The sequence below is a fragment of the Tachyglossus aculeatus genome, chromosome 21 (genome assembly GCF_015852505.1).
Source record: "Tachyglossus aculeatus isolate mTacAcu1 chromosome 21, mTacAcu1.pri, whole genome shotgun sequence".
NCBI classification, from domain to species: Eukaryota; Metazoa; Chordata; class Mammalia; order Monotremata; family Tachyglossidae; genus Tachyglossus; species Tachyglossus aculeatus.
Window position 1 is genome coordinate 66,492,144 of NC_052086.1, and position 144,179 is coordinate 66,636,322.

General features: G+C 43.3%; 4 protein-coding genes across 7 annotated transcripts in view; 1 reads left to right on the forward strand and 3 right to left on the reverse strand.

Annotated features, from left to right (window-relative positions):
• LOC119942357 (small integral membrane protein 10-like protein 2A) overlaps positions 1–107 on the reverse strand; it is a 13,057-nt gene extending 12,950 nt beyond the window's left edge. The window contains exon 1 of one of the 2 annotated variants that reach the window (XM_038763108.1): positions 1–54. This exon is cut by the window's left edge and continues 139 nt beyond it. Coding sequence is in view for 1 of the 2 variants with exons in the window: in XM_038763110.1 (XP_038619038.1) it covers positions 1–47 (47 nt within the window). In the remaining variant the exon portion in view is untranslated. The other variant, XM_038763110.1, reaches the window with a different exon arrangement.
• Positions 108–29,625: 29,518 nt separating this feature from the next.
• On the forward strand, positions 29,626–62,424 carry RAC1 (Rac family small GTPase 1). The gene is made up of 6 exons (XM_038762495.1): positions 29,626–29,808; positions 47,259–47,330; positions 48,708–48,825; positions 59,305–59,367; positions 60,337–60,496; positions 60,737–62,424. The coding sequence occupies exons 1-6, from the start codon at positions 29,774–29,776 to the stop codon at positions 60,865–60,867; spliced, it is 579 nt and encodes a 192-aa protein (XP_038618423.1). The 5' UTR covers positions 29,626–29,773; the 3' UTR covers positions 60,868–62,424.
• A 677-nt stretch (positions 62,425–63,101) lies between these two features.
• Positions 63,102–112,336, reverse strand: DAGLB (diacylglycerol lipase beta). Of its 2 annotated transcripts, XM_038763651.1 has the most exons (15): positions 112,146–112,335; positions 93,739–93,890; positions 91,518–91,692; positions 89,903–90,161; positions 86,125–86,247; positions 79,657–79,784; positions 78,983–79,109; positions 76,093–76,176; positions 75,404–75,481; positions 68,730–68,810; positions 68,467–68,594; positions 66,609–66,677; positions 66,445–66,517; positions 64,911–65,161; positions 63,102–64,735 (listed from the first exon to the last, which is right to left on the reverse strand). In XM_038763651.1, exons 1-15 carry the CDS (start codon positions 112,238–112,240, stop codon positions 64,537–64,539), a joined length of 2,022 nt encoding a protein of 673 aa, XP_038619579.1. In that variant the 5' UTR covers positions 112,241–112,335; the 3' UTR covers positions 63,102–64,536. The 2 variants fall into 2 exon arrangements, with proteins under 2 accessions (XP_038619579.1, XP_038619580.1); XM_038763652.1 differs by lacking the exon at positions 76,093–76,176 and having other exon boundaries at positions 112,146–112,336.
• Positions 112,337–121,886: 9,550 nt separating this feature from the next.
• Positions 121,887–141,192, reverse strand: KDELR2 (KDEL endoplasmic reticulum protein retention receptor 2). 2 transcript variants are annotated; one of them, XM_038763163.1, is made up of 5 exons: positions 140,992–141,192; positions 128,592–128,692; positions 125,694–125,852; positions 123,746–123,998; positions 121,887–123,154 (listed from the first exon to the last, which is right to left on the reverse strand). In XM_038763163.1, the coding sequence occupies exons 1-5, from the start codon at positions 141,080–141,082 to the stop codon at positions 123,120–123,122; spliced, it is 639 nt and encodes a 212-aa protein (XP_038619091.1). In that variant the 5' UTR covers positions 141,083–141,192; the 3' UTR covers positions 121,887–123,119. The 2 variants fall into 2 exon arrangements, with proteins under 2 accessions (XP_038619091.1, XP_038619092.1); XM_038763164.1 differs by lacking the exon at positions 140,992–141,192 and adding an exon at positions 132,841–132,897.
• Positions 141,193–144,179: the final 2,987 nt, after the last annotated feature.

Genomic DNA, 144,179 nt, shown 5'->3' on the forward strand with positions numbered 1-144,179 from the left:
GCCGAGCGGGACAGCCGAACAGCCAGGGCGGAGAGGGCCGCCGCCATATACGCCGCCCCCCGGGGACTCGGCCGGAGGATGGGGGACGGGGACGATGGCAACGCCGCCGCCGCCGCCTCCCCCCGGCCGCGTTGCCCCTGGCAACAAGCGGGGGATGGAGGAGGGATGGGGACCACTCCCCCCCCCCCTGCGTCGGGCCGCCCGCAACGTCCAACGCCCGCCGCGTACCGGCACTGGGTGACGTCATAGCGGCCCCGCGCGCCTGCGCACCCCCCTCGCTCCGCCCCGCGACCTTTCCCTTCCATTGGGGGGGGCGCGGGAGGCGCATGCGCGCTCAGACTCCCCCCCCCCCCCCCCCTTTAAAACTAGCGCTCCTTGCGCCCCCTGAAGGCGGCCTGGAAAATATCAATCAGTCCATCGTGCTTATAATAATAATAATAATAATAATTGGCATTTGTTAAGCGCTTACTATGCGCAAAGCACTGTTCTAAGCGCTGGGGAGGATACGGGGTGATCAGGCTGCCCCATGGGGGGCTCACAGTCTTAATCCCCATTTTACAGATGAGGTCACTGAGGCCCAGAGAAGTGAAGTGACTAGCCCAAGGTCACACAGCAGACGTGGTGGAGTCGGGATTCGAACCCATAATAATAATAATAATAATAATAATCATTGGCATTTGTTAAGCGCTTACTATGTGCAAATCAGTGTTCTAAGCGCTGGGGAGGATACGGGGTGATCAGGCTGTCCCATGGGGGGCTCACAGTCTTTATCCCCATTTTACAGATGAGGGAACTGAGGCCCAGAGAAGTTAAGTGACGTGCCCAAGATCTCACGGCGGACAGGTGGTGGAGTCGGGATTCGAACCCATAATGATAATAATAATTGGCATTTGTTCAGCGCTTACTAGGTGCAAAGCAGTGTTCTAAGCGCTGGGGAGGATACGGGGTGATCAGGCTGCCCCATGGGGGGCTCACAGTCTTAATCCCCATTTTACAGATGAGGTCACTGAGGCCCAGAGAAGTGACTCGCCCAAGATCACACGGCAGACAGGTGGTGGAGTCGGGATTCGAACCCATAATAATAATTGGCACTTGTTAAGCGCTTACTATGTGCAAAGCACTGTTCTAAGCGCTGGGGAGGATACGGGGTGATCAGGCTGTCCCATGCGGGGCTCACAGTCTTAATCCCCATTTTACAGATGAGGTCACTGAGGCCCAGAGAAGTGACTTGCCCAAGATCACACGGCAGACAGGTGGTGGAGTCGGCATTCGAACCCATAATAATAATAATAATTGGCATTTGTTAAGCGCTTACTATGGGCAAAGCACTGTTCTAAGCGCTGGGGAGGATACGGGGTGATCAGGCTGTCCCATGCGGGGCTCACAGTCTTAATCCCCATTTTACAGATGAGGTCACTGAGGCCCAGAGAAGTGACTTGCCCAAGATCACACGGCAGACAGGTGGTGGAGTCGGCATTCGAACCCATAATAATAATAATAATTGGCATTTGTTAAGCGCTTACTATGGGCAAAGCACTGTTCTAAGCGCTGGGGAGGATACGGGGTGATCAGGCTGTCCCATGCGGGGCTCACAGTCTTAATCCCCATTTTACAGATGAGGTCACTGAGGCCCAGAGAAGTGACTTGCCCAAGATCACACGGCAGACAGGTGGTGGAGTCGGCATTCGAACCCATAATAATAATAATAATTGGCATTTGTTAAGCGCTTACTATGGGCAAAGCACTGTTCTAAGCGCTGGGGAGGATACGGGGTGATCAGGCTGCCCCATGGGGGGCTCACAGTCTTAATCCCCATTTTACAGATGAGGTCACTGAGGCCCAGAGAAGTGAATTGCCCAAGATCACACGGCAGACAGGTGGTGGAGTCGGCATTCGAACACATAATAATAATAATAATTGGCATTTGTTAAGTGCTTACTAGGTGCAAAGCACTGTTCTAAGCACTGGGGAGGATACGGGGTGATCAGGCTGCCCCATGGGGGGCTCACAGTCTTAATCCCCATTTTACAGATGAGGTAACTGAGGCCCAGGGAAGTTACGTGACTTGCCCAAGATCACACGGCAGACATGTGGTGGAGTCGGCATTCGAACCCATAATAATAATAATAATAATAATAATAATTGGCATTTGTTAAGCGCTTACTATGTGCAAAGCACTGTTCTAAGCGCTGGGGAGGATACGGGGTGATCAGGCTGTCCCATGTGAGGCTCACAGTCTTAATCCCCATTTTACAGATGAGGTAACTGAGGCCCAGAGAAGTTAAGTGACTTGCCCAAGATCACACAGCAGACATGTGGTGGAGTCGGGATTCAAACCCATGACCTCTGACTCCAAAGCCCGTGCTCTGTCCACTGAGCCACGCTTCCACTGTTCATTCATTCATTCAATCGTATTTATTGAGTGCTTACTGTGTGCAGAGCCCTGTACTAAATGCTTGGGAAGTACTGGTTGGCAACACAGAGAGACGACCCCTACCCAACAGTGGGCTCACAGTCTAGAAGGGGGAGACAGAGAACAAAATCAATCAATCAATCGTATTTATTGAGCGCTTACTGTGTGCAGAGCCCTGTACTAAGCGCTTGGGAAGTACAAGTTGGCAACACAGAGAGACGGCCCCTACCCAACAGTGGGCTCACAGTCTAGAAGGGGGAGACAGACAACAAAACAAAACATATTAACAAAATACAATAAATAGAATAGATATGGACAAGTAAAATAAACAATCAATCAATCAATCAATCGTATTTACTGAGCGCTTACTGTGTGCAGAGCACTGTACTAAGCGCTTGGGAAGTACAAGTTGGCAACATATAGAGACAGTCCCTACCCAACAGTGGGTATCAATCATTCAATCAATCAATTGTATTTATTGAGCACTTACTGTGTGCAGAGCACTGCACTAAGCACTTGGGAAGTCCAAGTTGGCAACATATAGAGACAGTCCCTACCCAACAGTGGGCTCACAGTCTAAAAGGGGGAGACAGAGAACAAAACCAAACATACTAACAAAATAAAATAAATAGAATAGATATGTACAAGTAAAATAAATAAATAAATGAATGAATGAATGAATAAATAAATAAATAGAGTAATAAACATGTACAAACATATATACATATATACAGGTGCTGTGAGGAAGGGAAGGAGGTAAGATGGGGGGATGGAGAGGGGGCCGAGGGGGAGAGGAAGGAAGGGGCTCAGTCTGGGAAGACCTCCTGGAGGAGGTGAGCTCTCAGTAGGGCCTTGAAGGTACAAACATATATACAGGTGCTGTGGGGAAGGGAAGGAGGTAAGGCGGGGCGGTGGGGAGGGGGAGAGGGACCAAGAAAATAGGTGGAAGGCGGGTCTTAAAAACGCACTAAATTGTCCGTTTTTAAGAATACGTCGCCCCTTTTTGAGATCTCGTTGCTCCGCTACACTGAAGGATATAGAGTGCTATGCCTTTTCTTCCTTTGACGGCCAGTCCCTAAAGGGTCAGGTAATAATAATATAATAAGCGCTTACTTTGCACATAGTTGGCGCTTAATAAATGCCACTGTTCATTCATTCATTCAATCGTATTTATTGAGCGCTTACTGTGTGCAGAGCACTGGACTAAGCGGTTGGGAAGTCCAAGTTGGCAACATATAGAGACGGTCCCTACCCAACAGCGAGCTCACAGTCGTCTAGAAGGGGGAGACAGAGAACAAAACAAAACGTATTCACAAAATAAAATAAATAGAATAAATATGTACAAATAAAATAGAAGAATAAATATGTACAAACATATATACATATATACAGGTGCTGTGGGGAGGGGAGGGAGGTAAGGCAGGGGGGAGGGGGAGGGGGAGGAGGGGGAGAGGAAGGAGGGGGCTCAGTCTGGGAAGGCCTCCTGGAGGAGGTGAGCTCTCAGCAGGGCTTTGAAGGGAGGAAGAGAGCTAGCTTGGAGAAACCCGTTATTATTATTATTATTAGTGGTATTTGTTAAGCGATTACTAGGTGCCAAGCACTGTTCTAAGCACTGGGGTAGATACGAGGTAATCAGGGTGTCCCACGTGGGGCTCACAGTCTTAATCCCCATTTTACAGAGGAAGTAACTGAGGCACAGGGAAGTTAAGTGGCTTGTCCAAGGTCACACAGCAGACAAGAGGTGGAGTTGAGATTAGAACCCAGGTCCTCTGACTCCCAAGCCCGTGCTCTTTCCACTGAGCCATGCTTCTTCTCTGTGTCCCTCTAGACCGTGAGCTCCTTGCATCATCATCAATCGTATTTATTGAGCGCTTACTATGTGCAGAGCGCTGTACTAAGCGCTTGGGAAGTACAAATTGGCAACGTATAGAGACAGTCCCTACCCAACAGTGGGCTCACAGTCTAAAAGTGTGCAGGCTTGCAGGCTGAGATTGTCACGGTTTATTGTTGGATTATACTTTCCCAAGCGCTTAGTACCGTGCTCCGCACACATGAAGCCCTTAATAAATACGGTTGAGTGAATGATCTGATTAACTTGTATCTACCCCAGCACTCGGAAAAGGGTTTGTCATATGGTAAGTGTGTAATAGATACCACCATTATTATTACTGCTTTAAAACTAAAATATACACATCACTTTATAATGCGATTATGGCACTTATTTAGCACTTACAGGCAGAACCCACTGTTGGGCAGGGACCGTCTCTATATGTTGCTGACTTGTACTTCCCAAGCGCTTAGTACAGTGCTGTGCACACAGTAAGCGCTCAATAAATATGATTGAATGACTGAATAAATGAACAATAAATAGCAGTAGATACGTGGTTATGAGATGGGACACTGTTCTCTCCTATGGGGCTCACAATCTATCTCATCCCCATTTTACAGATGAGAAAACTAAGGCCCAGGGAGGTTTACCGTAATGATCACATGATAGGCCAGCGGCAGAGAAGGGACTCAAACCTAGGCCTCCTGACTTATTGTCCCATGCTTCCCTAGACAATATAATAATACTAATAATAATGGTATTTGTTAAGCGCTTATTATGTGGCAGGCACTGTACTACGCGCTGAGGTGGATACAAAGCAGCGTGGCTCAGTGGAAAGAGCACGGGCTTTGGAGTCAGAAGTCATGGGTTCAAATCCTGGCTCCGCCACTTGGCAGCTCTGTGACTTTGGGCAAGTCACTTAACTTCTCTGGGCCTCGGTTCCCTCATCCGTAAAATGGGGATTAAGACTGTGAGCCCCCCGCGGGACAAGCTCACCACCTTGTAACCTCCCCAGCGCTTAGAACAGTGCCTTGCACATAGTAAGCGCTTAATAAATGCTATCATTGTTATTGTTATTATTATTATTATTACAAGCAAATCGGGTTGGACAGGGCTCAGTCTTAATCCCCATTTTACAGATGAGGTAACTGAGGCATAGAGAAACCAAGTGACTTGCCCAAGGCCACACAGCAGACAAGTGGCAGAGCTGGTATCAGAACCCAAGACCTTCTGGCTCCCAAGCCCGTGCTCTGTCATTCCTTCAATCGTATTTCATTCAATCGTATTGAATTCAATCAATCGCAGTGTCCACTGCCATACTGCTTCCCTATGCCATGCTGCTTCCCTGTAGTCTGAGGTTTATAAAAATGTCTTTAAAAGCAAAACCCTTGCTTTTCATGCACCTGGAATGGTTTTTTTATATGCAGATGAGCTATGTATTTTGTAGTCGTTATGTGTTGTAGCTGCAAGTGTTGAACACACCAGGTTTTTAACTGGGACAAATAATTATACAGTTTTACAACAGAAAGTCTGGTTTTCATCTGGTCTGTCCCCTTCCCAGTACCAGATGTCTGTGAGCCCACTGTTGGGTAGGGACTGTCTCTATATGTTGCCAATTTGTACTTCCCAAGCGCTTAGTGCAGTGCTCTGCACATAGTAAGCGCTCAATAAATACGATTGATGATGATGATGATGATGTCTGTTTTCACCAACCCTCCCTTCATCCCTGCTCCTGTCCCTGAGTCCTGTTGCTCAGACATGGCAACAGAGTTCATATGAACTTGGGAAGGAAAAACAAAAAAATCTAGAGCAAGTGGGCATTCAGAGGTCCCCTGGAGAAATGTTTTGGGATCCTGTGAAATCGCTATACCTCCGCTAAACAGCATGTATAATATATTCATATTACATTGCATGTCCAGCATTAGACGTGTGATGTCTTTGTCAACATTTCAAGGGCTGACGAAAATGCGGTGGCCACTGTTCCCTTAACTGCTTGAGAAGCAGCGTGGCTCAGTGGAAAGAGCCCGGGCTTTGGAGTCGGAGGTCATGGGTTCAAATCCCGGCTCCGCCAACTGTCAGCTGTGTGACTTTGGGCAAGTCACTTCACTTCTCTGTGCCTCGGTTACCTCATCTGTAAAATGAGGATTAAGACTGTGAGTCCCCCATGGGACGACCTGATCACCTCGTAACCTCCCCAGCGCTCAGAACAGTGCTTTGTACATAGTAAGCGCTTAACAAATGCCATCATCATTATTACTATTAACTGGGGAACAAAACATTATGGTGCTAAAGCCTTTCATTTGACCAAGTTGCTGGCCTGGAACACAAGACAGTGGGGGTGAAAGAGAGAAGCCAATGTGCTATTTTGGGCAAGACTGTCCTGAAATTTCAACAACTGTCCCTCCCAATTTAGATTCTTTTGGGCCACATTTTTGTACTAAAATACCTAAAGCGGATAAAAAAAAATCAGATGAGATGAGTGCAAATCCCAGACAATTCATTCATTCATTCAATCATATTTATTGAGCGCTTAATGTGTGCAGAGCACTGTACGAAGCGCTTGGGAAGTACAAATCGGCAACGTATAGAGACGGTCCCTACCCAACAATGGGCTTACAATCTAGAAAGTGTGGACAATTGGACAATTGGAAGTCTTCCTAAGGAGGGAGGACTGAAGCCAGGCATTCCCTTCCCTTTACACTGTAACCTCATCTTTAGACTGTAAGCTTGTTGTGGGCAGGGAATGTGTCTGTTATATTGTACTCTCCCAAGTGCGTATTGCAGTGCCCTGCACACACTAAGTGCTCAATAAATACAACTGACTGACTGACTGTAGGAGAAAGGAGAAATTGGTGAAGGTAGAAACCCGCTGGGATAGATGCAAGGTAATCAGGTTGGACACATTCCATGTCCCACATGGGGCTCCAAGTCTTCATCCCCGTTTTACAGATGAGGTAACCGAAGCACAGAGATGTTAATTGAGTTGCCCAAGGTCACACGGCAAACAAGTGGAAAAGCCAGGATTAGAACCTAGGTCCTTCTCACTCCCAGGCCTGTACTCTATCCACTAGGCCATACTGCTTCTTTTTGGCCCTAACCCCATACCATCTGATCACCTTGGAATTGTATAACCTAAATCCTTCAGGGACCTCGAAACCTGAGCGTTTGAGCATGTTCAAATTTGAGGATGCTGAGAAGTGGTGGAAAGGAATCGATTCCCTGTCATTACTTTCCCTGCCCCCTTTCCACTGGTTCTGGTTGTGCTCACGGAGCCTGGGTGGGATTGTCATGGGATTGCTGCCTTAAACATGAGTCCTGATTGAGTCATTGTCTTGCATAACTGAGAACGGCTGCCTGAGGATGGGGCAGTCCTGTGCTCCGACTTCCCTTGACCAACAACCTGTCTGGACTCTGGGAATTGCCCAGCTGTCACATTCCAGCGTAAGGCCAAAGTGGTACTAATGACTTCAAAAGTATTCATTTTGTTCTGGGTATTTAATCTCTGCTAATGATAAATGCCTGGCATGACATTTGCGCCGAACAGATTTGAGGCATAAACCAAATTTTCTTCTGATAAAATTATCTCCAAGAAACACTTGCCCTCGAAACCAGGTCCCAAGTTTTAACTAATTCCATGAACAAATGAGGAATTAGAATCCTCTAGGCTGTTAAGGTCATTTTGGGTAGGGAGTGTGCCTACCCACTATGTCCTAGTCTCCCCTCTGCTTAGTACAGTGCTTTGCACACAGTAAGTGCTCAATAAATGTCATTTATTGATCGACTGACTGATGAGGTCGTTGCACACTACTGATAAGAATATATGATGCCAAGGTGTTCGAATCCAACATTTTGAACTTTGGACCCTATAGTCTCTGTCTGATCTCTGTTCGATCAATCAATCGATTAAATGGGTTGTTCTAAGTGCTTAGGAGAGTACAACATAACAATATAACAGAGTTGGTAGACACATTCCCAGAACAACGAACTTACCACTTCAGAACCCCATCCTTTCCCCCTGAGCAACAGAGAGCCAACTTGTACTTCCCAAGTGCTTAGTACAGTGCTCTGCACACAGTAAGCGCTCAATAAATACGATTGATGATGATGATGATGATGAGGGGATCTTTCTCTCTGCCTCTCTCCCCTCTTTTTCACTCGGGCAGGCATGCGGACATCAGAATTCCTACAGTGGCTGCTAGGACTCTATAACTGGCTAAGTTTCCAAAGAAGAAACAGAAAAAGGAAATATTCAATACCATTGCATGATAAATGAAATTTAGTGCAGGTCAATAATGCTAGATATAATGAACTCCAAGTAATGCAAAGAGTAATGTAAAGAAAAATCTGCCAAGTGCCTTTTAGCAGCATCTACCAAATGAAGAAATAGCAGTGCAGAGTTTAAAAAAACATGGTATTTGTTAAGCACTGTTCTAAGCACTGGGGTAGATACAAGTTAATCAGTTCAGACAGAAACATTCCCTGCCCCATATTGGGCTCACAGTCTAAGTTGGAGCGAGAGCAGGTACTGACTCCCCATTTTACAGCTGAAGAAACTGAGGCACAGAGAAGTGAAGTGACTTCCCCAAAGTCACACAGCGAGAAAGTGATGGAGCTGGGACTGGAACCCCAGTTCTCTGACTCCCAAGCCCAGGCTCAAGCTCTTTTCCACTAGACCATGCTGGCATCCCAGTAATAACAAACGTATAATTGGACAAATTACAATGCTAACTGAAGATAAACTGGGCTTTGGAGCTCAAAGTCAGCCACAACAGTTAAGACACCTTATCTTGAAGATTGAATCCTGCAGATCATAAGGGCTCACTTAGAACAGCAAAGACAGATTGGGTTGATGTGTCAAAACTCTTTAGTCAGAAGTGGAAAAAAATGAGCATGGAAGAGTTCCAGATGATGAAATAGTGATTTATATTCATGGAAAAATGGTGGGGCAAACCAGATAGAGAAATAAAGAAAAGGTTTCGGTGGAAGGACAAATATTCATGATGCCTGCAGCAGTGATTTTGCTGCATGATGTGAGGATTGTCCCCTTTAGATTCAGGTACAGAATGTATTCTACCAAAATATTATTTTCTAAAAACCCACTTGCCTCATGCAAGCCCACTGTTTAACAGTAAAATATCTTGCTATTCAAATAAAATTAGCTCAGGATAGCAGTGCAAAAATAGATTCCTGTCATGTTGCAAATCTTTATTCTTCCCAAATTGAATCTACAATTTCAGACCTTTATTCTGTGGACCATAAATTCCTCACCTGTCAACTCTCCCACATACTTCTTACAAAACTACCCTATCCCCACACAGAGACCTTCAGTCTCTTAACCTCTTCCACTAATCCCTGGCCATCATATTACATTTGGACTACCTCCCCAACCTCCCCCTTCTTGACAACACAACTCCACACCCTCAAATCTACCCTCTCCACTGAACTAAATTCCTTTGCAGCCCTGCCCCACGGTGGATCTTGCACCACCAACTCCCCAGCTCTGGATCACCTCCACAGTATGCTTTCCCTACTCTTGTGCTTGTGCCATAAAGTGCTTTCAGTGGAAATCCAAACATCTAGCCGACCTCATCCAGCTCAAACATCCTCAACCTGCTATAATTCTGCCCTCTCCTTTGCCCTGCAACACTACTTCTCCCTTATTGACTCCCATTCCTATTGCCCACACCAATTATTCTTGAGTTTTAACTCTCTTAAACCCTCAGGGCCCCCAGCTCCCCCATCCCTAATGTCTTTGCAGTCTATTTGGTTGACAAAGTTGAACCCTCCAAAATACCCTCCTCATGTTCCCAGCACAGGTCCCCTTTACCCCCATCCACTGTCCACTCCCTCACCCGTTCCCAGCTAACTCTCAAGGGAGCTTCCACCTCCTTTAGAAATCTACCCACTTCACCCGTGCCTCTGACCGCATCCCTTCACACATTATTAAAGCACTTACATCCACCCTTCTTCCATCACTAAACACCATCTTCAACTGCTCACTGTCCAATGGTTGGTTTCTCCCCCTCCTCTCAAAAATGCCTACTAACTCCTATCCTAAAAAAAATAGTGTTTAGACCTCAGTGCACCATCCAGTTATCACCTTATCTTCCTTCTACCATTCCTCTCCAAACTCCTTAAATGAGTTGTATACTCCCACTGCCTCTATTTCCTCTAACTCCCACCTCAACCTCTGCAATCCAGCTTTCATCCCCTCCCTCCAATGAAACTGCTCTCTCCAAAGTCACCAATGACCTCCTCCTTGACAAATCTAAGAAATACTACCCCGTTTGAATCCTGCTTGACCTCTCAGCAACCTTAAGGCACTTCTACAGGAAACATTATCTAACCTTAGTTTTTCTGACACTGCCCTTTGACATGGTTCTCTGTCCACTCCTCTGTAGTCTCTTTCACCCACTTTTCCTTCTGCTTCTCACTCCATAACTGGGGGGGTCCCTCAAGGCTCAGTGCTGAGTCCCATTTTATCCTTAACATACACCAACTGGAGAGCTCATCCACTCCTACATCCCTATGGGGGTGTTTCCCAAATCTGCCTCACTAGTCCTGACCTCTTTTCTTCTTTGCAATCTCTCATCTCCTCCTGCCTCGGGACATCTCTACCTGGCTGTCCCAGCTGGCATCTCAAGCACATGTCAAAAACTGAACTCATCTGCCCTCCCAAATTCTTTCCTCCCTGCAACTTTCTCATCACCGTTGTTTTGTTTTGTTGTCTGTCTCCCCCTTCTAGACTGTGAGCCCATTGTTTGGTAGGGATTGACTCTATCTGTTGAATTAGATTGAATGAATGAATCTGTTGCTGAATTGTACTTTCCAAGTGCTTAGTACAGTGCTCTGCACACAGTAAGCACTCAATAAATATGACTGACTGAATGAATGAACAACACTACTATCCTCCCTGTTTCACAAGGCCACAATTTTGGCATTATCCTTGACTCATGTCTCTCTCCTTTAACCCATATATTCAGTCATCAAGTCCTTTATCTTCTATTTTCACAACATCTCCAGAATCCACCCCTTCCTTTCCATTCAAACTGCTACCATATACTAGTTCAAGTACTTAGCGTATCTCAGCTTGACCATGACATTAGCCTCCTCATTGACCTCCCTGCCACCAGATTCTCCCCAGTCTTTACTTCCCTCTGCTACCCATATAATTCTTCTAAAATAGCATTCTGTGCACAACTCCCCACTCCTCAGGTGCCTCTAATGGTCACCCATCTATCTCCAAAATAAAGCAGAAACTTCTGACCATTGGCTTTAAGGCAATCAGCTCTTTCTCTACTACCTATTCTCCCTTCTCTCCCACTACAACCCAGTCTTCAATCAGTCAGTGGTATTTATTGAGTGCTTACTGTATGCAGAGCATTGTATTAAGCATTTAGGGGAGTACAACACAACACAGTTGGTAGACAAGTTCCCAGCCGAAGCTATGTCTGGGTGTAGGGTGAGTAACCACAGTGCTGAAAAGTATGGACCTCCAGTGCATAGATGATTCAGAGGGGAAGGAAAACAGGGTGGGGAGATGAAATATTAAGTCAGGATAGGATTCGTCAAGGAGATATGACTTTAATAAGGCTTTGAAGGTAGAGAGAGTGGAGTAAGATACGAAGGGGGAGGGAGGGTTGACGATGAGAAAGACAAGAGTGAGGCACAGTATGTTGGATTTAGAAGAGCAAAGTGTGCAGGCTGGGTTGTAGTGGGAGAAGAGCAAGAATAGGCAGGAGAGAGCTAACTGAATGCCTCAAAGCCGACGATGAGGAGTTTCTGCTTGATGCAGAGGTGGATGGATAACCACTGGAGATTTTTCAGGAGTAGGGAGGGCTGTGCAGAGCAGTTTTTTAGAAAAATGATACAGGCAGCAGACTACAGTAGGCACTGGAAATTGGAGGTAGGGAGGTCATCAAGCAGGAAGATGCAGTAGTTCAGATTGGATATGACAAGAGCTTGAACCAGCAGTATTTAGCACTTCTTTTCTTTTTCAAAATTTCCCCTACTCTATTAACTCATTTTTCTTTAGCAATGTTACTATTAAGTGTCATTCTTTCCTATTACCAGGCACATAAACAACTTAAGGCTTGCTACAATTGTTTTTTTATTATTATTCTTTTAGAAAACATTTCTCTGGAATTTTTCAGATCTCTCTCCTTTCTTCTTTTATTTTTCAATATACTCCACCACATTTAGCTTTGACATTTAAAAAGCTTGATTTCACATTGTGTAAGCTATTTTTTTTCTTAAAGCAGATTGGGTGCTATATTTGATCAATATGTACATCATCTGCTACAGCATTTTTCCTGTTTATCAAGCTACAAAAAAGTTGAGCATGATTAAAATTTTTACCTGCAAAATTAAAATCCATGGTCTGATGGCAAAATGTAAATCTAGCAGCAAACAATTCATAGCGTGGCTCAGTGGAAAGAGCCCAGGCTTTGGAGTCAGAGGTCAGGGGTTCGAATCCCACCTCCGCCACATGTCTGCTGTGTGACCTTGGGCAAGTCACTTAACTTCTCTGAGCCTCAGTTACCTCATCTGTAAAATGGGGATTGACTGTGAGCCCCATGGGGGACAACTTAATCACCTTGTATCCTCCCCAGCGCTTAGAACAGTGCTTTGCACATAGTAAGCACTTAACAAATGCCATCATTATTATTAAATGGGGAGCTCAATGGTTCCTGACAACAGCAGCAATAGAGGAATAATAATAATAATAGTTAATTGCTTCCTGTGTGCCAGCACTGAGGATAGTTACAAGACAATCATGTCGGAGAAAGTCTCTTCCCCACTTGGGGCTCAGAGTCTACATGTGGGGGAGAACAGATAGACAAACCCCATTTTACAGGCGAGAAAACTGAGGCACTGAGAAGTCAAGTGACTTACCCAAGGTACCCAATTTGCAAGTGGAAGAGCCGGAATTATCATCATCATCATCAATCGTATTTATTGAGCGCTTACTATGTGCAGAGCACTGTACTAAGCGCTTGGGAAGTACAAATTGGCAACATGTAGAGACAGTCCCTACCCAACAGTGGGCTCACAGTCTAAAAGGGGGGAGACGGAGAACAAGTGACTTACCCAAGGTACCCAATTTGCAAGTGGAAGAGCCGGAATTAGAACCCAGGTCCCCCATTCTCTTTCCACCAGGTCACGCTGCCAGAAATGGTTCCTAGGTGTCAGTCCTGGATCAAATTCACTCGACGCCTCTTTCACATGCCCAGAGTTGCCATGGAGGCAGAAAAGATGGGTTCAGGAGGCGTTCAGTCCAGCTTATTCCCCAGATTAAGTGAAAGTCTTCAGAGGAGGCCACTGGACTAGCCGCTGTTCAGAGGCACTATACTTTGCGCTACCTGGCTCACACTCCATTTTGGGCTTTCTAACTACGGTGGCCATAATCACTATCACTTCACAGCAGCCAGAGGCTCTGAATGGGCAGAGGCTGACTTTGCTCTGCTTTTCTTCGGCTGTAACCAACCTGGGAACTATTCCCCAGTGCTCTCCTTGAAACCAGAGGTGGCCCATGGACCCAGATATCGTCCCTTCCATGGTTTTCCTCTGCCTCTTTGGTAGCAGCAGGAGTCAAGAGCAGGATTGAGGCTACTCCAGGGCGAGCCCCAGCTTCCGTCTCCACCCCTTCCTGCACCAGTGGAGGTCTTTATAGGCGCAGAGCAGTCCATGTGTTTCTCAAGTGCTGAGCCTGTAAAGACTTGAGGAGGGGGTACTGAATTAAATGCAGAAATTAGTTATGGTATTTAGTCAGTAGCCATCATTATATGCCAAAGCCATCACTGTTCCTGTGAGTGCTGTATCTGATGAATGTATATGTGTGTGTGTGTGTGTGTATGCTTGCGTGTTTGTTTTTTTTTAATGGCATTTATTAAGCGCTATGTGCAAAGCACTGTTCTAAGCGCTGGGGAGGTTACAAGGTGATCAGGTTGTCACCATCCTCATCAATCGTATTTATTGAGCGCTTACTATGTGCAGAGCACTGGATTAAGCGCTTGGGAAGTACAAATTGGCAACATATAGAGACAGTCCCTACCCAACAGTGGGCTCGCAGTCTAAAAGGGGAAGACAGAGAACAAAACCAAACATACTAACAAAATAAAATAGAATAGATATGTACAAGTAAAATAAATAGAGTAATAAATATGTACAAACATGTCCCACAGGGGGCTCACAGTCAATCCCCATTTTACAGATGGGGGAACTGAGGCACAGAGAAGTGAAGTGACTTGCCCAAAGTCACACAGCTGACAATTGGCAGAGCCGGGATTTGAACCCATGATCTCTGACTCCAAAGCCCGAGCTCTTTCCACTGAGCCATGCTGCTTCCCTGTTTGTGTTTGTGAGGTTGTGCATGTCTATGTATCTCTGGTTGAATAGGAGTACTTGTCTCTCCCCATCCCCTTCTACGGTGACCAGACATTCCAGTTCTGATGAGTTTCAAGACTCAGATCTGTCCCACTAATAGAAATAGACATAGGTGAATGTATAAAGAGACAGGCAGACAGATAAACCAAGAAACTGTAGAAATACCTGATGGGACAGGAGAAGAGTAGCAGAGGCGGAAAGTGACAGGAGCAAAATATGGAAAGAAGGGAAGGAAAGACAGATATGGAAAGAAAAGGTTATCTACCTAACCCGGGGGAGTCCTAGTATTTTTGTTAATCTAAGGTAAACAGCTCTTTATACAAAGTAAAATAATGCAAAGTTTAACATGGCTATACAAATACTTCATTTCTTAATCAAATCCATGTAGTTACACAAAAGCAGGCTTAAGCCTTCTGGAAATAATAATAAAATAAACCTATGAAAAACAGTTTTCTACTGGTTATAAGTAAAAAGAGAAACTATTTTAAAGGTCTTCAGGTGGTATCTGTATAAAGTGAGTGTGCTTTCGGGGATCATTTTTCAACAGAAAATATTATAGCTGTGCTGGAATCTGCCTAGGGAAGGTGTAGTCTCACACCTACTAATAACTATGTTTGAATCATACACACAAAACCAAAGGTAAAGAATGTATCTTTAATGTGGTTGTACTTTTGGGTGTGACAGGCCTCAAAAATTCAGGAGTTAATAGGTGCAGCAGTCACTATTTTGGCAACCTTAGTGGCTTACTGGATAGAGCAAGGGTTTGGGAGTCAGAAAGCCATGGGTTTGAATCCCGTCTCAGCCACTTGTCTGCTGTGTGACCTTGGGCAAGTCATTTCACTTCTTTGTGCCTCAGTTCCTTCATCTGTACAATGGGGATTGAGTCTGTGAGCTCCATGTGGGACAGGGACTGTGTCCAACCCGATTTGCTTGTATCCTCCCCCATGCTTAGTACACTGCCTGGTACACAGAGAATGCTTAATACAATTATTATTATTATTATTATTATTATTATTATTTTATTATTATTATTATTATAAGCTATACTGCATGTTGTATTGTTCTCCCCCAAGCTCTTAATACAGTGCTTTGCATAGAGTAACCACTCAAAAATACCACTAATTGATTGATAAGAGCAATTGATAAGAATTTCTTAGTAATATAAAGATACCCCAAAGAGTATAGTGATACAAAAGAATTTGGATAATATAAGGGAAAAATCTCCCAGGTGAAGACAAAGCAATAGAATTGCAGAAGCTTTGTATCTACAATTCCACAAATATTTTATGGGAGAAGCATAAAATATGGCTAAAAATGTGGCCTAAAGGAAAGAGCATGGGCCTACAAATCAGAAGACCTGGGTTCTAGACCTGCCATTTGCCTACTATATGATTTTTGCACAAGCTGCTTCTTTGTGTCTGTTTTTTCACCTGTCAAAATGGGGACATGATTCCCTTTCAAGACTGTGAGCCAATGAGGGACATGGACTGTGTTCAATATGTTTACATTTTATCTACCTCAGCACTGAGCACAATGCTCAGCACAGAGAAAATGCTTAACAAATACCACATTCACAGTAACTATCATTATTACTAAAAACAACAGTAAAATCAATCATCCAATTGTATTTATTAAGCACTTACTGTGTTCAGAGCATAGTATTAAGCACTTTCATTCATTCATTCAATCAATCGTATTTATTGAGCGCTTACTGTGTGCAGAGCACTGTACTAAGCACTTGGGAAGTACAAGTTGGCAACATATAGAGACGGTCCCTACCCAACAGCGGGTTCACAGTCGAGAAGCACTTGGTAGAATACAATATAATAGAGATGGCAGACATGTTCCTTGCCCAAGAGGAACTTTCAGTCTAGAGGGGCAGGCATTAAATAAATTACAGATATATACATCAGTGCTGTGGAGCTAGGGGTGGAGTGAATAAAACATATAATAAAACAATAAATCACCTAGACTCTACAGAAAAATTTAATCACAGTAGGAACACAACAGAAGCTAGATCTGGCTAGATCTCACAGCTCTGACTCAAACCTTACCTTTCCCACCAAGGGAAATATAACTGGTATTTTACTCCACAGAAAGGCAAGCAATGGGCCTATTCTTATAATTAACTGCTTTTATGGTTTTATGTTTGATAACAATGGGTATTCCTGGAAAGGATGGCACTGCCAGAAAGTTAACAGATTCTTCCGGTTTCTTTATATGAAGGGACATGCTTTAGTTACATAGAGCCGTTATTATTTTATTATTAATTATATGAATAGTATTAATGTTATTGACCCCATACAGTTGACCATGTTCTTCCATATCATAAGAGTGTAATAAAGAATGGAAAGACAAAAGAAAAGTTACAAAACGAGAACATGGGCATGCTTTGGTAAGGAAGGAAAAAATAGAAAGTTTCTGGAACAAAATAAATAATAAAATAATAATGGCTCTATACAACTAAAGCATGTGCCTTCATATATTATTATATTTTGCCAATATATTACATTTGACCTACTGTCAATATTATCATTGCAGACTATAAGCTCACTGTGGGCAGGGAACATACCTACCAACTCTGTTGTGTTGTACTCTCCCATGTAATTAGTATAGTGCTCTGCATGTAGTGAATACTTCAATAAGCAACTGTATATATGTATATATGTATATATATGTATTACTCTATTCATTTATTTATTTTACTTGTACATATCTATTCTATTTATTTTATTTTGTTAGTATGTTTGGTTTTGTTCTCTGTCTCCCCCTTTTAGACTGTGAGCCCACTGTTGGGTAGGGACTGTCTCTATATGTTGCCAACTTGTACTTCCCAAGCGCTTAGTACAGTGCTCTGCACACAGTAAGCGCTCAATAAATACGATTGATGATGATGATGATCACCAGCCTGGAAGTCAGAAGGACCTGGGTTCTAATTCTGGTGCTGCCACTTGTCTGCTGTGTGACCTTGGCTTAACTTCTTTGTGCCTCAGTTACCTCATCTGTCAAATGGGGATGAAGACTGTGAGCCCCATGTGGAACATGGACTGTTTCTGATCTGATTATTTTGTATCTATGCCAGCATCAGCACACAGCACATGCTTAATAAATACCATTATTATTAGTTGAAGATGAAATTGGAAACACTAATGCTGTAAAGAAACCGGAAGAATCTATTAACTTTCTGGAAAGAAATTTGTCAGTACAGACTAAGGCACAGCAAGTTAATATTTGTGCCAGATTTGTTAATTGTCTTACAAAAGCAAATATAAGCAGACCCACCTATAATCATTGGTATTTATTGAGTGTTTACTGTGTGCAGAGCAGCGTACTAAGCACTTGGGAGAGTATGATACATCAGAGTTGGTAGACATGTTCCCGACCCACAGTGAACTTACTCTCTAGAGGGTAAATTAAAAATTTATAATATATAATTTTTAAATATGTACATAAGTGCTGCGGAGCTGAGGGCAGGGTGAATATCGAATGTCCAAAGGTCACAGATCCAAGTGGACAGATGATAATGCAGTAGGGAGCAGGAGCCGGGGAAAAGAGGGCTTAATATGGGGAAGGCCCCTTGGAGGAGAGGTGACCTTAATAAAGCTTTGAAAGTGGAGAGAGTGGTGGTCCTGGTGGAGGGGGAGGGATTTCAAGGCCAGAGGGAGGACATGAGAAAGAGGTTGCTGAAGAGATGGACAGGATCGGAGCAGTGAGCGAGCAAGCTGACACGAGAGGAGGGAAGCGGCGGACTGGGTTGTAGTAGGAGATCAGTGAAGTAAGGTAGGAGGGGGCAAGCTGATTGAGTGCTTTAAAGGCAATGGTAAGGAATTTCTGTTTGATGTGGAGGTGGACGGACAACCCTTGGAGGGTCTTGAGGAGTGGGGAGACATGGACTGAACTTTTTTTTTACAGAATTGATCCAGGCAGCAGAGTGAAGTACAGGACTGGAATGGGAAGACAGGAGGCCAGAAGGTCAGCCGGGAGGCAGATGCAGCAGTCAAGGTGGGATAGGATAAGTACTAGGATCAGCATAGTAGCAGTTTGGATGGAGAGGAAAGAGTGGATTTTAGCAATGTTGTGATGGTAGAACAGACAGGGTTTGGTGACAAACTATGTTGGTTGAATGAGAGCGATGAGTTGAGGAAAATACCAAGGTTACGGACTTGTGAGACAGGAAGGTTAGTGGTATTGTCCACAATGATAGGAAAGGCAGGGGGAGGACAGGGTTTGGGTGGGAAGATAAAGAGTTCTGTTTTGGACATGTTTAGTTTGAGGGGTAGGCGGAACACCCAAATAGAGATGAACTGAAGGCAAGAGGAAATGCGAGACTGCAGAGAAGGCAAGAGGTCAGGCTGGAAATGTAGATTTGGGAATCATCCGCCTAGAGATGGTAGTTGAAGCAATGGGAGCAGATGAGATTTCCAAGGGACTGGGTGTAGATGGAGACTAGAAGAGGACCCAGAACTGAGCCTTGAGGGGCCCCCGACTGTCAGAGGGTAAGGAGCCTGCAAAAGAGGCTGAGAAGGAGCAGCCAGACAGGAGGAGATCCGAGAGAGGATAGTGTCAGTGAAGCCAAGTTTGGATAATGTTTCCAGGAGAAGTGGGTGGTCCACATTGTCGAAGGTGGCTGAGAGGTCAAGCAGGGTTAGAATGGTGTAGAGGCCAACAGATTTGATGAGAAGATCATCAGTTACCCTAGAGAGGGTTGTTTTTGGTGATTGAGGAGGCAAACGAGCAACACAAGAGAGTAGGGCCAAAGGAGAACAGTGATGGAAAGAGAACAGTAGGAGGAAAATAGAGGAAGGGAAAACAGAAGGTGGGAAAGAATTAGGAATATATTGTTTCGCCAACCTGGGCAAAGACTATTTCTGCCTCTAAATGTTGGAGTGGATTTCAAGCTGTAAACAATCCAGCCCTCTGTAACCATGCAGGAAAACTGAATTGAGGAGTTTGCTTAGTCTGTTCCTCAAGAGAAATTGTTTGGACCCTCTGCTGTCACAGGTACTGAAAAAAGGTTGCCAAAATGCTGTGATCTGAATGTGGTAGTAAATAAATGATTTGGTTCTCACAACAATGGTCATACTTAGTATTAACATGAATTGCCTACATTCTTAAAAATACTTAATGGGTGGCAAAATCCTCATTCCCCAAAGAACTGTCTTTGCCTTTTGACTCTTCAGAACTAGCTGTTTGAGAAATGTCCCTGCAGAGGTATCTTCAACTTCTCAGACTAATCTAAATCAATCACAGTCAATATAACTAGACATATAAGGCATCAGACATGATGCATAGTGTACTTTTCTTCCATGTCTTCATCTGTGCTGAATCTCCTCCCTGACTGTTCCTTTCCTGACTTTATTATCATTACCTCATTCATTTAATTTGGTGTGATGAACAGGCCAGTTTGTTGCCATACACAGTAATAAATACAGGTTATGATTTAACCATAAAGGCAAACAAAAGAGCAAGGTAAACTGCTATAATTAGTCATGATAACAGGCCAATCAGAAAACAAGGGTAGAATAGATTACTCAGGACTAGTGTTAACTAGACCTGAGCTAATCGTAGAAGAATTTAGAGCAGACATGCAGAGTAGCAGTCATATAGCCCCAAATCCTAAAAGGTATGGGCTAGTAAGAATTGTAATAGAAGCAGCTATGGCTTAGTGGAAAGAGCCCGGGAATGGGAGTCAGAGGTCATGGGTTCTAATCCCGGCTCCGCCACTTGTCAGCTGTGTGACTTTGGACAAGTCACTTATCTTCTCTGTGCCTCAGTTACCTCATCGGTAAAATGGGGATTAAGACAGTGAGCCCCACATGGGACAACCTGATTACCTTGTATCTCCCCCAGTGCTTAGAACAGTGCTTGGCATATAGTAAGCACTTAACAAATACCATTATTATTAATAATAATAATAAAATTGGATAAAATTTTGGTCTTCACACTACTGCTGCTTACTACGATCAGTTTGAGCACTACCCCGACATTGATAAATGTAGTGAAAATGGCACATTTTGTGTGTATGGGCTTGAAAACTTTTGAATACATACCTGCACTATAGGTTTAAAGATTTAGTTGAAGATACCACATTATATTTAACCCAGATCTCAAAGTGCTTTTTAAACAAGGGTACATACATGATTCAGACATATATGCATATACCTTTAGTTATGATTATATTATATCGATCACATTAAACTATACCTTATTTGTTGGCAATTATGTAGACATTTATATATGTGTGTACATGTATGCACATGTTTAAATAATACATACATAGGTCTAAAAGTTTATTTAATCCTAATATACAATATTATATTTAACCACAGATATCCAAATCCTTTTTGAACATGTATACACATTATTTTTAAGTATATACATAGTGTAAACACACACAGATACATCTATATATGGACTTCCCAAGCAGTAGTGATTTTTCCAGTACTGGAATTCAGCAGGCAGGTGTCACAGATGGGGTTCATTTTGGTTTATATGTCACTTAGCTGGGCCACATAAATTGGAGAGATGAAGCGTAACCTACAAAATAACCACTCAAAAGGACAGCAGCTTGAGAAAGAACCACAAGCACCCCATTAGGAAGCCTTTCTCCAACAAAAAGAGGGGCCGCCTTCACAGAGACTATTAACGATAAAGTGTTCCGTCACTTCCTCTCCCTTCCGTGTCGCCATGTAAAGATCTGTACTCTTTAAGGACTTAATAGTCCCCCCACCCTCAGCCCCACAGCACTTATGTACAGATCCATACTTTATTCATATAAATGTCTGCCTCCCCCTTTGAGACTGTGAGCTCCTTGTGGGCAGGGAATGTCTACCAACTCTGTGTACTGCACTTCTCCAAGCCCTTAGTACAGTGCTCTGTGCACAGTTAGTGCTCCAAAAATACCACTGATGGATTGATTATGGCTCTAGTGGTTTGTGCAGCACCACTCACTCTCTCTTCCATATCGGTCTTGTTCCCATTGAGGTAAGGAGTGCAACGAGTAATTGGGCAGAGGTGCAGTACATTGTGAAGCACATCCAGAATCCATTTATGGCCAAAGTGACCATAGCTTACAGTCAGTCAGTCAATCGTATTTATTGAGTGTTTACTGTATGCAGAGCACTATTTTGAAAGCTTGGGAGAGTACATTATAACAATAAACAGACACATTTCCTACCTACACCAGGACCCAGTAGGCCCATTAACCCCAGCAGTCTTTGCTTCCTACATTAGTCAGCTATTTTTCAGGATTCTTTATGGGCCTAGCCACCTCATCGAATGACCTGGATAAGAAATCTTCCACACTGATAGCGTTGCCCCAGTAGGCAGAACCTGTACTAGAACACAGGTCTCCTGACTCCCAAAGCAGTGTCCTTTTCCCTGGACCAAAAGCAGGGTTTGCCTCGCAGTTTTTAGCAGAAGAGCATCATTTTCTGAGGCCTTACTAAAGGTGTGGAGAGGCAGTGATGGAGGCCATCATGGAGTTGTTATCTGTGTCATGGGGCCAGCCCTGTTTCCCTTTCAGGGAGAGAATATTCTAGAAAGGTACAGGAATATTACAGCAAGGCATAAGCCACAGAACATCCCCGTTGCAAACAGGACCTTGGCGATCCCGATTTCTTTTGCAGGTCCAGCCTTGGAAAGGGTTATTTTTTAGGCTGTTTCCTGGATTAGGACTGTTGGGGAACCACGGTTCATCTTAAGGAAGACTCCAGAGAACCCCACTTCAAGTCCACCCCAAGATCAAAAATCCTTCAGCCCTGGATTTTGAAAGGGAAACACCCCTCTGCTCTACCAACATTTTCAACATCGTATGTAGAATGGGTTCTGCTCTGGGAGGAGGGCCTGATTATTATTATTATTATTATATTTATTAAGCACTTACTATGTGCCAAGCACTGTTCTGAGCACTGGGGTAGATACAAGGAAATGAGATTGGACACAGTCCCTGTCCCTCATGGGGCTCACAGTTTCGATCCCCATTTTTGAGATGAGGTAACTGAGGCACAGATAAGTGACTTGCCTAAGGTCACACAGCAGACATGCAGTGGATCAGGATTCAAACCCGTGACCTCTGACTCCCAAGCCCGTGATCTTGCCACAGGCCCTGCTGCTTCAGGCACTGGCACTTATCACTGGACAATGTCTGCATTTAGTGGGGCCAGACAGTCTGTTTTGCACCTTGTCTTTTTCCTGGCTAGTATGTCATTGATGGCCTTTATTGAGCACCTACTGGAGTAGTAGCCACTTTACAAAGTGCTTGGAAGAGTGCAACTATAGCAAAACACATAATCTTCACCTTGGCCAAACACAACAGGTAACAATTGCAGCCTCACCTCCCTGTGTGCTGTCACCCCTCTTCCCCACCACGGTCCATCAAACTCTAACTGCCTGTTCTCAGTATGTTCTCCGAGTACCAGCTTGGGCATAAAAGCCACTGCTGTGCCTTCCTGAGCTTTCTTCACCACCGTAGCGGAAAAGAGAACAGCCCCTTCAGCCGTGAGCCCTCATATAAACTTGGGTAGTGGCTACCGTAGCCACTGTTGTGGCTACAGGTATGCCGTGACCTCTGAATCACGACCTGAAATTCTGCTTCTCTAGCCACTGCTCCCTGCTGCCTTTTGTTTTTATTTTGGGTGTTGTGTGTTTGTCCTTGTCTCTTATACTGTTTTAATATTTTATTATTTCATTGCTCCCAGTGTGTCTGTCTTCAGGCCTCTTCCTCATCTACATCCATAAATGGTGAGCCCCTTGAAGAAGTGGATTTGTATCTACCTAAATTTTAGTTCCCAGAGCCAGTTCAATGCTACACATACTAAGCGCATAATCAATTCTATTACTACTACCACTAACTTGGGCACCAGATGTCTTTAAGTTTTTATTCACTTTCCAAAAAACTCTTTCCCAGTGCTTACTTAGTACAGTGTTCTGCACACAGTAAGCACTCAATAAATACTATTATTTCTAGAACCACTTGCTATGGCACCAAATGCTTTTATGTTTGACACTTTTATTTTTAAACATCCAGACTTCCTCCACCTTGGCTCCTGTCTTTGAATCACTCGGTTAGGAAATGATGTCCCCATAATAAGGAGCTGGAAGGAGTGTGCAGTGGCTCAGGATCAAACAGGTGACTAGAGTTCATTCATTCAATCATATTTATTGAATACTCACGGCATGCAGAGCACTGTACTAAGTGTTTGGGCAAGTACAGCAATAAACAGACACATTCTTCGCCCACAACGAGCTTACTTCCAGGACATACGCTCTAGATTCTTTTTCTTCTTTTAATGGTATTTGTCCAGTACTTACAATGTGCCAGGCACTGTACTTCAGTGCTTAGAACAGTGCTTTGCACATCGTAGGTGCTTAACAAATGCCATTATTATTATTACTAAGCAAGGGGCAGATACCAGTTAATCAGGTTGTACTGAGTTCATGTCCCATATGGGACTCAGTCTTAATTTCCATTTTCCAGATGAGTAACTGAGATCCAGAGAAATTATGTGACTTGCCCAAGGTTATACAACAAACATGTCACAGCACTTATATACATATCTGTAATTTATTTATTAATTTATATTAATATCTGTTTCCCCTCCTGGATTGTACGCTCACTGTGGGCACGGAATGTGTCTATTTATTGTTATATTATACCCTCTCAAGTGCTTAGTACAGTGTTTTGCACACAGTAAGCGCTTAATACAATTGGATGAATGAACTTGTGGCAGAGCAGGATTAGAACCCAGGTCTTCTGACTGCCAGGCCTGTGGCTCTTTCTGGTCGATCATACTGCTTGTCTAGGCCATGCTGCTTCTCTAGCCCATTGTTGGGTAGGGACCCGTCTCTATATGTTACCGACTTGTACTTCCCAAGCGCTTAGTACAGTGCTCTGCACACAGTAAGTGTTCAATAAATACGATTGAATGAGTGAATTATGTTCCACAACCTGGATAACACAAAAAACTTAACATACACTGTTACTTCTGGGTGGGCAAAGAAACAACTGGGATCCTTAAGTGCCATTTGTGGCCACTCATATGGTGGCGAGGGAGGGACTTTCACTCCTGGGATGTAAAATGAATTTTCACTCCTCTCAGGCCATGAAATGGATTTTCAACTTTCCCGGGAATTGACATTAGAGCTCGAGGAACCTCCCATTTCCCCAGGCAAGACTGAGCTTTTCACTCTTTTCACCCCAGGGGCAAGTTTTTTATACAAGGATTTTAAAAGTCCAATTTCAAGTACTGGCTGTGTACATCAACCCAACATAGAGAGTGACAAAAGAAACTATCCCTCAACGATGGCTTCCTGTTGTCACTCCATGATGATGATGATGATGATGGTATTTAAGCGCTTACTATGTGCCAAGCACTATCCTAAGCAGTGGGGGAGATACAAGGAAATCAGGTTGTCCCACGTGCGGCTCAGTCTTAATCCCCAGTTCCAGATGAGGTAATTGAGGCGCAGAGAAGTTAAGTGACTTGCCTAAAGTCAAACAGCTGATAAGTGGCGGAGCTGGGATTAGAACTCACAACCTGTGACTCCCAAACCCGTGCCCTTTCCACTAACCAGACATTTATCTTTAGAATGGACATTTATCTGATTTCCAGCTGACCTGTTTGTTACCGGACATTCCAATTTTGGCATACTTTGTGGGCTAGTGGAAAAAGCACAGGATTGGGAGTCAGAAGACCTCGGTTCTAATGTTGCCTCTATCACTTGCTACAGTGTAACCCTCCCTGGACTTAAACTCCCTTATCTTTTCGGCTGTTGTTTTTATAGTACTCGTTAAGTGTTTATGCCACGCACAACACTAGGCACTAGCACTAAAAACAAAACAATCTGGCAGGACATTCTCTGTCCCACATGGGTCGCAGAAGAAAGGAATTGGATTTAATTCCCATTTGAATTCCCACGGAGGTGTCTGAGGCAGAGAAGTGAAGTGACTTGCCCAAGGTCACACCACGGACAAGTGGTGGAGCCGGGATTAGAAACCAGGTCTACTGACTCCCAGGGCTGGGCTCTTTCCACTGGGCCATGCTGCTTCTCTGGACTTTTACAAAATGTCATACGATGGCATCATGTTTTATGGCATACCTGGCATAACACATGTGCCTAAATGTCCAGTATTCTTGAGTGTCATCAGTTCATCCTTGCGTGCTTTAATTCCGCCCTCTCTGCCGCCAGGCAAAATTATTTGTACTTCCCAAGCGCTTAGTACAGTGCTCTGCACACAGTAAGCGCTCAACAAATACGATCAAATGAATAAATCAGTGACCACCCTAAACAGGAGGGCCCCATCACTGCGATATGATAGGGTGCCTAGTGGTCTGGGCTTGCAAGGAATGTGCCTTCCGACTCTATTGTATTGTATCATCATCAATCATATTTATTGAGCGCTTACTGTGTGCAGAGCACTGTACTAAGCGCTTGGGAAGTACAAATTGGCAACATATAGAGACAGTCCCTACCCAACAGTGGGCTCACAGTCCGCTTAGTACACTGTTCTGCACATAGAAAGCGCTCAGTAAACACCATTGATTGATTGACTGATGGACGGCCTAGTCCTCAGCTGATCCATCCCATCCTGTACCAATACGGAACACAACATTTTTTCTCCATTTCCTATTTTCAGCAACAAGCCTCCACCCGCCATTATCTCCTGCTATTGAGCTCCATGGCTCAGGCGTGGCCAAAAAAAAAAAAAATCACACTAACCTGGGAGTATACAAGGGCTCCGGAACAATTGGAGGGTTCAGGGATCCAACTGGAGAAATGCTCCAAGATCACTCGTCCGCTTTCTTCCAGAAAATGGCACCCGTGACAGTATCGTGTTAGGCTGCACGCCCGGCCTTACATGTATGACAACACAGACATCGCCTGTCCGGAATCCACAAGGGTCATCCGTGACATCGTAAGCCAGCCATGTTCTGCGACTAAAACCGACGTCTGTGCATCCTCCTAATGGGCAGTCACTTCTCTTTGTAAGGGAACAGATGGTTTGTTTGCTTTAATAATAATAATGGCATTTGTTAAGCGCTTACTATGTGCAAAGCACTGTTCTACGCCCTGGGAAGGGGAAACAAGGTAATGAGGTTGTCCCACGTGGGGCTCACAGTCTTCACCCCCATTTTACAGATGAGGGAACTGAGGCTCAGAGAAGTTAAGTGACTTACCCAAGGTCACACAGCAGACATGTGGCAGAGCTGGGATTCGAACCTCTGATCTCTGAGTCCAAAGCCTGGGCTCTTTCCACTGAGTCACGCTGCTTTAAATCGGGTAATAACGACGGAGCCCCGCTTGCCTCGTCCTAGGTCAGTCACGAAGACCCAGTGACACGAGTTAAATAATAATAATAATAATGCTGGTATTTGTTAAGCGCTTACTATGTGCAAAGCACTGTTCTAAGCGCTGGGGGTCTTTTAGACAGTCTTTTAGACTGTGAGCCCACTGTTGGGTAGGGACTGTCTCTATACGTTGCCAACTTGTACTTCCCAAGCGCTTAGTCCAGTGCTCTGCACACAGTAAGCGCTCAATAAATACGATTGATTGATTGGGGGGAATACAAGGAGATGAGGTTGTCCCATGTGGGGCTCACAGTCTTAATCCCCATTTTCCAGATGAGGGAACTGAGGCCCAGAGAAGTGAAGTGACTTGCCCAAGGTCACACCGCAGATATGTGGGGGAGGTGGGATTCAAACCCGTGACCTCTGACTCCCAAGCCCGCGCTCTTTACACATACGTGCTACTTGTTAAAGGTTTTAAAGTTAAAGGTATGTTGCCAACTTGTACTTCCCAAGCGCTTAGTCCAGTGCTCAGCACACAGTAAGCGCTCAATAAATACGATTGATTGATTGATTGGGGGGAATACAAGGAGATGAGGTTGTCCCATGTGGGGCTCACAGTCTTAATCCCCATTTTCCAGATGAGGGAACTGAGGCCCAGAGAAGTGAAGTGACTTGCCCAAGGTCAAACAGCAGACATGTGGGGGAGGCGGGATTCCTCTGACTCCCAAGCCCGTGCTCTTTACACATACGTGCTATGTGTTAAAGGCTTTAAAGTTAAAGGCTCCTGAAAACAAGGCCTATTGTTCGGCACTTACAACAGTGCCTGGCACGTACTAAGCGCCTAACCGAGACCATTAGGGAGAAGCAGCGTGGCTCAGTGGAAAGAGCCCGGGCTTTGGAGTCAGAGGTCATGGGTTCGAATCCCGCCTCTGCCCCATGTCTGCTGTGTGACCTTGGGCAGGTCACTTAACTTCTCTGAGCCTCAGTTCCCTCATCTGTAAAATGGGGATTAAGACCGTGAGCCCCACGTGGGACAACCTGATCACTTTGTATCATCATCATCATCATCAATCGTATTTATTGAGCGCTTACTATGTGCACAGCACTGTACTAAGCGCTTGGGAAGTACAAATTGGCAACCTAGAGAGACAGTCCCTACCCAACATTGGGCTCACAGTCTAAAAGGGGGAGACAGAGAACAAAACCAAACATACTAACAAAATAAAACAGGGTAGATATGTACAAGTAAAATAAATAGAGTAATAAATACGTACATATATACATATATACAGTTGCTGTGGGGAAGGGAAGGAGGTAAGATGGGGGGATGGAGAGGGGAACAGGGTGGGGGGTGGCGGGAGGGGGTGCTATGTGTTAAAGACTTTAAAGTTAAAGGCTCCTGAAAACAAGGCCTATTGTTCGGCGCTTACAACAGTGCCTGGCACATACTAAGCGCCTAACCGAGACCATTAGGGAGAAGCAGTGTGGCTCAGTGGAAAGAGCCCGGGCTTTGGAGTCAGAGGTCATGGGTTCGAATCCCGGCTCCGCCCCATGTCTGCTGTGTGACCTTGGGCAAGTAACTTAACTTCTCTGAGCCTCAGTTCCCTCATCTGTAAAATGGGGATTAAGACCGTGAGCCCCACGGGGGACAACCTGATCACTTTGTATCATCATCATCAATCGTATTTATTGAGCGCTTACTATGTGCAGAGCACTGTACTAAGCGCTTGGGAAGTACAAATTGGCAACATAGAGAGACAGTCCCTACCCAACAGTGGGCTCACAGTCTAAAAGGGGGAGACAGAGAACAAAACCAAACATACTAACAAAATAAAATAGAGTAGATATGTACAAGTAAAATAAATAGAGTAGTAAATATGTACAAACATATATACAGTTGCTGTGGAGAAGGGAAGGAGGTAAGATGGGGGGGATGGAGAGGGGAACGAGGGGAGGGGGGGAGGGGGTGCTATCATCATCATCATCAATCGTATTTATTGAGCGCTTACTATGTGCAGAGCACTGTACTAGGCGCTTGGGAAGTACAAATTGGCAACACAGACAGTCCCTACCCAACACTGGGCTCACAGTCTAAAAGGGGGAGACAGAGAACAAAACCAAACATACTAACAAAATAAAATAAATGGAGTAGATATGTACAAGTAAAATAGAGTAATAAATACGTACAAACATATATACAGGTGCTGTGGGGAAGGGAAGGAGGTAAGATGGGGGCCACTGTTGGGTAGGGACTGTCTCTCTATGTTGCCAATTTGTACTTCCCAAGCGCTTAGTACAGTGCTCTGCACATAGCGCTCAATAAATACGATTGATGATGATGGGGGGGCTTAGAACAGTGCTTTGCACATAGTAAGCGCTTAACAAATGCCAACATCACCATTATTATTATTATTATTATGGCGATTACTTAGGGGCAAACGAGCAGGCCCGAGCCACCCCTCAGGGCCCCGAGCACGCTGAGGGCGGAGGCGCGCCAAGATGGCGGCCGCGCAGGCGCGCCTGGGCGGCCCCGTCCCCCGCTCCCTCTCGGGTCCGCCCGGCTCGGGGCGGGGCCGAGCCTATCCGGAGCGCGCCCGTCCCCGGTCCGCGCAGGCGCGCCGGCGGCCGCGTCGCCGCTCCCTCTCGGGTCCGCCCGGCTCGGGGCGGGGCCGAGCCCTTGTGAGGGGAGGCCGGATGTGAGCGGGGCGGCCATTTCCTGTTTCTCGGCAGTTTTGCCTCAGCCTCGGGTGGTGGCCGGCGAGGGGGCGAAGCGGCGCGGCCAGAAGCCCCCCGTCATCCCCCCAGCCCGTGAAGTCGTCGTCCGAATCGCCTCAGGTCCGGGCAGCAGCCGCCCCCATGCAGGCCATCAAGTGTGTGGTGGTGGGAGACGGGTGAGTGGCCGGCCGGCCGGACCCGACGGGGCCTCCCCTGACAGGGCGGGGAGACCGGGCCTAGTGAGCGACCACTAAATACGACCGAGCCCCTTCCTTCATCATCATCATCATCACCATCAATCGTATTTATTGAGCGCCCACTGTGTGCAGAGCACTGGACGAAGCGCTTGGGAAGTACAAGTTGGTAACATAGAGAGACAGTCATCATCATCAATCGTATTTATTGAGCGCTCACTAATGTGCAGAGCACTGGACTAAGCGCTTGGGAAGTCCAAATTGGCAACAGAGACAGTCATCATCATCAATCGTATTTATTGAGCGCTCACTAATGTGCAGAGCACTGGACTAAGCGCTTGGGAAGTACAAATTGGCAACGTAGAGAGACAGTCATCATCATCATCAATCGTATTTAGTGAGCGCTCACTGTGTGCAGAGCGCTGGACGAAGCGCTTGGGAAGTACAGATTGGCAACATAGACATCATCAATCGTATTTATTGAGCGCTCACTGTGTGCAGAGCGCTGGACTAAGCGCTTGGGAAGTACAAATTGGCAACATAGACAATCAATCAATCAATCAATCGTATTTATTGAGCGCTCACTGTGTGCAGAGCGCTGGACTAAGTGCTTGGGAAGTACAAATTGGCAACATAGAGAGACAGTCATCATCATCAATCGTATTTATTGAGCGCTCACTATGTGCAGAGCACTGGACTAAGCGCTTGGGAAGTACAAATTGGCAACTTAGAGAGACAGTCATCATCATCATCAATCGTATTGAGCGCTCACTGTGTGCAGAGCGCTGGACGAAGCGCTTGGGAAGTACAGATTGGCAACATAGACAGTCATCATCAATCGTATTTATTGAGCGCCCACTGTGTGCAGAGCACTGGACTAAGCGCTTGGGAAGTACAAATTGGCAACATAGAGAGACAGTCATCATCATCAATCGTATTTATTGAGCGCTCACTGCAGAGCACTGGACTAAGCGCTTGGGAAGTACAAATTGGCAACATAGAGAGACAGTCATCATCATCAATCGTATTTATTGAGAGCTCACTAATGTGCAGAGCACTGGACTAAGCGCTTGGGAAGTACAAATTGGCAACATCGAGAGACAGTCATCATCATCATCAATCGTATTTAGTGAGCGCTCACTGTGTGCAGAGCACTGGACTAAGCGCTTGGGAAGTACAAATTGGCAACATAGAGAGACAGTCATCATCATCAATCATATTTATTGAGCGCTCAGTATGTGCAGAGCACTGGACTAAGCGCTTGGGAAGTACAAATTGGCAACATGGAGAGACAATCAATCAATCGTATTTATTGAGCGCTCACTGTGTGCAGAGCACTGGACTAAGCGCTTGGGAAGTACAAATTGGCAACTTAGAGAGACAGTCATCATCATCAGTCATATTTATTGAGCGCTCAGTAATGTGCAGAGCACTGGACTAAGCGCTTGGGAAGTACAAATTGGCAACATAGAGAGACAGTCATCATCATCATCAATCGTATTTATTGAGCGCTCACTGTGTGCAGAGCACTGGACTAAGCGCTTGGGAAGTACAAGTTGGCAACCTAGAGAGACAGTCCCTACCCAACAGTGGGCTCAGAGTCTCAAAGGGGGAGACGGAGAACAAAACCAAATATACTAACAAAATAAAATAGAATAACTATGTACAAGTAAAATAGAGTAATAAATATGTAGAAACATATATACATATATACAGGTGCTGTGGGGAAGGGAAGGAGGTAAGATGGAGAGGGGGAGAGGAAGGAAGGGGCTCAGTCTGGGAAGGCCTCCTGGAGGAGGTGAGCTCTCATCAGGGCCTTGAAGGGAGGAAGAGAGCTAGCTTCCTTCCTCTCCCCCTCGTCCCCCTCTTCATCCCCCCCATTATACCTCCTTCCCTTCCCCACAGCACCTGTATATATGTTTGTACATATTTATTACTCTATTTTACTTGTACATATCTAGTCTATTTTATTTTGTTAGTATGTTTGGTTTTGTTCTCTGTCTCCCCCTTTTAGACTGTGAGTACATATCTAGTCTATTTATTTTATTTTGTTAGTATGTTTGGTTTTGTTCTCTGTCTCCCCCTTTTAGACTGTGAGCCCACTGTCGGGTAGGGACCGTCTCTCTATGTTGCCAATTTGTACTTCCCAAGCGCTTAGTCCAGTGCTCTGCACATAGTAAGCGCTCAATAAATACGATTGATGATGATGATGACTGAGGCGAGAGGGGCCGGCGGGGGTGGGGTGGGGGGCGGGACACCAACCGCTCCCAACGATTGTGTGTTTGTGTCATTCATTCAGTCGTATTTATTGAGCGCTTACTGGACTAAGCGCTTGGGAAGTCCAAGGTGGCGACATATAGAGACGGTCCCTACCCCACAGCGAGCGCACAGTATAGAAGGGGGAGATGGAGAACCAAACATATTCACAAAGTAAAATAAATAGAAGAAATATCAATCAATCAATCGTATTTATTGAGCGCTTACTGTGTGCGGAGCACTGGACTAAGCGCTTGGGAAGTCCAAGGTGGCGACATACAGAGACGGTCCCTACCCCACAGCGGGCTCACAGTCTAGAATGGGGAGGCAGAGAACCAAACATATTCACAAAGTAAAATAAATAGAATAAATATGTACAAAAGCCTCAGCTGCTTTTACCGAGGACTCAGAGAGGAATCAGCGTGGCTCAATGGAAAGAGCCCGGGCTTGGGAGTCAGAGGTGAGGGGTTCAAATCCCGGCGCCACCAGTTGTCAGCTGTGTGACTTCGGGCAGGTCACTTCACTTCTCTGGGCCTCAGTTTGGGTGTGAGGGCCCGAGGGGAGCGAGGTTGCGGCCTGCCTGTTGGGGCCAAGGGAGAGGGGCTTTCTTCCATTCCGCCTTTCGAGGCCTCCCCTCCCACCTCTGCCTTTCCCAAAGGCTGGAAGTTTGGGGGAGCCGGATTGACGGCTCCCAGGCGTCGTCCTCCCCTCCCCCCTTTTTTTCCTGGTTCCTCCTTTTCCAACGCCCGGGACTGATTAGCGCCGGCGGAAAGGCAGCTCCACCCTTCTGACTCTCCAGGAGCGGTTTAGGGGCCGTTCAAAAAGCTGGCCCTTTCGGATTTAGGTTCTCCACCCTTGTGGGCCTCCAGACCGGGTGGGAAGCTCCCCCCCCCACAAGCTTCCCTCTGAACTTGCGAACACGTCTTGGGCAGGAATTGGCACTGTTTATTGTCGTATTGTACTCTCCCCAGCGCTTACGACAGTGCTGTGCACGCAGTAAGCGCTTAATAAATACGAATGACTCGGTGTTCTGCCTTTTATAATAATAGTAGTAATAATGATGGCATTTGCTAAGCGCTTACTATGTGCAAAGCACTGTTCTAAGCGCTGGGGGGGGATACAAGGTGATCAGGTGGTCCCACGTGGGGCTCACAGCCTTAATCCCCATTTTACAGATGAGGGGACTGAGGCTCCGAGAAGTTAAGTGACTTCATCATCATCATCATCAATCGTATTTATTGAGCGCTTACTATGTGCAGAGCACTGTACTAAGCGCTTGGAAAGTACAAATTGGCAACATATAGAGACAGTCCCTACCCAACAGTGGGCTCGCAGTCTAAAAGGGGGAGACAGAGAACAAAACCAAACATACTAACAAAATAAAATAAATAGTCTGCTGTGTGACTTGCCCAAGGTCACACAGCAGACATGTGGCAGAGCTGGGATTCGAACCCATGACCTCTGGCTCCAAAGCCCATGCTCTTTTCCCCCCTTTTAGACTGTGAGCCCACTGTTGCGCTTAGTACAGTGCTTTGCACACAGTAAGCGCTCAATACAGTTGACTGATTGTTGGGTAGGGACCGTCTCTATATGTTGCCAACTTGTACTTCCCAAGCGCTTAGTACAGTACTCTGCACACAGTACGCGCTCAATAAATACGATTGATTGATTGATTTTTCCACTGAGCCACGCTGCTTCTCACCCTAACACCCTGACTTGGTCCAGCTACTCCGAGAACCGGATCGGGGTCGTTAGGGTTTATAGCTGACGTGAAAACTAATTACATTTTTCAGAATTTTTGCTTTTATGCACGGCGGCATTTAACACTTCTCGTGATTTAGTTATGAATAGTGGGAGCGATCAGTTTCTGTGACCTACCGGGCTAAATTTCGCTCACCTTCACTTGTAGTAATCCCCTGTTTTAACGTCACTGAGGTAAATATTTTCAACGCTGATAGGGCGAAAGGGGAGAATCTTTGCATTTTGATGGCACTCCATTAGTGTATTGAAAGGCTTCTTTTTGCTCTCGGGATAAAGAAAAAACTGCTCCTTGTGACTCAAAACATCGCTTTTCATTACAGTATGTAGTGGTGTGTTGCGGGCCTACTCGTGAAACAAGACTTGTTTTATGTCATTCTGTTTCTTCCAGAAAAAAAAACAAAATCCCAGTGTAATTTGAGAGATGATATATCACACCACTTCTTGTGCAGCTAGAGTTGAGAAGAAGGCTAAATTATGCTTGAAGAAGTCATATTAGTTCAGCGAAATAAGTAGTAAAACGATATTTTCATATTGGCCAGAGATCATTTTGGAGTCTTTAACTTGTGGATTTTTTTATTTTTAATTTTAATTAGGGCTTGCTCAGTAGTTTTGGGTTGTTAGCTATTTTATTCATTCCTAACCACTCTTAGTAGCTGTAATTTAGACTCTTGAAATTGTTTCCCAGGATCGTTCTGTTGAATTTATATTAGGCAGCTGATTTCTTGACACAAATCTAAGTTTAAATGTCTTAACTAGTGACTCCCACAGCACATTGAAATTATTAAATTTTAGATGTAAATCACTGAGATTCCCTCTGAGCGATTGTGGTCTCCTGTTTTTAAAGATAGAAATAAATACCAGTTGCACATTAATTGAACTGTGGGCTCATCTATGTTAAAAAGGAAGCTAAGAATTCTGGTAATGAAAATGTGTTGCTTTTAAATGAATAAATAAATAAAAATTTTGTGATAAAAGGATAGATTACCGATTAAGGAATCTGTCACTTCTCGGAGACATTCTGAAAAAAGGGACTGCCCATTATATTTCACCTTTTTTAGATGTTAGGAACTCGTTTGAGTGATTTAAAATTATTACTCTTGTTTGTGCTCCATCCATTTGTGCGATAGGCTTCTTATTTAACTGAGCTGATCAAATGCTCAAGTATTTTGACATATTTTATTTAAAAATCCTCCCGAATTTGAGGTTTGTCTAACATTAGCAAGTAATGGATGTATTGTGATATTTTTAATAGTTTCTAGCCTTATTATCATCTAAGTTTTACTCCCAAATTGCTATTTAGGTATCCAAACCAATCAGAATTAAAATGGCACTTTATAATAAAACCCAGAGTAAATTCAAAAATGTACAATCTCTGACATTCATGTAAGAAAAACTACTTGGTTTTGCATTTTTATAGAATTCTGTATGGATAGTGGTGCTCTGAAGAGGCTGCATTAAAATGAAAATAAGATTACAGAGTTTTGTAAAACTGCATGCCATTCTAAAGGTGTTTTAAAAGCCCTAATTGAATAAATATACGTCTTTGAGGCTATCTTTAAAATTTCCTAAAATACGGTTAGCTGAAAATCCTAAAATAAACCTTAAACTTTGTGGCAACAATGCTGCTTAGTATTTAAGGAGCCCAACTTTTAAAATTTAGTTTAATGGTCAGGTCTGCAAGGAATATTATTAGATTGCATGAACTGCTAGCTTTTTTTTTTTTGAATGGGTGGGTCTGCCTTTAAACATGTCAATAATTGGCCCTGTCGGAGAAACAGGGCTTCTTGTAGCGATTGAGATTGTTTTCTTTTTAACACAAAGAATCGTTTAATTTTTAGTGCACACTGACTTTATCAAGAACAATTATGAATACAAACTAAAAGACATCACACACATCAATCGATCAGTGGTATTTAATGAGCACTTAATATTTGCAGAGCACCGTTTGGAAAACTTGGGGGAGTACAACAGAATTCAGGTTCTCTGCCTGTAACAAGCTTACACGTCCTTATAACTTTGCAGTAGTATCTGTTGACAAAACAGGACACAAATGTAAAAGCAAATTCTAAGAAACTTCAGTCTTGCTTACCTTCCAGTTGCAATTTCATTAATGTAAAGTCCTTCACCTTTACAGTGGACTATCACACCAAGCTATTTCCTCATATTTACTCATCTGTAACACACCCAAAAGCTTCCCATCAAATTCTGATCTAATATTCAAGCACTGTTTTAAATAGTGGGCATGGGGTTATCACAGTAGGCACTCAGTAAATATCACTGATGGTAATGATTATGGCTGCTTTGGATTGGTGGAACAGGGATACTTAAAAATGAAGTTCTTTGATGTACAGATAACTGGCAGGGAATGGCTAGGATACCTTTAAGCCTGTGGAGTTGAGAAGTCAAGTTAATTCATTAATTATGAATTAATTCTTAGAAACCGTAACACTCTCTGTAGGTGCTTTGCCTTCTTTTAAATTGTCATCTGCTCTGTTAATATTTTGAAGTTTTCCACCTCTGCAACTGCACAGGCAACCACCATGTAATTGTATATCTTCCTGGAAGGACTATAACAACGTAGGATTTCTGTTTCTGAGGCCGTAGAGAAGTGGTGGAGAAATTAAAAATGAAGTAGAACTTGTGTAGTGTAGACAAGACATGAAATACTGTATCCATTTCTGAACCAAGAACCACGCAGACGTGTGTGAAACAGTGAACCAAGATTGCCAAATATTCAAACTTGTTGGTTCTTGTTGGTTTCTGTCTGTGATTTATTGCTTCAGTTAGTTTTTTTGTTTTTGTTTTTGATGGTACTAGGTGCCAAGGCACAGTACTGAGTGCTGGGGTAGAAACAAGATTCTTCTGCAAATAGTCTCCATTAGCTCTTCTTACCATGGTGTGAATGGAGTCTCAATCTTCACCTCCTTGAAACCAACCACAGGAAACCCAGTCCGTGTGGTGTGATCTATCAGTGATGTTGACGTAGAAAACATCTTGTCAGTAATTTAGTGTTACTAAGAGGATTTTCTTTTACCACTTAAACTGTTGCATAAAGTGCTTCCAAGGCCTGCTAGAGTAAAATATAATGTGAAGCAATCAAGATGTGGATTCAGTAAAAGCAGTGCTTTAGAATCTTAGGAACGCTGCCATCAAACTTGGGCTGCAACTGCTACAGAATTCCCAGGGCTTTGCTTTAAATGACTCACCCTTGCTAGAATTTTCGAAGGCAACCTAAAGGTCAGAAATGCCTTAATCTGAGACTAGCACATTGGGTTATTTTGATTTCTAATTATAGTAAAGACCGTGTCCTTCAGATAAGACAAAACAGGTCATTTGTAGGGAACCATTATTTCAAATCCTTGGGCCAATTTTCTTGAACATCTAATAGTTTTAAAACGATAAATCAGTCTGCCAAGAAGTGTTGCAATGCAGAATAGGAATTCGAGTTTGAGCTTCCATTTAATCATTCTTAAGTGAATTTAATGCCTTTACACCAGTATGGAATACAGCAGGTTCATGAAGGCAAAGTTTATCGTTTTAAAATTCAAGGCAGGGGTAATTAGGATCTTTATTCTGGGTGCTCAAAATATTTCGCCCAGATTCTTCTTCTCAGCATCCTCGAAATTTACGAAATGGTGGGTTGTATTATGTCAATCCATTTTAAGTCTGGGAAGACCAGAGAGATTTAAGATAGTGGCAAATCCCAACTTTTCCTGATTCTGTTTCTCTTTCTGTTAAACCACGTTATTGTGCTGCATGGAATGCAGCATGAGCAGTGCATCATGTGTAATCCCAGCATGTGTAATCTCAGCATCCTCGAAATTTACGAAATGGTGGGTTGTATTATGTCAATCCATTTTAAGTCTGGGAAGACCAGAGAGATTTAAGATAGTGGCAAATCCCAACTTTTCCTGATTCTGTTTCTCTTTCTGTTAAACCACGTTATTGTGCTGCATGGAATGCAGCATGAGCAGTGCATCATGTGTAATCCCTCTCCTAGTTCTGTTAGAACCCCCTCCTTTAAAAAAAAATCAAAGGTAAACTGATCACGTAATATTTTGGCTTAGAGCCAGGAACAGTTTGTTTTCCTTTTCCCTTTTCTCCATTTTATTCATACCAGCCAGTTTATTAAAAAAACTTTCAATTTTGAGCAAGCCTCCCTGATTCTTTTAATGTTTCTAATGTAAAAACAGTTGCCTGTTTATCACTCCCACCGTATTTGCTAGCTTTAAGGATTACCCCCCCCCCCGCCCCAACCCCAGTTTTGAATTTATGAATTTCATGAAGCAACACAGAGAGCAGATAGTGTGTGGGAGAGAAAAAAAATTCCATTTATGATGGAAAAAGGAAGCACAGCACAACTTAAAAAGGACCATATTCAGATATTCTGTTGTATAATACAATAGAGTATTTTCTTAACTTCATGTGTCGAAAGAGTTTTACACATTTTACAAGACTGTGGAAAAAGAATCACAGGTTGAAGCGTTTTTCTCAGAAAGGAGCAGAATCCAGTGTGTGCTTGAATCTTGGCTATTAAAGCATCTTTCCCAATTTACATGGGGATAAAGTAAACAGTTAAAACCATCCAAAGTAGACAGCTTCATAGCAAATATTAACTTTTCCTTTCCAAAATTTTTGCAGCCAATGTTGGTTAATATTCGAGGTTATGACCAAATTAGGCATTCAGTCCTTAGAATGGAATCATTTTATAGTGAAAAAGCAGTTACTTTTTTCAATTCCAGTGTTGACATTAGTTATAAGAATTTTCTTGTATCACAGTAGTGCATAATGTATTTGAACTTTAGTCCTTCCTTCCTTCTGAAGCATACTAGCAGTTCTTCATTTTTCATATTAATCAGTGACTATGAAATTCAGTGTATTGAAGTTTAGAGATATTCAGGTCTCAGGAGGAATTTGTGAAAGCATCATTTAAGACCAGAGTCTCCAATCTGGTGTTCTGAAGGGTGCATTTGTTTTTGTTTTTGAATTGTTTTAGAATTCCTGCTCTGCTTTCTTAAATGGAATTTTAGTGCTTTTGGAAATACAAAAGACCAATAAAACCTGAGATCCAGGTCTCTAGAAAATTTGACAAGGCACTTGGCTCCCTTAACTTTGGGCTGGTTGCTAAGTGGTAAGGGGGGAGCTTGAGAGAAGGCGGGAGGAAGGAAACATCTTGAGCCTTAGGCTTCTTGCAGAAGATGGAGAGTGCAGCCAAGCCTGGGGGCCTCATCATCATCATCAATCGTATTTGTTGAGCGCTTACTGTTTGCAAAGCACTGTACTAAGCGCTTGGGAAGTACAAGTTGGCAACATATAGAGACAGTCCCTACCCAACAGTGGGCTCACAGTCTAAACGGGGGAGACAGAGAACAAAACCAAACATACTAACAAAATAAATAGAGCCTTCTCTAAGTGGCTTAGAGAAGCAGTGTGGCTCAGTGGAAAGAGCACAGGCTTTGGAGTCAGGGGTCATGGGTTCGAATCCCAGCTCTGCCAATTGTCAGCTGGGTGACTTTGGGCAAGTCACTTCTCTGGGCCTCAGTTCCCTCATCTGGAAAATGGGGATTGAGACTGTGAGCCCCCCATGGGACAACCTGATCTCCTTTCTGTTGGCAATGCCCAAGTAGGACATGAAGTCAGGGTCTATTGCTGCCACCAGAGGATGGTGGTTCAACAAGACCCTGGTGCTCCAGAAGGAGTGTAATCCAGATTGTGGGGGACTGCAACAGAAGATAATTTGCAGGAGGAACAGATGTAGAACAAAGTGTTTGCACTCTAGAGAAAGCAAGATCTGGACAGCCCCACAGCACTAATGTGTATGTTCCCTTATTCTCTCCCGTTTCCCCTAGGACAGTGCTCTGCACCCAGTAAGCACTCACCACTGATTGATTGATTTGTGATTGATTTGTCTGCCTCCCATTCTAGATTTTAAACTTCTTGTGGGCAGAGATTGTGTCTCTCAACTCTGTCCCAAACATTTAGTACAGGACAGTGTACACAGTAAGTTTTCATATACCATTTAATTGATTGACAGCAGGGGCCAGAGCAGTTAAGGCAATACACCAGGACTCCAGTGAGCACCAAGAACAGGGGATGGGAACTGGGATCCAGATTGACAGCGGGCAGCATTTAAAGTAGAGGGAAAAATCCATGAAGTAAGGGCTGGGGTTGGAGCAAGGTTACAGTTTTGGCCATTTGGTGACTGGTTTGAAAATCGTTTTCAGTAGTCCTTCTCTAAAGCTAGTAAGTGTTCTCCTAAGAAAGCTCTGTAATAGTATAGCACAGTTTACATTTTGCTGTTTTAATTTGGACTCAAGGGGATTGTGGCCTGTCCCTCACAAAAGTGTATATTATCCCCATATCAACATATATTAATGCAGTGTCCATGAAAATTTATGTATCTCTGATGTAGGGACTGAGCTGCTGTGTTGTCTCATTATCTCTTTCCTTGGACCATAGCTCTCAGCAGTCTACTCACATAGTAGTAAGGACTTGAAATGTCCCAGCTTCACACCACCCCTGCCCTTCCCTTCTCCTTACAGCTTTGCATTCCCCTGGCCTAATCTGGCAGAAGGGGAGAGAGTAAACATTTATTAAAGCTGCAAATAGCCCAAAAAACAATGGGAAGGGAGGAAAACACAGTTTCCCCTTTAAGGCGGGGGGTGGGAGAATAAATTTTCTTTCAGGGAGCAGAAACCACTGTGCAACCAAAATAAAATGGAACCTCTTTATGCCTCTTGACTAGCTTTTGAGGAGATTTAAGGGTGAGCGGAAATCAGCTACTTAATTCTCCTTCTGCCTGGGATCTCTTCAGTGATTGCTTAACCAAAAAGAGAATTAGACTTTTGATTTATATTGTTTCCCATGGCAGTTCATTAGTGAATCTAGGTTCTTGTTTGGGACTCTTTGGCTGGAAGATCCTCGTGGGCAGGGAACATGCCTACCAACTCTGTTATACTGCTCTCTCCCAAGCGCTTAGCACACTGCTTTGAACATCGTAAACACTCAATAAATACCACTGCTTCATCGAAATGAAAGCTATTTAGGGGCAAAACTGGTAATAAGGAGCCTGGTCTTCAATTGGGGCTACCAGGCAAGGATGAAGGGTGACAGAGCAATCAATCAATCAATCAATCAATCGTATTTATTGAGCGCTTACTATGTGCAGAGCACTGTACTAAGCGCTTGGGAAGTACAAATTGGCATCACATAGAGACAGTCCCTACCCAACAGTGGGCTCACAGTCTAAAAGGGGGAGACAGAGAACAGAACCAAACATACCAACAAAATAAAATAAGTGGGATAGAAATGTACAAGTAAAATAAATAAATGAATAAATAAATACAGTAATAAATATGTACAACCATATATACAGAGCAGTCTTAGCTTTTGGTGTATTAGAGGAACAGTGCTTTGCACATAGTAAGCACTTAATAAATGCCATTATTATTATTATTATAGGAGTTAAAGTTCACCCTCTCATGAAATCTTTTCTTCAGTTTTGAATTATGGCTGTTAATTGTAGTGGGAAAGGTTTGACTGTGAGGATTTGTCCCAAGTTCAACAAGAATCAGGAACAGAAACTCTAAAGCAACTAAGATTCTGTTTGTCAAGGTTGAAATCTAGTTTTGTTCCTCATAATTGAAAAATAAATGCAGCAAAAGTCAAGGCAACAAAACTTCTCTCAATAGTTCAGTTTTCTTGGAAGTTGGTGGTTCTTTGAGGAAGCGGTACTTGGTTCTACCTTAACTGTAAAATCTTTGTAAATTATCACATTTAACTTAATAGCAAAATTCTCAAGGACTGTTATCCTATTCCCTAGAGTAGGTTTTAGAAACTTTCAAGAAAAAAAAAGAAACCTTCGAATTGTGATCTGTTGAAAATCAGATGTCAAAGTGTGGGGGTGAACATTAAGGGGGAAGAATGGAGCCCATTCCAGTTGCCCATCACTCAGGATTATGGTGGATTGTTGCAGAGCCTAAGAAATGGGAGGGGTGGAATGGATGTCTTGTAAACTGGAGGTAGGGGGGAAGAGATCAAGGACCTCCCTCATTTCTCTGCACACCATTAGGTGCTCAGTATATACTGATGATAATGAAGAGAAGTAGGCTGAATGTTGGTGTTTAGTGAGGAAGATTCATGGGAGAAGTGAGAAATGGTTAGAGAGAAGTATGATATTTGGTAAATGCTTCCTATGTGCCAAGCAATTGGGGTAGATAAAATACAATCATTTCATACACTGTACCTGTCCCACATAGGGCTCACAGTCTGGGGGTGGAGAGTGGCGGGGGGAAGGAGAGCAGATATTTAATCCTCATTTTATAGATAAGGAAATGGAGGCACAGAGATGTTGTGTTACTTGCCCAAGGTCCACAGCAGATAAGTGACAGAGCCGAGATTCAAACCGAGGTCCTCTGATTCCCGAGCTTGTATTTTTTCTACTGTCATGCTGTTTGTCAAGCTTTCAGGGTAGTAATACTCTGGCAGGGGAGCTACATCCATGATATAAGCATTGTTGTTTGTGGCAAATGTGATTTATGCTGAGCCATTCGCACTTGTATGATCTCCCTGTTAAATGGCTGGAAGGGAGAATGAGTATGAGAAATAATCAGGTTTCAAAACACAGTATCTCTGAGATTTCTGCAAAAGAGGGCACCACTGTGGCCTCACCCGTTGAGGAAATCATTGTTGAAATATTAAGAGAAGCTTAGTAAGAATTGCTGGGAGTGTGTCTTTCCCACTTTCTTATGGGGGAAAAAAAGGGAAAAGCCAAAAACATGAAATGAAAAGCAACCACCAAAAAGAATGGAGAAGCAGCATGGCTCAGTGGAAAGAACACAGGCTTGGGAGTCAGAGGTCATGGGTTCTAATTCCGTCCCCGCCACTTGTCTGCTATGTGACCTTAGTACAGTGCTCTGCACACAGTAAGCACTCAATAAATACGATTGAATGAATGACCTTGGGCAAGTGACTTCTCTGTGCCTCAGTTACCTCATCTGTAAAATGGGGATTAAGACTGTGAGCCCCATGTGGGACAACCTGATTACCTTATATTCCTCCCCCTCAGTGCTTAGAACAGTGCTTGGCACATACTAAGCGCTTAACAAGTGCCATCATTATTATTAATACCAGTTGTGCTCCACACAGCTAGATAGACCAGAGACAAAAACAGGAGGACCATCAGGCCAAGGCAATTGTGCCGATAAGTTTCCTGCCCCTAGGTAGTCAATGCTGTTTTCACACATTCTCATTTACTTGTCACCCAAATTATGTCCATTTACGGCCTTGAGTCCTATTGGACTTGTTAAATTTTTTCTTAAAAAATATTTTAAAAGGGGGCATCAACTGCCCGATTAGAGTCCTTAGAAATATTTAGAGAAGCAGAACTTGTCCACCAACAATATCAAAAATAGACAATTAGAAAGGAGCTCTTAAAAACACTCAGTTCGTTCAGTCTTCCTGCTGCACATTTTCAGTAGTGTGAGACAGTAGAATTAGGAATATTCTTCTGACAACATGCACCTGGGTACCGCATGATAAGGTGTCAGGAGAAACAGTTGTTTGTGTGCTTGCAGTATCAGTGGTGGGATGAGGACTCCAGTGCAAGTCTAACGTAATGGAGTTCTGCATGAATGCAAACCCTGTGTTATAGGAGAACAGAGTTGCACTAACAATTTCTTAACTTTGCCGCAGCATTTTAAACAAAGAGAGAAGGTTGAGTCAGTGATTCAGAACATATGCCCCTAGGCCACATGGATCCCTTAAGGTGATCCAGCTGGACCACAAACTCTTCCATCCACTTGTAGCCACAGCCAATCTTAAAATTGATGAGAGGAGGCATTCCATTCCGTGCCATTGGGAGAGGAGGAGGCCGGCATTTGCTTTTGGTGCCATTTTTTAGATTTGTCCTTGAACGTTGGTGTACACCCACTTAAATCTCATCTCTGGGCCGAGATTGCTTTACCAGATGATTTTTATTTCTAGGCCCGTATTGCTACTGGACTGTGCTGTATTTAGTCTTGGTTGTGAGCTGCATGTGTTCAAAAGGTCCTGTTGAGCCCCGGTAAGGGAATTGAAGAGAATGAAAGGAAAAACTACATTTCCCAGGAAGCAGAGGGGCTGACTCGGGACCTTTTTTGCACCTTAGTATCAGGTGGTCCTGGCAGAGTCAAGCCCCCAGTTTCTTTGGTAGCAGAGAAAATGCCCCTGGCTCGCTTTCTTCTGTTGCTGGTTGAGTGAAAGAGTGTGGGAAAACAATGGGGAGGGTTTTGAGGAGGGAGAGGTGATTGTGTTAAGGGATGCCGTAAGACGACAATCAGTGAAGCAGTGCACAATATAAATTGTAGTGAAGAGAAGTTGGAGGCAGGGACACCACTGAGGAGGTCAGTAACAACTACAACCGTTACCAAGTGCTTACTTTGTGTTAAACACTAGGATAGTTAGAGCAGTCCCTGTCCCAAATAGGGCTCACAGTCTAGTAGCAATATGCCTAAAGCTTGAAACATTATGGAAAATTGTTGAGATTAATTCGTAATTTTTTACAAAGTGTTTTTATAGTTTGGGTTTTCATATCAGTTTTAATGCTACTGCAATCCAGAGCAAGCACTGGACAGTATAACATTATACCTAGCTTCCTAGGCCCCTGACTATCTGGGGCTATCCCTGAATCAAGACCTGCAATTCAGTCGTATTTATTGAGCACTTACTGTCATCATCAATCGTATTTCATCATCATCATCAATCGTATTTATTGAGCGCTTACTGTGTGCAGAGCACTGTATGTGGTGGTGCAAGGAGCTTATTTTCTTCTGGCTTTCATTCATTCATTTATTCAATTGTATTTATTGAGCACCGGGACGGGGAAAGGGGGTATTGGAGCCAAGGCTGATAGTTGAGGTAGCGCCTGGAATTTGATGGTTGGGGGAAAGCTCCTAAGTTGGAATCCAAGATGGCATGGAGTGAGTGGAGAGGCCATGGAGCAGGGCCAAGGATCCCTAGAGGGGATAAAACCTTAGCAGTGAGGTGTGCCTCCAGGATTAGGGATGTGATGCAGAAATTCAGATAGAGCAGAGGCTGAAGTTATCCGGGGCTGCCTACGGAGGGAGGAAGATAAAGGTGTCAGGACTGTGGCAGGGTAAAGTGTGGAAGGTAGAGACTGGTACTGAGATAAAAACTATTTGACTCTCAATTGTTCCATTCATTGGGCAGCAGAATTAATAACTTTAAAGTGTTATGTAGCAGCCCTAGTTTTGAATGGGTAGTAACTCATTTTAACAAGAACTTTTAGGCTTGAGTGCATTTTTTAAAATCTCTGTGTTTATATTGCTAAAGTGAGCCATTTTAGTGTAATAGTTCTTTTAGGTTTAGCAAATCAAGGGGTTGTTAAAACAAGAGTTTGTTTTCAGTTGTCTTGAGTGGTACTTGGATCTGATGGCTTTGGAGCCAGGGGTGTCAATTTTTCATTTTGAGCACGGGGGCGGACTTGGGCAGGGTTTTGAGGGGACTGGAGATGAAGAAGTTGGGGAGGAATTGAGGGGGAAGGGAAAGGAAGAAAAAGCAGAGAAGGAAGAGGAAGCAAAAGATTTAAGAAAAGAGGAATATCTTGTCCATCGCCTCCCTCTGATCCTCAGTGGGCCTTGGGCCTGGGTGCAAGTGGCTCCCCTCACACCATCCTCAAAACCATCTATCCACTTGCCTCACCTCCCCACCCTCAATCTGCTGAAATGGCATTTACCCCAGAAGATTCCACATGTGCTGTCATTCTTGGGCCAGGTTCTGCCGGTCATGGCCATGGTTGCTGCCACCACAGGAAAAACACAGGTTATTTTGGGGTTTTTTTTATGGTATTTGTTGAGCTCCTACCATATGTCAGACACTGTACTGAACACTGAAGTAGATACAAGCTAATCAGGTTGGACACAGTCCATGCCCCACATGGGGCTCACGGTCTTAATCCCCACTTCACAGAGGAGGTAACTGAGGCATAGAGAAGTTAAGTGACTTGTCCAGGGTCACTCAGCAGACCTAAGTGCATAGTGAGTAAGAAGTAGGGAAGACAATAATGGTGGAGAGAAGAGAGAATAGTTAGAGAAGACTTCTTGGAGGAGATGTGCTATTCAGTTGTATCTGAGTGCTTACTGTGTGCAAAGCTCTGTATTAAGTGGTTGCTAGCCATGTGATAACCATGGTCATGTATCCCGGTCCTGCAGTAATAGGGGCTGACCTGCCTTGGGGTGCATGCTGCTACTGCCACTCTAGAGTGCCAGGCACTGCCTCCCCTTTCCCTGTGGATGCACGCCCAGCCCCCTCTTGTTACACTACAACAATAATAATAATAATAAGAAGAAGAAGAATTATAGTATTAAGTGCTTACCGTGTGTCAAGCACTTAATCCCCATTTTACAGATGAGGTAACTGAGGCACAGAGAAGTTAAGTGACTTGCCCAAAGTCACACAGCTGACAAGTGGCAGAGTCGGGATTAGAACCCACAACCTCCGACTTCCAAGCCTGTGCTCTTTCCGCTAAGCCACGCTGCTAGCGCTTACTATAAGCCAAGCGCCGTAGTAAGTGCTGGGGTGGATAGAAGTAAATCAGGTTGGACACAGTCCCTGTCCTACATTGGGCTCACACTCTTAATCCCCGTTTTGTTTTTGGTTTTTTTACAGCTGAGGGAACTGAGGCCCAGAGAAGTTAAGTGACTTGCCCAAGGTGACACAGCAGACAAATGGTGGAGCAGGGATTAGAACCCATGACCTTCTGACTCCCAAGCCCGGGGCTCTAGCCACTACACCAAGCATTCTCATCACCTTTTTCCCACTGCCAGCAGGAAGCATGAGGTGGAGTCACCATCCTGGCTCCACCTCCAGCCTTTTCCCAAATTCTAGGGACAGAATGGCTACTCCTGCCCCCCAAAATATAGGGTGAAATTAATGGTGGCCCTCCCGTGATACCAAGCCATTGCCCCCTGTGAAGTGGGCATCTGTGATTTCAGCTAGTGGCCCATAAGGACCCTAAATTATGCCAATGAAGGGGGCCTAAAGCTACTTAAGAATCTTAATCTTTTTTCCAAAAATTTTGAGATTAAAGTATAAAGATTATAATTTATAGCTATAAACAGACATATCCTCTGAGTTTTAAAGTTTAGTTACACTGTCTAGATAGAGACTGTTTTTCTTATTATTGTGTTAAGTAAGTGCTGCCTGTGTGCTGATCAGGATTCAAAATAATCAGATGGGACACAGTCACCGTCTCTCACGGCTCGCAACCTTAACAGTTGAAGTGAAGGATGCTCTGCAAAGCAAATTCCCATTAGTGGAAATTAATGAGAATTAAAATTTTAAATACTTCTAAAAGTTAAGTACTTTTCAGCATTTGAATATTGACTGACTTTGTCCTCTTTTTTTTCCTTCTACAGTGCTGTGGGTAAAACATGTCTATTAATCAGTTATACGACCAATGCATTTCCTGGAGAATACATCCCCACCGTGTAAGTATCAATCAGTCATTTATTGAGCGCTTACTTTATGCAGAGCACTGCACTAAGCTCTTGGGAGAGTACAACACAACAATGTAACACACATTCCCTGCCCACAGTGAGTTTACAGTCTGTCATCACCTAAACCTTGTAAATTAACTCATCTTTAATGATAAAGGAAGCTTTCAAGTCATTTAAGTTGGATCTCAGCTGATGTACTTGTCCTGTTTTGATTACTCTAACAACTCCAAAGTCCTACTTCCCCTCATTCCCCATTTCAGGCTGGGAGACAGGGAAGCATGGTGGCTTAAGTGCTGTCATCGATGTACAGACATTTTCTAGGTTGCTGAACTGCGCTGAGAGCAACCAAGCACATCCTGTGAGCCGGGGCCAATGTCTGATTTGTCCTGGTGTCATTTCTGGGGTGATTTACTGCTTGCTTACCTGTGTGCTGGTCTCTAAACACACAGTGCCACTGGGGCCCCAGGGGCCCCCTGCCATTCCACCCTGCCATCTCTGGGGAGGAATACTGGGAAAAGTGGCAGAGGTCCACAGAGCTTGCGTGGCTCTGTTGCTGGACTCGAGTGAACTAGAAACTTGGAAGTCGCAAGCACAGGTAATACTGTTGCTTATAGATTGTAGGGAAGAGGGCTGGGATGGGGGGGACAGTGAGGGTCCCTTGGTACCACAGACCTGGAAATAAATTGGCAACAGCACTATGGAGACTTGGAAGGATTGCACCCCTCTTCTCTCCCCCCCAACACACACACTTTATGGGTGGAGGGGGAGAAGTGGTAGTCCTTTCATTGTCTAATACCATTTTTGCCAGTAGGTTTTCAGTGAATTTGTAATTAACTGATTGTGACACTAGGACTTGACATACAACACCCAGTTGCAAATTTATTTTTTACAGTTTTTGTGTATTTTACTCATGGCATTTGGGAGTGATTTATTTTTGTATTTCAGTTAATTTGGGGAGCAAACTCCTCCCTGCCCCCCAGCATTTAATATTAATTCTGTTTATGATGGTTTCTTATTTTCTTAATTCCATAACTACGTTGTACAGTTGTTGACTTATATTTTTGTGTTTGCCCTTCCCTCTAGTTGTAGAGTCAAGGTTCCATTATTATATAACTTTTTCTCAGGGGCCACTACACCCAACCCATACTAATTCCTTTTACTTGGTTGCATTCTCTGGCTTTCAGGACAGCTGTGTGATCATGGTAGCCTATTTACCCCAGGGTTTCTGGATTCCTCCTGAGAAAACACCATTGTGGATTCCCATAAAGAAAAACTGGTTGACTTAATGGATCTTTTTCACTTCCAAAACCTGTGCATCCGTCATCTTTCAGCGTATTTCAAAACTTACTAAACATTTTTATTTTTCAGCTTTGACAACTATTCTGCCAATGTTATGGTAGATGGAAAACCTGTGAATCTGGGTTTGTGGGATACAGCTGGGCAAGAAGACTATGACCGATTACGTCCCTTATCCTACCCGCAAACAGTAAGGACTTTAGGTTTTTTAAAAATGTATTTGACAGCCGTCCATTTCTGGGCTCCAGGTACTGTTGGGCCTGCTGAGGTGGCTCCTTCAGGGCCCTGGCTACCATGGGGGTGGGATAAACATAGTGGGCTTCTTTTCCCCCTGCTTTTTCCACCTTCCGCCCCCCGAGACAGCACTGAAAGGGCCAGCCAAGGTATTACCCTGCGACAGGAGACTGGAATAGGGGCACAGAAACAACCCTTTGCTTCAAGCCCCACCCCTGCCCTTGGGATCACAAGGAGGAGGCTGAATGGAAAATATGTTGAGGAATGCTTGAACTGGCCTATGCCCAGGGTCTTAGTTCAGCTTCTCTGTAGATTGCTCGACGGTTTCTTTTTTTTATCTTTTGCTGGGGGCTTAAGAAGTTTGTTTAAACTACAGAATTTCTGCTTCATGCAAGAGTAATATCGCAAATTCTCCTGAGTGTGGTAGACTTAGCGCCTGTACAAACATTTTGAGTCATTTTACCAGTTCAGTGTAATAGCCTTTTCCCTACTACCCCAGAATCTGTTAGTTCATGTAGTGTATAGTGTTAAATAGCCAGCAAATCAGTTGATTAAAATTAACACGATCAAAAGCAGGATTGTTGGGCCTGGCAAATGATATTATTATGATAAAAACTTGGACCTCAATTCTTATTGCTTTGCGCTATATTGTTGGTCTCAGATTTTCTCTGTGGTGGCTACTAGTGTGAAATTATCCAAAACTTAGCAGAGTAAAGTTGTCATACTGCCATTGATATAAAGAACGTTTGGTTATACCAGGGAAGAGGGATGATCCAAGTGTCCCATGATTCACCCCCTGTTTTAATATTTCTGTTCAGAGACTCATTCTGCAAGGGAGGAGGGAGTGCTTGTGTCCCATTTCCTATCCTGAGCCCTTCCTCAAGACACAATTCCATAGAACTCACTAGTGTTGGGCCTTCACTGTGACTGGACTATAATACACGAAGGTTTGGGTTGTTGCTTTCCCCTCTCCCCCAAATGCCATTATATCTGAAGTATGCTGTGTGCTCAGTTCTTCCATGAGTGCTTCATTTAAACGGTCTGGTTAGAATGTCGTTAGGGAATTAGGTGTAGGGGAACATTCACCCAACAACGTGAATGTTTTCGTGTGGAGTATCATGGGAAGAAATAGTTTGTACGCATGTGTGTGGCTTTGGAATGGGTTAGTACTGTGCCATGCAATTTCTTCAATGCAGGGTTCTGCAAGAACACAACCTCTGTATTATGGAACTGAGTGAATCATCATCATCATCTTCATCAATCATATTTATTGAGCACTTACTATGTGCAGAGCACTGTACTAAGCACTTGGGAAGTACAAATTGGCAACATAGACAGTCCCTACCCAACATTGGGCTCACAGTCTAAAAGGGGGAGACAGAGAACAAAACCAAACATACTAACAAAATAAAATAAGTGGAGTAGATATGTACAAGTAAAATAGAGTAATAAATACATATAAACATATATACATATATACAGTTGCTGTGGGGAAGGGAAGGAGGTAAGATGGGGGGGCTTAGAACAGTGCTTTGCGCAGAGCAAGCGCTTAACAAATGCCAACATTATTATTATTATCATTATTATTATTATGGCGATTACTTAGGGACAAACGAGCAGGCCCGAGCCTCTCCTCAGGGAAGATGGGGCCCACTGTTGGGTAGGGACTGTCTCTCTATGTTGCCAATTTGTACTTCCCAAGCGCCCAGTCCAGTGCTGTGCAATCAGGAAGTCTCATGGTGTGCATACATTTAAGGACATTTGTTTCAAATCATCCCAGTCCTTATGGTCTATTACCTTCCTGTGTAGCGAAGCTAGATTAGACCTTTAAAGATACAGCTGCCTATAAAATTCTAATCCATGTTAGTCATTTTCCTGTTAGAGATGTCTACAACACAATATAGGATGGAGGAGCTAAAGTCTTTGAGCTGAACCTTTTTTGACAATTATCCCTTCATCGAGATTTAAAGTCTGCTGTGCTATTCTATTTCAAGATATGAAAAGCGATAATCTAAATCTAGTAATTAAGTACCTGAATAGTGTAAAAACTGTTTCAGCAAAATCAGTGAGCCTGAAGTACTCCCAAAATATAAAGTCACTTATGTGATTCTCAAATCAAGTGACTGTATTAACTTTAATTTCCTGCGGGATTCTGGAAACCCCTTTTAAAAGCAAAATGAAAACTGCAACTTTAAGAGGAGTAACTTTTAGCTGTTTGTCCCATGTTCTTGGTAGTTTTCTTGCAGGAATCTTGGACTTTATTTTGACTGGGATACAGATGGGACCTTTGGGCTAGATAAATTTCCGTTCCAATTACTTCCTTGTAGAAGGCTCAAGGGTACTTAGAACCACATAAAAATACAAATTGAAAGAATTTTCAAAAGAAAAATGTTTCACTTAAGGCTTGTTTGGTCCATTTTAGCAGATAATGGGGATAGGCTTGCTATTTTCCCTTGAGATTCACCATTCAGTGGTTTTCTGGGTGGTTGTCAAGCGGAAGGAAAAATGCATTATGTGGGGTGAGTTATGTATTGCTGCAGTGCAACTCTGAAAAGAGAATAAATGCCACCTTCTGGGAAATGAGATATTTCCACCGATGACTCAGACAAAAAGGATAGGGTGAGGCCTTTTACTCTTGGTTAATCCATCAGTTACAGTGAATCAAATGTGTATTGCCAAATGTCCTTATCTCAGATGCCAGAGAACATGTACATAAGCAATTTAATGTCTAGACTCCATGCTAGGGACAAATCACAGTCACCTTGTCAAAAAAAAAAAAAGGCAGCTAATTCCAAAGTCCCTTCACTCACCCAATTTAGCCAGGGTTTGGGAAAAATTGTTACAGAAAACAAGGGAAAAAAGCTGGGAGAGTTGTATTTTGAGTCCTTCAAGAAATACAAGCTGAATTTAAGGCATGTGAGAACAATCTGTTTTCTTACCAGGAAGGCGTGCAAATATTGCTAAGATAGAAGCAGAGTCCAAAGATTTTTTTTTTTAATGTCCGTGGAGCCTGGGCTTTAGACTGATTAGTTCTTTTGGAATTCACCAAAGGAAAAGTTAAGGATATATGCTCTTTGTGTCCCATTTGCATGACTCTTATGCTAGCTGGAAACACTGGATTATATTGCTTAAACTGGATGAAAATATTCATTTTTGTCATTAACAATGACGATATGTATGTCCAAAAAAATCGTATAATTTAAAAATAGATGCAGTAGTTGCTGCTGTAGCAGTTCTTAAATGTCTTTATAAATTAGGGTGATGAGTACCATTCTGACTTTTTAAAAGGAATCACTAGGAATGGTTAGCAGTGCCTGAATCAAGAGTGAGGCATATCAGAATCTCGCACCTCTCCATTGAGCACATCAATGTGCCAGGTGGAGGCCAAGAGCCCACTTCCACAGTCTCCATAAGGAAGCAATAATGTATTTTCAACGGTCAGAAAAGTATTTTGCAAATACAACCTAAATTCCTCATTTTTTTTGTGGGGGGGGTGTTAGGGAGAGTCCCTTCTGAAGGTGGCAATTAACAGGCCACCCCATTCTGTAAACCAATGCCTCATGTTCCATACTGCTCTGAAACCAAAAGGTTTCCACCTCATTTTAAACTCTAGAAAATCAGGTGATTTTGAAACCATGGTCTAAAACTTCCAGAAGACTAAGCCACAGTTGAAAGTGCTTGTCTTTCTTGCAGCAGGATGATTAGCAGCTGCCAGCAATCCAGAACATATGCTACTTTGTAGAATGCTGCAGTCTAGATAACACGGTGCCAACCTGCATTTTAAAGTGGTGCACATACAGTCGGGAGGGAGCCGAGGTGACTGTAGCTTGTCAGAAACCTTCATCACTTCAACGGTCAATATATGGTTAGGTACTGCTTCTCACCACCCCCAGCAAGGAGTTGAGAAAAGCCCCTTTCTTGCATTCTGCCTTTCATGCCCTTTATTTTTTGCTCCTCTCTTTTTCTGTGCCCTGACTGTTCAAAATCCATTCTGCCTTTCCTCTCTCAGAATCTGTATCCCTCCTTCCCTCTCTGGCTCCGATTCCGCTTCACTGGTGCCAAAACTCCTCCACCCAGCAGTCCTGAAACTCCCAACTCCTATCTACCTGCCTACCCTGTTGTCCACCTCTTCTTCGGAGTGCTGTCAGATCTTGATTTTGCCGAAACAGAATTCTTCTGGTTCTCCCTATTTTTCCGGTCTCTCTTTTGCAGGCTTCTTTTTCATCTTTCATCCACTATGGTAACCTGTTGAACACTTTTCCAGGTTCCCCACCCTTGTCTTACACTCACTCTCCTGAGGAGCTTATGTTTTCACATTGCTCCAGTTCCCACCTGTATGTGTATGACTCCCAGCTCTTCCTCTTTTGCCCTGACCTCTGCTATCCAAGCATACATCTCCTCTTGCCTCCAAGACATCTCCATGTGGACGGGCCACTAGCACCTCACGCTCAACCCGACCAAAATTGAATTTCACCTCTTCCTTCCAAAACCCTTTCTCCTTCCTAGCTTTCCCGTAGCTGTTAACACCACCATCCCCTTGTCTCAAAAACCTGCAACCCTGTTAGTGCATACTATGTGCTAAGCTGTGGGGTAGATACATGATAATCAGGTTGGACAAAGTCTGTGCCCCACATTCATTCATCCATTCAATCGTATTTACTGAGCGCTTCCTGTGTGCAGAGCACGTACTAAGCGCTTGGGAAGTACAAGTTGGCAACGTATATAGATGGTCCCTACCCAACAACGGGCTCACAGTCTAGAAAATAATAATGACATTTATTAAGCGCTTACTATGTGCAGAGCACTGTTCTAAGCGCTGGGGAGGTTACAAGGTGATCAGGTTGTCCCACAGGGGTCTCTCAGTCTTAATCCTCATTTTACAGGTGAGGTAACTGAGGCCCAGAGAAGTTAAGTGACTTGCCCGAAGTCACACAGCTGACAATTGGCGGAGCCAGGATTTGAACCCCTGACCTCTGACCCCAAAGTCCGTGCTCTTTCCACTGAGCCACGCTGCTTCTATATGGGATCTGCAGTCTAAGTTGGAGGGTGGAGGATTTATTTCCCATTTTCCAAATGTGATAACTGAGTACCTGGGAAATTCAGTGACTTTCCCAAGTCACATGGCAGACAAATGGTAGTGCCAGAATCAGAACCCAGGCCTGGGCTCTGTCCACTAGGCCACACTACTTCCCTGATTAATTCCTGACCCCAGACTCCCTCCCCCACCAAGATAACACTGGGGCATTTATACCAGAGAGGCAGCACGACCCAGTGAAAAGAGCATGGGACTGTGAGTCAGGAGACCCGGATTCAAGTCCTGCCTCTGCTACCAGCCTGCTGTGTGACCATGGGCAAGTTACTGAGCTTTTGTGCCACAGCTTCTTCATTTGCAAGGTGGGGATAAAAATATTTGTTCTCCCCCACCTTAAACTGTGAGCCTCATGTGGAGCAGGGGCTGTAAGTAACCTGATTATCTTTTTAATCTTCCAGACTACTTAACATAGAAAGTGCTTAATAGATACCGTCCTTATACCTATCCCAAGCACTTGTGTGAATTGTCTATTCAATTAACTATTTTTTATTGTCCAATTTATACATTTTTTAATGTCTGTCTCCCCTTCCCCTTCACCATGTGTGGGCAGGGAATCTGTCTTTTGTACTTTAATATTTAAGACAGTACACTTCAGATGGTGAGCACTCCTAAATTCCACTCCTAATTCTAATGCATGTTTAGCTTGCGGTGCATTAGTAGTGCTTCATCTTTTTCTGGCAAAGCTGTGTGTGGCCAGTCGTTCACCATCTTATATTTATTTCATTTTTTTTTTAATGTGTACTGTTCTCCAGCTAATTTGGTCATTTTGAGTTCTAACTTGCTGGCCAACCCAGCATTCAATAGTCAATATTTGGATAGTCAATATCCAAAATTCAAACTTGTTGAATAATGAATCTGTTCCATTCTGTCAATCACATGTTAAAATTGTTAGGAAACACTTGGCCCACAAAGAATCTTGGAGGAACCCCACTAAATAGACTGCACCAGTGGGCATTGACCAGTTGGTAATTCTTGTGGTAGAACCTTTTAATCAGTTATTCCTTCACTTCCATAAGCATTTTCCCTTTGAATTGCTGAGCACACTAGATAGGACCAAGTCAAGATAAAGATGGCCAAAACACAATTGTGGTCAAGCTAAGGGAGGAAGCTAAATCCCTTCAGACCCCTTTTGGCATCATCCCAATCCTTACACGATGTGGAACATTCTTCACAAACAGCCAGTTGGGCAAAACTAAGGAGAAAAGGGAAGCCTTCAATATTTTATACAGTCAAAAGAGGAACATCTGAGGAGCTTGAACCATAAAACAATAGTAAAATTTTATTTTGTCTGTATTTCGCTAAAGGATTCAAGATTCTGGAGAGGTTTTTTTTTTCAATTAAAAACAGTTGAGCAAAGCTTAGTCAAGCTTTCAGAGGGCAGAGTTAAGTTTGGCAGAGGAAGGAAGAGAGGAGCTTGGCAGAGTCAAGATAGTTTTTCTAAGAATTGGAACAAAGTCATTGGATTAGGGCATTGGAAAAGGGTTTTAGCTTCTAAAACATGTAACTTTGAAACCAGTTTTGACCATTACCATCAAGCAGTAGGTCTAAGCAGCAAAAAGCTATTAATTTACATTAACTTAGTTTCCCCATCAATTCTTGAGAGTACATCAGCTTTCCCAAATCCCAGGATATGGGTACATGGAGTGTTAAAGGGAGAGATTGGCGTAAGAGTGCACTTGGAATAAGTTCTGAAATCATGCCAAAAAATGAGGTGGTATACACTGAAATTCATCCCAAAAGTAGGAACTATGTCTATTTGCTGCCCGTGAACTTGATCATATTTCTTTCAAGGGACCTTCCCTCATTAATTTCTAATCTCCCCACTGCCACTTAAGTACTCTAAACTCCCCCAAGTATTATATACCTATCTTCATACTCTTATTTCCTAATTGTTATTTATTTTAGTGTCTGTTACCCCTGCTAAATTGTAAGCTCCTTGAAGATAAGGATCATATCTACTAATTCTTTTGTATTCTCCCAAGCAAGCTATCAGTCAGAGCAATTTATTGAGTGCTTACTGTGCTTAAGTACAATAGAGTTACTAGTTGTGTTCCCTGCCTAGGAGGAGCTTTTGGTCTGTGGGGGGGAGCGGGAGACAGTAAAGTAAATTACAGATATGTACATAGGTGCTGTGGGGCCCAGAATGGGGCAAATATCAAGTGTTTAAAGGGTACCGATCCAAAGCAAAGATGACATAAAGGACAGCGAGTAGGGGAAATGAGGTAATTAGGGCTTTCAAGGAGGGGAGAGTGATGGTCTGCTATATTTGAAGTGGGAGAAAGTTTAGGCGAGAGGGAGGGTGTGAGATAGATGAGATGGAGGTACAGTGAATAGGTTAGTATTAAAGGAACAAAGCGAGTTGAGTGGACCGGGTTGTAGGAAATCAGGGATGTAAAGAAGGAGCGGGTGAGCTGAAACAAATGATTTAAAGCCCATGGTCAGGAGTTTCTGATATTGGGTCGCCACTGGTGGTCCTTGAGGAATGGGGAGACATGCATTGACCCCTTTGTAGAAGATGATCTGGGCAGCACAGAGAACTAAGGGCTAGAGGGAGGAGAGACAGGAGGCAAGGGGTCAGTGAGTAGTCTAATGCAGTAGTCTCTGTGGAATAAGATAAGTGATTGGATCGGTATAGCAGCAGCACTCAGAGGATAGGGTGGATTTTAGCAGTGCTTTGAAGGTAGAATTTTTTGACAGAATTTGGTGAAGAGATGTCAGATAGTACCAAGGTTGTTGGGAGTAGGGGAGGGTGGCGGGGGTGTCTGCAGTGATGGGAAAGTCCAGGCAAAGGACAGGGTTTGGGTAGGAAGATGACCAGTTCTGTTTTGGACATCATAATAATGTTGGTATTTGTTAAGCGCTTACTATGTGCCGAGCACTGTTCTAAGCACTGTGGTAGATACAGGGTAATCAGGTTGTCCCACGTGGGGCTCACCGTCTCAATTCCCATTTTACAGATGAGGTAACTGAGGCCCAGAGAAGTGAAAGGACTTGCCCAAGGTCACGCAGCCGACAAGTGGCGGAGCGGGGATTAGAACCCACGACCTCTGACTCCCAAGCCCGCGCTCTTCCCACTAAGCCATGCGGCTTCAGACATATGTCCGAAGTACCTGCAGGACATGCAATCCCAAAAGGTTGGAGCTGGAGAGGTAGATTTGGCTCACTGTAGGTTTAGTTCACTGCTCGGCACATTGTAGGTGCTCACTAAATACTTTTGATTTGACTGACTGGAGCCCATTGGGAAATTTGTCCCTACCTAAAGTGGATTAACAAAGGCCACGCTTTCAAACTGTAGTCATCGCATTGAGGGAAGAGGGATCTGTCCATTTGTATGCAGGTCATACAGGAAGTAAATATCTGGCCATTCTTTCAGTGGCATTACAGTGCTCTGCACATAGTAAGTGCTCAATAAATACGATTGATTGATTACCAACTTGTTCTAAGGACATCTTTAGTCCCCAAGAGGGATAAGAACATGCTCCATGTACCGTAATGTACCATATCACCTCTCCTTGTTCCCCTACCCTCTGTTAGGATCTGTTTGATCCCAGCTTTTGTTAAGGATGTAGTGCTTTTACCACCCCTGCTTAAGTAGTTCCAAGCATGGTGGTTCTAGTGGTGTCCGGTGTTCCTCGATTGTCAGATGGGTATCTGCCCTGGGTCTCAGTGCCTCTAAAGGGGAAAAACTGAGGCCAGGCCATAAAGCTTCAAAAGGAAACAACAGGTAAGAACTTAATTTTCCTGTAGTCATTCCTAAACTTAAACCAAGTTCTCATGCTATTACTAGGTTGGAGGAACGTATGGTAAGGATATAAACTCCAGGGTGAAAGACGAACCAATCGCCGTATGTAAAACTTTCAATCCACTTTAGTTTCAAGCTTTGTCTATTACCTTGTTTCACTTGTAGATGAGAGGGCATTTTACTGAGCTTTGATTTCCTTGAGTGTTTGGTGTTTAATCCACTCGAGGCTGAGGTTATTGCTTTATGCAGTTGAGCAACCCTTTTTATTTAAGCTTTCCTTGATGAGTAATGATTTTCCAGCCTATTTTTTTTAAAGTGGCTGTAAAGCTATTCCCTCCTTAAAAAAAAGAATAAAAATGAATGGATGGGATTACTTTAAAGACCCATGGAATGATTTAATCTCCTGGCCAGTGGGAGATACTAATAGGAAAGTAACTTGAACAGGTTGCAAACCCAAAGATTACCAAAAATTAGACACTTAAAAATGGCTATATTAACATCTTTGCTTGACCTCCCCTCTTTTTTCCTCTTTGGTGTCCTGGTTATGGTGATATTGGCCTGTTGTGGGGGTGATAACTGTGCTGGTGTGGTAAACTATTCTAACAATGCTTTGAAATAATACGTAATCAACAAGTGCTGAAATACTGCATTGATGATTCTTTGACAAGTCTGTGCATGCGCGTGCATTTTTTTTTTAAAAAAAGATGACTGATAGAATGCCAGTACTTGTTTAGTATTTTCCTTTTAGGTACATTTTTGTTGGATGATTGTAGGTGACAACTTGGATTTACTGAACTTGGTTTGACATCATAATTTGTGATGCAGTCCAGCGTCATCTTGCCTTTATCTCCCTAAATCCATTTCAGCATTCAAAACCATTCTGGCATTTTCTCCCAAGTGGCTGTTTAAATAATTTGCATTTATAGCGAGTGTACCTCCTCATTGGAAAGCCACTGGAGATTTTACTCCTTAACAGTTTGGAGTGACTACCTTTTCATTTCAAATAGTAGTCTCTCAGACTTCTAACACACTAAGTGATAGGGTGAAGGAAGAATCCATGCTGGGAAATGGATAAAAATTGAATTTTGACTATCACTCTGTTGGTATGGTGGAAAAGGAGCCCTAATTATATGGGGCTTTCTAGGATCTACCTGAATTGGAGGAAAAACCCGAAATAAAAAATTTGTAAATGTTCCTAGTAAATATCCCTGGTGTTTATTGGTAGCCTGAGAGCTGTGGTACATGGTTTTAGGAGGATTTAACTTCCAAGAAAAGGAAGGACAAGAATGACAAATATTTGACTTTCTTTCCTCTGTTACTTCTCTTGCCTTCAGAAATGATAAAGGCTTTGAACTTTGTGACTTGGGAATGAAATAACTTTATTCATGTGTGACCTGAAAGGTGAGCCATGGAGGAATTTTATTATCTTCCTCCCTCCACAACCTTGTCTTTAGACAGGCAGAATGTTTCAGAGACCTTCCATTATAGCTCTAAAGCTATCTGGTAGGATTTTAAGGTTTTAAATGCTAAGTGGTGCTTGCTGCGAACAGTTTTAGTGATTGGATTTATACAGTCTGTGTTTTCTTTTGTTTTTTTTATAGGATGTGTTCTTAATTTGCTTTTCCCTTGTGAGTCCTGCATCATTTGAAAATGTCCGTGCTAAGGTAAGGTAATACTACCTTTTGCCACTATTTCAGGGTAAAGATTGGATGTGTTTAGCTATTATTAAGTGCCATCGAGTCATTTTGGATTCCTAGCAACTCTATGGATATATTTTCACCAGAACTTCCTGTTTTCTGCCATAGTAACATAACCTTGCTAATGGTTCTTCCATTATCGGTGTTATGGTTTCTATCCATCTAGCTGCTGGTCTACCTCTCCCACGTTTTCCCTGGATTTTTCCTAGTATTAGTATCTTCTCCAGAGAATTAGTTGTCCTGAGTATGTGTCCAAAATATGCTAATTTGTGTTGTCATTTGGCCTTCCACCTTGGCCTAAGTTGCTCCAAAATCCATTTATTTGTTTTTCAGACAGTTGCAAAAGCATTGATGTTCTTTCTATCCTGTTTTCCCACTGTCCAGCTTTTTGGATACATACACTGTCACCGGAAACACCGTAGAATTGACAACTTGTATTTTTGTGGCAGTTGTTACATCAGCCCCTTTCAGGACTTTTTCCAGGCTCTTATAGCAAATCTTCCTAACAATCTTCCACATATTTGCCTACTGCCTTTTGAGTATTGATCCCAGGAGAGAAAAATTTTCAACCATTTCAGTCTTCCCTCCGTCCACTACAAATGTGTTAAAACTTCCAGTTGTCATGATCTTTGTTTTCTTGACATTCAGATGTGTTTAAGCTACTCATCAGCAATTCCAAAACAAAAAAAAAATGCTTATTTCAAGCATTTCTTACACATTATGCTCATTGAAAGCTGCCTATGATGAGGTCAGTACCCTGAGATGTGGGGGTAAGTTAGGTTTAGGTGCCTGTGGTTACGGGTTAAGAGGATTCCTCAGTGTGGCAGACAGGGAAAGGTTGCAGGTATGGTAAAAGTAGTTAAAAATGAGAGAGAGAGATTTTGCTTCTTATTTTATGATATCAAGTTAAAAATCTCTCATCATTTCTTGCTCTAGTGGTATCCTGAAGTGCGACATCACTGCCCCAATACGCCCATCATCCTCGTGGGCACCAAGCTTGACCTTAGAGATGATAAAGACACGATTGAGAAACTGAAGGAAAAGAAACTAACTCCGATCACCTACCCTCAAGGCCTAGCCATGGCCAAGGAGATTGGTATGAATCCTGACTGCTCACGCTTGTGTTCCCTAGCCTGAATTGCTCCTTGAATTTGGCACTGAGCCTCTTGATATAAGTTTTACGTTGCGCTGCCAATCGGAATTTGCTTTCAGGTATTTCATCGTGGTTGAACACTGAAAAGCTTTCATGTGCTGTGATGGGGGGGTGGCTATGCTGGATTTATTGGCTACTCTTGATGAGTAAGGGTTTAACATTAACTTCCTGATTTTCCTATAGGTGCAGTAAAATATCTGGAATGCTCAGCACTCACACAGCGAGGCCTCAAGACAGTGTTTGACGAAGCTATTAGAGCAGTTCTCTGCCCACCCCCTGTCAAGAAGAGGAAGAGAAAATGCCTGCTATTGTGAATGTCGCAGCCCTGCCCCACTTTGAACCTTGTAAGCTTTGCTTAAAACAGTGGAGCCTTTACCCTCAATGCCAAGTTTTTTGTTATGAATTAGTTTTCTTCCATAAAATCACTTTGAACCAATCTCATGGTTTTGTTCAAAGGTAAGAACTTGATTTCATCTCCTGCTAAAACTTAAACCCTCAGATGACAAGCCTTATTTTTCAAAAGCCCTATTCTTGCTCAGATTAAGTGTTGCCAAAATATCCGCTGAACTAAGTTGCATTGTTGTGCTGCGAACACTAAGCACTAAACTGTTTAAAGACCATTGTCTTTAAGAAGACTGTTTAATTTTCTGATATTAGGAAATGCAAAAACTTTCTAAGTAGTTTTTCAGATATGTAAAACAATACAGTATCCATACTGAAATGTTGCAATTTAATGCACACAATAATTTATCAACCCACGTTCATTATATAACCATGTACTGTATATCAGAATGGAATGAGTATAACGATATAGTAGTCTCCATATTGATCTGTTTGATTTCACAGTAAAAATCCTCCTAAGCATTGGTTTTCTAGCTCTTGCTGTGATTTTTAAACAAAAATCCTGTTCATTATTTTTCTTTAATGAAGTATTCTTTTCCCTAATAGTGTTTTGGGTTGGGTTAAGTGAACTACTTGGTTTGATTAAAGATATGACAGTATTTCCACATGCTATGGAGCTGATGTTAAGAACACTACATTCTATGCTGAGTAGCTGAAAACTGAATAAATCTGTCACAGGTAAAAGTAAAAAAAAAACCAACACAATTTCTGTCAAATGCAGTAGATGATAAAGAAAGGTTGGTGTTATTAGGTAAGTGTTTTGTTTCTAAATGTTAGCTTTTTAATTATTTTTTTCCCTTCTCCCCCCAAAGGAGGGCATTCATTTAATACAACTTTTGAACTGGTCATTCCCACAGGTGTTTAAACTTAGTAAATGCTTTCTCTCATAGCATCTTTTCTTACTGAGCAATATAACTCCTTGTATTTTAAAAACCTTTCTGAAATGTATTCCAGTTTTGCATTTTTGTAGATTAGAAAGAGCGCATTCTTTTCACTTTTTGTTCAAGCTACTAAATGCTTTCTTTAGTCTCCTAGTAACTAGGTGTAAAAATCATGTGATGCAGCTTTATAGGACTTAATTTTTTTTTATATACTTTAGATAGTCTAAAACTTTGAACCTTCTTAAACATCACTGTTTTTTGCCAGATTCCCAGCCCCGTAACTTTACTAATATTGACCTTGTTCTTTACCTCACCTCCATGTACACACGCATTCTATTGCTTTTCCTAGTAATGGTACCTTGGTCTGTGAGGTTCTGTAAACTTAGTGCTAGTGCTAACAACGTTCTCTACATCTGAAACACTGGCAAGGATACACAATGTTGGAACTCTACAACCTTTCAACCACTGGAACAAAATTTTAAAACCGACAGTTGCAAAATCGTGGAGTGTTTTTACATTGATCTTTTGCTAATGCAATTAGCAGTATGTTTTGCATGTATGACTTAATAAATCCTTGAATCACATGAATAGTAGTGGTATTTGAGTTTTTGAATTTGTCTGTCTCAACACATTTACTTATTAAAATGCATTTTATGTATTAAAAGAAAAACTCCACTAGCTGCTATTGTCTCATTGTGCAAAAAAGTGACTAAATTAGTGAAGGCTGAACAGTCTTGAACATGATCCTAGTACTAAAAATCAACTCACTCACCTCCGTATTTAAGATGCTGGCTGGCTCCCGGCAGTGGAAACTCAGGAAATCTCCCAGGACAAAATTAACAGATTCCTGGTACGTGTACCCCAATGGGAAGGGTAAAAGCATGCAAGGAAAGAGGGCAAGTGATATGCTCCCTCATGGTCCTTCTGAGATCTCTTACCATGATTTATGACACCTGTGAGGCACTTGCTTTAATTTTAGACAAAGATAATTCAGAAGTGAGTATACACTGCTATCTGTGTGCAAGTGGAGAGCCTGTGGGATATTATTACAAATTAATACAACAACTGTTTATAATCCATTTCATAAACATTCTGAGAGGATTATGGGCATCAGAAACCTATCACTTCCTCTCTCCCACTCCGTGCATCCTCCAAATTATCCAACTCAAACATAAAGAATTTTGCTCAAATGAAAATTATCACCATTATAAAATACTCCTTTTTGTTTTAAAAGCAATCGAAACAATCGGGTCATCTGGTTAAAATTTAACTTTATGTAAAGCAAATGTTCACAATTCTGGATTTCTTATCCTCTGTTCCAAAAAAGTTTTTAAACGATGCCTGCATCTATTTTGTCCCAACCCAGTAAAGAGGGGGAGGAGGTAAGACGGACTATCCTTTATAGGCTCTACCACTTGCACAACTGTGCAGGAGTAAAGGTTCAAAACTCCTTAAGACCTCTACGATTTTTTCCTCAATTCCAGATTTCTGCACACCAGCTCACTTCAAGTTAGTCAATTCAGAATTTACATGCATTTCTTGGTTTACACTGACACTTTAAACACTCAAACCAAATGCTTTATTGATTGTTATGAATTAAGCATTCATTTAACACCTTAAAAACAGATTCTGTAGAAAACAGCATCACTGAGCAGAATAAGAATAAGTGCATCCCTTTAAAAAAAAAAAAAAATCCACAGGCTAGAATATAACATCCAAGAGGAAAAAAATCACAATACCAGTCATTTCAGTGTGGAAACTTGTAAACATGAAAATACGAGGTCCAACATTTTGGAAAAGGTTCCAGGGAGGAGGGGGGTTAGTGCCGTCCTGCACTCTACACTTTGAGGTAGCAAAACTTTCCCGCACTGCCAATACCTACTGTTTTCTCACAGCTAATGTCCTTGGCCCTATATTTGCTGTGAATTAAGCTAAATTTCAAAGTTAACCAAATGCATTTCTAGAAGAACATTACTTAAAGAAGTCAAAACTTTCCTCTGGGCCCGCTTACAGGAAAACCCAGTTAAGGTTAGGAACCTTTAACCCGTCGTTGGGTGGGGAAGAGGAATACTTGCTGCTTTGTTCTTTGCACAATTAAATGCAATTTAAGTATAAGATCTTGAACCGGAATATATTGCACGGTAATAACCTGGGGGGAAAAAACAGTCAAACAGTTTCTAGGAGCACGAACCTTGCCTGTCAGGACATTTGAGTGAGGCAATAGCTGCAAAAAATAGTTTAGTGCAATTAAAAACAGCTGTTAAGTATAGTTCTAAATTTCAGGAGTGTCTCCTGCTTTTCAGTTATACCTACACTCGGTAAAGGACCCCCTTGCTTGCAGTTGCTGGTTGTGTGAAGCAACTCGGCCCACATCAACTGAGAAAGGGTTACCTTCCACGCCCGTAAGTCTTTCTTTACACAGGGAATTCCAAAAAGCTTTTCCAGGAGCGCTACCCTATCCGGAGGTCAAAAAAAAAATCCATTCCCATTTCTCCTACCTGATTCACTTCACCAGCCCTCGTCCCTGGCACGGGTGATACAGAAGTTTAGAAGAACGTAAATAGTCACTAGCTTCCAACTGCTGCAAGACCCATTTTCTATCAGGCATAAAGAAAATTGAGAATTAAAGCCAGCACAGAGTCGGCTGTCCCTAGAATATTAAAAAAAACAAAAAATGATCCTGCTTTCCAGAAGCTGTGGCTATGCCACATTGGGATTAAAGTCTTCCTGTGGTGGACAAGAAATACAAGTTGCTCTCTCGGAGACCACGCTATCTAAAGCTCTAATCAGGATATCTGGCATGTGGTCTGTCAGCATCTTGGGACCTATAAGGATTGTGCTGAATTCGGCTTCATTAGACCATTTCGCACTATATCGAGAAGCGGAACAGCAACAGGGCCTGGAGAGAGAAAAAACAGAGACGCTGAAATAAACTGCCCTGGAGTTATACTGAAAAAACTAGAAATATTGGTCTTGAGGGCCAACAGCCCTTACGTTACTACTGTTACTTCCTGACAGTCCAAATGTAATTTCAGGCAAATTAGTCGCAAATATAGGTGAACCACCATACTCACCTTCCTGAACTGTTTTCTTCTACAAGATGGATGATTCTTCCAGGAGGATATAAATGGGGATAGCGAGGTGGGGAGTCGGGAAGCGACTCCTCAAAAAAACTATAACCAGGTGACTGATGAGTCAGTAAACTTTGCTCGCCCAAGAGGGGCTGGGTTAGATGCTCCTGGTTACTTCCATCCAGCTCAGTGGGGAAATTATCCGGAGCTCCTCCGAACATTTCATACCAACAGCCACGCAACAGAATCTTGTACTGAGGTGAAATAAAAAAAAAAAGGCAAAATTATTATTCGGTGAAATGAACGTCCTTAGAGATGGTAAAAAAAAAAAAAAAATGCCAGCGCAGTGAGAGTGCCAGTCATATACCATGTTGAGGTTTGCCAAGAGGTTTCATTCTCAAGGTAATCAAAGATAAATGCCAAATAAAGTTCCATTAAGCCAGCTTGTACGCTGAGGGTCTTACATGCTGAGTGTCATCCCATCACCAGCTGCCTTCCACTCTCCTACAAGTTTACTACTGCAAACACCAGGCACGAGGGAAATGATCTCCAAGTTCTTGTTTAATTAAAAGTTCATTAAGGCAAATCTCCCTTACCAAGACTGGAAGCTTTTTGGTTTTTTTTTTAAAAACACAATCACTTGGACCACTTTTACTTCCCAGATTAATCTCCAATGGCAAAATGGCAGGCCATGTAGACAGGGGAGGAGCAAAACATGTATTCTATCCAGCCATCAGAATGGTTTTTCGTTCGGTCATTAATAAACTGAGAAAGGATGGTTCTGATGGGACGGTTACCAGCCGGCGCAAGGACCACACCTAAAAGGTTAGTTAGTAAAGCAACTCAGTGACAAATAGAGATGGGGAGACTGTATCTAGTGATGCTCTAATCACTTCCTTTATTGGTAGACTAGATGAAGGTATTGAATGCCTGCTTATCAAATTTGCCATTATTATTATTAATAATAATAATTGTATTTGTTAAGCACTTACTATGTGCCAGGCATCGAGTTGGACACAGTCCCCGTCCCACATGGGGCTCGCAGTCTCAATCCCCATTTTACAGGTAACAGGCACAAAGAAGTGAAGTGACTGCCCAAGGTCACACGGCAGACAGGTGGCAGAGGCGGGATTAGAACCCACGACCTTCTGGCTCCCGGGCCCTTGCTCTGTCCATTACACCATGCTGCTTCTTGAATAAGAACTTGACTATAAGGGTTTAGTTATTCACTCACCTGGAGGCAGAAACTAGACTGGGTGATTAATTCTATACTTCTACACCTTCTGCCATCCTATATATACATATTATTTCCAAGGCTATAGAGGGAGAGTGCTGCGAGGGGTGATCAGTCTATTCTCGGTAGCTCTAACACGCTAAAACTTGTGTTTCCCCAACTATTCTTGGTTCGCAATCCCTGCTCAAGTTTGCTGGCTGTGACCGTCCGGAGATCCAGGAGAATACGTTAGAAAAGAGTTCCATGGGTCCTCATTTCAGGGCTGAAATCATAATTCCCCTTGAATTTTGCTGATAGCATTACCTTGGGCTTATTACAGTGGGCTATCACTCGCAATATATTCCTCTTCAGGTCTTCCAGGTTAGATACACTTAACCTATTTGACAGAGAAAACTGGGGTGAGACCGAAACTTACTACTGTAGGACCCCGAGTCTCGGCATTGGCCAAAAGAAGCTGGCCGCCTCACCTGGGAATAACGTCCTTTCCGAGTACAAGTGAAACAGTAAAGCTCTTCGAGAATTCATAAAGGGATTTGCTAAAAAAGAAAAAAAAAGATTAAAAAAAAGTTAGTTTTCTTCCCATCAACCTCAAAGCGTCAAAATAAACTTACAGATGTTACTTGGTCCCAGGCTATGTATCGCTATATTTCTGCATTTCAAAATGACACCATGGTTACCCATGGGTGCAAGTACGTCTGAAAAGGCCAAGGGAGGGTTCTTACCACAACATGCCAGTAAGGCAGACAGTCACATTTACTGAGCGCTTACTGTGTGCAGGGCACTGTACTAAGTGCTTGGGAGATGGAGAGTACAATGTAACAAACACATCCCCTTGCCCACAACAAGCTTAGAGTCTCGAGCTTAAAGTCCCAACATAGACCGATCCTTGTTGCTCTGACATGTTTCTGGCAGTAGCAGTACTTCGGTCTTTACCTCAATCACAAAACATCTCTAATTTCTATATTATAATCTAGGAGGGCCAATTTAGAGAAGCAGCATGGCCTAGTGGATAGACCATGGCCTGGGCCAGAAGGACCCAGGTTCTAATCCCACTCATCATCATCATCATCAATCGTATTTATTTAGATCATTCTACCAGTTGTCTGCTGTGTGACCTTAGGCAAGTCGCTTAACTTCCCTATGCCTCAGTTACCTCATCTGTTAAGTGGGGATTAAGACTGAGCCCCATGTGGGACATGGGCTGTGTCCAACCTGATTACTTTGTATCTACCCCAGCACTTAGAACAGTGTCTGGCCCATAGTAAGTGCTTAACAAATACCATTAAGGAAAACAAAAAACTTCTAAACAATGGCCCTTAACTAGACATAAGCTCATCAACTGCGGGCAGGGAATGTGGCTGTTTACTGTTGTGCTCTCCCAAGCGCTTAGTACAGTGCTCTGCACGCAGTAAGCACTCAGTAAATATGACAATGAATGAAATACATGCTTATGTTCTGTTGAAGCAATAGACAGGAGCCAGTTTGTACTTCCCAAGCGCTTAGTACAGTGCTCTGCACATAGTAAGCGCTCAATAAATACGATTGATGATGATGACTAAGTACTCAGAAGGGTTTGGGTTCCAGGTCAGCAGTTAACCCTCCCTAATAGAAAGATTCAGCTAATCCTGGAAGCCTCTCAGATTAATATGCTGTACAATTTTACTGCACCTTCCTATGAAATCCAGCACCTACACAGCAGCTCTTCTAACGAACATACCATTATTCATAAAAGATACAGACAATAAAATTACCACAACACCTGAGTAGCACTTGGCCTTCAAAGTATTATTTACATAAAGCCAAGTGTCATATCAATCAGTTGAGTGCTTATTGTGTGCAGAACTTTAACAAGCACTTTGCACTGTACATATTTCTCTATTTGTACATATTTATTACTCTATTTTACTTGTATATATCTATTCTATTTATTTTATTTTGTTAGTATGTTTGGTTTTGTTCTCTGTCTCCCCCTTTTAGACTGTGAGCCCACTGTTGGGTAGGGACCGGCTCCATATGTTGCCAACTTGTACTTCCCAAGCGCTTAGTACAGTGCTCTGCACACAGTAAGCGCTCAATAAATACGATTGATGATGATGATGATGAGAGTACAATACACCAATAAGCTCCCTGCCCAAAGGGAGCAAACAGTCTAATCTGAGAATGCCGGTTTAATCTTTCCCCAGCTGCAAAGTAAATTTTGGTGTTTTATCCGATATCTGCCTTGAAGGGAATGGGAAAGAAGGGCGATTTCTATGCCAAAAGAGGATATTTCAACGTGACAGTAGGAAATGATGTATTTCTGCATTAATAAAGATAGATAATTACCTCAACAGTCCTCGGGGAGGGGAAAAGGCGTAGCACTTTACTCCTGGGTAAGAAGTTTTGAGCATGATGGCTAGCACAGCAGCCGCTCCGGCCCCCAGGCTGTGACCTACTATGACCAGCTGGTACTCCTGGAACAAACAAAAAGGCGAAATCAGGGTGGAAGGACGAACTGCTCCCATTTTTACGGTGTCTGATCCTTCTGAGCCAACATTCTTTGTGACGGATGACTACATTTTTGTCAGAAATAGTAAACCGCAACTCACTGGTGCAATGCTGAAAGCCTGGCTCAAAATCCCATCATTGATCAGCTTTCGGTGAACGTATCGGGCGGCTTGAGAGATCCCCTAGAAACCCGAGGAGAGAAAGAGGTCAGTGATCTCCCAGAAGAAGATCTGGTGGTAAATGGTTCAATTAAAAACAACAAATCCTTTACATCCAACCTTACGGCTGACAAAGGGCACTCTGCCATACGCTTCAACTCCAAGTACAAGGGTGAAATTCTACTGCAAATAAACGTTATTACAAAGAACTCCCTTCAAGGAAATATTTTCACAGCTGACAGGCCTTAAGTACAAGTCATTTCCGATCCCGTAACAAGCCATGAAACGGTATGATCAAAGATTTCCCTGGGTTAAATGGTTCATTGTGATTATGCTGCATGGTAATAGAACCTAAAACATTATGTAGTTTTGGTTGGTTGGGTGTTTGAAAATAGCTGTTCCGAACAGCACTTGCCAGTTACGTTTCTTCTCCTGAAACGGGCACGTCAGCTTATTTTGGGGCCCTGAGTGTCCAGGGAGGGGAAGGCAAGGGAAGTTGCAAACCCCACCCCACCCCTCAAGGTACACGCAACCCAGCTCCGTGGGCCCCCAGCTCCACTTTGGAGTCCGGAAGAATTGGGAGCCAGGATGGCCGAATCCCACCCCCAGCACAGCCCCGCAACCTCCATGCCCGCAGCCTGAGCCCCCACACACGTGGGGATGGCTCCTTAGGGACAGCACAGACGGTCAGGCTAGTGCTAAGTCAGGCTGGCAAACGCCAATCCTCAGCCAACCCTATGCCGTGCTCTTCGGGGTCCTGGTACCCACGGAGGGCCTCTTTGGATGTCCTGCTGAAGAGTCTGGATAGCGGTGCCGGTAGTACTGCTAAGCGTGCTATTTCACACAAAGATGTCCGTGGGGGCTCGATGGGGCCGCCGGCGTGCAGGGCACAGGGACAGCTGCACACTGGCAAGGCAAGGGGCACACAGGACCCTCTTTCCCAGTCGAGCCAGGACCCTGACGGGCCCTCCTAAAATACCGTTAGTTATCGGGCCCCATTTCTGTCTCGGTTCCGGCCGGGTTTGGGATTTTCCACCTGGCAGACTTTAGGTGTCTTCCCCTATGGTCCCATTTTGTGTGCCCTAGGGGTCCCGGGGTCATTCTAAATGAATCTACTGGGCAACTACCTCAACCCTGCCATGGACCTTGGGAGTTCCCCTCCCCCCTGCCCTCCTCTGCCCAGCAGACTTCAGGATCCTAAGGCAATCATAGGTTGGCTTGGCTAAGGACATCTTGGCTAAGTCCTTTAACATCCCTGTGATTCAGTTCCTTCAAATGTAAAATGGGATTAAATACCTGGTCTCCCTCCTACTAAGACCGTGAGCCCCATGTGGGGCAAGGGACTATGTCCAACCTGATTAATTTGAATCTACCCGAGCACTCAGAATGATGCTTGACACATAGTATGCACTTAACAAATACCATACATACCAATAAGCATAAATGGGCCCGAAAGTCGGAAGTAGGGGTCCAAGGGGGCTAAATTATTTCTCCTGATGACTAGGCCCCAGTCTCAGATGCCTAACTCGGGGCTCCAGTCAAATGTCTTGGGGCTGAAAGCTGGGTAGCCAAGACTCAGCAGCCTCTGTAAGCCCTGAGTACAGGGCAGCTGACAGGTGGCTGGCTATAGGTTTTCACAGCAATACAAAGTCCCTCTACATGGTTCATGCAGACAGTATAATAACTTATCACTTAGAAGACTTTGAGTATTTCCTATCAGGCTCTTAAAAGACGAAAAAACAAATGAAAAAGGCTTCCTCATTCTGCAAAGGCAAATACGGTTTGCAAGCAAGTCTATCCTTCATGAAAAAGCTCCGCTAGAGTTCTGCTGGGAATTTAAAGCTGACAAAGCTAAACAGCTGGGCATGACATTTCACTGCAATCGGACTTAATCAACCTCGGAACCTGAAGCTGCATTGCATGCCAACAGATAGGCAGTGCCTCCTAGTCTGGGAAACCCAGTCTCCATGATTAACGGCTTCTGTTTCTTTGATTGTAATCAGTACAAATGAACATTAACATTTTGGGCTAATACAACTGCTAATCAAATAAAACAAATCCATACATGGGCAGGGAACATGTCTGCTAATTCTGCTGTATTCTCCCAAGTGCTTAATACAGTGCTCTGCACATAGTAAGCACTCAATAAATACGATTGATTGATTCAAGCACATATGGATTTGGTTTACTTGATTAACGGTAACGGTATACTCATTCAATTCATTCAATCATATTTATTAAGCGCTTCCTGTGTGCAGAGCACTGTACTAAGTGCTTGGGAGAGTACAATACAACAATAAACAGACATTCCCTGCCCACAAGTTTACAGTCTAGAGGCGGGAGAGACAGACATTAATAGAAATAAATTACAGACATGTACGTAAGTGCTGTGGGGCCGGGAAGTGGGAAGAACAAAGGGAGCAAGTCAGGGTGACGTACAGCACATATATATGTATATATGTTTGTACATATTTATTACTCTATCTTACTTGTACATATCTATTCTATTTATTTTATTTTGTTAGTATGTTTGGTTTTGTTCTCTGTCTCCCCCTTCTAGACTGTGAACCCACTGTTGGGGAGGGACTGTCTCTATATGTTCCCAACTTGTACTTCCCAAGCGCTTAGTACAGTGCTCTGCACACAGTAAGCGCTCAATAAATACGATTGATTGAGGCCTTCCCAGACTGAGCCCCTTCCTTCCTCTCCCCCTCGTCCCCCTCTCCATCCCCCCATCTTACCTCCTTCCCTTCCCCACAGCACCTGTATATACGTATATATGTTTGTACATTTTTGTTACTCTATTTATTTTACTTGTACATATCTATTCTATTTTATTTTGTTAGTATGTTTGGTTTTGTTCTCTGTCTCCCCCTTTTAGACTGCGAGCCCACTGCTGGGTAGGGACTGTCTCTATATGTTGCCAACTTGTACTTCCCAAGCGCTTAGTACAGTGCTCTGCACACAGTAAGCGCTCAAAAAAAAAGAAAGAAAGGAGTGGGAGAAAAGGAAAGGGGGGCTTAGTCAGGGAAGGCCTCTTGGAGGAAATGTGCCTTCAATAAGGCTTTGGGCTGGGGGGAGTAATTGTCTGTCAGATTTGAGGAAGGAGGGTATCCCAGCCAGAGGCAGAATGTGGGTGAGGGCTCGGCAGCGAGCTATACACCATATGCACATGACGAAATAGAAAAAGAATAGAGAAGTAGGTCTGCTGATGTCTATTCTGGTTTATTCTGCCTAAGAAACCTCTTTGAGGAATTCGCACTCAAGTTCCTGGCTCTTCACTGCTGATCACCAACTGTCATTCTTTTGCGGCAGGACAGTAGAGAAAGAATTTTCTTCCCAAATACAGGATTCACCTAAAAGTCACTCATTACGGGTAACTGACAATGTATTTTTATTCTTCCTCTAACCAGAGAACCCCATCCAGGGAACTTCCCTCCTTTGATAAACTAAAACAGAAGGATTTAGGATTTACTTGCCCCTTGCAGATATTCTTCATTCGATCAATAGAGATTATTACTCTATTTATTTATTTTACTTGTACATATCTATTCTATTTATTTTGTTAGTATGTTTGGTTTTGTTCTCTGTCTCCCCCTTTTAGACTGTGAGCCCACTGTTGGGTAGGGACTGTCTCTATATGTTGCCAACTTGTACTTCCCAAGCGCTTAGTACAGTGCTCTGCACACAGTAAGCGCTCAATATATACGATTGATTGATTGATTGATCAGTCATTCATTCAAGAGAACTTAATGAGAGCCTCACAGCTATGCTGGGTGGGGGACATATGAGGAGACTGAGCAACAGCAGGCTACCCAAACAGCCACTGTAATGGAGCTGAAACTGGGACACAAAGTATGGAGGGCAGAGGAAACATTTTAAGGAAACAGTAAAACAAAGCCTCAAACAAGGTCACATCCCCACAGAAAACCGCAAGTCAACTGCCAAGGCTAGGCCAGCACAACATACCATTCTCAAGTAAAGGAGTGACTCTTTTTGAACTAAAGCTTTACAAAAAAACTGGAAACAAGGAGACATAAGAGAAAATAACACCAGGCAGTGCAAATATTAAGCATGAACACACAAAGGGTACTCTTTTTGTTTGCTCAGCGTGACTGGGACCATAGGCCCCATAATGGTCTTTTCGGCCATTTACACATTCAAAAATGAATTTCATCATTAGTGGTGTCTTCTTCAACTATCAATCAATAGCATTTATTGAATGCTTACTGGGTGCAAAGCACTAAGTGCCTGGGAGAGTATAATACAACAGAATTAGCAGACATGTTCCCTGATCATAATAATCTTACAGCCTAGAGAATGGAAGCCAAGTGTTTATTATTGAGCACCTGCAGTGTGCAAAACATGGCACTGGGAGCTTGGGCAATTATAGTTTTAAAATAAAGTCCCTCCTTCAAAGAGCTTCCATTACTCATGGACACTACCTTCCCTGAGTGAATTCCTTCTGAGGAATTCCACTAGACTGAAAGCTCATCATGGGCAGGGAATATGCCCACTAACTCTGTTTTGTTACAATGTCTTATTAAGCACTGAATAAATACCACTTATTGACTGAGTCTGGGTGTTAGGTTTTCTAACTTAACTCCCTAAATCTACCCAGAGTCAACCTTGGGCAGAGGTAAAAATAAATCAGTGCTCTTGGAAAAAGGGTTCTGCTAAAAAAATGATTGCTGGTATGGGCAATCCAGTATCAATCATCTGGAAGCTTCAAGCCACTCTGTGGAAGCCAGGTTTCACAATGACCCGAGTGGGGCCCGCAAGGTTTAGTGAAGGGTGGTAGCCAAGGGCAAGTAGGCTCTCCAAAAATCATAGTAATAATAATAAAAAAAACCATGTGCCACGCATTGTACTAAGTACTATGGTAGATAACTTCTTATGGGCAGGCAATGTGTCTGTTTACTGTTGTACTCTCCCAAGTGCTTAGTACAGTGCTCTGCACACAGTAAGTGCTTAATAAATACAATTGAATGAATGAACAAATATGATTAAATGAATGAATGAATACAAGATGACCAGGACAAACACAGTCATTGTCTCCCTGGGGCTCACACTCTTACCTTTGTCTAGTCTGGTGTTTGCTCTCCTGCAGGGACCATTAATGATTTCACCTCCTCCCCTCTATAGCTGCCTTTGGTTTTCTGATGGTGTGCACTGTCTCCTCCGCCTGCAAGTTGGGCATGGGGGCTGGCAGAGGACATGGGGGAGGCACAAAGTAACTGCTCCAAAGAGGGTCTACCCCACCGAGGGGGACTGGAGGGGAGTATTTCTGGGAGGTGGGCTGGACTCCAGGGGTATACTGCTGTTTGAGGTGGGCAAGAGGGGTTGGCCCAGCCCTATAACCTTTGGTAGTACCCAAACTGCAGCTCCGTTTCCACATGGGAAGCAGATACCACGGCCCAGATCCCAGCCTGCAGAGAGCGGGGATGAGCCTCTCTCGGGGGACAGGAGGGCTTGGCGTGTGGGATGTCAGAGGTTTACAGGAAGAATTTTTTTTTAATTTTCACACCTGACCTTGTATATTTTCTCTGACCTTGAATCACAGCTCTGCTACTCTAAATTCTGCACCCTAACCCTTGAGAGAAAGAAATGAAGTATAAATTGAAATTTCCACAGCACCTACGCCAGAGGACAACATGGAAAATAGGAAACGTATGAAGTAGTTAATTCTTGTGATCCTGATCCTCAAGAAATTTTGCGGTTGCTACTAAGAAAATCCTCTTCCATCTCTCTCTCTCTGTAGAGATCTCTCGTTTCCAATTAAGCAAGGGCCCAACCCCTTCTCTAAGCATCTATCTATCCTGTTTGAACTTGGGACACTGTTTTTAGATAGGGCCCATTGCCACACTTTTCCTTTCCAAAATGGCATGCTCAGGGAAACCTGAACAATGGGGAGCTGAGGGAGAACTCAAAAGTGTCCCTTCCCAGCCACAGGTGCCCCCGCCACCCACCAAGAATCCTGCAGCCACTGTGAAATAGTGTACTGGACTAGAAATAGAACACCGTCTGACCAAGCAATGGCCTGTTTGCATTCATGTCAGTTAGGATGGGACTACTACCAAAGTGTTACATGTTGTGTTCATCTACTTCATCTAGTTCATCCTGAATATTTCCCTAAAAGAAAAGGAAAACTCCACTGAAGTCAAATTCAGTGACCTGGGAGAAAGGGGACAAGGGATGGGTTGGGAGAGTTAAGACTAGGGAGGCTATTCCCATGACGCCGAGAAGACATCAGGAACCAGAAGCCAGAGGCAAAAGGGACCCTGCCTGTCTGAGATCTTGATATCCAGGGGAACAGGAGTAAGACAGATGAAGTGAGACTATGAGTAGAAAATAACCCAGACATTGCCATGCTATTACTCAAGACTGGATTTGGGAAGAAGCGCTTTTGTTTGGAAAAGATAATATAACCAAACATTCCTGTTTTCACCACACCTAGCCAGAGCCCTTCTCAAAACAATACGGGGTCCCCACTTGAAACTGAAGGGTCCTGCCCCTTCAATTTTAAAAAAGGTTTCCTAGGTTTATTGGGGAGGTTGATCTTTCACAAACTGACACCTGGTATTTTTTTTTTTCTTAACAAAATACAATGCACTTACCTTATGTGCCATACAATCCTGCACGTCACATTCTAAATTCAGGGTTTCACTTTGTGCAGAGAGATCAGTAAGGATATCCTACAGAGAAAACACATTAAGAGTAATGAAGCAGCCATTCTGTGAGACCACAGGCTTCTACGAGTTTGTCTGCCTTTCACCACACTTCTTTACATTTAAGTGACAGTGTTTTCTGGAAGGGAACTAAGCCCTCAACCCCTCACAGGGAATAATCCACCTCAGGCAAAAAAACGATACCTGCCTCATCAGAACTGTGGTAGTACCTCCTCTTATTGATACTGGCTTTTACCATATCAATATTCTTGTCACCCCACAAGGAAAGGCAATTAGCTTGGCCTACTCTTCTTCCAGAAGGACCCATAAACATCCAATTTCTCATTTTTTTATTCACCAAAAGTTTTCCCCACTGTATTATGTTCTGTCTCTGATAACGAGAATAAAGCAGCCCCCCAACTGTGGCAGGAAAGGACTTTGTAGAGCAGTCAGTTTAGGGACCGTCTCTATATGTTGCCGATTTGTACTTCCCAAGTGCTTAGTACAGTGCTCTGCACACAGTAAGCGCTCAATAAATACTATTGAATGAATGAATGAATACAATTTCCCCTCCCTTTATCCAATCCCCATTCCAGAGACCCAGCAGAAGAGGACACCCTGCCAGACACACACTCTACCTGGAGTGACATGGTTCCTCTTATAGCTACCACAACAGTCTCTTTTCTGTGATCCAAAGCAACTAAAAAGGGAAGCTCAAACACCTGGGAGAAAAAAAGAAATAAGCACAGGAGCTGAGGATTAAAACCATGTTAATAATGAATCAATGGTACTTATTGAGCTCTGTATACAGAGCACCAGTCCAAGCGCTTGAGTGAGTACAGTGCAAAAAGAGCTGGTAGACACATTCCCTGCCCACAAGGAGCTGATGGTCTGGAGGGGAAGACAAGACATTACAATGAATTATGGCTATATATGTAAGTGCTATGGGGCTAAGGGGAGGGTAAATATCAAATGTTTAAAGGGTACAGATTCAAAAGCATAGGCAATGTAGAAGGGAGAGGGTGTAAGGGAAATGAGGGCTTAGTTGGGGAAGGCCTCTCGGAAGAGATGTGATTTTATTAATAAGGCTTTGAAGGTGGGGAGCATTGTGGTCTGGCATAGATAAAGGGGAGGGAGTTCCAGGCCAAATGGATGACATGGGCAAAGGGTTGGCAGAGAGAAAGACAAGATCAAGGTACAGTGAGTAAGTTGGTGCTAGAGGAACGAAGTATGTGAGCTGGGATGAAGTAGGAAATCAGCAATAAGGTAGGAGGGAATGAGCCGTCTGAATCCCTTGGTTTCTGTTTGATGCAGACATGGATGGGCAATCACTAGAGGTTCCTGAGGAGTGTGGAGATGTAGACCGAACAGCTTTTTTAGAAAAATGATCTAGGCAGCAAGCAGAGTGAAGAAAGCACTGGAGTAGGAAGAGAAAGGAAGCAGGGAATTCAGCAAGGAGGGTAATGCAGTAGTCAAGGCAGGATCTAAGTGTTTGGATCAGCATAGCGGTTATTTGGATGGAGAGAAAAGGGTGGATCTTAGCCATGTTTTGTTGGTACAACGGAGATTTGGTGCCAATGAATATATGGTTGAGTGACAGAGACAAGTCAAGAATAATGCCAAGGTTATGGGCTTGTGAGAGAGGGAAGACGGTGGGGAGAAAGTCATGAGGAGGACAGGATTTGGGCAGGAAGATTAGGAGTTCTGTTTTTGAGATGTTAGGTTTGAGGTCTCAATGGGACATCCAAGTAGAGATGTCCTGATGACAGCAGGAAATGCAAGACTGCAGAGAGGTAGATTTAGATGGTAGACATAGAGATAGTAGTTGAAATCATGGAAGGGAATAAGTTCTTCAAGAGAGTCAGTGTAAATGGAGAATAGACTGGAATCCAGAACTGGGCCTTGAGGGACTCTCACTGTTAGATGAGAGGCAGAGGAGAAGCCCGTGAAAGAGATTGAGAATTAGCGGCCAGAGTGATGGGGGAGAACCAGGAGAGGGCAATGGCAGTGAAGCCAAGGTTAGATAATGTTTCCAGTACAAGTTAGTGGTTCACAGTATTGAAGGCAGCTGAGTGGTCAAGGATTAGAATGGAGTAGAGGTTGTTGGATTTAGCAAGAAGGAGGTCACACAACTCAAGTTTCTCATAAATGAAACCCAAGGGAATCCTTTCTAAAATTACAATCTGGTCAGCAAGTAGCTCTTCCTTTAAAGAAAAAAAAAAATTAAATGTAGCTATTGCTCAAAGTGGGAGCATTTGGGCCATTTAAAGGTTATCTGCAAAGACACTAGTAGTATTCATTATTTTCCAATCCAGATGTATGAACCTAGATCATTATTATTAACAATAATAATTATTATGAGTAAGAAGGATAAAGACCTCCTCACATAAGGAGAGGGAAGGAAAAACATTTGAAAACCAGATACATATAAATTAATTTTAAAGTGCATTTTCAGAATGCTACTACATACCTTTCTTTCCATCACTATCATCCCAAGCTTCTTATTTATATTATATACTGTTTTGGGGGACTTTGGGAGTGAAAGACATAAAAAGTGGTATTCTATACGAAAAGTTATCTTTCATTTCCCCCGCTCTTTTTTAATACTGCCTGACCAAGTTCGCTTTCTGTATTACCTAGTTGACCCAACCCAGACTTGACTTTTCTGTGGGGAGCCCTCTAAGGAAATCACAGAATTCAGTGGCAATCACAAGTTCTGCAACAATGAAAAGGTCAAGAAAAAAAATTACAAAATGATGGGCTGCGCACTGTTGACCAAAAACGCCCCTCAAGTTCCCATTCTGTTGGTAGCTAGAAAAGCAAATTTACAAAGCAGACACAACTTCATACAACTAGGCACATGGTATCTAAATAATCAATCCTTGCCAAAGCTCATTTTTTTTGTTAAAAGCCTGAGACCAAAAATGGTACTTGGAGAGTCATTTGCTACATACAATTTGCATTTCAAAAATCATACAGAATACTTTTAAGGCTATTAACAACCCTCATGAGCATCAACTAGGTGCTCTAAAGGAGTCTTCAGTATTGCCTATAGCAAGTAACGATTTATAAAAAGTAAAAAAGAAGGCTGATATTGTCCTCCCTTCAACCAATGTACTTTCCACCTTTCTACTTAAATATTCCTTATTTGGAAAGTCTTAAACTCAGACTTTGAATGCTCTGAATCCTTGGAGAAAACTGCTTCTTAACACCGAAGGGGTTTTAGGGAAGCAGCGTGGCTTAGAGGAAAGAGCACGGGGTTAGGAGTCAGAGGTTCTAATCCTGCCTCTATCACTTGTCAGCTGTGTGACTTTGGGCAGGTCAGTTAACTTCTCTGTGCCTCACTTCCCTCACCTGTAAAATGGGGATTAAGACTGAGCCCAATGTGGGACAACCTGATTACCTTGTATCTACCCCAGCGCTTTTAGGACAGTGCTTGGCACATAGTAAGCACTTAAATACCATTATTATTATTAGGAAATTAGCCTATGTGTTGCCATCCATCAAACTGGGTTTCAAAGAGGGTACCTTGTCGTGAAAGCTGATGTGAATGAAGTCCCTGTACTGTAGCCCAGTGGTCTTCAAGATGGATCCAAAGTGACAGTTGAGGGAATCTCCCCCAATGAGCTCATATTCTGCAGTTCTGCTTCTGCAACTGAGGAACACAAGGAAGAAGTGAAACCCGTGAAATTCCTTTCCATGCAACCAAGTACACATCAATTCCTTGCCAGATGAAAACAAATTTATTTAGACCCCGGCACTCAATATTTTGGCTGGCAGATTAAGCACCCTTGTGATTTGACAGTTTTTGGAGAGGAAAACAACTGCTATGTAGTAATTGTAACTGTAGTAATAGCAGCATGCTGCTTCCATGCTGGAAGCAGCGTGGCCTGGTGGCAAGGGCACAGGCTTAGGAGTCAGAGGACACAGGTTCTAAAGCCAGCCCTGCCACCTGTCTGCTGTGTGACCTTGGGCAAGTCACTTCCTTCTTTGTGCCTCAGTTCCCTCATCTGGAAAATCAGGATTAACTCTGTGAGCCCCAAGTGGGACATGATTACCTTGTACCTACCCCAGTGCCTGGCATGTAGTAAGTGCTTAATACCATTATTATTATTATTAATTTAAAAGTGAAACAAATTCAATCACATAACCAAGCTTTAGCTGAAATTCAGAAATTCATTCCCCAGACAGTGCCAATTTACCAATCGCCACCAATCCTGCAGAATCCTGTAAAAGGGTTTGTATAAATGTAGAGGGGCCATCCATAGGCAGCTGCAGCAAACTGCATATAGTGATGACAGTTCTCCAGTTCGACGTCCAAATCCGTTTCCTGGGACAAAAAAATGAAAATACATCTCAGTGCAGCCTAGCGAGTGATACATCCACCCATCAAGATACTTCTCACTGGAATCTCATCTCTATTTATATCTATTTCCCCCATTATAGTGTATGCTCCTTGTGGGCAGGGAGTGGGTCCCTTCTTTGTTTTACCACTTTCCAAGCATAAGTACGAAGTGCTACACCTCACAGGCAGAGAAGCAGTGTGGTCTAATGGATAGAGCGTGGGCCTGGGAGCCAGAAGGACCTGGATTCTAATCCCAGCTCCTCCACTTGTCTGCTGCGTGACCTTGGACAAGTCACTTAACTTCTCTGCGCCTCAGTTACTTCATCTGTAAACTGGGGATTAAAACTGTGAGCCCTATGTGGGACAGGGACTGTGTCCAATCTAATTTGCTTCTATTCACCCCAGTGCTTAGTAGAATGCCTGGCACATAATACACACTTAACAAATGCTACAATTATTATTATTACTATAACTATGGGCACTCAGTGAATATGATTATTAGATTATTAGAGAAGTAGCGTGGCTCGGTGGGAAGAGCACGGGCTTTGGAGTCAGTGGTCGTGGGTTCAAATCCCGGCTCTGCCAATCGTCAGCTGTGTGACCCTGGGCAAGTCACTTAACTTCTCTGGGCCTCAGTTCCCTCATCTGTAAAATGGGGGTTGACTGTGAGCCCCCCGTGGGACAACCTGATCACCTTGTAACCCCCCAGCGCTTAGAACAGTGCTTTCCACATAGTAAGCGCTTAATAAATGCCATCATTATTATTATTATTATTATTATGATTACTTCTCTTACTCCTCATCCCTTAAGTTTCCTTCTTTCTTCCAGCTATTCACATTTTTATAGCAAATTTCCAATTGAAAACGATGACTCCAATTCTCCTAGTGCCTAGAGTTTCTCTCTGGTACTAAATTTGTCTCTTCATTAGGAACTGTAACTCTGTCAGACAACTAGAGGACTATTTAGCTAGAGTATTAACGCATAGTGCATACTACAGTTGCAGTAAGTGATGGCCTAATATTTCCACAGGGTTGATGGGTTAGGTACTGTGAGAGTTGGGATTAATATATTGTGGAGCTGAGTTATGGATATATGCATCAGTCTCAGATACAAATTAAAAGAGATACTTCTTTATTTGGAATCAATTAATTGTATTTATTGAGTGCTTACTGTGTGCAGTACACTGTACTAAACATTTTGGAAAGTAAAATACAACAAAGGTGATAGACAAGTTTCCTGCTACAGTGAGCTTGTAGTTTAGAGGAGAGACAGACATTAATAAACTACAAATATGTACATAAGTGCTACGGGGCTGAGAGAGAGGTGAATAAAGGGTGCAAATCAGAGAGCAAGGGCAGTGCAAAAGGGAGTAGGAGAAGAGGAAATGAGGGCTTAGTTGGGAAAGGCCTCTTGGAGGAGATGTGTTTTTAATAAGGCTCTGAAGGTGAGGAGATGAAGGGGGAAGCAGTTCCAGGCCAGAGGCAGGATGTGGGCAAGGGGTCAGTGATGAAATACAAGTCTCTAAGAAGTTATTACAAAGTCAGTACCATTTTCAGGTACTCTGTGAAATGAATTAGTGGCTTCTAGTCTGGAAGCAATGGAAAAACTGGCTGGTTTTCAAATTTCAGTCAATGAGTCCCACTCCTGCAAATGAATTCATGAGTCTACCTCCTTACCTCCTACTAGAGCCATATAAGACTTGCATCAATGTGACAATACGCAAGTACCCACAAGAGGAAGAACGCTCTGCTTTTGAGCAAAAATGAAGTTCAAGCTCCACCATAGTTTATAAAGCTATACCACGGATGGGGAAAATGGGGAATAATAGTTTAAATGAAGTCCCCACTGGTAAGAACTTAAATATGTGATTCTAGACTGTGAGCCTGTTGTTGGGTAGGGACCGTCTCTATATGTCACCAACTTGTACTTCCCAAGCGCTTAGTACAGTGCTCTGCACACAGTAAGCCCTCAATAAATATGATTGAATGAATGTGCCATTTTGCTGGGTTAGAACAAAGTCCATAAAGTCCAGAATTTCGAGTCTGATGGTGCCAACCGGTTGCTTGAAGGAACTGTATGACAGTCGCCTTCATCATCAACAGCACTTATTGAGCACCCTTCTGAGTGCTAATGAGCACTGCTCTGGGATCTAGTCCCAGACAGCCTGCTCTGGCTCTGCCATCCGTGGTAAAGATTTCTGCCTGAAGAACTGTTACAGTCCCTTACGCTGACACCCAGCAGGCACCCTAAAGAACAGGTAGCTAATGCGGTCAACAAAAAATGTATTTTAATGTCTGTCTCCCCTTCTAGACTGTAAGCTCCTTGTGGACAGGGAACATGACTACAATTCTGTTGCACTGTACTCTTCCCAACTCTTAGTACAGTGCTCTCCAGATAGTAAGCACTCAACACCACTGATTGATTACTTGAATAAATACCACTGATTCATTCATTCATTCGTAATTATTGAGCACTTACTGTGTGCAAAGCACTGTACTAAGCTCTTGGGAAAGTACAATATAGCAACAGAGAGAAAAAATCCCTGCCCACAATGAGCTCACAATCTAGAGGGGCAATCACTTTCTGTGTCCTGGTGCCACGGCACAGCACTGGCACTATGCTTTGGTTGAATCGGCTAAAAATGGGTCCTGCTCATAAACAACCTTTGAAAGTACTTCTCAATGGACTGCACTCCTGTGCACTCGGTGTCCCAGTGCCAACGGGATTGGCAAGGAAAGAAACAGTGACAGTGATGCAGCACAAACCACTGGCACTACAATCAATTATATCAATCCTGAAGTCTCAAGACAAAGGCTTTTCTGTCACTCTCAACAAAAGACTTCATTTCAAATGTATCGTGTAATCAAAGCCTTTTCCGAGATCCTTAAATACTTAATCCTTAGACTGTAAGATCGCTGTGGGAAGGGAATGTGTTTATTCTTATACTGTCCTCTCCCAAGTCTTAGTATAGTTCTCTGCACTAAGCGCTCAATAAATATGATTGACTGATCACATCCCATCACTAGGAAAGTGATGGGAGTGAATGTGGCTTAGTGGAAAGGATACGGGGCAAGGAATTGGGAGGCCCAGTTTCTAATCCCAATTAAGCTCCTTGTCTGCACATAATAGGCACTCAAATACCACTGACTGATTAAAGTGCTTCCTTTTGCTTGTTTGGAACTGATGTCCTTTAAGCTTCAGTGGCTGCCTCCTCATCCAGTTATCATGGAATTAAAGCAATTCAGAGCACGGGCTTTGGAGTCAGAGGTAATGGGTTTGAATCCCGACTCCCCCACATCTGCTGTGTGACCTTGGGCAAGTCACTTAACTTCTCTGAGACTCAGTTACCTCATCTGTAAAATGGGGATTAAGACTGTGAGCCCCCCATGGGACAACCTGATCACCTTGTATCCCCCACCCCCAGCGCTTAGAACCGTGCTCTGCGCTTAACAAATGCCACCATTATTATTACTATTATGATTTTGTAAAATTTTATCCATGTCCCCTCTGAACTTTTACTCAGAGGGCAAGTTACTTAACTGCTCAGTGCCTAAGTTTAATCATCTCTATAGTGGGGATAAAATACCCATTCTCCCTCTTTCAGACTGTGCAACCCAAGTAAGACAGGAACTATGCTTGATCTGATTATCTTCTGTCTACCCCAGAAATCAGCACAATGCTTGACAAAAGGTGCTTAATAAACACCATCATCATCACTGTATGCAGAGCCCAGACTTTGGGGAACAGTCAACGAAAATCAAAGATGCAGTCCCTGCCCTCAGCGCTTAGAACAGTGCTTTGCACACAGTACACACTTAACAAATACCATCATTATCTAATGGTCAAGGGATATACTAGCTAACAACTTCCCTCTCTAATAACCCATTCTGGACTTCTTGCCCATGATTTAACCAAAATCCTCCAAAACCTTCCCACAGCTACAAACACTACATCGTCTTGTGGCAACAAATTCCCCAGGCTTCACCTGCTGCCTAAGCTCATTATGCGCAGGAAACTTGTCTGCTAATTCTATTGTACTGTAGTCTCCCAAGTGCTTTGTACAGTGTTTTGCACATAGTAAGCCTCAATAAATACCACTGATTGATTAAAGAAGAGCTTCCTTTTGCTTATTTTGAACCAATGTCCTTTAAGCTTCAATGGCTGCCTCCTTATCCAGTTATCATGGAATTTAAGCAATTCCAGTTCTCATGATTTTGTAAAATTTTATTCACGTCCCCTCTGAGCTTTTGTCTTTCTAGACTGAAGACTCTTAAGTCACCTTGTCAGTCTAACTTCATAATAAAGGATCACCACTCTCCTGATTATCTTGGTTGCCCTTCTTTATTCCTTCTCCAAGTCTACTATGTCCTTTCTAATCGGAATTCCAGAAGTGGGTGATTTGTGCTTTTATATAGGCCACTAGCATTAGCTCTTAGAGGGTTGGTACTATGATTTTTTTTTTACTTCTTGGTATGTTTCTTAGTGCCTAGCACATGATCTACTCAGAGTACGTGCGCAATACATGCTGTTTGAAAAGGTGGGGCTTCACACATAATGCTGAGACCAACCACCCTCATTACAGTTCAAGTTAAACATGGACTCACTTGCAATACTGCCATAGTCTAGTAACGAGAAGCAGGAAAAGAACAAACTCCATAGCAGTTGACGAGTGAATACTACACTTCATTTCTTCCAATAGTGGTCTTTTTGTTTCTTGGTTTTTTTTTTTTTAAGTCTAATGCAATCACCCTGTTATTCCCCGGACTACACCAATAACTGCCCCGCTGTTTTCTGACCTTACAAAGGAAGCCACAGGTGGTAGGAAGGAGCAATGGGAAGAGGAGAAATGGTCTCTCTCCCAATCCCACTAACCAGCCTGAAGACTTTCCCTGAGACTTTCTGTATTTGAGACTTTCCCCCTTTTCCAACCTTTAGAAAGGAGACTTTCCTAAGAAGACCATGGAACCACATGGGATACCCAACAGGAAGCTGGACTACACTCAGGTGCTGTCGTGAGAAACTTCTATGGCAATACAGAACCAAAAGCAAAGTAGTACAGGTAATTCTAAACAAGGAAATACATTTCTGGGATAACTATGTGAACTGGAATTTGGGCTCTGCATCCTCCACATCAAATAGAAAGTTCTTCCCATTGGCTTTAAATCACTCGATCAGTTCTCCCTTTCCACCTCACCTTGTTCATCCCCTACTGCAACCCAATCTGCACACTTTGCTCCTCTAACACCAACCAACTCTTTTATACCTTGATTTCATCTGTCCCACCACCAACCCCTTACCCACATTTTTCATTGGGCCAGGAACTCCCTCACCTTTCCTATCCAACAGTCCACCACTCTCTCCACCTTCAAAACTCTCCCAAAATCACCTCTCCTCCAAGAGGCCTCCCCAGACTGAGCCCTTTATTTCCCCCATCTGCCCACCCCTCTATATCAACTTGGTTGTGTACCCCTTAAGCACTTTGATATTCATCCCACCCCATACTATTGTAAATATTCTTATATTCTACTATTTCCCCTATCCACAATCTATTTTAATGTTTATCTCCCCTTGTAGACTGTAAGCTGCTTGTGGGCACAGATCACATCTACTAACTCTGTTGTACTGTACTTTCCCAGGTGCTTAGTACAGTACACAGTAAGTACTCAATAAATGCCAGTGTTTAACTGAAGGACTAGAATATTAACATAGGGACAATTACCAAAGGCAAAAACTTGGGATGGTTGGACCACTATTCCACTACTGCATGAATCCCAAATTAATCAAAAGTTTTCTGAATATTATACAAAGCAAGGAAAACACATCAGAACAGAGAGGCAAAGACTAAATGATAAAACAGGCAAGGGTCATTTTCTGAAACATGGGTAATACCACAGAGGTATTTTAAATAAGAGGAATAGTAACAATCATTGTCCACAAAGAATGGATATAAGGGATAAGTTTCCTAGACATCTATCAGTTTCATGAATAGCTAATTCCTGATGATTCAAAGTAATGGGGAAATGCGTAGGCCTGAATTTCCAGAAACTGTAGGTAATCAGTAAAGAGGTTAAATAGGCTCTTATTCATAGAACTTATAAAAATTTCCTTGAGCTCTATATATTTGTATTATACATGACTTGTCATACATACTTCAAAAAAAGTGCAGTGCTTCATAAAATACGCAATTACCCTGCAAAGTATCACAGAATTCTTATCATTCAAAGAAAAATATCCTTATTCAAGGAAAAGTGCTTCTCATTAAACATTAACATTAATATTGTATCGATTACTGCCTACAAAGGCATTTTTTGCAGTGTAGACTTACCATCAAGGACATTGGGGAGTGACTAACTACTTCCTTGGGCTCCTGGCTACTTTTTATTTTGTCTTGCTGCTGATGAAGAAGACTTAAGCCTGCAGCTATGTCACTTGGCACAAGATCAGTGTCCTGCAAAAGAAAACAACAGACTTTCAAAATAAGCCTAGGGGGATCTGACTCCTTAAAATCCAACCCAACAGGCTCACAGCCATACCAACAGTTTATCTTACATGGCTACCCTCTGCATCGGGGACAAGCCAAAAACGCCCAGGGGGGAGGGGGTCACAGCTGGTCCACTTAATGACCCTATTTAGCCCTCTGCTAAGTTCACAAATATACCAAGTTCACACATATACTATCACTAGATGTGAAAATAACTTCATGAAGTCTATTTGTGTGCTCTGAAGTTAACAAATACCATAAAAATGGTTGTGCTACATAAAGATGATTCTGAATGCCATATTAATTTTGATAGGTATATGTCTTGGTTGTACTTTCCCAAGAACTTAGTACAGTGCATTGCATGTAGTGAGAATTCAATAAATACTCACGCTACTATTACCACCACTAATTTTCTGGTGCTCTTAGGAGCTTCCTAAAACTCACTAAGTGGCCTTCCAGCCCATAAAGTTGCCCATCTTTGCTTTATAAAGCCCATTCACCCAAGGAAATACATTTCCTTCTGGAGATGAATTTTAGAATCTTTAACTGTTGGTGAACACTGGAAATACGCTGTATCTTCTAAAAATATCTTTAGTCTTCTTCACTAGTGACTCCAGTGTTCCTGGAATTATTCACCAAAAGATATTCCTTTCAGTTGACTAAAATATTTATAAGATAAATATTTGTCTGAATAAATTTTTCTTACATTATGAGGAACCTCTCCAAGAGACTAACAGACACTGCTATTGTTTTCCCTCAAGCTGGTGCCCGATTTATATACACCTTAGATGTAGCAGTATAGTTATCCACTTGACATTCAGAAAAAACTGGATTCTATTTTAATTTTCAATAAATGGGTGTTTGCCGCACAACCCTGAGGATAATGACCATCATCAAATATTTACTAAGGCCCCATAAGAATCCCTGGCACTGGACTAGGCACGTTTAGCAATCACCTCGATAGAGCAAGAGGGAATAAACTCAGAAAACACAAGCTGCCTCATGGTGTGAGGGACCTAGTTCTGTGGATTCTGTTCTCTAGATAGGGAAAAGATCTTCAAACAAGGTACACAACCACAGTTTAGCCGCATTAACAGAGAAAAAGCAACTTCGAAGGAGAAAAGCATTTTCCATCTGAGATACACTTCAAAGCTTTTACTCTTGTCCTTACAGACGGATATTTAAAAAGAACTCATGAAGAGACAAGTCTAAGCAATCCCTTTTATTAGAAGACCTAAAGTATACGCAATCCTTTTTACTACCTACCGGCAGGTTGTAATCCTCTGCAATTGGGAAGACTCTCCACTCCAAAATAAATACAAAATATTCCTTTCTTCTGCCTAGAAATACTACACTTGAGCCAGGGATTGCTATGCACTGTATGCTCACTGTGAGTAGGGAACATGCCTACCAACTCTGTTATACTGTACTCTCCCAAGCTCTTGGTACAATGCTCTGCACACAGTAAGTGCTCAATAAATTGACTGACTGATTGATAATCTGCTTCATCCAGGCACAAGCCATGAAAATTGGATCATTTCCACCTCCCTTGCCCAGGGCTGAGTGGTTCTACCTCCACCTTTATTTCACAGAAGCGGAGATGCCTAGCGGACAGAGTCCAGGCCTAGAAGTCATAGGACCTGGATTCTAACCCCAAATCTACTATTTATTTACCTGTTGTGTGACCTTGGGCAAGTCACTTAGCTTCTCTGTGCCTCAGTTTCCTCATCTGTTCTCCCTCCAGTATGGGCTCTGTCTGACCTGATTATCTTCTATCTACTCCAGGGCTTGGCACATAGTAAGTGCTACCACACTTGCCACAATCATTATTATCATTAGATAGTTAGATAGCTGTTATTATTCTTCACAAATAACTAGAAGACCCTGAGAGGGAAACAGAACTCTGCCCCTTCTTCTTGAGGGACCCCAACTTCACCTTCCCCTTCCTCTCCCCCTCGTCCCCCTCTCCATCCCCCCATCTTACCTCCTTCCCTTCCCCACAGCACCTGTATATATGTATATATGTTTGTACATATTTATTACTCTATTTATTTATTTATTTATTTTACTTGTACATATCTATTCTATTTATTTTATTTTGTTAGTATGTTTGGTTTTTTGTTTTTTTTTCCCCTCTGTCTCCCCCTTTTAGACTGTGAGCCCAATGTTGGGTAGGGACTGTCTCTATATGTTGCCAATTTGTACTTCCCAAGCGCTTAGTACAGTGCTCTGCACATAGTAAGCGCTCAATAAATATGATTGATTGATTGATTGATTCATCTCTAAGACAGACACCAGGACAAAGGTCCCAAAAATCACACCTAACTACCGAAGGGCCTTAAGAAACCCCAAATAGGCTGGCAGCTAAGCTTCAGCTCAGTCGGCTGTTCATCCCTTAGCTCGGGGTACTGGATATTTCTCACTTTTCCAAACAACTTGAGTCTGAATGAATTAAAGAACCAGCTTAAAAATACTAATCAAGATATATCCTAATACCACAGCTGAAGCCTCTCCTATTAATGAGATTCCAAATCAAAGAGCAAAATACTGCATCATCCAAAAACCCTCTCTGGAATCACTACTGAGTTTGTGTCCAAATACTACCAGCTGTTCTGCATTCTTTAGAGAAATTTGCCCCACTGAAAGAGCAAAGCAAACAAATGGCATATAAGATCATTCCTCTATTACGTGCTATCTTCTTTACACTGGCTGCAATGACTAGGTTTTCTTAGGAGTAAAAATAGCGGAACAAAAACAAAAAAGGCAGGTTCCAAGTTTCATATGAAAGGAAAGAGCATGCTTGTGCCCCAGCCACTGAAGATATAGCTCTTCAGGGAGTCTCAAAGATACCAATAGTTTACAATCCCCAAACCTTGAAGCTAAAGTTAAGAACCAACTTTGCTTTCTCAACATAATGATTACTCTGTACCCTGGCTTCTAAACCAAGTAAACTAATAATCCTCTGATCCGTGCTCTGATCAGTTGCATCTCAGCAGAAGATAATGAAGAGGTAGAAGATTGATCATTGCTTAAATGTTCTACTTCCTTAACCATTCAGAGTCCTAAAAACGAGGTCAGAACCTTGAACAGGATGCTTCAATGGATCTGCTGCCAAAATGCAGGGACTGGATGATTATAGTGATGTGAACCACAAAAAAAAAAAAAACTGCATTCATGAAATCATCATCTTGCATCCTCTTGTCCCTGACCCAAGCAAGAACCTGTTACGAAAATGGTATTTGATTAATATAGAAGCAAAGTACTTTCTAGAGGGCAACAGCGGCGGAATTATTTTGACGTGGCTGGTTCAGCTGAACTGAGGTCCTCAATATTTAGGAGTCAATCAGCTTCTAAACACAAATGCTTAGCACGGCCCAGTCCAGCCAAACTGAGTTGTGAGACCCTGCCAGCCGGGTTCCGCCTGGACCTGACGGGAACAGAAAAGGGTCTGAGTCTTACTTCTGGGAGAACCAACTTGTGCAAGCAAAGTTGTGAGTGGTTGCTTCAGGTGCTGCTGGGACTTGTAGTTCTAGCCTACAGAGGACTCTACATCACAGAGTTTTTAGCAGCAACTGGAGAAATAGGAAAGAGTAAAAGAGCAAATCAAGTCCCTTTAGCTTACTGAAAAGTAGGTTGAGAAAAGCTCTGCCGTACTCGAAAAAGCCACCCGAGCGTGGTCATCTTTCCCAACACAACAGCACAATATTTTCATTCTGGTTTCCCACAGACTTGTTGCCGCTGTCTTGAGGCCATTAAACAACTGGCTTGAGTCATTGCTATCCAAGTGACCTATCCCAGCAGTGGAATATGAAGACGCTTTCCCCCCGAGCGGATCAAAAACAATTATAATGGTAATCACAGTGGAAGCGATGATAATCCAACTGCAAAACAGAGAGAAAAACGCTTGGTGACTATGGGATCTTCGGCTACTACATTCAAACTCAAGAGTCCACATCATATATTCTCAGGAGCAGAACAACACAAACTCAATTTAACTATCCCCACAGGCATGATTCCAACTGTAGAGGTGGTTCTGGGATGTGGGCAGAAGTGAAAACTGAGCTAACGCGGCAGCACTGTCTAGTGGAAAGAGCCCAGAACTGGGAGTCAGGCAGAGGTCCTGGGTTCTAATCCTGCCTCTGCCAATTTTTTTTTAAGTATTTGTTAAGCGCTTACTATGTGCCAGGCACTGTTCTAATCCTTGTTGTGTGACCTTGGGCAAGTCACTTCACTGTGCCTCAGTTTTCTCATCTGTAAAATGGGGATTAAATAGCCACCTCTTCTCCCTCCTACTAAGATTGAGAGTCACAGGCAGGACAGCCACATGAAACCTGAAAACCCTGTATCTAACCCAAGTTTAGAACTGCACTTGTCACATAGTAAGCAATTAATACCATTATTATTATTACTATCATCGGTGTCGAGCACTGTTCTAAGCGCTACGGGAGACACAAGGTAATCGGGTTGTCCCGATTATTACTCATTTGACTCAGGCAAGCATACTGCAACATTAGAAGTGGCCATCTTGAAATAAGAAACTTAAAGGTGAGAGGTCAGAGAAGGAAGCAAAGGGCTTTCTAATGGGTAAGAGCAGCAGAAGTACCCCGGTGTGGTGAACCAGAGGTCCGTGGTATTTAGGAACCCCCCCTTCAGCAGAAGGGAAGTCCCCTCACTCCTGCCATTGGGAATTCCAACTACACTGCAAACAGTAAGCGCTCCATAAATACGACTGAATGAATAATCTATGTGTCAGCTTTATCAGAGACAATATTTGTTACCTGCACCAGACCTGTAAATAATTTGGAGCACTTCAGAAGGTGAATCATTGCACAAAATTGTGATACCCTATTAATTCTATTGCTGAAATATTAAATCTCTCTCACCTTAAGATTTCTTCTCATCTTCCCTTTCTTATCATAGGGCTTTATTTCTAGCTTTTCTCACTTTATTATTTGGCTTAAAGTATGCAAAGTAAGGGCGCAGGAGCACAGAACTGACAATTTACAGGAAGGAGAGAAACAGAGCAAAGATAGGAAGACGTGTTTATTCAGATGCTTCAGATTTAGTTTCCATGTACAACCAAATCCCTTTTCAGGAATCAAAAAAAGACCCGATTATGAGTTTTTGGTGAATTAGCTCTACAGCTGCTTACCTGCTGGGTTAAGGAAGTTGATTAACAAGTTTCAAATTTTACTGATATATTGCAACAAAATTTAAATCAGCGACAGAGACCTTACCTAATAATGACTGTTGCAATTATGGCATTCACAACAGTGTTGTCACACTGGACACCATTATCTGCAATCCATGCAGTTCCTAAAGAAGCCCAGACCATCTCTGGCAAGAAGAGTGCTAGTCGGATATAAACCAGCTTAGGCATAGATTTCCTTGGCCCCGGGTTACAAATTGTCCCTGAAATAAAGACCACAGTCATTTTAATTCCATAAAACTGAATGTTTTTCTTTTAACTGACACATTTTAGGAGAAATGGTGGCAAAAGGCTAAGAGGATCCAGAGTTAACTACATCTAGCTCCAGTTGTTTTCTGAAGCTTACAAAGAGGAAAAAAGCCTCAGTGTTCCAATGCCCTAGAAAAATAATTCATCTGCTGCCTTGAGGTCCTTATGATAAAGCTCATTTAAAGCTCCCATGATGTGTTCCTTTGGGGTGTGGAAGGATGGAGCGAGTGCTTGTCGTATTAAATGTAAATATCAGTTAATGTATAGTGACAGGAATAATTTAAATAGTATTTCCAGGGGGGAATATTCTTTATGTCAAAATTTTAAAATCTCTATGTGTACCCATTTCATTTTTTCATAAAGGCTGATATTACCTCACCCACATAGAGCTGAATCATGAGGTTAACACGGCACAGTACTCTTACTTTCCCTTTTCATGAAGATGGGCCTAAATTCTACATCTAATTGGAACAACATCCAGCTCATCACCCTGGTGGTCATGAACATTCAAATCTAAAGGCTATAGATGTTTAGGGTTTTAGCTGATTTTCCTAAATTTGTACCCCATGCAGCTTTTATTTTTTCTGCTTCCCCGTTAGGGTTAAACCAACACAACTCTAAAAACATACATGTTTTAAAATGTTAAGTTCTTAAAATTTCAGCTCCCTAATTAACCTATCCTAATTTTGTTAACATCAACAAGTCAATTTAACAGATATGTAATCAACTGTCATTATCTTCACTGTCATCACAGAATCAATATGTAGGTTAGAATGTGACAGATGAATGGTTTCGTCAGGTTTAAATGCGTCAAGTATTTTCCCCCCACCTCCCCCGGAAGATTTCCCTTCTCTCTTCTTGTAAACACTCTGGAGTTCCTTGGGTACCTTAGTGGTCAGTTTTATTTCTTGGGTAGATAAAATAAGATAAAAAAGAAGAAAATTACACTGCACTTTTCATAAAAGATGCTCCAAAAAATTCATATGTTCCACATATAGACATGTATATGATGTATATCAAATTTACCTGCATGACTGCCCCACTCTGGGGTATAATTTTTGCAACTACAAAACAGGGGAGGTGCTGTTACATGAGGACATTCACTTATTGAGTTTAGCAATAAGTGGAGCAGGAGGAAAAAAGAAAAATGAGGAGGCAAAGTCAAGAGAAGGAAGTGGAAAGTAAGAGGGTACCTGAGACTGTCCCTCTTATTTCTACTAGCCTTCCCAGGGCTGCATGCCCTTCAAATCCCAGAGTTCAAGCTTCTCAGCTATCCCAGCTCGAGCTGGAATCTGTGGCAGCATTATATTCTGACTTCTCTTCTTTCTACCCCAGCACACGTGAGCACCCTTTAAAGAAGAAACTTCTTGGCTCAAACCTGTGCGTTAGCACATCCTGACCATTCTTTTCTTCTTCCTTGTAATAATGATGGCATTTATTAAGCGCTTACTATGTGCAAAGCACTGTTCCCCATTGCTCTCAGTAGTTATAAATTTTTTTAAAAATTTCTTCTCAAAAAACAGTGGGGTGGGGAGGGTAGAATTATGTGAATAAACTTGGTATGTGAACTCTTATTTTCACAGCTTTGAAGATTGCAGAGTGGGTAGATATTATCCCTACTTCTGAAGTGGGAAACCAGAAGTTTTGGGCAGGGAATGTGTCTACCAACTCTATTATACTTTCCCAAGAGCTTGCTCTGCACAAAGTAAGCACTCAAATACCACTGACTGATTGACTGACATGTCACAGGCAGAGCCAGGCTAGAATCTTGGTCTTTTCTCCATCTACTACTCTTTCCCTCACCTTACACTGCCTCCCACACTAAAACAAGGCTGAAGTGAACTGAAGAGTGTTAACAAGAAAACCCGATCCTAATGAGGAAGTTTTCAAAAGGAAATTATTTTTTGCCGATTTCTATAGGAAATCTATAGGAAACAATATAAAATATAGGTACAAGACGATTATGGTGCTAGATTAAACAGCTGATCATTCTTATTTACCTTTCATACTGACATAAACAATTGCTGATACAGCACATATTATGACAGCTAGGAGAATGATGAGGACAATCAGATAGCTGTTCAATAATCCTCCTCCTGTACAATTAAGTTTTCCTTTATGCATAAAATACAAAACCAGAATTCCAATCCACCTGCAAGAAACAACAAAAATAAAAAAGTAGAACAGGTCAGAGCAGTACACATATCTGAGAGATGTCATACAGATAAATCAACAGAGAAAAATTCATTTGTCTGAATCGTAACATGGTCCATTCCTGTTTAACCAACCATCAAGTATATGAATTTTTGAATACTAGTATCAAAAGTTTTCAAACACGGAGTTTGATATTTGCATGGTGGTGCCTGTTCCTCTCTGAAATCTGCCTCCAAACAGAGTATGAAGCTTAAGGGGAGTAAAGGGAAACCTGGGTCCCATTTCTGCCCCAAAGGTGAGAACATACTGAAAAATAACCCATCCACAGTTTGGAAAACAGCACAGAAAGAGTTTCAACCCAGCCCAACTCCTATTTCCCTAAATCTTCTCCTGGCACAGTCCTGGGCCCTGCCCTCCTCCTGCCCTCTATAGACAGCCCCAATTTAGCCTCAATCATCCAAACTTTGACCCTTCTAAGGTACTAGACTCTTGCTCAATCTCCAATTCTCAAAAGTCCAGATCCAAGGGTTCAGATCTGTGGGAAAGATTTTTAGTAATTGTCTTTTGGTTTGAAGGTAACACTGCCAATGGGGAGACTGCATCTGTGAGTGTGAGGCTATCTGAGAATCTCTTGCACAACTGTATCTTTCTTGACCCCGACACATTCACTTAAGTGGTGCTCGGACAACAGTGGTTGAGAGGAAAAACTTCTGCCCTACCACCAGCAAGATACTTACTTGAGTTGTTTGTGGGACATTGGAGATGGTTAGTGGTGAGCCATCCGTATTCTCCTACCTGGTACCCCTGTTAACGATTTTGACCCCTTTCTGACCTTCCTTCTCTCCTTTTCCATGCCCACTCTGATCCTCAGAGACTTCAACATCATCATCATCATCATCAATCGTATTTATTGAGCGCTTACTATGTGCAGAGCACTGTACTAAGCGCTTGGGAAGTACAAATTGGCAACATATAGAGACAGTCCCTACCCAACAGTGGGCTCACAGTCTAAAAGGGGGAGACAGAGAACAAAACCAAACATACTAACAAAATAAATAGAACAGATATGTACAAGTAAAATAAATAGAGTAATAAATATGTACAAACATATATACAAATATACAGGTGCTGTGGGGAAGGGAAGGAGGTAAGATGGGGGGGATGAAGAGGAGGACGAGGGGGAGAGGAAGGAAGGGGCTCAGTCTGGGACTCAGGGGCTCCGAGGGGCTCATCCATCCCTATGGATGCCCCCGGTGACTCCTCTCCCACCCACCTTCTATCTCTCCTTGACACTGCCAACCTCCTGCTCCATCCCACCTCGCCCACTCACCAACTTGGTCACACCCTCGACCTCATCATCTCCTACCACTGCACTATCTCCACCCTCACCAACTCTGAAATCCCTCTCCCTGATCATAACCTTCTCACCTGCCTCCTCTCGCACTCCTCCCCCGATAAATCTATATTATTCCCCCACAGAGACCTTCGCTCTCTCGATCCCATCCATCTCTCTCAGCACATCACACCCCACCTCGCCTCCCTATCCTCTCTACCCACTACTGATGACCAGATTAATGCTCTCAACTCCACCCTCTCTACTCAACTCGCTCTCTCCCCTGTCCCTTCACCGCTCTCGCACCACCAACTCACAGCCTTGGATCACTGCCACTGTCTGCCTCCTTCGCTCTTATGCTCGAGCTGCTGAACACTGCTGGCGAAAGTCTAAACACCAAGCCAGCCTTGTTCACTTCAAGTTTATCCTTTCCTGCCTTAATTTTGCCCTCTCCTCTGCCAGGCAAAACTATTTTTCTTCCTTTATTAACATCCATGCCCATCACCCCCGTCAGCTGTTCCGGACATTTAACTCCCTCCTCAGGCCCCCTGTTCCTCCCCCTCCTTCATCCCTCACCCCCAATGATCTGGCCTCCTACTTCATTAGTAAAATTAACACATCTGAGCTCCCCAAGTCACCCCTCCCCCTTCTCCATCCCACCCCTATCAACCCTCTCCTCTACTCTCCCATCCTTCACAGCAGTATCTTCAGATGAGATCTCCTCCCACCTCTCAAGTGCCACCCCATCCACCTGTGCTTCAGACCCCATTTCCTCATCTTCTGAAAACTCTCCTCCCTTCCCTCCTCAACTTCCATCTTCAACGGTTCACTCTCCACTGGTTCCTTCCCCTCTGCCTTCAAACACACCCACATCTCCTCCATCCTAAAAAAGCCCTCTCTTGACCCCACCGCCCCTTCTAGTTATCACCCTATCTCCCTCCTGCCCTTCCTTTCCAAACACCTAGAACGAGTCGTCTACTCTCGCTGCCTCAAATTCCTCAACTCCAATTCTCTCCTAGACCCCCTCCAATCTGGCTTCTGTCCCCTACACTCCACCCAAACTGCCCTCTCAAAGGTCACCAATGACCTCCTTCTTGCCAAATCCAATGGCTCCTACTCTATCCTAATCCTCCTTCAGCTGCCTTCGATACCATCCCCTTCTCCTCAACACGCTATCCAACCTTCGCTTCACAGACTCTGTCCTCTCCTGGTTCTCCTATCTCTCTGGTCATTCATTCTCAGTCTCCTTCGCGAGCTCCTCCTCCCCCTCCCATCCCCTTACTGTAGGGGTTCCTCGAGGGTCAGTTCTTGGTCCCCTTCTGTTCTCCATCTATATTCAATCTAGACTTGGTGACCTCATTCGCTCCCATGGCTTCAACTATCATCTCTACGCTGATGACACCCAAATCTACATCTCCACCCCTGTTCTCCCTCCCTCCAGGCTCGTATCTCCTCCTGCCTTCAGGACATCTCCATCTGGATGTCTGCCCACCATCTAAAACTCAACATGTCCAAGACTGAACTCCTTATCTTCCCTCCCAAACCCTGGCCTCTTCCTGACTTTCCTGTCACTGTAGACGGCACTACCATCCTTCCCATCTCACAAGCTCACAACCTTAGTGTCATCCTTGACTCTGCTCTCTCGTTCACCCCATACATCCAACCTGTCACCAAAACCTGCCGGTCTCACCTCCACAACATTGCCAAGATTCACCCTCTCCTCTTCATCCAAACTGCTAATTTGCTGGTTCAATCTCTCATCTTATCTCAACTGGAATACTGCATCATCCTCCTTTCTGAACTCCCATCCTCCTGTCTCTCCCCGCTTCAGTCTATACTCCACTCTGCTCCCCGGATTATCTTTGTACAGAAACGCTCTGGAAATGTCACTCCCCTCCTCAAAAATCTCCAGTGGTTGCCTATCAACCTTCGAATAAAGCAAAGACTCCTCACTCTCGGCTTCAGATCTCTCAAATCACCTTGCCCCCTCCTACCTCACCTCCCTTTTCTCCTTCTACAGCCCAGTCCGCACCCTCTGCTCCTCTGCCACTAACCTCCTCACTGTGCCTCATTCTCACCTGTCCCAAGACCTACCTCTGGCCTGGAATGCCCTCCCTCCACACGTCCACCAAACTAGCTCTCTTCCTCCCTTCAAAGTCCTACTGAGAGCTCACCTCCTCCAGAAGGCCTTCCCAGACTGAGCCCCCTTTTTCCTCTCCTCCTCCTCTTCCCCCTCACCCCCCCTCCCTCTGCCCTTCCCCCTTTCCCTCCCCGCAGCACTTGTGTATATTTGTACACATTTATTACTCTATTTTATTAGTGATGTGTATATAGCTATAATTCTATTTATTCTGTTGGTATTGACACCTGTCTACTTGTTTTGGGTTTTTTTTTGTCTGTCTTCCCCTTGTACACTGTGAGCCCATTGTTGGGTGGGGACCGTCTCTAAATGCTACCAATTTGTACTTCCCAAGTGCTTAGTACAGTGCTCTGCACACAGTAAGTGCTCAATAAATACGATTGAATGAATGAATGAATGAAATGAATGCTGTGTGACCCTCGGCAAGTCACTTCTCTGTGCCTCAGTTACCCCAGTGCTTAGTACACTGCCTATCACATGGTAGGCACTTAATAAATACCATAATTATTATTATCTTTGACTTCTCTTTCACCCACCCACCATCACCCATTTACCTTTTATCGTTAAATCCTGACAGTTCTTCCTCAATATCTCACAGAACCACCTCTTCTACTCCACGCCTAAGACCACCACAAGCCCTAATCAAGTCTCATCTAGACTTTCTGGTCTTCTGCCACTAGCCTCTCCCCTCTTTAGTTCATCTTACATTCAGTGGAAAGAATCATCTTGCTAAAAATGCCAGTCCAAGAACATCATTTCCCTCAAAAATCTACCCAATGGCTCAAGGGCTCCCCATTGCCCCTTGCATAAAACAAAACTTCCTGATCATAAGCTTTATAACTCCCCATCAACTGGCTCCCTCTAACCTCTTTCTCTCCTGCTGAATCCCAGCTCTTGCTTTTCATTCCTCCCATGCAAATTTTCCGACCATGCTTTGCTCTTCCATTAACAATTCTCCCTACCTGAAACACCTTCTTCCCTCCAATATACCAAACTACTTACTGAGTGCCTATTGTGTGCACTGGACTATACTAAGGGTTTGAGAGAGTACAATATAACAGATTTGTTAGATATACTCCCTGCCTACAAGGAGGTTATAGACTAGAGGAGGGGACAGACATTAAAATAAATTACAGGTATATACATAAGTGCTGTGGAGCTGATGGTGGGGTGAATTAATGGTAAAAATCCAAGTGCAAGGGTAATGCAGAAAGGAGGGAGCTTGAAGGAAATAAAGGCTTAGTCAGGGAAGCCTCAGAGGAATTGTGATTTTAATAAGCCTTTGAAGACTGAACGAGTGACTGTCAGCCAAGAGGCAGGATATGGGTGCAGGGTCAGCAGTGACAAAGATGAGACTGAGATAAGGTGAGTAGGTTGGCATCAGAGGAGTGAAGTGAGAGTGCTGGGTTGTGGGAGGAAATCAACAAGGTAGGATAGAAGCGGGCAAGGGGACTGAGTGCTTTGAAGCTAATGGTAAGGAATTTCAGTTTGATGTGAAGGCAGATGGGCAACCACTTGAGGCTCTTGGGGAATGGGGAAACATGGACTGAACATATTTTTAGAAAAATGATCCGGGCAACTGAGTGAAATATGGACTGCAGCGGAGAGAAACAGGAGGTAGGAAGGTCAGCAGTCAAGGCGGAATAGGATAGGGGCTTGGATTAATATGGTAGCAGTATGGGTGAAGAGGAAGGGGTGGATTTTAGCAATGCTGCGAAGGTAGAACCAACAAGATTTGGTCACAGATTGAATATGAGGGTGGAACAAGTGAGATGAGTCTAGAATAATGCCCAGGTTACAGGCTTGTGAGACAGGGAGGATGGTGGTGCTGCCTACATTACTGGGAAAGTCAGGGGGAGGACAGGGTTTGATGGGGAGCCTAGACTGTGAGCCCGCTGTTGGGTAGGAACCGTCTCTATATGTTGCCAACTTGTACTTCCCAAGAGCTTAGTACAGTGCTCTGCACACAGTAAGCACTCAATAAATACGATTGAATGAATGAATGGGGAGATGGGTTCTCATCCCTTCTGTCCTTTACAGTCCTCCTAAAAAACCACATCCTTAGTGAGGCATTTCCTGATGAAGTCTCACACCAGAGTAAGTCCTTTCCTCAGTCATTTTAGCACTCGACTTTCCATATGGAGTTATCAGTTCATTCATTCAACCATATATATTGAGCGCTTACTGTGTGCAGACCACTGTACTAAGTGCTTGGGAAGTACAAGTTGGCAACATATAGAGACGGTCCCTACTCACAACAGGCTCACAGTCTAGAAGGGGGAGACAGACAACAAAACAAAACATGTAGACAGGTGTCAAGTCATCAGAATAAACAGAAATAAAGCTAGTTGCACATCATTAACAAAATAAATAGAACAGTAAATATGTGCAAGTAAAATAGAGTAATAAATCTGTACAAATATATATACAGGTGCTGTGGGGAGGGGAAGGAGATAGGGTAGGGGAGATGGGGAGGAGGAGAGGAAAAAGGGGGCTAAGTCTGGGAAGGCCTTCTGGAGGAGGTGAGCTCTCAGTAGGGCTTGGAAGAGAGGAAGAGAGCTAGCTTGGCGGATGTGCAGAGTGAGGGCATTCCAGGCCAGGGGGAGGACGCGGGCCGGGGGTCGACGGCGGGACAGGCGAGAACGAGGTACGGTGAGGAGGTTAGCAGCAGAGGAGCGGAGGGTGTGGGCCGGGCTGTAGAAGGAGAGAAGGGAGGTGAGGTAGGAGGGGGTGAGGTGATGGACAGCCTTGAAACAGAGTGAGAAGTTTTTGCTTGATGCATAGGTTGACAGGCAGCCACTGGAGATTTTTGAGGAAGGGAGTCACATGCCCAGAGCGTTTCTGGACAAAGACAATCCGGGCAGCGGCGTGAAGTATGGATTGAAGTGGGGAGAGACAGGAGGATGGGTGATTAGAGAGGAGGCTAATGCAGTAATCCAGTCGAGATAGGATGAGAGATTGAACCAGCAAGGTAGCGGTTGGGATGGAGAGGAAAGGGCAGATCTTGGCGATGTTGCGGAGGTGTGACCGGTAGGTTTTGGTGACAGATTGGATGTGAGCGGTTAACGAGAGAGTGGAGTTGAGGATGACACCAAGGTTGCGGGCTTGTGAGACGGGAAGGATGGTAGTGTCATCTACAGTGACGGAAAAGCCAGGGAGAGGGCAGGGTTTGGCAGGGAAGATAAGGAGTTCAGTCTTGGACATACTGAGTTTTAGATGGCGGGCAGACATCCAGATGGAGATGTCCTGAAGGGAGGGAGAGAGAGCAGGGGCAGAGATGCAGATTTGGGTGTCATCAGCATAGAGATGATAGTTGAAGCCGTGGGAGCGAATGAGTTCACCAAGGGAGTGAGTGTAGATAGAGAACAGAAGGGGACCAAGAACTGACTCTTGAGGAACCCCTATAGCAAGGGGATGGGAGGGGGAGGAGGAGCCCGCAAAGAAGACTGAGAATGAACGGCTGGAGAGATAAGAGGAGAACTAGGAGAGGACGGAGTCTGTGAAGGCAAGGCTGGATAGCGTGTTGAGGAGAAAGGGGTGGTCCACAGTGTCGAAGGCAGCTGAGAGGTCGAGGAGGATTAGGATAGAGAAGGAGTCATTGGATTTGGCGAGAAGGAGTCATTGGATTTGGCGAGAAGGAGTCATTGGATTTGGCAAGAAGGAGGTCATTGGTGACCTTTGAGAGGGCAGTTTCCGTGGAATGTAGGGGACGGAAGCCAGATTGGAGGGGGTTGAGGAGAGAGTTGGCATTGAGGAATTTGAGGCAGCAGGTGTAGATGACTCATTCAAGGTGTTTGGAAAGGAATGGAAGGAGGGAGATAGGGTGATAACTAGAAGGGGAGGTGGAGTCAAGAGAGGGTTTTTTTAGGATGGGGGAGACGTGGGCATGTTTGAAGGCAGAAAGGAAGGAAACAGTGGAGAGAGAACGGTTGAAGACGGAAGTTAAGGAGGGGAGGAGGGAAGGGGCAAGAGATTTCATAAGATGAGAGGGAATGGGGTCAGAAGCACAGGTGGCTGGAGTAGCACTTGAGAGGAGGGAGGAGATCTCATCTGAAGATACTGCTGGGAAGGATGGGAGAGTAGCGGAGAGGGTTGAGAGCAAGGGGGTTGGAGAAGGGGGAGGAGTGATTTTGGGGAGCTCAGACGTGATGGAGTTAATTATACTAATGAAGTAGGAGGCCAGATCGTTGGGGGTGAGGGATGGAGGAGGGGGAGGAACAGGGGGCCTGAGAAGGGAGTTAAATGTATGGAAGAGCTGATGGGGATGATGGGCATGGGTGTCAATAAGGGAGGAGAAATAGTTTTGCCTGGCAGAGGAGAGGGCAGAGTTAAGGCCGGAAAGGATAAACTTGAAGTGAACAAGTTTGGCTTGGTGTTAGACTTTCGCCAGCAGCGTTCGGCAGCTCGAGCATAAGAGCGAAGGAGGCAAACAGTGGTAGTGATCCAGAACTGTGGGTTAGTGGTATGAGAGCAGCGAAGGGAAAGGGGAGCGAGCAAGTTGAGCTGAGTAGAGAGAGTAGAGTTGACAGCAGTAATCTGGTAGAGAGGAAAGGGAGGTGAGGTGGGGTGTAAGGCGCTCAGAAAGATGGATGCGGTCAAGAGAGCGGAGGTTTCTGTGAGGTAGTAATATAGATTTACATGGGAGAGGAGTGTGACTGAGGAGGCAGGTGAGAAGGTTATGATCAGAGAGGGATTTCAGAGATGGTGAGGGTGAAGATTGTGCAGTGGTAGGAGATGATGAGGTCGAGGGTGTGACCAAGTTGGTGAGTGGGCGAGGTGGGGTGGTGCAGGAGGTTGGCAGTGTCAAGGAGATATAGAAGGCGGGCGGCAGAGGAGTCACCGGGGACATCCATGTGGATGTTGAAGTCTCTGAGGATCAGAGTGGGCAGGGTAGAGCAGAGAAGGAAGGTGAGAAAGGAGTCTAAATCGTTAAAGAAGTTGGAGGTGGGGCAGGTGGCGGGTGGGTAGATGACAGCTACAAGAATCTGGAGGGGGTGGTAGAGGCAAATAATGTGGGCTTCAAAGGAGGGGAGGGAAAGGGAAGGGGGTGGAGGGATGGTGCGAAAGCGACACTGGGGAGCGAGAAGGAAACCGACACCTCCTCCTTCTCCGGTGAGTCTGGGGGAGTGGGAGAAGACGAGGCCTCCACTAGAGAGAGCAGCAGAAGATACCATGTCATCCGCAGAGAGTCATGTTTCAGTTAGGGTGAGGAGGAGCAGAGAGCTGGAAAGGAATAGGTCCAGGATGAAAGGGAGTTTACCTATAATGGAGCAGTGGTTCCAAAGGCTGCACTTGGCAGCAACTGTGATGGGAGGGGAGGGAGGGGGAAGGGTGCGAAGGGTGGGGAGAGTTTGGATTGGGATGGGTTGGCGGGGGCCTGGGCAGGGAGAGGGGGAAGAGGGGTGGCTATGAGAAAGGAGAACTGGGATGGGGTGGGGTGGGGAGGAGGGGAGAGAGGGGGCTGGAAGGGAGGAGTTGAGAGTTGGTGTTGGTACAGAGGGATCCTGTGGAGGGGGTAAAGGGGAGGGGTGGGGGAAAGAGAGGGAAAGAGCTGGGTGGCCGAGGGGAAGGTGAGGAATGGGAAGGGCTGTTGGGAGCAGGGGAATTGATAGTTCATGGTGAGGTCAGCAAGGTAAATGACAGCACAGTGGGAGGTTAACAATTAAAATGCAGTAGCAATAATAAAATAAGTAGGTGATGACATCACAAAGGGTAGTTAATTAATATGCTATGGCAATAACAAAATAAGCAGATGATATCACAGAGAGCAGATAACAATATGTGATGGCAAAAAATAAGCAGATGATGACATCACAAAGAGCAGTTAACAATCAACATGTGATGGCAGTAAAATAAGCAGGCGATGACATCATCGAGAGATGTTAACAATTAACATTCGATGGGAATAATAATATAAGCAGAGGCAGTGTTTACTAAGCACTAAGTTACTTGCTGTAGTGCACTATACTCAGTTCTTGGGAAGTACAGAAGAAATGGTATGTTCCCTACCCACAATGAGCTTAAACATTAAGGGGGAGACAAACATCAGAATATTTACTAGCCTGGTCAAAATAAACAAATGAATAAACATATTATGAGTACTAAGGATGGATAAAAAATGTATTCATCTGGGTTAAAGTTGGCTGATTAGGGTGCTGGGAAATTATTCGAGGAAGGTTGGTTAGAGGACTAGGATTTCAGAAGGGCTTCGAATGTGGGGAGAGCTGGGGTCTGTTGGATTTGGGGACGGGGGAGAGGGAGGAGGCCCAAGCCAGGGGAACAGAGTGAGCATGGGGATGGAAGGTTGGTTTGGGATGATTGAAGAGCACAATTTGGGGAACAGCAGGTGAAAAGAGCAGATAAAGAAGGTGGAGTGAGTTGACAGACACTTCTGATGCAGACTGGGAGTTTTTGTTTGGTGCGGAGCTGCACAAGAAACCAGTGTAAGTTTCTGTAAAGAGGGCAGATATGGACCGAGCGACTTTTCCGTAAAGATGATTGATCTTCCAGCACACTGAACAGCTTAGATTGGACTAAGGAGAGGCTGGAGGATTGGTTTACTTTACTCACAAGTGTTTATTATCTAGTCTCAAATTATTTTCATTACGGTGTATATGGTTAGTTTGTATGCTTGTCTGCCCCCACATGTAAATTCCTGTGGAGCGACCCTGTGTTATACTTTTTCAATCTGGCCTACAAGTGCCTACTACAATGTTCAGTATGTAATAAGCACTCGTTTACAAATTTTTTAAAACAGTTTATTATAAACACATGAAACTGTTCTAAAGATTTCTGAAGATAATTACTTAGATAAGAGTTCTGACAGGTTTCAAACATGCCCTGTCACATATCTGGTTAGTTTAGACCACGAAAAGGCAACATTCAGGAGTTGAATCAATAGGCCAAGAGATATAATTATTTCCATATTGCAAAGCTTTTGCATTTTCTGAAGCAATGAAAAAGACGGCAGGAAATATAGGGCAATAATAAATGCAATACATAAGAACGAAAAAAGGATGGGGAAATAACCTACTCCTAGCCACATTTAGAATGAGAATCTGGAATTTCATAATCCGTTGTGAAGCAATGAAGATAACAAGACTGGGAATGAAAGGAGAACCACCTCTGAAGAATGTGGTCCTTCAATAAACGCAAAATTCTTAACCATGCTAAAAGAATGAATATTAATAGATGAACACAGAGATAATTTAAATAACACAACATACTCTGCAACTGAAGCCACTGTGTAAAATTATCATAAAATTAAACCAATAGAAAAAATAGGACCTCAGGGAAGTTTTGAAAACTAGGTTTGAATATAGAACATTAAACCTGTACAATATTTTTAAAGAATCACTTGAAATACACAGAAACTAACACATAGAATCACACTGAATCATATAAGAACAAGTGGACAGATGCTAAAAGCAGTTCTAAGGAAAATTATAAAATAATGATAATACTATTTTCTAAGTACTTACTATGTGCCAAGCACTGTACTAAGCGCTGGGGTAGATACAAGATTATCAGGTCCCACATGGGGCTCAAAGTCTAAATAGGAGATCCTCATTTTGCAGATGAGGGAACTGAGGCACAGAGAAGTGAAGTGACTTGCCTAAGGTCACAAAGCAGACAAGTGGCAGGGCTGGAATTAGAACCCAGGTCCTCTGACTCTCAGGCCTGGGCTCTTTCCTCTAGGACTTGGATATCCTGAAGCTTTAAAGCAAAAGGACCTACAATTTGCTCACACATAATGCCAACCCTAACTCCAGTTTCTGCAAATCAAGATGTTTTCCAGAGGGAAAGTAAAAAAATAGAAATAACTCAACATATTCTCAAATTAGACATATTCTACCTCCAGGAAGTAAGAACTGCTTACATAGATGGTGTCTCATGTTTTACAATTTTAAGCAACTTTAATTAAAAACTCTTTATTTTTTAATGAGGAAACTCAATTCTGAAGTGGAGCCTTCTCTGTCCGTGGAATAAATCTGATCTATTAAATGGCATTTTTCTGTTAGTCTTAAAATGTTTGTTTTTCATCTGATCAAGAGAAATTTACAATTTATGTGATGCCTTCAAAGGCAGAGAAGTAGTCCTCAACTCTTTCAGTCTCATTAGATTACAGGTAAAGTGCTAATTAAGCTGAAGTATGTCTGCTATAACTTGACTAATCATATATATCACTAATACCAGACATATTATTACTGTCAGGAGGCGGTGGATATTTTGCTTTTGAACATACAGAGTTTCTGGTTTGAGTCACTGCCTGTTTAATAGAGCTAAACACAAATGCATTTGGATAGAATAGTCCAAATGGCAAGAGCCCGGGGTTGGGAGTCAGAGGTCATGGGTTCTAATCCCCGCTCCACCGTTTGTCAGCTGGGTGATTTGCGCAAGTCACTTCACTGGGCCTCAGTGACCTCATCTGTAAAATGGGGATTAAGACTGAGCTCCACACGTGATTACTTTGTATCTAACCCGGGGCTTAGTAAGCACTTAACAGATACCATCATAATTATTCAAAGGGTCACACTGGTCACTATACCACAAAGGACTTCAACTGGCAATGAAATCCAGGCAGTCGGAAACCACCCAATTCAACTTGGTAGCTGGTGTGGACAAATATTTAGGGATGAAAATCAAAACAAATTTGGAGGAAACAGTGGTGGGGGCGGGGGGGGAGAGAAGGAAGGCTGATAACAGGTAGTTTGAACCGACAGCTTTGGGGTTTACAGTCAGTGCTGACATGGATGGGGGAAAAAGCAATAACCGACTTCCTTAGGCTTTCCTAAGGGCAGCCCAATGGGGCTGCACCTGAAGCCATTCCTTTGGCAATCACTTTCCGCTCCTCGCTTGCCCGTTAGTGGCGATGGTGGCTACCCCATCACGTGAAACACCTGTGGCGTTCTCTAAAGTCGCAATCTAGCACACCTGTCCAGCCCCTGTCCTACCCGTGGCCTGAGCCAAGGCCTAGGGCTGCAGGATCTCCCTTTCGGCTGTCATTTCGGCAGGGGAGAAACTAGCCTGACTCTCCCCCAACTCCCTCGACCCTGCAGGGAGTAAGGACCGGAGAGGGAAGAGCTTTGGAGTCGGAGGTCATGGGTTCAAATCCCGACTCCGCCAACTGTCAGCTGCGTGACTTTGGGCAAGTCACTTCACTTCTCTGGGCCTCAGTTCCCTCATCTGTAAAATGGGGATTGAGGCTGTGAGCCCCCGTGGGACAACTTGATCACCCTTTCATTCATTCATTCAATCGTATTTATTGAGCGCTTACTGTGTGCAAAGCACTGTACTAAGCGCTTGGGAAATACAAATCGTCAGCATATAGAGATGGTCCCTACCCAACAACGGGCTCACAGTCTAGAAGGGGGAGACAGACAACAAAAAACAAAACAGACAGGCTTCAATACTATTAGAACAAATAGAATTATAGCTATATACACATTCATTCAATCGTATTTATTGAGCGCTTACTGTGTGCAGAGCACTGTATTAAGCGCTTGGGAAATACAAATCGTCAACATATAGAGATGGTCCCTACCCAACAACGGGCTCACTCACAGTCTAGAAGGGGGAGACAGACAACAAAACAAAACGGCAGGCTTCAATACTATTAGAATAAATAGAATTATAGCTATATACACATCAATCAATCAATCGTATTTATTGAGCGCTTACTGTGTGCACAGCACTGTACTAAGGACAAGTTGGCAACATATAGAGACAGTCCCTACCCAACAGTACATCATTAATAAAATATAGTATGTACAAATAAAACAGTGTGATAAATACGTAGAAATATATACAAGAGCTGTGGTGAGAGGAAGAGGGTAGGGGGAAGTATAGTATGTACAAATAAAATAGTGTGATAAATATGCAGAAATATATACAAGAGCTGTGGTGAGAGGAAGAGGGTAGGGAGGAAGTATAGTATGTACAAATAAAATAGTGTGATAAATATGTAGAAATATATACAAGAGTTGTGGTGAGAGGAAGAGGGTAGGGGGGAAGTATAGTATGTACAAATAAAACAGTGTGATAAATATGTAGAAGTATATACAAGAGCTGTGGTGAGAGGAAGAGGGTGGGGGGAAGTACAGAATGTACAAATAGTGTGATAAATATGTAGAAATATATACAAGAGCTGTGGTGAGAGGAAGTGGGTAAGGGGGAAGTATAGCGTGTACAAATAAAATAGTGTGATAAATATGTAGAAGTATATACAAGAGCTGTGGTGAGAGGAAGAGGATGGGGGGAAGTGGAGGGGGGCACATTGGTCCCTGTTAGCTCCCCAGCGTCTAGAACAGTGCTTGGCACATAGTAAGTGCTTAATAAATGCCATTATTATTAGTAGTAGTAGTATGAGCGGGGTGGGGGCGGGTGAAAATATGCAGAAGTATATACAAGAGCTGTGGTGAGAGGAAGAGGGTAGGGGGAAAATATAGTATGTGCAAATAAAATAGTGTGATAAATATGTAGAAATATATACAAGAGCTGTGGTGAGAGTAAGAGGGTAGGGGGGAAGTATAGTATGTACAAATAAAATAGTGTGAAAAATATGTAGAAGTATATACAAGAGCTGTGGTGAGGGGAAGAGGGTAGGGGGGAAGTGGGAGGGGGGACACATTGGTCCCTGTTAGCTCCCCAGCATTTAGAACAGTGCTTGGCACATAGTAAGAGCTTAATAAATGTCATTATTATTAGTAGTAGTATTATGAGTGGGGTGGGGGAGGGTGAAAATATGTAGAAGTATATACAAGAGCTGTGGTGAGAGGAAGAGGGTGGGGGGAAGTATAGTACGTACAAATAAAATAGTGTGATAAATACGTAGAAGTATATACAAGAGCTGTGGTGAGAGGAAGAGGGTAGGGGGGAAGTATAATATGTACAAATAAAATAGTGTGATAAATACGTAGAAGTATATACAAGAGCTGTGGTGAGAGGAAGAGGGTGGGGGGAAGTATAGTATGTACAAATAAAATAGTGTGATAAATATGTAGAAATATATACAAGAGCTGTGGTGAGAGGAAGAGGGTAGGGGGGAAGTATAGTACGTACAAATAAAATAGTGTGATAAATATGTAGAAACATATACAAGAGCTGTGGTGAGAGGAAGAGGGTGGGGGGAAGTATCACCATCATTAATCGTATTTATTGAGTGCTTACTGTGTGCAGAGCACTGTACTAAGCGCTTGGGAAGTACAAGTTGGCAACATATAGAGACAGTCCCTACCCAACAGTGGGCTCACAGTCTAAAAGGGGGAGACAGAGAACAAAACCAAACATACTAACAAAATAAATAGAATAGATATGTGCAAGTAAAATAAATCATCATCATCATCAATCGCATTTATTGAGTGCTTACTATGTGCAGAGCACTGTACTAAGCGCTTGGGAAGTACAAATTGGCAACATATAGAGACAGTGCCTACCCAACAGTGGGCTCACAGTCTAAAAGGGGGAGACAGAGAACAAAACCAAACATACCAACAAAATAAAATAAATAGAATAGATATGTACAAGTAAAACACACAAACAAATAAATAAATAGAGTAATAAATATGTACAAACATATACACAGGTGCTGTGGGGAAGGGAAGGAGGTAAGAAGGGGGGATGGTGAGGGGGACGAGGGGGAGAGGAAGGAAGGGGCTCAGTCTGGGAAGGCTTCCTGGAGGAGGTGAGCTCTCAATAGGGCCTTGAAGGGAGGAAGAGAGGTAGCTTGGCGGATGGGCGGAGGGAGGGCATTCCAGGCCAGGGGGAGGACGTGGACCGGGGGTCGACGGCAGGACAGGCGAGAACAAGGCACAGTGAGGAGGTTAGCGACAGAGGAGCAGAGGGTGCGGGGTGGGCTGGAGAAGGAGAGAAGGGAGGGGAGGGGAGGTAGGAGGGGGCGAGGGGATGGACAGCCTTGAAGCCCAGGGTGAGGAGTTTCTGCCTGATGCGTAGGTTGATTGGTAGCCACTGGAGATTTTTGAGGAGGGGAGTAACATGCCCAGAACATTTCTGGACAAAGACAATGACAAAGTATAGTATGTACAAATAAAATAGTGTGATAAATATGTAGAAATATATACAAGAGCTGTGGTGAGAGGAAGAGGGTAGGGGGGAAGTATAGTATGTACAAATAAAATAGTGTGATAAATATGTAGAAGTATATACAAGAGCTGTGGTGAGAGGAAGAGGGTAGGGGGGAACGGGGGGCACATTGGTCCCTGTTAGCTCCCCAGCGTTTAGAACAGTGCTTGGCACATGGTAAGAGCTTAATAAATGTCATTATTATTATTAGTAGTAGTATGAGCAGGGTGTGGGCGGGTTAAAGTATGTAGAAGTATATACAAGAGCTGTGGTGAGAGGAAGAGGGTAGGGGGGAAATATAGTATGTACAAATAAAATAGTGTGATAAATATGTAGAAGTATATACAAGAGCTGTGGTGAGAGGAAGAGGGTAGGGGGGGAAGTATAGTATGTACAAATAAAATAGTGTGATAAATATGTAGAAATATATACAAGAGCTGTGGTGAGAGGAAGAGGGTGGGGGGAAGTATAGCGTGTACAAATAAAATAGTGTGATAAATATGTAGAAATATATACAAGAGCTGTGGTGAGAGGAAGAGGGTAGGGGGGAAGTGGGAGGGGGGCACATTGGTCCCTGTTAGCTCCCCAGCGTTTAGAACAGTGCTTGGCACATAGTAAGCGCTTAATAAATGCCATTATTAGTAGTAGTAGTAGTATGAGCGGGGTGGGGGCGGGTGAAAATATGTAGAAGTATATACAAGAGCCGTGGCGAGAGGAAGAGGGTAGGGGAGAAGTATAGTATGTACAAATAAAACAGTGTGATAAATATGTAGAAATATATACAAGAGCTGTGGTGAGAGGAAGAGGGTAGGGGGGGAAGTATAGTATGTACAAATAAAATAGTGCAATAAATATGTAGAAGTATATACAAGAGCTGTGGTGAGAGGAAGAAGGTAGGGTGGAAGTGGGAGGGGGGACACACTGGTCCCTGTTAGCTACCCAGCGTTTAGAACAGTGCTTGGCACATGGTAAGAGCTTAATAAATGTCATTATTAGTAGTAGTAGTAGTATGAGCGGGGTGGGGGCGGGTGAAAATATGTAGAAGTATATACAAGAGCTGTGGTGAGAGGAAGAGGGTAGGGGGGAATATAGTATGTACAAATAAAATAGTGTGATAAATATGTAGAAATATATACAAGAGCTGTGGTGAGAGGAAGAGGGTAGGGAGGAAGTATAGTATGTACAAATAAAATAGTGTGATGAATACGTAGAAGTATATACAAGAGCTGTGGTGAGAGGAAGAGGATGGGGGGAAGTGGAGGGGGGCACATTGGTCCCTGTTAGCTCCCCAGTGTTTAGAACAGTGCTTGGCACATGGTAAGAGCTTAATAAATGTCATTATTAGTAGTAGTAGTATGAGCGGGGTGGGGGCGGGTGAAAATATGTAGAAGTATATACAAGAGCTGTGGTGAGAGGAAGAGGGTGGGCGGGAAGTATAGTATGTACAAATAAAATAGTGTGATAAATATGTAGAAATATATACAAGAGCTGTGGTGAGAGGAAGAGGGTAGGGGGGAAGTATAGCGTGTACAAATAAAATAGTGTGATAAATATGTAGAAATATATACAAGAGCTGTGGTGAGAGGAAGAGGATGGGGGGAAGTGGAGGGGGGCACATTGGTCCCTGTTAGCTCCCCAGTGTTTAGAACAGTGCTTGGCACATGGTAAGAGCTTAATAAATGTCATTATTAGTAGTAGTAGTATGAGCGGGGTGGGGGCGGGTGAAAATATGTAGAAGTATATACAAGAGCTGTGGTGAGAGGAAGAGGGTGGGCGGGAAGTATAGTATGTACAAATAAAATAGTGTGATAAATATGTAGAAATATATACAAGAGCTGTGGTGAGAGGAAGAGGGTAGGGGGGAAGTATAGCGTGTACAAATAAAATAGTGTGATAAATATGTAGAAATATATACAAGAGCTGTGGTGAGAGGAAGAGGATGGGGGGAAGTGGAGGGGGGCACATTGGTCCCTGTTAGCTCCCCAGTGTTTAGAACAGTGCTTGGCACATGGTAAGAGCTTAATAAATGTCATTATTAGTAGTAGTAGTATGAGCGGGGTGGGGGCGGGTGAAAATATGTAGAAGTATATACAAGAGCTGTGGTGAGAGGAAGAGGGTGGGCGGGAAGTATAGTATGTACAAATAAAATAGTGTGATAAATATGTAGAAATATATACAAGAGCTGTGGTGAGAGGAAGAAGGTAGGGGGGAAGTATAGCATGTACAAATAAAATAGTGTGATAAATATGTAGAAATATATACAAGAGCTGTGGTGAGAGGAAGAGGGTGGGGGGAAGTATAGCGTGTACAAATAAAATAGTGTGATAAATATGTAGAAATATATACAAGAGCTGTGGTGAGAGGAAGAGGATGGGGGGGAAGTGGAGGGGGGCACATCATCATGAATCGTATTTATTGAGCGCTTACTATGTGCAGAGCACTGTACTAAGCGCTTGGGAAGTACAAATTGGCAACATATAGAGACAGTCCCTACCCAACAGTGGGCTCACAGTCTAAAAGGGGGAGACAGAGACCAAACATACTAACAAAATAAAATTGGTCCCTGTTAGCTCCCCAGCGTTTAGAACAGTGCTTGGCACATAGTAAGCGCCTAATAAATGCCATTAGTAGTAGTAGTAGTAGTATGAGCGGGGTGGGGGCGGGTGAGAGAGGTCGGCCTGGGCAGGGGCAGCGCTTACCAGGCCAGTCTGAGGAACAGTTCGAAGGCCCCCGGGAACACCAGGTCGTCGCTGGCTATTGCCCAGCGCCGGCCGAAAAGGACCATGCCGGGCATGCTGACGGTTTCTCGATGGCCGTTCCCTCCTCCTCCTCTTCTTCTTCTTCTTTTTCTTCTTCTTCTTCCTCCTCCTCCTCCTCCCCCGCCAGTCCCGGGGGTTTGGCGGCGCTGGTCCTCGTCCCCTCAGGCGATGCCCCCTCAGCCGCGCGGACGGCCCCGCTTCCGGCCGCCTCGCGCTCCCCGCGGGCCGGACTGGGCGACGCCAACGCGCATGCTCGGAGCCCGGCGGACCCCGCCCCTCCGCCGCCTCCCCCGTCCGCGCCTGCGCCGTGGCGCCGCCCTCTGAGGCTGACGAGGGCGGGGTCGGAGGGCAGGCAGGCCTTCATTCATTCATTCATTCATTCATTCAATCGTATTTATTGAGCGCTTACTGGACTAAGCGCTTGGGAAGTACAAGTTGGCAACATGTAGAGACGGTCCCTCCCCACCAGTGGGCTCACAGTCTAGAATAATAAAATAATAATAATAAATTTTGGTATTTGTTAAGCGCTTACTATGTGCAAAGCACTGTTCTAAGCGCTGGGGAGGTGATCAGGTTGTCCCAGGTGGGGCTCACGATCTTAATCCCCATTTTACAGATGAGGTAACTGAGGCTCAGAGAAGTTAAGTGACTTGCCCAAGGTCACACAGCAGACATGTGGGGGAGCCGGGATTAGAACCCGTGACCTCTGACTCCCAAGCCCGGGCTCTTCCCACTGAGCCACGCTGAGACGGAACAAAATAAATACTAACAAAATAAAATAAATAGAATAAATATGTACAAATAGAGTAGTAAATACACACAAACATATATACAGGTGCTGTGGGGAGGGGAAGGAGGTAAGGCGGGGGGTGGCGGCCAATGTCCACCACAGGCTAGGTGCTGTGGGCACGGGCATGGCCATCCGACGACCCTGCGGGAAGCAGCAGGGCTCAGTGGAAAGAGCATGGGCTTTGGAGTCAGAGGTCGTGGGTTCAAATCCTAGCTCTGCCGTCAGCTGTGTGACTTTGGGCAAGTCACTTCTCTGGGCCTCAGTTACCTCATCTGTAAAATGGGGATTGAGACAGAGCCCCCCGGAGGACAACCTGATCATCTTGTAAGCTCCCCAGCGCTTAGAGCAGTGCTTTGCACATAGTAAGTGCTTAAAAATGTCATAATAATAATAATAGTAAAAGCCTGTCCTAACTCCCTGCTCGGGGGCTGCACCTTTGGGACACTGGATTTTAGTGTGTTTTTAGTTGTGGCCTAGTGGAAAGAGCACGGGTTTGGGAGTCAAAGGCCGTGGGTTCCGATCCCAGCTCAGTCACTTGTCAGCTGGGTGACCTTGGTCCAGTCACTTCACTTCTCCGTGCCTCAGGTACCTCATCTGTAAAATGGGGATTAAGATTGGGAGTCCCAGGTGGGACAACCTGATTACTTTGTATCTAGCTATAATTCTATTTGTTCTGACAATTGTGACACCTGTCTACATGTTTCGTTTTGTTGTCTGTCTCCCCCTTCAAGACTGTGAGCCCGTTGTTGGGTAGAGACCGTCTCTATACGTTGCCAACTTGTACTTCCCAAGCGCTTGGCACAGTGCACACAGTAAGCGCTCAGTAAATACGATTGATTGATTGTATCCAGCTATAATTCTATTTGTTCTGACAATTGTGACACCTGTCTACATGTTTTGTTTTGTTGTCTGTCTCCCCCTTCAAGACTGTGAGCCCGTTGTTGGGGAGACCGTCTCTATACGTTGCCAACTTGTACTTCCCAAGCGCTTAGTACAGTGCTCTGCACACAGTAAGTGCTCAATACGATTGAATGAATGAATGAATCTACCCTAGGGCTCAGAACAGTGCTTGGCACATAGTAAGCACTTAAATACCACAATTATAATTATTATGCTGTCGAGTCACCCCTGACCCATTGTGATTCCAAGGACACATCTCTCCCAGATCGCCCCACCTAAATCTGCAATCGTTCTGGCAGTGTATCCATTGAGTTTTCTTGATAAAAATATGGAAGTGGTTTACCATTGCTTTCTTCCACACAGTAAACTTTATCTCCATGCTCTTCTCTCTCCCATGCTGCTGCTGCCCAGCACAGGTAAATTTTGACTTGTAGCAGATTGTCTTCTACTAGCTAGCCACTGCCCAAGCTAGAAATGGAATGGATATGTCTTGGCTTGGCTCTCCTTCAAGTAGCCAAGACTGATAGAGTACTGGAAACTCTCCAGATGCCATCCTGAGGGGTGTATTTTTAGTTAGTGTCTTTGAAATTTGGTCATTCCACTACTACTTACCAAAGACTCATTTTTTTTCCACTAGTATTTGTTAAGCACTTTCTAATAATCACAAAATTTATGGTATTTGTTATGCACTTACTATGTGCCAGGCACTGTTCTAAGCACTGGGGTAGATACAAGATAATACAAGATACACAGTCCCTGCCCCACATAAGGTGCTCAGTCTTAATTCTCAGTTTATAGAAGAGGTAATTGAGGCACAGAGGAGTTAAGTGACTTGCCCAAGGTCTCACATCAAACAAGTGGCAGAGCTGGGATTAGAATCCAGGTCCTCCTGACTCTTAGGCCCGACGTTTTTCCACTAGGCCACACTGCTTCTCCCAATCAAGACTTTTGTGTGCAGCATTTGCCTAAATTCAAAATCTGACACTGTGTAAATTTGAAATGACATTGTTTCCAACACAGAAACATATTACACTAAATATATATTGGTCTTTTTCAAAGCTACATTTACTCTTTTTGGCATCACTTACCTTGCCGTAGCCCTGTGGTATGGGATAAGATGGGGGGGGGGGGGGGAATTACCCCAACCCTAGCTGTAGTTCTTTATTTTTTTCTTGAATTTTTCTATCTTCAGTTACATTATGAAAGCACCTCAGACATATGTTTAAAGAAAATGAGTTAAGGGGCAGAATAAAGGAGTAAAATTTAAAAGGCTGGTTCTTTCCCTCTCATTTCCAAATAATGCCAGGGATGACTGAAAATAGAGTAAAATTTTTTAACATATTAAAACATAACTAGTTTTTTTTTTTTTACCTCCTCCATCTTAATCAACTAGTGGTATTTAAGCATTTTCTGTGTGCAGTGCACTGTACTAAGCCCTTGGTAGAGTGCAATGCAACACAGTTGTTAAACATGTTCCCTGCCCTCAATAAGCATCCTAAAATAACATTTGCAGAGCAGGGGTGGGGGGAGTTGGGTGTGTGTGTGTGGGTGTGTGGGTGTTTTCTCTCTTTTGGCCAGTCTCTCTCAACAACGGCCATAAAAATAAAGTAGATCACACTTTACCTCATCTGTAAAATGGGGATTAACACTGTGAGCCCCACGTGGGACAGGGACTGTGTCTAACCTGATTATCTTGTATCTACCCCAGTGCTTAATAAATACCATGAAAAAAACTGCTTGAGTGCTCTCTGTGAACTGGCCTCAATAAACAATAATTGTGGTATTTGTTAAGCACTATGTGCCAGGCACTGTACTAAGCACTGAGGCAGATACAAGCAAATTGGGTTGGGCACAGTCCCTCTCCCATGTGGGGCTCAATCTCAATCCCCATTGTACACATAAGGTAATTGAGGTACAGAGAAGTGAAGTGACTTGCCCAAGGCCACATAGCAGACATGTGACAGAGCTAGGATTAGAAACCATGACCTTCCCACTCCCAAGCCCATGCTCTATCCTCTTCTCCACACTGCTACTGAATGAGTGGTGAACTAAGGAGTGGGACAAATCTCCACCCAACTCCTAATATTTACAACTGGTATCTACACCTAGAGTGAAGAATAATTTCCAACTACCCACACCCTCTATTTAATAACAAATTTGGCACAGTTCTTTCTACTATATTGGTGGATGCACATTTTGCTGGCAGTAAGCAGCAAATAATATTTTAATTAATATTATTAATATGATATTAATATATTATCAAAATTAATATTTTCTATTACAGATTATCTTGTTTATCAAAATAGTATTTAAGTGCTTATTCTGTGCACAGCTCTGTGCTTACCACTTTAAAGGGTACAATGGAGTGACTAGATACATTCTCTGCCCTCAGGGATCTTACAGTCTAGGAGAGGCGTTTACAATATGCTTGCTTCATACACATACTATAGTCAGCCCACATATAGGCAGTGGAAGAGAAAAAATTTAAGGAGCTCACTGGTTTACCCTACATTGTGTTATTAAGCATTCAGCTGGATGCATATTTTCCATATAGCTTTCGTAGTAGCTCCGACACACTGAGCAAGTCACTGCCGGCATTACACCCCATCTTTACTTAGCATTTTACTGATATTGCATATTTATATTTCATCACAGTCTTCTCAACCACATAAATAGGAAGGTTAATGTTATTCTATAGATGATCTGAGAAAAAAATAGTATAACAGCCAACACAGGGAAAGAATCATTGGCAAGGTACAACTAAATGGTGTCACAGAACCATGCTTCTTAGGAAGTACACTGTCCAATGATGCAAAGATAGACAAATATTAAACTAAGTCAAGAAAGTCAACTCATTTTATGCGAGACAGTCAGGCAGCATGCAATGATGGCATGGCAATTGGCTCCAGCCCTCTTGTACAAGAGGTGTATAGGAACACAAAACAAAGTCCACGGAGCTACAGTACTACCCGAACTTCTCAATGGTTGAGACATGGGCTCCCCCCAAATGTCACATCCAACTTCCTTGACCGTTCCCATCAGCATAGTTTACAGGCCATGTTCAAAGATGATTGTCAAGATAGGGTTACTAACAACAAAGTCCTGCTAGCCAATCTAGTAGCTCTGTTATGCTCAACCAGTTACACAACAGTGAGTTTAAGGGGAAAGGACACTTTGGAATCTGCCTCTTCATTATAAAATAATACTAATTGATCCTTCATTGGTCACATTACCCTGACCTATACATTTAAAAGGAAATAAAGCAATGTACGCTTCTTGAAGGTAGGTATCTTTTTTACTCAAATGTTGAAAACAGTGCTCTATATATAGTAGGTCCTTAATAAAATGTTATTGAGGAGCTACTGCATTAATAAAGTGCTTATTGGTATACACAAACACTTACCAGTTCCCTGTGATCAAAGAAGATGCCACTGAGTAAGATTTTAGCTATGATAGTGGGTTTGGCTGAAAAAGCCAATGCATGAGGCACAGTCCCTTCTGCACTTTATGCCCACATAAAGATTATGCTTACTGTGCTTTGTATTCACATTCCTTGGCATTTGGATATTTTGGGCTGTTAACACCACGATTTTTCCAAGTCATACTGTTATCAATTGCTGTGCAATCAATGTGTTCTTCTGTCATTGTACATAGCCATGTAACATCGTTTGGAGTTTTGCTTCACTGTATTTTTAAACTGATTGTTCTGGCTTCTCTGCTTGCAGTCTGATCATTTCAATTTATTCACACAGCAGCTTCATGGGTACCCTGCTGTGACCTGCTCAGCAAAGTATGTATTTATTACACACACACACACACACGTATATATATATATATATATATCCATGATTGAGGCAGGCAAGCTGGAGTTACATCATTCCAGCCTAACAACAGTATTTTGAAAAGCCTTTCATTGCTACATGAAACATCAGATGAAGTATTTACCAGTTTTGTACTTGGGTTAAAGATGCTGGGTTTTGCACTTCTTCCCCAGTAGCCTTCCCTCCTCTCCACTCCAACCTGCACATGACCTCTCAAGGAGAGGAGAAAGTCTATGGGAGTCAAGGCCTGGCTGGGTATGTCCTCCCTCCCCAACCCTCCTACTCCTGTCTCTTCCCAGCTCTACCACAGCAGGCAGGAGTGGAGGAGAGAAGGGGAAGCCTCCAGTCCCTGAGGTAATAGGCACACAGAAGTCACTTGACCAAGGTCACCCAGCAGACCAGTGGAAGAGCCAGAATTTCTGGTTCCCAGGCCCATGCTCTATCCACTAGGCCATGTTGCTTCTGGTCTCACAGAGTTCTGGAGAGGGGAGAGCACTCCAAACCAAGAGAACAGAAAAAGCGAGGGAACAGGAGCAGGACAATAGAGTGAGAAGTTGTTAGAATTGGCTAGGAAGGGGATGGGATGGGGCCACTTCCTCTCTTCCTTAGAGAAGCAGCGTGGCTCAGTGAAAAGAGCACTTGGGAGTCAGAGGTCATGGGTTCTAATCCCTGCTCCGCCACTTGTCAGCTGTGTGACCTTGGCAAGTCACTTAACTTCTCTGTGCCTCAGTTCCCTCATCTGTAAGATGGGGATTAAAAGTGTGAGCCCCATGTGGGACAACCTACCTTGTATCCCCCAGTGCTTAGAATAGTGCCTGGCACATAGCACTTTAAATGCCATCATTATTATTATTCTCCCCTTCTGCAGCAGACATGGGTAGAGGGATGGAGTGCAAAGTATAGGTCGGTGCACTTCAGGAGTAGGAGACTGAACGGGGCAAAGGCAGACAGTGCCTCTGAGTCCCCTTCTGGAACACTTTCTCTGCTCCATTTAATGATAATAATAATGATGATATTTGTTAAGTGATTACTATGTGCAAAGCACTGTTCTAAGCACTGGGGAGGTTACAAGGTGATTAGGTTGTCCCACGGGGGGCTCAGTTTTAATCCCTATTTTACAGATGAGGTAACTGAGGCACAGAGAAGTGACTTGCCCAAAGTCACACAGCTGACAGTTGACGGAGCCGGGATTTGAACCCATGGCTTCTGACTCCAAAGCCCGTGCTCTTTACACTGAGCCACTCTGATCATCTCCCTTTAGCTCTACCACTGTCAGATATCATGCACTCTCACCTGGCCCTAGAATTCCACCTTACCCCAACTCCTTATTTTTAAAAAGATATTTTGCTTCTGTTAAATTGTAAACTCCTGTAGGGTTCTGGAGGCAGCATGGAAAGAGCATGGGGTTAGGACTCAGGATACCTGGGTAAATCCCAGCTCTCCAACTAGCCTGCATTGTGAACTTGGGCAGGTCATAACCCCGCTGGGCCTCAGTTCTCATATCTGTTCTACAGGTAAAGTGAGCTCAGTATATGACAGGGTCTTATTTAAATCTCATAGTCTTGTATCTACCCCAGCCCATAGTAAGTGCTTAATACCATAACAAAGAAGCATTGTTAATGGTTTTAACAGGGCCTAGAAACGTGTGGCATATTTTGAATATTCAGTGAATGATGAATTCATACGAGAGTACCGATAAATCACTCTGTCTTCAGTTTCTGTGCCTGGGTGCAGAGTACCTTACTACTCACTTGGGGAACAAAGGAAGAGTATAGATGCAATTCCTGCCCTCAAGGAATTTACAATCTAATGTGGGAGACAGAGACAAACTCATCAGTTACAAGATAGTAGATACAGCCAAGTACCTTTTCCCCTCCTATCTGATAACCCTTCCAACAGAAAGAGGTAGAAATGTTACATCTACAGGTGAATGTTACATCTAGAGTATTTAATGCTCATAATTTTAATCATTCTAAAGTAATAGCTCCATTTCCTCCTCAAGCAATGTTGTTTTAATAAAATAAAAACATTAATTTGTTTCAAGGGTTATATCATACCACTTCAACTATATACAGTTTCTGTCAAGGCACTCAAAATCTACTATATTAACCCAAAATGAATTTTGATTGGCTACTGACAGCACATGTAGGAACTTCTGATCAATCCACACTGGGACCAGAAAACTCTGGAAGGAGCAACAAGAAAGCCAGGTCTCTCTTGGACCCTATGCTACCTCCTCCTCATTCCATCTTGTAGTCACTATTTTCTTTTCTCCCCCACCATCCACTGTCAATAGGAGACTTTTCCCCTGTTTCATGATTAGTCTATTAATCTCCAGCTGTGAGCTATTCCTATTCCCAAATGAGAAGTAAAGTGAGATTGAGATGTTACGGTCTTCCAACTTTAAAGTGGCTGGGTTAGAATTAGAATCCAGGTCTCCCGATTTCTATGCTAGCATTACCACACAATAAGCAATTGTTTTAAAATTAAATAAAAAATCCACTTGCAATAGAATACAGCTGCCTACCAAAAAAAAGGGGAGTGGGAACAACATTCTCACAGCAAAACGGTCAGGACACACAAAGCTTCCAAAAAGCAGGATATACACAAAGCTTCCAGACAACAAGATACTAATATGGCTATACAACTGTGGCTGTTAATTCAGCCATCAGAGGGAAAGGGCACACAAGCTACCAAGTACTGCCGATGTGTTACTTCAAATTTCCTCTAACCCAGGATATCTCAGAGATTCTGTGTCAAGGACTCTCTTTGGGCCCAGTCTAAATTTCAAAGACTTAAATTTCTTTTTCAAAACCAAGCGTTCTCCTTCCTCAAACTACAGCTAATACTTCCATCTCTCCTTCAATTTCTGCTGACAAATAGCTCAGCCTCACCTTTCCGGAACTGTCCTGATTCTTTCCAGGTCTGTGACTTGGTGACAGAAAATGATGACACTTCTTCCTGAAAGCTCATGTCTCCCCAGCAACAACTCCTCCCTTTAACATGCCTTTTTCTAGCAGAACTTATATTTGATAGCACTTACCCTTCATTTGAATATTTTCACTTATAAAGCTTGTGGAGATGAGGAGTGCTGAAACCAAAGAAAGAAATGTTAAGCTACCTGAAATCAGGGTTAATCTCTCTACAGACTACAGTGGCAGTCAGAATTTTATGATTTTGATAGTTACGGCCAATAATTCGTCCAAAATTACTTGATGGGTATCAACATTTTTACATACAATATAGTATGGTTTAAAAAAAACTTCAGAGATGGGAAAAAGTTTTGTGAACTTTATTCAGAAGACAAGGTATCTACTTAATACAGGCTTAAAAACAATGTCATCACGGAAGGTGATGCGATTTTTTTTCCAAGATGAATGAGAATGTTTCCTACCAAATTCAGAAAATGTTATTAAAGATGTTCATTTCCACTTTGGTCAATTTTTACTATCATAACCTGGCCCAGATGGCTGATACACAAGAATATGTAATTAAATTGGCTTGTACATTGATGTTTTAAAGCACTATCTTTACACTGTATTCTGAACTTAATGAATCCACTGCCCCTGGATTCGTTGCATAGAGGCAATGTCCCATGCCTCCATTAACAAACAATACACTACAGTATCTATTAAATATTCTTTATGCCTCTTTTTGAGAAACTCTCCTGGAAAGATAGAGATGAACAAGTCTGATCAAAGGTTTAAGGAGGAGAATTGGGATAACGGAATAAAAAAAATTGAGAAATTTGAATTAGAGGTAGAAAATGAATTTAGTTGAGGAGAGGCTCAAAGGATTCATGTATTTCACAGCCAAGCAGTTACATGTGCTGGGGAGGTGACAAACAAAAAAACCTCAAAAAACTCTATCTCCAATTTAGTACAGTAGCAGATTATTTCCTCCTAGTAGTAGTGTTGGTAGTTACAATTAACCTTAATAATTTCACATACAAAATCCACCTATTTATGTATATGTCATAAATGTAGCAGTGGAGATACATAACAGTAAACTGGATTAAAATATATTCAGTATTTTCATGAAACACAAAAAGCAACATTGCCACAAAATAGACTTGAATTGTTTGCCCTGTAATTGTGCTTGCGCTGCTTCTAAAAAAATTCACCTGGGCAGGAATACTCTAGTACCCAATTCATAAACAACGACAATTTGTACCATGTTTCATAAAATGTTTATTTAGGATGGTAACACGATAATTCATGCAACAGCTCAGTAAAAAAAAATTCATTTAAAGAATATAAAGTAATTGGTGCTGCTGATCTTAAAACACAGTTGTAAATAAGACTAATTGCCCAAAAGTGACATCAAAAACTTTTTGAATTTGAACATGGACTTGTAAAGTATCATTCAGTTTTTAAAAAGCAGGACTCTGATTAAAATTGATCACCTGTAGATTACAGCAATTAACAACTATTCCTTTTAACAGGCACAACAATAAAATTTAGGATTCGGTGGGGATCAACATCCGAGATAATTAACTCCTCTCCCCCCACTCCACCCCCACCATGTCAATGCACCAATAGACACCCATACTCTGTCACAAAACCCACCCAATTAGGAAACCCTGCCATTCAAAGATACAATCTCAAATTCTTTCAGCAAAACTGCTTTTCAAAATTAACCCAAAGCTGAGGGATAGGAGACAGGACACAAAACCTTGGTGGCTCTAGGATTAGGCTCTGATGCTTACTCCCAACTTTATTTTTTTATTTTGCGGGGGGCAGGGGGGAGTGGAAAGAAAAACAGCCTTGAAAAAAAGGCTGAGTAATCCTTACCAGTTTTGAACAGTACTGCTATGATTTTAGAGGGAGCACCCTTCTTCTCATTAGAAGAAAACAAACTTAACAGAACACTTCACATCAAATGTTGGTGTCTTAGATTGCAGTGAACTAAGATGATCCATCTTTTGGAAAAAAAAATAAATATAGTGGAATGCAACTTGAAGGAACAAATAAAAAGTGAACTACAAACTGTCAGGTAGTTCAATTTCATTGTACACACTGCGTCAGCAATTCAAATAAACCTTGAAAATAAAAAAAAAAGGGCTTGCATTTATTTCTGGTTGTAAACAACCTCACAAAACCCTCACTTTTGGAACTATTCCAATTGAAACTACACACTGAATTTACTAATACAGCATTAAGTTTCTTTATGTAAAAAAATCTTTGTACATAGTAATAAAAAAAAGAAGGCAAGATGCATAAAACAGAAATCCGCTGGTTTACTCTCCTCTGTGCTCTTACAGAGCGGCTGATGACTTTCTGCAATAAAAAAAGTTGAGTTACGGTCTGACTTTCTGTCTCAAGCATCTAATGCCTTTGTTTGTAATTAGAATTCTTCTGTCCAGGCAACCCGAGGACAGATGCTGGTGATGGTCTTTGGCACTTATGCTGGCAAACTGAGCTTCTTTCCCTTGAGCACTATGGGAGGGGGGTGAGATTAGGGGAAGGATGGGGAGAAACAAAAGCAAAAAATCAGAAAGAAAAAGTTAGTCTGAGATGGCTATAGTTCAACTCAATAAGTCTTCTCTACCCCTGAAAAAAGTGAAATGTTGTTCAACACAGACTGTAAATTAACAGGTGTAATAAAAACAAAATTATTTTCAAGTGACTATCCTCAAAGTTTTGTTTTTGTTTTTTTAAAAAAGAAAGACTCCCACCCCAACACCCTATTAGTTGGTAAATTGAAGATGACTCCAAATATCAGTCCACGAAATTTGTTTTTCCATCATTTAGTTGGCAGGAATGAAAGACTGCCTGCTACGCATTTACTCTATAATAAGTCAAAAATAAATTCCAATGGGTTGTTCTAAATTAATGACTTCCTGCTCTGGATCACAAGGTCTGAGTTTAAATTGATATACTGCATTTGCTTAACAAGACTCCCACTCTACTTGCCTCCAAATGCATCTTTTTTTTTTCTTAAACTAGTTCAGCTAAATAGTTCATTTGTCAGCAAATACGAAAATTCCGGTAGACTCGAAAACGGGACAAACGATGCTCAGAACTTACCTTTAGTAACGTACAAATAGAAAAAGTCGCAGTAAAGAATGGTCTGCACGACACCGGCAACAACAGCTATGAGGTCAAAGAACCCCTCAAAATAGTAGCGCCAAATCCAGTTAATTAGATACAAGGCACGGTACAGACCAAGAAAGAAAAGGTAATGAGTAGTGATGGTCTCTGCTTCTCCAGTTTTACTGATCATGAAGAGCTGTGGGAGTATGGCAACTGATTCAAGGTAGATGGAGAATGTCCACAAAATCTGGAAAATAAGTTCACCAACTCAGTACCACAATCACCACAGTAAATCCAGAGGGAAGGTTTTCATTAGTTTTGAACCTAGTGATTTTCGTGAGTGCTTAGCTTATACCATCATCATCATCAATCGTATTTATTGAGCGCTTACTGTGTGCAGAGCACTGTACTAAGCGCTTGGGAAGTACAAACATATAGAGACAGTCCCTACCCAACAGTGGGCTCACAGTCTAAAATACAAGTCTATACAATCTATACAAGTCTATACAATCATCCTACCTCTTTTTGGTACGGTGCTTTTATTTTCCCAAAGGGCTTTCACATCAATTTTCATTTTATCCTCAGAACAATCCTGTGAGGTTGGGAGAGGCAAGTAGTTTTAATCCTCATTTTGGAAATGAGGAAAATGAGGCAGAGCGGTTAAGTGACTTGCCCCAGGTCACCCAGCAGTTACACTGAAAAACTGGGACTCAAACTCAACTCTGACTTTCGGACCCACGCTCCTCCCAGAATTAGGATAACCACAGTCCTTACCCCAATTCATGGTTCCAGACAGTTGTTATCTATATTTTTAAGTGAGCGGAGCTATGCTCCTATGCTCCTCCTATGCTCCTATTACTGGCATTGTAACTTATTTGCACAAACAATTGTATAGTCATCTATTGCCTTAAAAGACTAAGTCATTTTCTGGAGCTTGAGTAAAGAGTAGTCTTGTTCTATGGGGAGCACCGATTATCACTAGGTTCCTCAATTCCCACTTCCCCTTCGTCTTTATACTGTAAGCTCGTTGTAGGTAGGGAATGTGTCTATTATATTGTTATATTGTACTCTCCCAAGATCCTCTCTAGATCATATCTGGATCATGCCAGTACTCTACCAGTCTAGCTATGGGAGGGAGAGTCAAGCAGAAGCATACCCATTCCATTTCTAGCTTGGGCAGTGGCTAGCGAATGGAAGGCAATCAGCTACACATCAAAGCTCACCGGATTTTTACGAAGAAAACTCTATGGATACACTACCAGAATGATTGTAGATGAAGGTGGGCAAGTCTAGGAGAGATTGTCTACAGAGTCACTACGGGTCAGAAACGATTCGACAGCATAAGACAAGGACAAGACTCTCCCAAGCACTTAATACAATGTGCTGCAAACAGTAAGTGTTCAATAAATGTGACTGACTTACATGATTTTTATGAGTTTCTAAAGAGTCTTTTTTTCCCTTTATTAATTTAGAGTTTAGGAAAGTAAAATGAAGGCCTCGTAAATTCCACAAAAATATGGATTCTATAGCTTGACAAAAAAAATCTAGTCACTAAAACAAGTCATTAAAGCAATATTTAAGCACTATGTACATAAATAGTCTAACAATTTTAGGAGTTCACAGACTATAGCTGAAGTAAACTAATGGAAGAAAAAAAGAACAGTGAGAAACTCCTGTGTGTAATCTGTAATTACACTGAGAGGACAAATGAAATGTTGGGCAGAGATTAGTCCCTATCACTTGAGATCTAAGATTATCAAGTACCCCAAAAGGTACAGTCCTGTCCTAAGCACTATTTAAGCAAGTTAAGCAGGCACTGTCTTTGTTCTTAAGGGAAAACAAAGCAAATTGCCTAATATATAGCTGCTCTTATGAACAAGCTAATCTGGGCATAATTCCTCATCCAATTAAAACTTAAAAGTCCCCCAACTTTACAACTCACCTCAAGTGGAGAGAAGTCATGATTGACAAGAAATGACAAACCCCCAACGGGGACCACGAGAAACTCCACTCGGAACGTGTCATGATTTCCATCATAGGTAGCTTTAAATTTCATGTAGATCAGGTACACGGTGGCATAGGAGCAAGCAATGTAAATAAGCTAAAAAAATTAAAAAAGCAAATTACAGAATGCCATTATTTTGTATTCTTATCTGTTTCCATCAAATATTTAAAAAAAAATTTATAGGTCATTTGAAATTGCTAAAAATTCAAGAAAAAATTAAGCTGACAACCTATTTAGCAATAGAAAAGCTTGTAAAATTTGTCTTCCCCTCAAAATCAAATGTAATTAACATATTAAACTTTGCAAAGTTAATAGGCTTTGATGAAGATATACCAGGTCTCTGAACTCTCAGAATAATAAACAGCTATTCTCTTCCCCAGTGCAATCTGAAACTAAGTCAAAGGTGCTTGAATGGAGCTAGCTGTTACTGGCATTGTAATTTATTCGCACAAACAACTGTATAGTCATCTATTGCCTTAAAAGATTAAGTCATTTTCTTCCTCTCTTTAAAAGGTGAAGCATCAGGTATTTCTTTTCCTCTCCAGGGAAAAATCTGATACCATTTTCAGAATGTCAGCTTCAAAAAAAGAAGGAGCTTATGGCCTAAGTACAAAGAAGTAGAATTAAAATTAGAGCACATGAACAAAGATTAAGTTAGTACTGCATACTCGTGTGGCAGCAGCTCTCCTTGATAAAAGCATATGGAACCGTTTAGCCCAGGACAAAACTCAACCAGTAGAAATAATTAACTCTTCCTATACAAGAGAGCACATAAAATATTGCCAATGACACAAAAAAGCACAGTTGAACTTAGTTTATCCTAAGGATGTCAACCAGTTTCAGCGTTTCTTAGGTTCTGTCCTGGTAGATGCAAGCCATTTGTATCTCAGTGTCCTCTGGTAGATGAATATTCTCAGGTGGATTAGTGTATGACATGAAAGGGTGTCAGTGAGAGTGGCAGGCCACTCAGTACTGAAGAAGCATAATCTTTTAAAGCAAATAATAATTATTCCACAAATGAACAGCAAACTCTGAAACACTCAACAGAAATCAATGGTACTTGAACACTTACTATGTGCAGAGCCCTGTAATAAGCACCTGGGAGAGGACAGTATAATTAAGTAGGTAGTCATGATTCCTAAACCTCTGATACTATTGAGGAATAACCTTCAGAATTAATTCCAGCCCAAAATCAGAAGTTTTAATTATGACCACGCAACACATTTTATTTTTCAGACTTTCTTGAGATGCCTTGTTAGTGAACTGTAACCACATATTTCCTTCCAGAAAAAATAATTCTACCTAAAACTATTGCCTCTGCAGCACAGAAATTCTGGCTCCTCCACAAGGAAATAGGCATGAAACCTGGATTTAGCAAGCCAATTGACAGGGTGTTATCATGGCATAGTAGATGCAGCATGGGCCTAGGAGTGAGAGGGTCAAGGGTTCTAACCCTGGCTCCGCCACTTGCCTGCTGTGTGACTTTGGGCAAGTCAGTTCACATCTCTGAGCCTCAGTTACTTCATCTGTAAAATGGAGATTGAGACTGTGAGCCCCACAAGGCACAGGGATTGTATCCAACCCCATTTGCTTGTATCCACCCCAGCACTTAGTACAGTGCCTGGCACACAGTAAGCACTTAAATACCACAATTATTACTATGAGCTTCAATCCATTGGAAATTTAAATTTCCAATCATTACCTACTAGACTATTTCCCTCCCTACACAGGAAAGAAAATATGGGGAGGGAAGGACATCCAAAAAGGGAACTTCAAACAATATACAAAAGAAACTGGACAGTTACAGTTCTATATAACAGCACGAGATTGAACTAGATCTAATTCTGGTTTTCCTTATTAGGCCTAAACAGATGAGTAACTATTTAATTTCCCTCTGCTTGCCCCCTCCACTTACTGACAGTAATGGTTATGAGATTTCAAGTGGTGTACAGAACTTTGTGGACCTCAGATAAAAACTGTATATCTTTGAAATAATAATAATTATTGTGGTATTTGTTAAGCTCTTGACAAGCTCTGTACAAAGGCTGAAGTAGATGCAGAATATACAGATCATCTACCATCCCTGGCCCGCACAGGGCTCACAGTCTAAGATGGAGGGAGACCAGGTAATGCTCCCCATTTTACAGATGAATTGTGGGCAGGGAATTTGTCTGTTTATTATTATATTGTACTCTCCCAAGAGCTTAGTACAGAGCTCTGCACACAGTAAGTGCTCAATAATGATAATAATAATAACATTGATGGTATTTGTTAAGCGCTTACTATGTGCCGAGCACTGTTCTAAGTGCTGTGGTAGATACAAGGTAATCAGGTCATCCCAGGTGGGGCTCACACTTTTACTCCCCATTTTACAGATGAGGTAACTGCGGCCCAGAGAAGTTAAGTGACTTGCGCAAAGTCACACAGCTGGTAAGTGGCGGAGCTGGGATTAGAACCCACGACCTCTGACTCCCAAGCCCGGGCTCTTTCCACTAAGCCACGCTGCTTCTCATGACAATGAAATATGACAATGGATGAAAGGCTGAGGAAACTGAGGCTCAGAGAAGTGACTTGCCCAGGGTCACTCAGCAGGCACACGGCAGAGTCAGAATTAGAACCCAGAACCATAGACTCCCAGGTCAATGATCTTTTCATTAGGCCACGTTACTTCTCAAACATTCAGTGGCAGCTGCGTTTTTCCAAATTGTATGTGAAACCATTCTTTTTTACACTTACTTGAAACTTTTAACTAGGCATATTGCCTTCAGTGACCACATACAGGAAAGGTGCCATAAATCTGGGAGTTAGAGATAAAAAGAAGATAGTTTACTATACCTTCATAGATGTATTATATAATGAAATGAATGAAGTGAAGAGATCCAAATAACGAGTAGTGAAGACCAGTGCAAAGAGAAGCTGACTTTTTCCAGAGATACCTGAAGATAAAAAGAAACATAATATCAAAGAGGACTTCAGTTACTTAAAGGTATCTGCAGTTGAAATTTGAGTCTCTACTAACTTCAGTATATTTCCTAGAATTATGCAGTATTTCTAATATTAGTGTGAATCTCAACTCAAACTGAAGTGAGTAGTCTCCATAGGAACTTTAGGTTATGTACAAAGGTTATTTTCAATTGACTACAGTTAAGTTTAACAGATAATAATTTTGATGACTAACTGCTCTGTAATCTCCACCTTTGGCTGACCAAGAGCAAAGATCAGACTATAAGCACCATGACGTAAGACCCCCTACACAGCAAATTGAATCTGAAAAACACAAACAGATGAACTGTGCAATTTAGTCTTTTAATTAAAATATTTGATAATCATTTTAACAGCTTTGTGTAACTCAAACACTTGCAAATTAAAATGCCACACCAAAATTTTGGCCAATGGGCTCCCACAGTCCATCTGAAAGTCAAACTAAAAACTTCTAAACGGATAGAAAAATGATGCCCCAGGAGCACTATTAGAGTATTATGCCACACATCAAACCCTAGCTGCTCTTTTTAATCTTTTTGCCAGAGATTATGCTAGCTCCATGATTTTTTTCATGTTAGTGTTTATTCTACATTTTGTGTAGAACATCAGTGGTTGAGAATGCCAAGATATTGCTTAGTTATGTGTTAGTACAAGACAAAATAATTACATTCACAAAATAACTTGCTCTCTGACCAGGCTATGTCATATATTACAGAAGATCGTTATGGCCACGGAACATGTCTGTCAACTCTGTTGCATTGCACTCCCCCAAGTGCTTAGTACAGTGGTTTGCACATAACTACTGACTGACATACATTAATTTCCAAGTTCAGCTACACTTGATATATAAATCTAATTACAATACTGTTTACATCACTCTTCAATGGAGGCTAAGTAAAAATACTAAGACAAAGGGAATGACATACTAAATTCAAAAAAGTATTGCACTACCCAGAGTAATTGGAACCACTTGTTTACTAATACACTTCATTTCTTGCCACAAAATATCCTAATTAAACACATAATTGGGAAGCTCTAAGAATACATCCTCAAAATAGTTAAATCCTAGTTATTAGGGTTACTCTAATCATTTTTGGAAGAGGCAACTCGTCCTATCACCACCTACAGAATGGAAGGGGACTCAGAACTGAGCCTTGAGGAGGTTCCCACAGTCAGAGGGCAGAGGAGGAGCCCACGAAGGAGACAGAGTGAGCGGCCAAAGAGATAAAGAATCAGGAGAGGACGGTGTCAGTGTTTCCAGAAGGGGGTGGTCAACAATGGCAAAGGCAGCTGAGAGGTAAAGGAGGATTAGGATGGAGTAGAGGCCATTGGAATTGACAATTAGGAGATCACTACATGGAAAGGGTCAGGCAAAGCAAAAAGGTTTTGAAGCTACATGGCCCAGTGGAAAAATAATGGGCCCAGGAGTCAAAGGACTTGGGTTCTATTCCCACTTCTGCTATTTGCCTGCTGGGTGACCTTGGGCAAGTCACAACTTCTCTGTGCCTCAGTGTTCTCCTTCCCTCTTGGCTGTAAGCTCCTTGTGGGGAACATGTCTGCCAACTCTTACACTGTACTCTCTCAAGTGCTTAGTACAGTGCTCTCCACATGATAAGTGTTCAATAAATAGCACTGATTGGACTGTGAGCTTTGTGTGGGAGCACACTTGTCCAATCTGATTATCTTGCATCTACCTCAGCACTTAATACAATGTGTGGCATACAGTCAATACTTAAATACCACAATTATTATTGTGCACAGAAGCAGTAGGAAGACGTACCATGCTGACCTACAGACCCCAAATAATAAAATATACAAGAGATAAGATTTTACTATGCTAGATCAAAGGATGTGCCTTTTATTCCCTCTTCAAAATAGGATGATCAAAATCATGACAAACCTCCATACCCTCCCTGGCCATTCACCAACCCTGTAATTCCTTTTCATTACTGACTAAAAAAATATTGCCCAATAAGTGACCATTCTCACAACAGTTCTAGTTATGGACCTGGACTTAAAAAGGTTTACATTGCTTTCATATCAATCACCTTTGAGCAAATGTAATCTAAAATAAGGCAATCAATGTAATTAGTACAGAATTTACAAAGTTGGCACAACTTTTGAGCACCTCAAGCTAAACACACAAAGAACTGCGGCTTGGGAAAAAACCAAATCTATGACATGCCATTATGGTCAACTTTATAATCACTGATGAGGAGGGGCACCCTGCAAGAATACTTGAAACTATTAATAGAAAAATAATTTTGAGCATTTCTTCTGCAAAGACAGTATTAAAGCTCTACGCTTAGAAATCACAAGTTTTTATAAAGCCTTTTACAAAGCTCGTATCCAAATCGACTCTTTCCACAGTGACGCCACAATGAGTGTGCAGGTCTGCACGACGAGCACAGCCAGGCCTATGTGGACGCTGGCCATTACAAGCCCACACAGCATCAGCTGATGTGGCCTTTTTCTTTTGCTCTATATTCCATAACTGTAGCGTCTCAGAGAGTGGATTAGTGATTACAGAGTTTACCAGATTCTCTTCCCAAAAATGCAGAAACCCTACCAATAACTTGCAGGTAGACACGTTAATAGCAGTGACATAGGGAATCCTTCTTACTGCCCTGCCAGTTAAGCATGTCAGCAATACTGTTGGTCACTTAGGAATTTCAGTCTGTAAATCTCATCTTGGCTTTTGGGAGAACAAAACGAAGCAAATCTGGGAAAGGAGGAATTAAGTTTGGGGAGATCATGAGCCCCAAATGACTTAGCAGTTTGGAGTCAACAAGACATGCTGTCCCCAAAACAGAGTGTCCTGCTCAGCACATGTATAGGTAAAGAACAGGTTTAGGATCCACACTGCTTCTAGTTTTCCTAATATTCCTACCACTTTTCTCTTTACCCTTTCCTGATCCTCAGTGCTAAACCCATTTAATTTCCCCATTCTACTAATCCCTTGGTTTTAATACTACTGTCTCGCTCAAATTTCAGTTTCACAGACACTTGTAATAATCAGTAACAAACAAAACCTTAAGGGAAAACACTGATACAGGCTGGAGCTGAATCAGAAGTTTACAATCCTATTTTCCTCCTGACAGCCTGATTCTAATTAGATAATCCCTGAAAACATGGGTCAACAGGTACAATATGAGACAGAATAATGTAAACAGAATGGCATGCTTCCTCCTGACGGGATTTAGAAATTGCAGTGGTTTTTAACTGCCAATCAATCAATGGTATTTATTGAGTGCTTACTTTGTGCAGAGCACTGTACTAAAGTGCCTGGGAGAGTACAATACAATAGAGTTGGTAGGAACGTTCTCTGCCAACAAATGGCTCACAGTCTTATAATACTGAGTGCTGTTTTAAAATCAGTCTGGACATTTGCGATTTCAAAATAAAGGATGCTATCATGCTTGTAGTACTCTTTCCCTTCATTTGTGGTGATGCAGTGCCCCCTCCTACCTCACCTTGCTACTCTCCTTCTACAACCCAGCCCGCACACTTCGTTCCTCTAGTGCTCACCTTCTCACTGTACCTTGATCTCGTCTACCTCGCCACCAACCTCCAGCCCACATCCTACCTCTGACCTGGAAAGCCCTCCCTCCTCAGGCAGATCATCATCAATCGTATTTATCATCAATCGTATTTATTGAGCACTTACTGTGTGCAGAGCACTGTACTAAGCGCTTGATTTACTAAGGCAGATAATTGCTCTCCCCTACTTCAAAACCTACTTGAAGGCACATCTCCTCCAAGAAGCCTTCCCTAAGCTCTCCTCTTCTTCTCCCACTCCCTTCTGTGCTTTCTTCCTTGCTCCTTCATTCAACCTCCCTCCCATCCCCCACAGCACATATGTATATACCTGTATATAGCTGTAATTTATCTATTTATTCATACTAACATCTGTCTCCCCCTCTAGACAGTGAGCTCGTTGTGGGCAGGAATGTGCCTGTTATATTGTACTCTCCCAAGCACTCAATAAATATGACTGAATGAATGAATGTACTGACCATTCATTTACCCTTACAGGGAGGTTTAGACAATGCTTGTAGTTTAACCTTTGTTTAGAATTTGTTTCCTGATCGCAAAATTTCACCTGAAAACTTCTCCTTCGCCATCTGCAAGCATACTCACTCCTCACACCTAGAAAAATACTCACTGATGACAGGGGTGAGGGAGAAGAGCAGCAGCAACTGGAACAGCTGAGGAGAAAAACCGTTCTACTGCTTAATGTATTAATGCACATCTCTCCTACTAGACTGTAAACTTATTGAGGTAGGGATCATTTCTACTACTTCTAATAACATTTTAAAATAATTAATGATAACAATGATAATAATAATGGTGGAATTTGTTAAAGCACTTTCTGTGTGCCCAGCACTATACTAAGCACTGGGATAGATACAAGATAATCATGTCATACATGTCCCCTCTAGACTTATTGTGGGTAGGGAATGTGTTTGGATCAGCTCTGCTGTATCTGTACTCTCCCAAGACAGTTCAGTGATCTATATACACCAAGCACTCAATAAATACCACTGACTGTCCCAGCTATTGTACACTCCCACGTTTAGTAGAGTGCTTTCTGTAAAATACAAATGATGGCATTTGTTAAGCGCTTACTATGTGCCCAGCACTGTTCTAAGTAAGCACTCAATATACACCACTGATTGATGGATTAATTGCTGCCTTGTGCATAGGTCATGCTTCTAGGGCGGCTTCTTGCGAGGCTTCCAGCAGATGCCCGAATTTGGGGACCTTGGTAGGGGTTGTGACCAAAGGAGCAATTTATGTTATCAACTAGCTTGGGCACTGCTGCTTCACTTCTCACTTCCCAGAATTCTCACCTCTTTAGCGAAGCTGAATAAGAAGCAGCTCAGCTGCCACTTTGAAGTTCTCCCAGGAGTATTTCTACCTCTAGTTGAAAACTGATAGGAAAATCATTTTAATTGAAAAGGCATGCGGATGTAAAAATGCAACTCATTCAAATGGACTTATACAAGTTAACACCACATTTCAATTACAGGCTAAGTTGTGAAGGACATGAGGTTACTAGTTACATATACGTACCTTTCACTTCTGATTTTTTAGCTTCTTAATTTGTTGTTTCCAAAATTCAATCCTCTTTGCTTAAGTATAACTTTAAAATTAGTACCACTGAAGACCTGCATTTCTTCCTTTTAACCAAAAAACCTAGCTTCCCTTAAAATCCATATGACACCTTCAAAATTTCTGGCCATCCTTTACCCAAAATTAAAAAAAAAAGCGAAAACGCAGCCACCCTATATACATAGATAAGCTATATTCATTCAATCATTCAATCGTATTTATCGAGCGCTTACTGTGTGCACAGCACTGTATAAAGCACTTGGGAAGTACAAATCAGCAGCATACAGGGACAGTCCCTAAGAGGCTCACAGTCTTATATTCTCACTGTGTGTAGAATCACCTACGCTATATCATTTAAAGGGAAATATACTACATGGGTAAATCAAGAGATACACACAAATTTAAAAATAAAACCCAACTAATTTGAGAGTCCACTTAAGTCCAATTAAGAGCCCCTCCCCCTCCCCCAGAGACCCACACTGCCTCCCATTTCATTGCACTTCTATGGTGCAAAGAGCTGGAAGGAATGCAAGTGTTACCAAGGCAGAGGAATGAAGAGCAACTTCGTGATAGCATTAACAAAATTTTTCTAGACCAGAGACGTCAACAACCATAATGAAAAATAGTTTGGGTGTAAATTCCCTTTACCTCAACTCTCCTGAAAGTCAGGTTGGGCCTAGGTAGGCCAAACCAAACAAAAAAACCCAACGAAAATAGCTCTTACCTTACCTCCCTGATTTCCTACCACAACCCAGTTCACACACTTCGCTCCTCTAACTCCAACCTACTCACAGTACCTCCATCTCTCTATCTCACTGCCGACCTTTCACCCATGTCCTGCCTCTGGCCTGGAACACCCTCCCTCTTCACATCCGATGGATGATTATTCATTTATTCAATCATATTTACTGAGCGTTTACTGTGTGCTGACACTCTCCCTGCCTTCAAAGTTCTATTAAAAGCACACTTCCAAGAGGCCTCCCCCGACTAAGTCCTCATTTCCTCTTACCCCACTCCCTTCTCTGTCACCTTCGCACTTGGATTTACACCTTGATTCATCCTTCCCAAAGCACTATGTACATATCCCTAATTTGTTGCTATTAATGTTTGTATCATCCTCTAGACTGCAAGCTCATTGTGGGAAGGGAAGATGTCTACCCACTATGTTATGTTATACTCTCCCAAACACTTGGTACAGTGCTCTGCACACAGTAAATACTCAATACAACTGATTGGCTATGAGTCATTGATCTTAATTTAGAATCAAAGAATGGACCCCATAATCTTGGATCAATTCAGAGCCACAACATTCATCATTTATCTGACTTTAATTACAATTCCTGAGGCACATAATTCACTGGGCAATAAGGTGCTAAATCTGTCCTATTTCATTCTCTCAGTAGACAGTGCCGAAAATACCACAAAACAGCTGCAGCCTATTTTAAGGTATTCCCAAATACCAAGAAATCTTTAAGTGTAAAACTTAGTAAGACTGGAATTCAGTAAAATTTAATTGGTATGAAGTATTGGACAATACTTCATTTCAGTCTCACTGTCTGCACTGATGCCCCCCACCCTCGAAAAAGAAGGCCTGACGGCACCCACTAGCAATCTGACAAAATGAAACTGGCACTAACGAACAGAAGTGACAGTTTGTGGCAGGTTGCAAGCAGTGTGTCTTTACGAGGGCCAAGGGGCTAAATGGTGCACTAAGCAAATACGGTTAATCATTTCCTTAAAGGGAAATCTGCTACGGTATATTTAGGACATCTTCCCTCCTCTCCTAAGTTGCATGGAATTTTTGCACAAAGCACCTCGGAACCGTTAAAACCAAGTTGTTGTTGTTTCCCCCTAAACTCGAATATAAATCCTGGTTAAAAACGGACAGTTGCAAGGGAGCTGATACAAAGATTTTTCCCGGCAGCAGCAGCATCCAGTGAGAGTTACTGAACCCACCACACCTTCAATGAACTGCCACGTCAGACCAGTCCAGAGCAGGGAATCCAATCGAGCGCTCATCCTCCCAATCCGATTCATTGCCTTCCAAATTTTCGACGGAAAACAATGAAATCCCTTTCAAATCCTCCAGGCTCGGGAGGGAGTGGAAGACCTACCATTTAACTCACTTTGGGCTTAACTTAATTAAATTTAGGGACGGAACCCGCCGCTATTTGCTTCCCCAAGCCTAACCTGGGCAGACATCTGGGGCCTGCAGCAAACTGCAGATTCTGCTACTTGAAACTTTGTTTCCAGACCACAGAACGCAAGTTTCTGGGGCTGAGCAACAGCTCCGACACCTTCGCAAATGCACATCGTGCAAACGTGCAGCTTGAGGAGAATCCATTTCGCTTCCAAAGGAAAAAAATCAACAACTCGAGACCCAGTTAACCCCTTCCCTAGGCAAGATCGTGGCCGGACAGCCGCTGTTCCTCAGTTTACTCCTTTTCCTGGCCGACCTCACTCGATTCTTCTCCCCTAAAACCAAGGCTCGTTCGAGCCTGAGCTTTGCTTCTAAATGGAAGGTGGAAAGAAGAGGGCAGGAGAGTGAACGCAGCTCCTTCCCCTCGCTGCAACCTGGGTGTCAAGGGCAACTCCAACTTCCTCCACCTGCAGATTTTCCGTAACCTGATCTTCCCGACCGGAGAATGCACCTCCGTGACCCCTTTTCCCGAGCCTGGGAAAGGAGGCAGAGCGTGGGGCAGGAGGGAAGAAGACGACATTCCCACCAGCAGCTGGACTGCAGACAGAAAGAGAGAAAAGGTTCCCGGGGTCGCCGACAACTTCCAACTTGAGATGATCTGCCCCGGGGTCATTCATTCATTCATTCAACTCATTCATTCAATCCTATTTATCGAGCGCTTACTGTGTGCACAGCACTGCACTAAGCGCTTGGTAAGTACAAATCGGCAACATATAGAGACAGTCCCTCCCCAACAACTGGCTCACGGTCTAGAAGGGGGAGACAGACATTCATTCATTCATTCATTCATTCATTCAATAGCATTTATTGAGCGCGTACTGTGTGTGGCCGAACGGTACTTTCCAAGCGCTTAGTCCAGTGCTCTGCACACAGTAATCGGTCAACAAATACGACTGAATGAATGAGCATGGGCGGAGCACTGGACTACGCGCTTGGAAAGTACTATTCGGCCACAGAGACTGTCCCACGCTGTAGAAGCAGCATGGCTCAGTGGAAAAAGAGCCCGGGCTTTGGAGTCAGAGGCCATGGGTTCAAATCCCGGCTCCGCCAACTGTCAGCTGCGTGACTTTGGTCAAGTCGCTTCTCTGGGCCTCAGTGACCTCATCTGTCAAATGGAGATGAACACTGGGCACCCCCCGTGGGACAACCTGATCTCCCTGTAACTTCCCCAGCGCTTAGAACAGTGCTTTGCACGCAGTAAGTGCTTGATAAATGCCACCATTATTATCAGTCCTCCCCCACAACGGGCTCCCAGTCTAGAAGGGGACCGTCTCTATATGTTGCCAACTTGTACTTCCCAAGCGCTTAGTACAGTGCTCTGCACACAGTAAGCGCTCAAGAAATACGACTGAATAAATGAACGAATGAAGGGGGACAGTCATGTCAAGGAGACCTGGGTGTTAAGGGAATTGGAGCGAGGCTGCCGACTTGTAATGATAATAATAAAAATAATAATAATGGTATTTGTTAAGTGCTTACTATGTGCAAAGCACCGTTCTAAGCGCTGGGGAGGTTACAAGGTGATCCGGTTGTCCCACATGGGGCTCACAGTTTTAATCCCCATTTAATCCCCATTGTACTGCCCAAGTGCTTAGTCCAGTGCTCTGCACACAGTAAGCGCTCAATAAATACAATTGAATGAATGAATGAATGAAAGGGGGACAGTGAATGAATGACAGTATACACATACATATACGTATATGCATATACATATGCATATATACATATATGTATACACATACATATACATATGTATACACAGTATACATATGCATATACATATATGCATATACATATATGTATATATATGTACATATATATACATGTATATGTACATATACGTATACATATCTACATATACCTGTATATGTATATATACAGGTGCTGTGGGGAGGGGAAGGAGGTAAGGCGAGGGGGAGGGGAAGGAGAGGGAGAAGGAGGGGGCTCAGTCTGGGAAGGCCTCCTGGAGGAGGTGAGCTCATGTCACAGAGAAGCAGCGTGGCTCAGTGGAAAGAGCCCGGGCTTTGGAGTCAGAGGTCATGGGTTCAAATCCCAGCTCCGCCACTTGTCAGCTGTCTGACTTTGGGCAAGTCACTTCACTTCTCTGTGCCTCAGTTCCCTTATCTGTAAAATGGGGATGAAGACTGTGAGCCCCACGTGGGACAACCTGATCACCCTGTAACCTCCCCAGCGCTTAGAACCGTGCATTGCATTCATTCATTCAGTCGTATTTATTGAGCGCTTACTGTGTGCAAGGAACTGTACTAAGTGCTTGGGAAGTACAAGTTGGCATCATATAGTGCACATAGTAAGCAATTAATAAATGCCATTATTATTATTATGATGTCAACGGGTGTGGAGGGAATCGGAGTGAGGCTGCCGACTTGTAATAATACTAATAATAATAATAATAATAGTAATGGCATTTATTAAGCGCTTACTATGTGCAAAGCACTGTTCTAAGCGCTGGGGAGTTTACAAGGTGATCAGGTTGTCCCACAGGGGGCTCACAGTCTTCATCCCCATTTTACAGATGAGGGAACTGAGGCCCAGAGAAGTGAAGTGACCTGCCCAAAGTCACACAGCTGACAAGTGGCGGAGGCGGGATTTGAACCCATGACCTCTGACTCCAAAGCCCAGGCTCTTTTCCACTGAGAGTGGAAAAGCACTTAGTACAGTGCTCTGCACACAGTAAGCGCTCAATAAATACGATTAAATGAATGAATGTACGTATTTATTACTCTATTTTATTTGTACATATTTATTCTATTTATTCTATTAATATGCTTTGTTGTCCGTCCCCCCTTCTAGACTGTGAGCCCGCTGTTGGGTGGGGATTGTCTCTATATGTTGCCAACTTGCACTTCCCAAGCGCTTAGTACAGTGCTCTGCACACAGTAAGCGCTCAATAAATACGACTGAATGAATGAATGAACGTATTTATTACTCTATTTTATTTGTACATATTTATTCTATTTATTTTATTAATACGTTTTGTTAAAAGAGCCCAGGCTCTTTTCCACTGAGACACTCTGCTTCTCTACTTGTACTGCCCAAGCGCTTAGCCCAGGGCTCTGCACACAGTAAGCGCTCAATACATACGATTGAATGAATGAATGTATTTATTACTCTATTTACTTTATTTGTACATATTTATTCTATTTTGTTAATACGTTTTGTTAAAAGAGCCCGGGCTCTTTTCCACCGAGCCACTCTGCTTCTCTACTTGTACTGCCCAAGCGCTTAGCCCAGTGCTCTGCATGCAGTAAGCGCTCAATAAATACGATTGAATGAATGAATATATTTATTACTCCATTTATTTTATTTGTACATATTTATTCTATTTATTTTATTATGTTAATACGTTTTGTTAAAAGAGCCCGGGCTCTTTTCCACCGAGCCACTCTGCTTCTCTACTTGTACTGCCCAAGTGCTTAGCCCAGTGCTCTGCATGCAGTTAGTGCTCAATAAATACGACTGAATGAATGAATGAAAGTACTTATTACTCTATTTTATTTGTACACATTTATTCTATTTATTTTATTAATACATTTTGTTAAAAGAGCCCGGGCTCTTTTCCACCAAGCCACTCTGCTTCTCTACTTGTACTGCCCAAGTGCTTAGCCCAGTGCTCTGCATGCAGTTAGTGCTCAATAAATACGACTGAATGAATGAATGAAAGTACTTATTACTCTATTTTATTTGTACACATTTATTCTATTTATTTTATTAATACATTTTGTTAAAAGAGCCCGGGCTCTTTTCCACCAAGCCACTCTGCTTCTCTACTTGTACTGCCCAAGCGCTTAGCCCAGTGCTCTGCACGCAGTTAGTGCTCAAGAAATACGACTGAATGAATGAATGAAAGTACTTACTACTCTATTTTATTTGTACATATTTATTCTATTTATTTTATTAATACATTTTGTTAAAAGAGCCCGGGCTCTTTTCCACCGAGCCACTCTGCTTCTCTACTTGTACTGCCCAAGCGCTTGGCCCAGTGCTCTGCATGCAGAAAGCGCTCAATAAATACGATTGAATGAATGAACGTATTTATTACTCCATTTACTTTATTTGTACATATTTATTCTATTTTGTGAAAACGTTTTGTTAAAAGAGCCCGGGCTCTTTCCCACCGAGCCACTCTGCTTCTCTACTTGTACTGCCCAAGCGCTTAGCCCAGTGCTCTGCACAGCAAGCGCTCACTAAGTGCGACTTACCTCCTTTCCTTCCCCACAGCACCTGTATATATGTTTGTACATATTTGTTACTCTATTTATTACTTACCTCCTTCCCTTCCCCACAGCACCTGTATATAGGTTTGTACATATTTGTTACTCTATTTATTTATTCATTACTCACCTCCTTCCCTTCCCCACAGCACCTGTATATATGTTTGTACATATTTTTTACCTTATTTATTTTACTTGTCCATATCTATTCTATTTATTTTGTTAGTATGTTTGGTTTTGTTCTCCGTCTCCCCCCTTTTAGACTGTGAGCCCACTGTTGGGTAGGGACCGTCTCTATACGTGGCCAACTTGGACTTCCCAAGCGCTTAGTGCAGTGCTCTGCACACAGTACGCGCTCAATAAATACGATTGATGATGATGGCATTTGTTAAGCGCTTACTATGTGCAAAGCACCGTTCTAAGCGCTGGGGGGGGAATACAAGGTGATCAGGTTGTCCCACGTGGGGCTCACAGTCTTAGTCCCCATTTTACAGATGAGGGAACTGAGGCCCAGAGAAGTGACTTGCCCAAAGTCACACAGCTGACAAGTGGCGGAGCTGGGATGACGATGATGACTGAATGAATGAGGCTGAGGAACGGATGACTGAATGAAGTGTTCAGGGGACCGGCCCCCCCCCCCCCATTCTCCTCAGCGTCCTCCCCCCGCCCCCTCCATTCTCCTCAGCGTCCTCCCCCCGTCCCTTACCGGCGCAGGAGCGGGTCTTCCAGATCTTGAGGAGAAGGATGATGATGGCCGCCAGGTGGGACAGGTCTCCCGTCAGCCGGAAGATGTTCATGGCGGCGAGAGGAGCGGTGAGGAGGGAGGAGGAGGGCGGAGGGCGGCGGCGGCGTCTGCCCTGAGGGGAAGCGGTGAAGATGGCGAGGGCGGCGGACGACGTGGCCCGCGGACGTGGCCGAACAGCCGGCGCCTCGCCCGGTGCAGCCTGGGAAAGACGCGCAAGCCCCGCCCCCTGCCCCCCGCGCATGCGCACCGGGCCCCGCCCCTCCTCAGGCCCCGCCCCTTAAAGGGGACGCGCCCTCCAAGGACCCAGTTCATTCCTTCATTCATTCAATCCTATTTATTAGCCTGGGAAAAACACACAAGCCCCGCCCCCTGCCCCCAGGCATGCGCATGGGACCCCGCCCCCTCCTCAAGCCCCGCCCCTCAGGCCCCGCCCCTTAAAGGGGACGCACCCTCCAAGGACCCAGTTCATTCATTCATTCCTATTTATTAGCCTGGGAAAGACACACAAGCCCCGCCCCTGCCCCCGCGCATGCGCACCGGGCCCCGCCCCTCCTCAAGCCCCTCCCCTCCTCGGGCCCCGCCCCTTAAAGGGGACGCGCCCTCCAAGGACCCAGTTCATTCATTCATTCATTCAATCGTATTTATTAGCCTGGGAAAGACACAAGCCCCGCCCCCTGCCCCCGCGCATGCGCATAGGGCCCGCCCCTCCTCAAGCCCCGCCTCCTCCTCAAGCCCCCGCCCCTTAACAGGGACGCGCCCTCCAAGGACCCAGTTCATTCCTTCATTCATTCAATCCTATTTATTAGCCTGGGAAAAACACACAAGCCCCGCCCCCTGCCCCCCGCGCACGCGCATCGGGCCCCGCCCCTCCTCAAGCCCCTGCCCCCTCCTCGAGCCCCGCCCCTTAACGGGGATGCGCCCTCCAAGGACCCAGTTCATTCATTCATTCATATTTATTAGCCTGGGAAAGACACACAAGCCCCGCCCCTGCCCCCCGCGCATACGCATCGGGGCCCGCCCCTCCTCAAGCCCCCACCCCCTCCCCAGGCCCCGCCCCTTAAAGGGGACGCGCCCTCCAAGGATCCAGTTCATTCATTCAATCGTATTTATTAGCCTGGGAAAGACACACAAGCCCCGCCCCCTGCCCCCGCGCACGCGCATCGGGCCCCGCCCCTCCTCAGGCCCCGCCCCTTAAAGGGGACGCGCCCTCCAAGGACCCAGTTCATTCCTTCATTCACTCAATCGTATTTATTGAGCGCCTACTGTGTGCAGAGCACTGGACTAAGCGCTCGGGAAGTCCAAGTTGGCAACATAGAGAGACGGTCCCTACCCAGCAGTGGGCTCACAGTCTAAAAGGGGGAGACGGAGAACAAAACCAAACATACTAACAAAATAAATAGAATAGATATGGACAAGTAAAATAAATAGAGTAATAAATATGTACAAACATATATACATATATACGGGTGCTGTGGGGAAGGGAAGGAAGTAAGATGGGGGGATGGAGAGGGGGACGAGGGGGAGAGGAAGGAAGGGGCTCAGTCTGGGATGAAGACTGTGAGCCCCACGAGGGACAATCTGATCACCTTGTATCCCCCCAGCGCTTAGAACAGGGCTTCGCACATAGTAAGCACTTAACAAATGCCATTATTATTATTATTATTATTATTATTTATTGAGCGCTTACTGTGTGCAGAGCACTGGACTAAGGTGTATCTGTCATTTTATTTATATTGATGTCTATTTACTTGTTTGTCTGTCTCCCTTCCTCTAGACTTTGAGCTCATTGTGGGCAGGGACCGTCTCTATACGTTGCTGATTTTTACTTCCCAAGTGCTTAGTACAGTGCTCTGCACACAATAAATACTAGTGAACGAATGAATGAAAAAATGAATGAATGCGCTGGGGTGGATAAAAGCAACTCAGGCTGCACAGAGTCCCTGTCCCATTGTTGGGAGGGACTGTCTCTATATAATAATAATAATGATTCCATTTGTTAAGCACTTACTATATGCAAAGCACTGTTCTAAGCACTGGGGGAGATACAAGGTGATCAGGTTGTCCCACATGGGGCTCACAGTCTTTGTCCCCATTTTACAGATGGGGTAACTGAGGCCCAGAGAAGTGAAGTGACTTGCCCAGTCACACAGCTGACAATTGGCAGAGCCGGGATTTGAACCCATGACCTCTGACTCCCAAGCCCGTGCTCTTTCCACTGAGCCACGGTGCTTCTCCGTGCTGTATTATACTTTCCCAAGTACTTAATACAGTGCTCTGCACACAATAAGTATTAGTGAATGAATGAATAAATACTAAGTGCTGGGGTAGATAAAAGCAACTCATGCTGCACAGAGTCCCTGTCCCATTAATAATAATAATGATGGCATTTATTAAGCACTTACTATGTGCAAAGCACTGTTCTAAGCACTGGGGAGGTTACAAGGTGATCAGGTTGCCCCATGGGGGGCTCACAGTCTTCATCCCCAGATGAGGTAACTGAAGCCCAGAAAAGTTAAGTGACTTGCCCAAAGTCACAGCTGACAATTGGCAGAGTCAGGATTTGAACCCATGACCTCTGACTGCAAAGCCCGTGCTGTTTCCACTGAGACACGCTGCTTCAGGGACTGTCTCTATATGTTGCCGACTTGTGCTTCCCAAGTGCTTAGCACAGTGCTCTGCAAACAGTAAGCGCTCAATTAGTACAATTGAATGAATGAATGAATGTGGGGCTCACAATCTCAATCCTCATTTTACAGGAGAGATAACCGAGGCCCAGAGAAGTGAAGCAACTTGCCCAAGGTCACAAAGCAGACAAGTGGAGGTGGCAGGATTAGAACCCTTGACCACCTGGCTCCCAGGCCCGTGCTTTCTCTATTACGCCACGCTGCTTCCCCTTCTGCAGTTTCCCCTCCTTTTCCCATTCATCCTGCTTCTCTTTCCTCCCCTTCTTATTAATCAATCTATCCTTGGTATTTATGAGCGCTTGCTGTGTGCAGGGCACTGGACTAAGCGCTTGGTAGAGTACAATATGATACTTTCCCTGCCCACAGTGAGCTTAAAGTCTAGACATTATGGGATGGGGAGACTTTGTGAGGGTTATAGCTCACCCCCTCCAGGAGGCCTTCCCAGACTGAGCCCCTTCCTTCCTC

Bases quoted from the DNA above. Each gene is read 5' to 3' on its own strand.
- RAC1 (XM_038762495.1), top strand. From the start codon at position 29,774: ATGCAGGCCATCAAGTGTGTGGTGGTGGGAGACGG. The intron at 29,809-47,258 runs GTGAGTGGCCGG...TTCCTTCTACAG, and splicing joins TGTGTGGTGGTGGGAGACGG to TGCTGTGGGTAAAACATGTC. The intron at 60,497-60,736 runs GTATGAATCCTG...ATTTTCCTATAG, and splicing joins AGCCATGGCCAAGGAGATTG to GTGCAGTAAAATATCTGGAA.
- DAGLB (XM_038763651.1), bottom strand. From the start codon at position 112,240: ATGCCCGGCATGGTCCTTTTCGGCCGGCGCTGGGCAATAGCCAGCGAC. The intron at 68,811-75,403 runs GTAAGTGCATTG...TCGGGTTTCTAG, and splicing joins AGGATTGTATGGCACATAAG to GGGATCTCTCAAGCCGCCCG. The intron at 68,595-68,729 runs GTGAGTTGCGGT...TGTTTGTTCCAG, and splicing joins AGGCTTTCAGCATTGCACCA to GAGTACCAGCTGGTCATAGT.
- KDELR2 (XM_038763163.1), bottom strand. From the start codon at position 141,082: ATGAACATCTTCCGGCTGACGGGAGACCTGTCCCACCTGGCGGCCATC. The intron at 128,693-140,991 runs GTAAGGGACGGG...TTTTATCTTCAG, and splicing joins GAAGACCCGCTCCTGCGCCG to GTATCTCTGGAAAAAGTCAG. The intron at 125,853-128,591 runs GTATAGTAAACT...TAATTTTTTTAG, and splicing joins TATATAATACATCTATGAAG to CTTATTTACATTGCTTGCTC.